The 140,471-nt window shown below is 40.5% G+C and overlaps 11 protein-coding genes and 2 non-coding genes across 27 annotated transcripts; 8 read left to right on the forward strand and 5 right to left on the reverse strand.

The window, feature by feature from the left end:
- Positions 1 to 13,193: 13,193 nt before the first annotated feature.
- Positions 13,194 to 15,734, reverse strand: LOC103703478 (early nodulin-like protein 2). Its single transcript, XM_008786333.4, has 2 exons — positions 15,443 to 15,734; positions 13,194 to 13,912 (listed from the first exon to the last, which is right to left on the reverse strand). Exons 1-2 carry the CDS (start codon positions 15,615 to 15,617, stop codon positions 13,470 to 13,472), a joined length of 618 nt encoding a protein of 205 aa, XP_008784555.2. The 5' UTR covers positions 15,618 to 15,734; the 3' UTR covers positions 13,194 to 13,469.
- Positions 15,735 to 15,899: 165 nt separating this feature from the next.
- Positions 15,900 to 28,056, reverse strand: LOC103703584 (CRIB domain-containing protein RIC10-like). The gene is made up of 4 exons (XM_039132660.1): positions 20,737 to 28,056; positions 20,449 to 20,546; positions 19,738 to 19,891; positions 15,900 to 18,623 (listed from the first exon to the last, which is right to left on the reverse strand). Exons 1-4 carry the CDS (start codon positions 20,792 to 20,794, stop codon positions 18,412 to 18,414), a joined length of 522 nt encoding a protein of 173 aa, XP_038988588.1. The 5' UTR covers positions 20,795 to 28,056; the 3' UTR covers positions 15,900 to 18,411.
- A 403-nt stretch (positions 28,057 to 28,459) lies between these two features.
- Positions 28,460 to 31,836, reverse strand: LOC103703480 (protein translation factor SUI1 homolog 2-like). The gene is made up of 5 exons (XM_008786334.4): positions 31,686 to 31,836; positions 29,885 to 29,986; positions 29,576 to 29,781; positions 29,412 to 29,465; positions 28,460 to 28,744 (listed from the first exon to the last, which is right to left on the reverse strand). The coding sequence occupies exons 2-5, from the start codon at positions 29,919 to 29,921 to the stop codon at positions 28,700 to 28,702; spliced, it is 342 nt and encodes a 113-aa protein (XP_008784556.1). The 5' UTR covers positions 29,922 to 29,986; positions 31,686 to 31,836; the 3' UTR covers positions 28,460 to 28,699.
- A 619-nt stretch (positions 31,837 to 32,455) lies between these two features.
- On the forward strand, positions 32,456 to 35,005 carry LOC103703481 (polyubiquitin). Of its 2 annotated transcripts, none has more exons than XM_017841901.3 (2): positions 32,456 to 32,534; positions 33,128 to 35,005. In XM_017841901.3, exon 2 carries the CDS (start codon positions 33,128 to 33,130, stop codon positions 34,727 to 34,729), a length of 1,602 nt encoding a protein of 533 aa, XP_017697390.2. In that variant the 5' UTR covers positions 32,456 to 32,534; the 3' UTR covers positions 34,730 to 35,005. The 2 variants fall into 2 exon arrangements, with proteins under 2 accessions (XP_017697390.2, XP_038988172.1); XM_039132244.1 differs by having other exon boundaries at positions 32,468 to 32,534; positions 33,356 to 35,005.
- Positions 35,006 to 35,796: 791 nt separating this feature from the next.
- On the forward strand, positions 35,797 to 42,518 carry LOC103703482 (pentatricopeptide repeat-containing protein At3g20730). 2 transcript variants are annotated; one of them, XM_017841889.3, is made up of 5 exons: positions 35,797 to 37,150; positions 37,823 to 38,959; positions 39,045 to 39,141; positions 41,362 to 41,547; positions 41,618 to 42,518. In XM_017841889.3, the coding sequence occupies exons 1-2, from the start codon at positions 36,409 to 36,411 to the stop codon at positions 38,875 to 38,877; spliced, it is 1,797 nt and encodes a 598-aa protein (XP_017697378.2). In that variant the 5' UTR covers positions 35,797 to 36,408; the 3' UTR covers positions 38,878 to 38,959; positions 39,045 to 39,141; positions 41,362 to 41,547; positions 41,618 to 42,518. The 2 variants fall into 2 exon arrangements, with proteins under 2 accessions (XP_017697378.2, XP_026658917.2); XM_026803116.2 differs by having other exon boundaries at positions 41,666 to 42,518.
- An 11,804-nt stretch (positions 42,519 to 54,322) lies between these two features.
- Positions 54,323 to 55,992, forward strand: LOC103703483 (peroxidase 3-like). The gene is made up of 4 exons (XM_008786338.3): positions 54,323 to 54,667; positions 54,752 to 54,943; positions 55,038 to 55,200; positions 55,322 to 55,992. Exons 1-4 carry the CDS (start codon positions 54,461 to 54,463, stop codon positions 55,732 to 55,734), a joined length of 975 nt encoding a protein of 324 aa, XP_008784560.1. The 5' UTR covers positions 54,323 to 54,460; the 3' UTR covers positions 55,735 to 55,992.
- Positions 55,993 to 59,949: 3,957 nt separating this feature from the next.
- Positions 59,950 to 64,735, forward strand: LOC103703484 (probable tRNA-splicing endonuclease subunit Sen2). Of its 9 annotated transcripts, none has more exons than XM_039132247.1 (5): positions 59,950 to 60,057; positions 60,156 to 60,274; positions 62,214 to 63,138; positions 64,008 to 64,164; positions 64,258 to 64,735. In XM_039132247.1, exon 3 carries the CDS (start codon positions 62,377 to 62,379, stop codon positions 63,121 to 63,123), a length of 747 nt encoding a protein of 248 aa, XP_038988175.1. In that variant the 5' UTR covers positions 59,950 to 60,057; positions 60,156 to 60,274; positions 62,214 to 62,376; the 3' UTR covers positions 63,124 to 63,138; positions 64,008 to 64,164; positions 64,258 to 64,735. The 9 variants fall into 9 exon arrangements, with proteins under 9 accessions (XP_038988175.1, XP_026658919.2, XP_038988180.1 ...); XM_026803118.2 differs by having other exon boundaries at positions 62,336 to 63,138; XM_039132252.1 differs by having other exon boundaries at positions 59,973 to 60,057; positions 60,234 to 60,274; positions 62,336 to 63,138.
- LOC113462503 lies at positions 60,172 to 60,270 on the forward strand. Its single transcript, XR_003384952.1, has one exon. It is a non-coding gene; the product is annotated as a small nucleolar RNA Z157/R69/R10 (small nucleolar RNA).
- LOC113462505 lies at positions 60,658 to 60,786 on the forward strand. The gene has a single exon (XR_003384954.2). It is a non-coding gene; the product is annotated as a small nucleolar RNA snoR80 (small nucleolar RNA).
- Positions 64,736 to 65,933: 1,198 nt separating the features above from the next.
- LOC103703485 (calcium homeostasis endoplasmic reticulum protein-like) lies at positions 65,934 to 75,094 on the reverse strand. 2 transcript variants are annotated; one of them, XM_039132245.1, is made up of 4 exons: positions 74,891 to 75,094; positions 72,576 to 73,697; positions 68,301 to 68,557; positions 66,171 to 66,979 (listed from the first exon to the last, which is right to left on the reverse strand). In XM_039132245.1, the coding sequence occupies exons 2-4, from the start codon at positions 73,598 to 73,600 to the stop codon at positions 66,171 to 66,173; spliced, it is 2,091 nt and encodes a 696-aa protein (XP_038988173.1). In that variant the 5' UTR covers positions 73,601 to 73,697; positions 74,891 to 75,094. The 2 variants fall into 2 exon arrangements, with proteins under 2 accessions (XP_038988174.1, XP_038988173.1); XM_039132246.1 differs by lacking the exon at positions 74,891 to 75,094 and having other exon boundaries at positions 65,934 to 66,979; positions 72,576 to 73,600.
- Positions 75,095 to 100,236: 25,142 nt separating this feature from the next.
- On the forward strand, positions 100,237 to 115,968 carry LOC120112702 (zinc finger CCCH domain-containing protein 13-like). 2 transcript variants are annotated; one of them, XM_039132254.1, is made up of 11 exons: positions 100,237 to 100,538; positions 105,522 to 105,659; positions 105,854 to 105,887; positions 107,567 to 107,708; positions 107,845 to 107,901; positions 112,448 to 112,545; positions 112,672 to 112,743; positions 112,901 to 113,124; positions 113,735 to 113,943; positions 114,237 to 114,455; positions 115,712 to 115,968. In XM_039132254.1, exons 1-11 carry the CDS (start codon positions 100,412 to 100,414, stop codon positions 115,805 to 115,807), a joined length of 1,416 nt encoding a protein of 471 aa, XP_038988182.1. In that variant the 5' UTR covers positions 100,237 to 100,411; the 3' UTR covers positions 115,808 to 115,968. The 2 variants fall into 2 exon arrangements, with proteins under 2 accessions (XP_038988182.1, XP_038988183.1); XM_039132255.1 differs by having other exon boundaries at positions 114,237 to 114,446.
- A 53-nt stretch (positions 115,969 to 116,021) lies between these two features.
- Positions 116,022 to 119,081, reverse strand: LOC103698771 (transcription factor MYB114-like). The gene is made up of 3 exons (XM_026801705.2): positions 118,943 to 119,081; positions 118,726 to 118,870; positions 116,022 to 117,427 (listed from the first exon to the last, which is right to left on the reverse strand). Exons 1-3 carry the CDS (start codon positions 119,079 to 119,081, stop codon positions 116,983 to 116,985), a joined length of 729 nt encoding a protein of 242 aa, XP_026657506.2. The 3' UTR covers positions 116,022 to 116,982.
- A 7,186-nt stretch (positions 119,082 to 126,267) lies between these two features.
- Positions 126,268 to 137,385, forward strand: LOC103698639 (peroxisome biogenesis protein 22-like). 3 transcript variants are annotated; one of them, XM_026801656.2, is made up of 9 exons: positions 126,268 to 126,624; positions 129,573 to 129,794; positions 129,878 to 129,925; positions 133,297 to 133,353; positions 133,434 to 133,535; positions 134,831 to 134,896; positions 135,809 to 135,910; positions 136,414 to 136,539; positions 137,107 to 137,385. In XM_026801656.2, the coding sequence occupies exons 1-8, from the start codon at positions 126,499 to 126,501 to the stop codon at positions 136,525 to 136,527; spliced, it is 837 nt and encodes a 278-aa protein (XP_026657457.1). In that variant the 5' UTR covers positions 126,268 to 126,498; the 3' UTR covers positions 136,528 to 136,539; positions 137,107 to 137,385. The 3 variants fall into 3 exon arrangements, with proteins under 3 accessions (XP_026657457.1, XP_026657458.1, XP_008778899.1); XM_008780677.4 differs by having other exon boundaries at positions 126,270 to 126,624; positions 136,414 to 136,523; XM_026801657.2 differs by lacking the exon at positions 134,831 to 134,896 and having other exon boundaries at positions 136,414 to 136,523.
- Positions 137,386 to 140,471: the final 3,086 nt, after the last annotated feature.

A 140,471-nucleotide genomic window follows, 5' to 3' on the forward strand; every position in this document is an offset into this window, starting at 1 on the left:
AATACCATTTCGACGTTCTAAACAACCCTTCAGTTTGCTGTGTACATAAAAAGCTAGAAACTAACATCTACCCACCATGAAACTAGTACACCGGAAGTTAAGGAACTTGGAGCAGTATGTATGTATTGATGGGTTATTACTTCCACAAGATTTCAGTACACAGCCTAGAAAGAATTCAGCATCCTAAGTCCAATAACTCCATTTGGGTCCATTCAAGGGTTCATATTTATGGATCCAATCTGGCAAGAATCTGGCCTGCAGGCACGATTAAATGCGATGCTGCACCAGGTCATTCCACAGTGGTATACCAGGGCAGAGTACTAGTTCTTGTGGGGCTACACAAGATGCCATCTCAAACAAGACAACCATGGGCACATTAAATCGGAAACGTCCATCATAATATCTACGGTTCAGCCCTACGACAGTCATGACCTAGTTCTGACCTGCGAACTTAGAACTGTTAATAGAAATAGTGTTTACTATTGAAGAAAGATAGATATGCTATGAATAGTGTAACCTCAGTTACGATCATTGAAATCTTTAGCACATTCATTGCATGTTCGTGGCTATCTATATATGATTTGGAGCCCTCCATGTTACTTTCTTGTAATCAAATTGAGTTGATTTCCACAAGCGTAAGATGTCGTGCCAAATGCAACCTCCAAAGATATTAGGGTATTGCTAAACAATTTCTAAGGATGGTGGTACAAACATTAAGAAGCTAGTGGGAATATGCAAGCATGCTAATTGATGTACTTCAAGAAGCCTTTGTTACCTCGGATCCCGCTTTAATGAGCCGAAGAGAAGTGCATAAAATGGTGGAGCTACCATTGGCCAACAAGTTGCATAGACTTCAGACCCACTTTGCTTTCACGATTTGACCTTAACATTCCATCCATGAATTCATCTTCGGCTTTGCACCGACCCCATTCCTCAAGTCCGTGGTCTTCGATCATAAACTATCTCGCCCTTCTGAGACAGTTAGGTTATTTATTCCTAAAATCTAGGTTAGTCAAACTCCAGCTAAAGAGATTCCCTTTAGAGGTAGTATAGATTTGTAGCATTTGGAAGGATGTTAAAGCTGAGCAACTCCAGCCTTTGCTTGAGAGTGGAGGAACATAATGCAATGGTCCCATGTTGCTCAAGTTTGGCACAGCATTTTAGACCTTATGCCAGGGAACATAGAATGTTGCCAAAAAAAAAAAAAAAAAATACTCCAAGCTCCAAGGAAGGAGGCCCAAGTCAATTACATGCAGAGAATGAGGTGTTTCTTGTTAGGTCATCTTTTGCATGTTAGAGTAGTTTACCAGATGCTGACTATGTTGTTTGTTTTTTCTCTAGAAGTCTACAAGAGGGAACACTTTAATGGGCAATAGTTCCTCCTTGAAGCATGTGCACTGCTTAAACTTATTTCATATAATCTTTCTGTGGAAGCAAGGTAGCTAGATAGGATTCTGTCCTTTTCTGCAAGATATCATTTAACAAAAGAATGATGTGGATTGGAACCAAAGAATTAAGCAAGATGCCAGCCATTCTAAGAATAACATAAGCCTGAATGAGATCTCTGAGCTAAGTACATGAAATTTTATCATGGATATCAAAGTCTGAAGCTTATTGAGGTCAGAAATTAACATCTGAGACTGGGTGCTAAAGATTTGAAAGTGGATGCAAGATTTGTCCCAAGTCTTGATATACTGAGGATATTATACTACAGTTTCGAGTGAGTTAATTTATCTAATAGGTGCTAAGAACACAGCAAAGAAATCCAGAAAGCCAGAACTTGGCCGAGTGGCAGGAATCTGAAAACAATATGCAACCAGAAGGCGCATTTAAGCCAAAAGATAAATATAGGAAGAGAAAAGTACAAGGCTTTGGTAATGAGTCAGTAACAGTAGGCAGTGATTTGCAGCTGTTCAAATTGTCTTTGACAAATTTCAAATTATATTCCAAAGTTATTGAAGTCCGGAAAAGTTGATTAAGTGTACGTAGCAACTCAAAGCCTCACCCAAAAAGCTAGCAGAAAAGCTTTTTTTGGGTTCTTTGGCCTCATTAGTTGTAAGAAAAGAACTATGTCACTAAAAAAGAAAAAAAAAGAAGGGCAAAAACCTAAGAGGTGAGCTGTGCTAAAAGCCTAGTGCAGCTTTCTCAAAAATACTAAAAGCGGAGGCACTATATATAGAGTAATAGTACATCATGATATCTTTGGTCTGCATAAGATGAAATGGATGATCAGAGATCATCATAACTAAAATAATAACCTATGGTGCTTGTAGCAGGATAAATGTTGTAGGATATCCGATAAGTGGAATTAGTTATTGTTGCTGGAAATTGGACCCGGGGGCGATCTTCGGTCGGAGAGAGGGAGCGGCAGGTCCTCCCGGCGGGCCGGTGATCCGTTGGCGGGTGGCGTCCTCCGTCTGGGTGCCTGCAGACAAACCGGTGGCCGGGTTTTCCGGCGCCGGCCCTCCGACGCTCAAGTCAGAAAGGGGGGCAAACAGTGTGGACAGAAGAAGAGAAACAGTGTTTTGTGGAGTGCGTAATTTTTTCCTCCAACCCTCCACCTGAGAAGCCAAGGCTCCCTTTTATAAGCGGGGGTCGGTTTATCTGTGATGTAACGGGGCGAGACCATAGTACGGCTCGGCATGTGGTTCAGGTCGGCGCACGAGTAGGCGAATCATTGCGCTGATGTCGGCGATAAGGGCGTCGTACGACCCGAACTAGCACGCTGCCAGGCGAATTATTGCATTGGTGTCGGAGGTAAGGCCGAGATCAGAGACTTATCATAGTCGATTATCATAGTCGATTGGACTTTACTGGGCTAGCTTGCCGTGGAGAGCTGAGAGTCCGTAGATGACAGGAGCCATGCGCATTAATTGTGGAGTAAGCCGGAGATCTCCATTAATTGTGGAGTAAGCCGGAGATCCGCATTAATTGTGGAGTAAGCCGGAGATCCGCATTAATTGTGGAGTAAGCCGGAGATCCGCATTAATTGTGGAGTAAGCTGGAGATCCGCATTAATTGTTGAGTGAACTGGAGGTTTACAGTGGCCATGCGCAATAAATGCCGGGGGAGCGGCAGAGTATGGTCCTCGGCCGGACCTCAGAGGGGTATGGCCGTAGTAGGTGGCTGACAAGGGTAGACCTTGAGCATCAGGGTTTTCCTAGGTCGGAGGTTCCGAGGTCGGATGTCTTGAGGTCGGGCGCTCCGAGGTCGGACGCCGACCTCGGCCGTCCAGGGTCGGCGATTGTACGACTTCTTAGGGGCATTTGTGTCACTGGGGGGGGGAATCTTATTCCCCCAACACTACCCCCCCGACTTTCGAGTTCGAGCGGCTTGTAGGCTCGGACGTGGGAAGTAAAGACTATCGTTAAAGTTGGGGGGAATCTCATCCGCACCCTTGCACTTCTCGGCGCCTTTATGACGGGACCCGCGCCCTTGGGCGCTTCGAGGTTGCTTTGTTCAGCGAACTAATGATGGGGCTTGTATCCTTACGTTTCCCGAAGCAGCTGTAATGGGGGTGGCGCCTCTTGGATCTCCGAGATCACTTCGTGCGGCGGACCCATGATGAGGGTCCTCGAGCTTGACGAGGCGGCGCCTCGATCTTGTGGTCGGGGTTCCCCGCTCATCAATGAGCATGCCGTTTCGTGCTTTAAAACAGACACGCGGCATGACCTAAGGTCGGACGCTTCCGATCTCGTGTTAGTGGATCATAGATCTAGTGAGGTGGAGGCTATATCGGGGCTCCACGTGTCCCAGAGCTTTATTAAATGAGGGGAGCGAAGGTGATGTCCGCTCGTTCTCCAAGGCGATTTGATCCTGCGGACCCATGATGAGGCCCCGAGATCCGATGGGACAGCGTTTCGATTTCGTACCCGATTTATTGATCCGGAGTGAATGCGGTGCCTCGGCCTCCGAGGTCGACACGTGGCGCAATCCAGTCGGGGGATGGGAACCGACCCTATCGATCGGGGCCGTCAGGGGGGTCTATATAAACCCCACGAGTCTGCCCTAAGAGTTCCATTTGGTTGCTTTGCATTTTCCATTTTCGCCGTCTCCCACCTTACTCTACCCCCTGACCAAATCTTGCCGTCGGTGCCCGGAGCGATTTCCGGCGATGTCCCGTAGGTTCCTACCCTGTAACTGCTAGGGTTCCTCTTCCTTTTCCCTCCTCAGTTTTCAATCTAGTTTCATTCTTCTGTAAAATGGGTCTCGGTCCTGAGGAGGTGGGATCAAGTCTGTCGGGGGAGGAGTTGGAGTTAATCCGCTCCCGATTTTTCTTCCAGCCCGGGTTTCGCCTCGAAACTGCGGGGCCGGAAGATAGGGTGACGCGGCCGCCCCCAGGTCGGATCGCGGTTCACCGCGAGACCCTCTGGGCTGGCCTTCGGTTCCCTGTTCACGAGTTCGTGAACAACTTGCTGGCCGAGTACCAACTCGTCCCAGCACAGCTTGCTCCGAACTCGTGGAGAACTATCGTCGGGTTCCTCTCCCTGTGTCTCGGGCATGGGATCCCGATCACCGTGAGCGTCTTCCGTTGGTGTTTCTTATTAAAGAAGAACCCGGCGGACGCAGAGTGGCTATACTTCGCCTTTCGGGGCGGTATGTCACTCTTTCATGGGGCCCCTTCCTCTATTCATGAGTGGAAGAGGAAGTTTTTCTTCCTCGCGTCCGAGGCGCCGTGGGGGCACCCTCGGTTGAAGACCCTCAACAAGCTATCCGAGCCCTCGGGGAGGGAGCTGAGGGTCCTGGACTCTCTGCGGGCTCTCGGAAAGGGGTACGACCTGACCGAGCTCCTACGGGAGGACGCCCTGGCGAGCGTGGGTCTGAGCTCGGCGCGCCCCGAGGTAAGAGCAGTTGCATTACCTTCTTGTCTGCCTTTTCTTTTCGCTTACATTGGTCTAACACTTGGAAAATTTTTGATTTCAGATATCCCTCACATGCCGACCAGCAACGTGTCCCTCTTCTCCCGCCTGAAGAGGCGAGAGACCGAGGCCGGGGGAGCTATCCCCCAGCCTCGGAAGAAGGCGAGGTCGGCCGGTGCTTCTACATCGGCCGGGACGAGTGGCCCCGAGGCGGGAGCCTCCACAGCCGACCCGAGGCGGACGCGGGCCGCCAGCGACGCGGGCCCAGCGGCCCCCCTTTGTCCTGCTCCCATCGCCCAGCGGGAGGGGCCGTCCGTGGTCCAGCTACGGCGCCCGGGGCCCGAGCCGACCCGAGGCCCTGAAGCGAGTGGTTCCGGGACCTCGGGCTCGGGTGTGCCGGGCTTTTCCTGGGCCTTCCGAGAGGAGTCGGCCGAGCCGGACTCCCCTATTCTCGAGGGGAGCTCGGCCATCCATGACGCCGAGGTCGCACGCACCGTATTTCGGCGTGCGATGCTTCCTGCAGACCGGGCCGAGTTCCGGAACCTGCCATTGGAGGAAGTTGTTGACGGTACTTACCGCAACACCGCCCGGGTAAGTTCTCTTCTTAATTTCCTTAAAGTTATTAGTGAACTTACGTGCTTTTCAACTCACGACCATCTTTGTTCCTTTCTTTGCAGCATATCCATGAACTTGACACCTTGGTGTTTATCGCCCAAGGGTGTCAAGAGGAGGCCCGACGGCTCGGCCGGCAGTTGGAGCCGGCCAAGAAAAGAATCGCTGAGCTGGAGGCAGCATTGGCCGAGGCCGAGGCTCGGAGGGAGGCCACCAAGGCCGGGCGCCTCGCTATGGCGGAGGTGCTCGAGGAGGAAAAGGCCGCCCATGCCTTGACCAAGTCGGCTCTGCGCGCATCAGAGGCGCGCCTGGGGGAGGCCCAATCCGAGGTCGCGGGCCTCAAGTACGAGGGCGGGGTCCTCCGCCTCAAGATCGAGCAGCTCGAGACCCGGAAAAAAAGGGCGCTCGAGCGAGCCGAGCATGCCGTGGAACTCTTCAAGGAGTCGGAAGAGTTCCGCGACATGTTAGAGGAGGAGACGGTGGACGGGTTTCTCCGGGGTTTTGACAACTTCCGGAAGCAGATGGCTCGGATCTGTCCCCAATTCGATCTTTCCACAGTTCGTCCGAGGATGAACCTGGGCTACGGGTCAGATACGGACGACATCCCCGCCATCTTGACGTCCGAGGCGGGGTTGTATGAATGTGCCCCCACCGAGCCTGCGACGGGGGTGGTCGAGACGGACGACGTCCCGGAGGCAACACCCGAGGCCCCCGCCACCGACCCCGAGCCCGTGCCGGCTGAGGGCCCCCAGGTCATCACCGTGGACGACCCTGAGGGTGACGCGGATGTTGCTGCCGCCCCTTAAGACTTGGCGTATTTTTTCTTTTTTATTGTATCCGAGGTCGGCTTTTGAATGGTTGACCTCCAATTTTGTAATTGGCCTTCCAGCCCTTTATCAATGAAAGGTCCCTTTTATTACTTCGTTCTTCTCCCTTTTCTCTTGTCGTGAATGAGACCGGGGCCTTAATCTATCGTTCCTCCGACTTCTAACTTTGTATCTTAGTTTTCGAGCTGCTTAACGAAGTCGCCCTTTTTCCTGGGCTATATCTTGGCCTTCTCGGATTCCAGTCATTCCGACCAAAGGGAGCTCCGAGCTTAGGTTTTTAGAAAATTTCTCTAAGTCCTATAACTCGGATCTTAGAATCGCAGAAGTTGCCATGCCTGGCCTTTAGGTTCCTAAGGCATCAGGGTCGGGCCTTAGCCCTTCAAGTAAGACCGGGCTAGGTCTGTACGTGCTGCTATTCGGGGAGTCTAGTCGGGTTTCCGAACTCGACTCCCGGATCCTTCGTAAGGAGCGCGGGCTAATAGTCGAATTATCGCCGAAGGTTTTCATAGTTATCGTTCTCGGACTCTGCCGAGATTTCGGTGAGCAGGGCCGGAACTTTCAAAGATTGCCTCGGCATCTTTGTGTTCGACTGGTACGCCCGCGGTCGGGATCATTTTCTCAGTTAGACATCGGAGTCTACGTATGGGGGCCGAGTTGGGCCCTAATTTACGAAGACTTGTACGAGTTGTGGAGATTTGACAAGCGAAGCATGTATAATGTTGTTAGGAGATCGGTCTTAAGCCGACTCATTGGAGTAGCCCAACTTTGGGCGAAATAAGGCCCCGATTTTGACTGAGATTCCGCTAGCCGTGCGTAGATAAAATTTGACAAGGAGGGCGTCGAGTTAGATGTACCTTTTGCATTCCCAGAATCATACTCCACATGGCGGAGTGGGTTGTTTCCCTTCCTCGCCAGCTTTCGGAGTCGTTTTTTGACTTGTTAGGGGACTCGGGCTTCTCACGGACCCGATGACGCCTGCCAAAGTCGAGAGGATCTGGGAAGGCTTCATTGATCAGTAGCTCTTTCCGAGGTCAAGGGAGTTTGAGATCCTACAGTCGGACCTCGGGGCGCCCCAACCTTGGTCGAGGGGTCTTGCGTCAGGTCGGCGGGTCTGAGGACGCTTTGCTGACCTGCGGTGCATCCCGAGGTCGAGGGAGTTTGGGACTCTACGGTCGACCCTCGGGGCATCCCGACCTCAGTCGAGGGATCGTTCGCCGGGCCGATGGGTCTGGGCACGCTCTATCGACCTGCGACGCTTCCCGAGGTCGAGGGAGTTTGGGACTCTACGGTCGACCCTCGGGGCATCCCGACCTTAGTCGAGGGATCGTTCGTCAGGTCGATGGGTCTGGGCACGCTCTATCGACCTGCGACGCTTCCCGAGGTCGAGGGAGTTTGGGACTCTACGGTCGACCCTCGGGGCATCCCGACCTTAGTCGAGGAATCGTTCGTCAGGTCGATGGGTCTGGGCACGCTCTATCGACCTGCGACGCTTTCCGAGGTCGAGGGAGTTTGGGACTCTACGGTCGACCCTCGGGGCATCCCGACCTTAGTCGAGGGAATCTTGCGCCAAGTCGAGGTTTCATCGTCCTGCGATACTTCCCGAGGTCGAGGGAGTTTGGGACTCTACGGTCGAGCCTCGAGGCATCCCGATTTAGGTCGGAGAATCTGAGGATCACAGACGACCCAACATTAGAAGAGAATTATAATCATCAAGATGGGAGAATTATTTGCAGAAAAGAGGCTGAGTCCATTGTCCTGACTGTCTTGAACCCCTAGGGGTTTCACTGGTAGTACATTCGTAGATTCTCGGAGTTCCAGCTTCGCGGAATCAGAGTCTCCTCTAGGGACTTCAATTTGTATGCTCCGGGTCGCTGTACTCGGGCGATTTGATACGGCCCTTTCCAATTTGGGGCGAGCTTTCCTTGCTCGGTCGGTTGGGAAGCCTCGGCTCTCCTGAGGACGAGGTCCCCCACTTTGAAGAGCTTGGGCTTGACTCTAGAGTTGTAGTATTGGGCCGTTCTCTGTTGGTATCTTGCCATACGGACCCGGGCGACTTCTCGTGTCTCTTCAACGAGGTCCAAGTTGCTCCTGAGCTGGGAGGAATTGGTGTCGGGGTCGTAATGCTCCACCCTTGGAGAAGGAAGGCCGATCTCTAGCGGGATGACGGCCTCAGTGCCGTATGCTAGGTTGAAGGGGGTCTCTCCCGTGGGCAGTCGGAACGTAGTCCGGTACGCCCAAAGGACGTTGTACAAGTCCTCGACCCACTGTCCTTTGGACCGATCAAGCCTAGCCTTGAGCCCCTGCAAAATAGTACGGTTAGTGACCTCAGTTTCCCCGTTTGTCTGGGGATGGGCAACCGAGGTGAAGCGGTGGCTAATGCCGAGCTCAGAGCAAAATTTCCTGAAGTGGACATTGTCGAACTGCCGACCATTGTCGGATATAAGGATACGGGGCAGCCCGAATTTGCAAATTATGGACTTCCACACGAAGTCCCGCATCTTTTGCTCGGTGATCCGGGCTACAGGCTCGGCTTCGACCCATTTGGTGAAGTAGTCGATGGAGACGACCAGGAACTTTCTTTGTCCGGTGGCCAGGAAAAAAGGCCCCAGAATGTCGATTCCCCATTGGGCAAACGGCCAGGGGGCGATAATGGAAGTCAGCAGGGCCGAGGGTCGGCGCTGGATACTGGCGTTCCGTTGACATCGGTCGCACTTGCGGATGAAATCTGTCACATCCTTCTGGAGCGTGGGCCAGTAATATCCTTGCCGTAGGATCTTATGGGCCAATGCCCGACCCCCCAGGTGATTTCCGCAGATTCCTTCATGGACCTCTCGGAGGGCATGGTCCGCCTCGGAGGGGCGGAGGCATCTGAGGAGGGGAGAAGTAAATGATCGACGATAGAGTCTATTCTCGTATAAGACATACCGGGGGGCTTGGCGCTTGATTCGACGAGCCTCCGTCTCGTCATGAGGCAGGGTCCCGTCTTTGAGGTAGCAGACGAACCCGTCGATCCAGCTTGGTTCAAAGTTGACGCACATGGTAGGTTCTGGCTCCTCCGTGCTGGGGGTCCGAAGATACTCGAGCGTTGTTCCCTTGGGAAGCTCGCTCATGCGGGAGGTCGCCAATTTGGACAATTGGTCTGCTCTGAGATTTTCCGCTCTGGGAATGTGCTGAATACTGAAAGAGTTCAGGGCAGACGTGAGTTCCCGCACCTTTCGGAGATATTTTTGCATGGATGGCTCTTTAGCTTCAAAGTCTCCTTGGATCTGGTTCACTACCAGCTGGGAGTCGCTGAAGGCCGTCAGGTCCTCCACTTTGAGTTCCTTCGCCAACTTAAGCCCGGCGATGAGGGCCTCATACTCAGCCTCGTTGTTCGAGGCCGGGAACTCGAGGCGCAGGGCTTGCTCAGCCACCACTCCGTCTGGGCTGGTGAGAATGAGTTCGGCCCCGCTACCCCCCGTAGTTGAAGACCCGTTCGAGTGTAGGACCCACGGTGGCCTTGGTGCTTCTTCCATGGATATGGATGGCAGCTCGAGGTCGTCCGGCAGAGTACACTCTACAATGAAGTCGGCGAGTATTTGAGCTTTGATAGCCGGCCTGGGTCGATATTCGAGGTCGAATTCCCCGAGCTCGACCGCCCATTTGGCGATCCTCCCCGCACGATCCGACCTTTGCAATACTTGCTTCATGGGCTGGTCGGTCAGTATAGCTATTGTGTGGGCTTGGAAGTAAGGCCTGAGTCTCCGAGCCGAGATGATGAGAGCGAAGATGGTCTTCTCGAGCTTGGAGTATCGGGTCTCAGCATCCCTGAGGACCCGACTAATGTAGTAGACCGGCTTTTGGAGCTTGTCCTCTTCCCGGACGAGAACTGAGCTCACTGCGACTGGGGAGACGGCCAGGTATAAGTAAAGGATTTCGCCCCTTTGTGGCTTGGTGAGTAGCGGGGGAGAGGCCAGAAGGCTCCGGAGCTCTTCAAAGGCCTGCTGGCATTCTTCTGTCCACCGGAAATCCTTCGGCCGTTTGAGGCTCTTGAAGAATGGGAGGCAGCGTTCAGCCGATCGGGAGACGAACCTCCCCAAGGCGGCAACCCGCCCTGTGAGCCGCTGCACCTCCTTGACTGTCTTCGGTGGCGCCATTTCTTGCAGTGCTCGAATTTTCTCAGGGTTGGCTTCAATTCCGCGCTGGGTGACTATGAAACCCAGGAATTTGCCCGAGGTGACTCCGAACGCGCACTTCGCTGGGTTGAGCTTCATTCGGTATCTCCTGAGCTTGGAGAATGTCTCGTTGAGGTCAGCTACGTGGTGTTCGGCCGCTCGGCTCTTCACCAGCATGTCGTCCACGTAAACTTCCATATTTCGGCCGATCTGATCTTTGAAAATTTGGCTGACCAGTCTCTGATAGGTGGCCCCAGCGTTTTTCAGGCCGAAGGGCATCACCTTGTAGCAGTAGGTGCCCTTGTCGGTGATGAAGGCCGTCTTCTCCTCGTCTTCTGGCGCCATTCGGATTTGATTATACCCTGAAAAGGCGTCCATAAAAGTTAGCAGTTGGTATCCTGAGGTGGAGTCGACGAGCTGATCGATGCTTGGGAGGGGGAAGCTGTCCTTTGGGCAAGCCTTGTTCAGGTCGGTGTAGTCCACGCACATGCGCCATTTTCTGTTGGCTTTCTTTATGAGGACTACGTTGGCGAGCCAGTCCGGGTAAAAGACCTCCCGGATGAAGCCGGCTCCGAGGAGTTTATCCACCTCCTCGGCCGCAGCTCGTTGTCGTTCCGGGGCGGAGCCCCTTTTCTTCTGCTTCACCGGTCTGCTGGTTGGCTTCACCTGGAGTCGATGGACCATGACCTCAGGGTCAATTCCCGGCACGTCCGCGGGCGACCAGGCGAAAACGTCAGCATTGTCCCGCAGGAAGTTGACGAGGCGATCCCTCTCGCGGGCGCCAAGGCCGGAGCCGACTTGCACAGTTAGCTCGGGAAAATTTTCTTGTAGTGGAACTTGAACAAGAAGCTCACCGGGCTCTACTTGCTTCTTCCAGAGGGTGTCCCTCGCATCGAGGGTTTCTATGGGTAGTGAGGGGCCCGTTGGCTGGATCGGCGCCTCGGTTGGTTGCCTTACTTTGTGGGCCGCCATGTAGCATTGCTTGGCAACCCACTGGTCTCCGCGGACCTCGCCTACTCCTTGGCCGGTGGGGAACCGCATGAGCAAGTGGTGGGTTGAAACTACGGCTCGAAGGGCGTTTAGCCCTGGCCGCCCAAGGATGGCGTTGTAGACCGAGGGCAGACGAACCACAAGGAAGTCTGTCCTCACAGTGCTCTCCCGGGGAGCGAGGCCAACTGTGACGAGGAAGCTAGCCTCTCCTTCAACTGGGACCGAATCTCCGGTGAACCCAACCAGTGGGGCATTGATTCTCCGGAGATGTCCTTCTGGCAACCCCATTCTTTGGTAGGCGTGATAGTACAAAATGTTGGCTGAACTTCCATTGTCAACTAGGACACGCTTTACATCAAACCTATTTACAATCATAGAGATGACCACAGCGTCATCGTGAGGGGTCTTGACCCCTTCTAAGTCCTCATCCGAGAACGAGATGACTTCATCAGTACGTGGGCGCTTCGGGGGTGCTCCCTGGGCGGCTGCTCCTGCCGAGGCCCTCCCAATCATGTTGATGGTGCCGGCGATAGGCCTATTGTCGTCCGGATTTTCGGTCGGTACGACATTCTCCGCCGGCCTCCTTTCCTCACGTTGGTTCCTCACGAACCGGTTGAGTACTCCCCGACGGATGAGCGCTTCTATCTCGTCCCGGAGCTGGAAGCAATCCTCCGTGTCGTGCCCACGGTCTCGATGGAAGCGACAGTACTTCCTGGGGTTACGGGGAACTCCCGTGTCTCGCATAGGAGGCGGGGGTCGGAAAAAGTCCCGACCCTCGATTTCCATCAGGATCTCAGCCTGGGGAGCGTTGACAGGTGTGTAGTTCTCGTACCTCCCTGGGTACATCCGAGGCCGTGGTGGAGACCTCGGTCGAGGAGGGGTCCTCTGCTGAGGTCGTCCCTGCTGCCGGGGCGGGCTCCTCAGCCGGGGGAGATTCTTCTCTCGACGGAGAGATCGGCTCCTTTGTCGGCAGCAGGGAAAGCGACTGCGTCCCTCCCGAGGTATTGTCCGCTCTGGGCAGGCCCCGTGGGCGCGGAGCTCGCACGGGGTGCGCACCCACCTGCAGGCGCGGAGCTCGTACAGGGGGCTTGGGCGACCCTCACGGTTTTGTCCTATAAAAGGCGCCTCGTGAGGAAAGGTTTTAGGCCTCCTCATTATAAGGCACAGACCTTTCCGCTGATTAGCCGATGTGGGACTAAACTGGGAACCCCATCCCACAACACAGCCCCCCCAGTGGGAAGGTCTGTGCGTGGGCGGGGCCCTTCCTCTAGCGCCATCTGATGCGGAGTTTTCACCCCGGCACCAGCCCACACACCGGCTGAGCAGGGAAAGCAACTGTGTCCCTCCCGAGGTATTGTCCGCTCTGGGCAGGCCCCGTGGGCGCGGAGCTCGCACGGGGTGCGCACCCACCTGCAGGCGCGGAGCTCATACAGGGGGCTTGGGCGACCCTCACGGTTTTGTCCTATAAAAGGCGCCTCGTGAGGAAAGGTTTTAGGCCTCCTCATTATAAGGCACAGACCTTTCCGCTGATTAGCCGATGTGGGACTAAACTGGGAACCCCATCCCACAACAGTTATATACAATAATATAAAGATCAAATTTTTGCTGGTAATGAGTGGGAGAAGCAGAAATCCTATACTATATTTTAATGCCCAAAGCGTAGTCCATTATGTGGTCTTAGACTTTGAAATCTTTTTTTTTTTTCATTCTTGGACTCTGAAGGAAAGGATTTTATGAGTTCCTAGACAAAGTGACAACCAATTCAGCTTCACAGCCTTCATCCATTTATTCATTATTATTTGTCCAAAGTCCAGAAATAATTCAATCGTACAGTCTCCAGCTTATTCGCCCTTTGCCTTGCAAGCTAGGGATCGAGTCAACTATTTTACAGATGAAAAGGAATTGTGAAATAAAAAAATGATAGTAAAATAAGACTTGTTCTTATGGATCCATCAAGCTTATGCCCCACCTTAATTCAAACTCAAATCCAACAACTCAAAACACCACACTCCCTCATTCTCAGCACCTTAAAAAACAAAAAGGACCCACCCAAGGAAAGCTCCAACCGAGCCCATGAAGCCCACCACCTTGGAAGGAGCCCCATTTGGTGGAGGTGGAGTGCTGGTCTCCTCTCCAGCTGGGGCTGATGAGGGGGTCACTTCTGTTGAGCTCGAAGGAGGTGGTGAAGGAGGAGACAATGAGGAGACTGGAGAAGGAGAAGGTGGCGAGCTCGGTTGGTTTCCCCTCGAGGTTTGGTTGCTCCGGTCGGCCAAGACGACGACCGCCAAAGATTCGTTCTTGAGGCAGTTGGCTTCGTTTCCGCTAATGAAGTAGAATGCACCGGATCGGTTGAGGGTGAACACTGTGTTCCCGTCGTCAAACTTTTGGATAGATGTTGCTGTGTTGCAGGTGTCATAGCCGTCTTTATCAACTTGGAGCACAGAGTCTTGGTCAGGTGGGTAGACAAACACTGTATCATATCTGAAACTTGTTACCAGGGTGACTAAAATGATTGGTTTTTATTAGTTTCAACATGATTGATGTTCTTACTATGGCATGGTAATATCACTACTTATTAGTAGCAATTGTATATTTATATGATCTTTAGCCATTAATCATTATAAATAGCACTGGTTAATTCGATACATATTTAAATAACATGAATCCTTAATCTCTCCCTCCCTCTCTGTTTGTGTGTGTGTTGAGGGGAGGGGGGCAGTATTAAGTTAATAAAAGATTCTTGAGGGAAAACATGTATGATAGCATTGTGTTTGCCATAAATCTTCTTTTTGTGGCCTTAATATATAAACTAGGAGTTTATGAAACTATACTATCCCTAAAGCATGAAGCAACATGGAAAGGAAATAAAAAGCCGAGCTTCCTAAGCTTTTAGATCTTTTAAAGAACTTGAAAAAAAGAAAAAAGAACCAACGCACGCACTCAATAGAATAGGAGCCATCATTGCAATGATGTAAAATTCAAAGTATAATTCCACACTAAGGATGAACCCAACAATGAGAAAAGTTTGAAATAAATATGTCAAATAATGTAAAAAATAATGCTGCATAGCAAACATAAAATCGATATAATTTTTAGATAAATGGTTTTTAAAATTAATAGCCAAAGCCTTAAACTCAAAGCAGGTCTTGATCCTGGCCTACCCTGATTCTGCTGCGCTGCTCTTTTTTTTTCTTTTCAGTGTTCTTAATAATATAAATTCCTTTTTTGTTTTCAGAAGTAGAAATCAACCTCAGAGCCTTCAATGCCCATATATTGATTGGATTAAACATGGAGACTCCTTGAAGAGAACCAAGGTACGTTCTTTCCAAGAGATCTCAGGATTTGCACACAATAAATTAAATTTGTTTCACCAAACAAAGCATGAATTTATATTAGCAAAAACAACAGGAGGAGATTATGGAACTGGAAAAGTGATAGATCGTGTAAAGAGGTCCCAGAGGAAGATGGTGCATGAAAGATTTCTTAGACGATGATCCTACAAGCCTTCATATTTTCAAAAGATCTTGAGATTTTAAAACTAAATTCAACCATCAAATACATATTAAGAAATTTTTCAAACAATTTTGAGCTAAGATATTGAAGATTACTTGTTTCTTTGGATGAGCAAGATTAGCTGTTAACCGTAGAACCATCTTGGTTCCTCATGATAAACATGTAGATCAATATTAGAGCTGTGTAAATTCTAAATATTATACAAGTGGTAAAGTCCAATCATATCAGCTTGACTGGCAAACATTATAACAAGACAAATAGCTATAGGCCAATGCATTTGACGGAAGTAATATTTATGACATTCCTAGGTTCAATCATTCAAGTCACTATCTGATGGAGTTGCATGATCCTAGGAACCTAAGGTGGTGACCCGCTGACCCATAAGTTTGTGATTTCAACACTAAATATTCGACAAATGAAAGCAATACTGAGCAATCTGATGATTGCAAGGATGCCTTTGATCTATTCTAGTGATCAATCAACTTACGTAGTGAATCTCCAATTTGGAACCGATTTGTTTCTGCCCATTGCTTGTATGACATTGCGTTAGGACTGGGTACACTCCACCCCATTGGACCTCCAACCTTGAATTGTTTTGCACTGGCCATTGTCATCATTGACAGAGCAAGACAAAAGAGCAACGAGCCATGGAAGTTTGCCATGAGAAAAATGTTTTTGGTTGTAGTGGGAGGAAGGGAATGAGACTAAAACTAGGATGACAAGTTGAGGCCTGAGAAGAAGGATGCTATGGCTTGGGGTATTTGTAGACCTATTCCATGAACTCTACAAGCTGTGGAAGAGTCCCCTTTTACAAAGCCTCTTCTTTTTGATATCTTAGCCTAGGGGCCAAAGCATATGGGCCACTTTATGGTTAGGGTTGCTTTTGTGTGCTTTCATATCTACTTTCAGTAGAATACCTCTCGAAGTTATACTTTGCTTGGTGGCCTAGGAATATTCATAGCTTGTTCTTTAGTTTATATCAAGGGTAACAATCTTTTATGCTCTCAGAAGTTCCAAGCACTCATGGTTAATTTAAACTTTGCGAGTATATATGTACATGTATATAGTGGCTGCTTGATCTCCAGAGATAAACCCATTTGGATATGTTTCAAGCTTCACACAAACAATTTTCAGTTTGCTCCGAACAGCGAGGATGGAATTCAAAGCAACCATGGCCATAGATCCACCTAATTTTCAGCTGTGACAGCATGCAAGCAAAAGGAAAAGCCTATATTTGGTGTGTGACAGCCAATAGTCAAGACTTGATGTCCAGGATATAACAGCAAACTATGTGGTCAGGTAGTTGAAAGCTTGGAAAGGTTTGGAAGAATTAGAGCCTGACTTTGTTGAGAGGTCATCAGACTGGCTTCTTTCTTTGTCCTCAAGCATGGTGTGAAACTACTGCTGCTGCATTAGTTCTCAGACTCTTTTTTTCTTTTTAGTATCTATATAATTATTTTGTTTTCTGAGAGAGAGAGGAGGCAAAACACATCAACATTTTATTAAGATCACCAAATGTGGTACATCAACAAAAATACTAATCATAGATACCACCGCTCATTTTATTTGATAAATGAAATAGGAGGGAACCGGGCCTCGCAAATACAAAGAACTTGAAGTACAGGGGAAGACAAGGGCTAAGCCTCTGCCCTACACCTTACAGACATTCTACCCATGAAACATACACTCATCCTGAGAAAGCCAGTTCTTGCCACCTACTTTCTATACTACAACCTAGCAGACAAATTACAATTTACAAACTAGACTTTTGACGAGCATTCCTTAGACTAGATTAATGTCAATCTGAAAGCTCTTAGTTCCAATTCTCCTAACTCTACATGGCACCTTATCTTACCACCACAATTTGTGAGGGCCTGTTGGACCTCAGCCATTCCATGATCTTTGTTCTATGTACTCCAGATTCAACCACAGAGAGAGTATCTCAAAAACATAGGATCAGCCGGAAACCTTTTACGAAACATAAAATCTTGCCTTCTGACCTACCGTCGCTTTTATAGATTATCCACTTTCACTTGCTTGTTCTTCAAAAATGAACACATGAAAACTCTCATCTTCCATGATGCTTAAGCCGGCTATAGGTCTTTGACAATTAGATGAAAAAAAAAAACCACCATTACTAAGAAACCTGTAAAATGATCCAACTGAGAACACCCATATGATCTCCCATAACCAAACTAACATTACCTACTTGAGTCTGATACAGCATTAAAATCTGGACCCTAATTCAAAAAAGATTTCACTTAAAATATTCAACATTACTCATGCACTAAGAAGATACAAAAAAAGCCAACTCAAACTGAATGTTAATAACCTCATCCAAGATGTTCTAGCACAAATGTGAATGTCTGACATTTCTTTCTAAATCTTCCATCAAAAGGCAATAGCAACGATCACCTAATTATCCCTCAGCCTCACTTCACTCTTGTAGCACATCAAAAATACCAAAAAGACCTTGCCGCCCTCTTAATTTCAGCTTATCCTTAAAATGACATAATATCTTACACAAGGACATCTAAAAAGTAGATAAGAAGTTGTCTCTTCAGCTCCATGACATGGAACAACAGGCTTGATATAGTCTGTGCCAAATCCTCAACTATAAAATTCTTAGTATTAGTTGGCAACCTAGTGATCAAATTTTCCACCACAAATCAGGAATTTATAGAAAGATTTGACTGTCTCTAGTATAGGATGAACCAGGCTAAAAATATGCATCAAATGATGATAGTAATTATGCAACCCTTCATCTAAGTATCTTCAAAAAGGTGCCACTTTCTTAGGAGTTAGGACCATTATAGACCACAAAAGCCTCCTAATTGTACCTCTCAAAAGCCTCCTAATTTCACCCAACTATATGTCAGCTAGGTCCCTTGTGAAAGTCCTATAAAGAAACTCAATCTGGCTCATGCAATTAAAGCTTGTCTTTTAATGCATATGGGGTTGGGGGCAGAACATGAGGTCCTAGTGGAATAAAGGTGCAGTATCTCAAAGTGCAACATATGTTTAGAGACAATAATCTATGATCAAATTCAGTCCCTAAGCTGCTCACTGTAACAAAATGAAAATGTGAAATAAAAGAAAAGAAATTAATTCAAAATCAGGACCACCATTTTAATCTACTTTGAGACACAATACTTTGGTTCATTGTTGTACAGGTGGGCTGGAAGCCATATTATTTAAATACATTATTTGCACAGATACATGAGCATTTATAGCCTTCAATTTTACAGAAAGAATAATGAAGTATGATTCATACTTGAGTTTATTCAAAAACAAGAGCCAAATATCAAAATTTTCTTTTCAAGTTGACAAATGAAAATTTATGCTGTGGTCTTTTGTCTTCTTTCTTTCTTAGCTAAACATTGAGATTTTTAAATGGGAATCAAATGTCTTCCTAACTAAGAAAATGAAATTTAACACGAACACATTAGAAAATCCCTAAACGATTTGATATTCATGTGGTGTTTCACTGGTATCTTCAATTGCAGTGGTATATGAAGCTCTTGACCTCGACGATCTTGATGATGAGGATGGGGATGAGTCCTTAGCTTTTCTCCTCCTTGGTTTTTTAGGAGCTTTTGGTATATCTGGGCAAGGATGATCAGCAAAAATCCCAGAAAGCGGTTGAAGTTCTTTAGACTGATCAAAATCTGTTAAAATTATATTTAGCAAATTATTTGATGGGAGGAACAACATTTTTCAGAATAAAAACAAAAATTCTCGACATAACAATGTTTTGAGGCAATATTTACCCACAGTATATTAACAGAGTAATAATAGTCAAACTAACTTCAAAAATGGGAGGCCTGCCATGCTCATGAGTAACACACTTCGATTCAATATATAAGCAAACATGCTTTCATATGCAACAAAACAAAAAGTTTACAAGACCATGGCAACAATCAGCATACGAATAAGGATCCATATAGTCGAACCAAAATATTTTGGGGCGTTGATCTATCTTTTAGAAGAAGGCTGACTCATATGAGGATACAGAGCTTATATAGTTGTACATTGAAGATACAGAGATCCTTCAAATCATATAGGAGATTGATCCGCTTGTTGAATAGTTTAACAGGTCTACTTACAGACCACTGTCTTTTGTAAAAGATTTTTATTTTTCTTTTGTATTTTTCTTTCTTGCAAATCTTTTATAAATAGTTTATGTAAACTTTTCTTTTCTAATAAAGGCCGGGTGGCTTTCCTTCCCTCTCCATAAAAAAAAAGGGAAAAAAAAGGAGATTATGGTTATGATTAGTAATTATATTAAGATTTTTATACAACATAATGCACAAACAGAAAGTCTCCAAATCATATGATTTTTTATTTAATATCTACTCCACAACATGACATGACAATTAACAACATTACATCTTATTGAAGATGTTTCCAAAAATCCTAGTATGATTCCACTCTTTTCTCTTTCCAATCCTTTCTTTTTCTAACCCTTTCACCAAACCAAAACTAAACATAGGAAACTTTTTAAAATGACATATTATAAGGCCTTATTTATGACTTCCATATCTAAAACAAAGAGGAGACTCCACTTATATAAACTCAACCTACATAAACAAATCTTCAGCATTTTTTACTTATCTATTTATTTATTATTTTGAAGCAAAGTTCTTTTTTGGGTGTCTATATTTTTCCTCTGCTACCCAAAGAGGCACATGATGGCCTACCACAACTCTAATATGATTCTGTGTATTCCTAACACATCACTGTTGCCATCATGATCATGATCATGATCAGATCAGTCCTATCACCTCTCACAACTTTGTCCCATGTTATATGGTGGATATGTGACAATTAGAAAGAGAGAAGAGGAGAGAAGGAAGAACGAGCCTTGAGAAGCCCAAGAGGTCTCTCTGCCAAGCGAGGCTGATGAAAAATCTGATGATGCCTTGAATTCACTCAACTGCACTACAAAGCACACAAATCCAAATAGACAGTAACAAACATCACATAAACTTGGAAGACCACCTCAACGAGAAAGGGGAAAAAAAAAAAAGCATGAATACCATTCCAAAATTTAAATTTGCGGAATACTATTTTAAAATTTATATTTATTTCTGTACCCTCATAAAACACTGTTTTTGCATACATACTTCTAATATAACGGTTCTTCTAACACCATTAATAAAAACTATATTTATTATAATCAAAAATAAAGTAAAATTTTAAAATTACTTTTTTTCATCACAATCGCCTTATAAATGTTTTGTTTTACACATTTACCCATTAAAGATATTTTAGTCATTTTAATTTAAAACCGTTAATTTTAATGACGTTAGATAGCGTAGGTACATATGCAAAAACAGAAATAAAAAAAAGATAGAATAGCAAAATAAGTATTTTATGAGGGTATGCAAGTAAATATAAATTTGAGAGGATATTCATGCAAAATTCAATATTTAGAAAGATATTCATGCAAAAAAATCTAAATAAAAATTATTGTGAAATAAAAGCCTTTACCCAAGCAGGGGCACTGCCGCATGAGTTGTCCCAACCAATATGTGCCACGTGTCTCACATCCGTTGGGTATCCAATTTCCATGTCATGTTCCTTTTGTGCTGTAGCACAAAACCAGATTAAAACAGTGGAAAGAAATATGACCCTATGCCTTTTAGTTTGAGGGAAAAAAAATATTTGAGATATTTGTTGATGATGACAAGAAAAAAAATAGTACCAATAAGAGAGAGAGAGAGAGAGAGAGAGAGAGAGAGAGAGAGAGAGAGAGAGAGAGAAGGCAAAGACCATTACCAAAAAGCAGAGAGAGATATTTCAATCCCTTGAAGAGCCCTTTCATCTTGCTAGCCATGGGGAGTGGAGGCTGTCTGTCCTACCAAACAAAAACTTCCAACAAATAAAGTGAGGCAAGATAGAAATAACCATCAGAAAAGGAGTATGATAAAGCTGTCTCTCTTCTTAGTCTTTTGAATGTAATTGGTAGTGCTCTAATAACAAGAGGGAAGCATTCCTTTGTGCCACAAATGTCTGTCTCTCTCAATCAAACGACAATCTTTTTGAGCAATGACATTTGGCATCAGATAAGAATGCTGAACACGTCAAACTTGAACTCTGCAAACCATTTCTGCTCAAGAGCTGAAAAAAGAGAGATCTTTTTCCAACTTGCTATCCATCAGATGATAATTCTCGTAGAAAATATCAAAGAAGGGAAAGCATATATACCTCTATGGAAATGATGATGATATGCTTTGGGTGCAATGTGTAGCAAGATTCAAAAGAACAAAACTTTCATCAAATCAATGACTCCATTCCAGCCCATCTTTTTATCTAGCTAGCATTCAGAAAGACCAGAATAAAGAAGAAGTATAGAGACTTCTGTTTTGGATTATGGGCAGAGAGAGAGAGAGGGAGAAAGATATTTAATGGAGGGTTCTTAATGCAAGTATTGGTTTGGGAGACTGCGGATTTTCTTAAGTGAGGAGACTCTGCTCTTTAAATTATGGAATAACAATTGGAAAATTAGATGTAAAAAATGAGAGAGGATCAGCTGTGCTTCTCTGCCTAACGTACAGCAACATACATCCAACGTTCTCTGTCATTTTTTTAACTGAAAAGATTAGAATGCATAATATATTAGTTCCAAGGAACAAGATTAAAAGGAATGTGTTGCTATAATTAAGCTTCTTTGATGATCACTACTAACAGTCTTGGCACAACTTAGATCACAATAGATTGGATTAGTTGGAAAATTCGTGTCTAAAACTTTGCAAGGGTTCAGGTATACAATACTTGCATTATTCATGTTGATTATCTGCAACTAAGTATAGGAAAAAGGCAACCTTTGACACCACTTTGTACTAGGAGATATATTTCGGTGTCAAAGTAGTTCTTTTTTTTTTTTTTAACTTTACATTGATTCAAACATGCCTAAAATAATTAACTTGTTTACATTTCAATAGCTATTTGGTCAAGAGAAATATAGGTGATCATAGTTTCTTGCCGCCGTATGCTCGGTGATACAGCAATTAACTACATATAATCAAATGAAGTGAGTCACTATTAAACATCAATTGTGGATGACATCCATCATCAACCAAATTACTTATCCTCATATGTAATCTCAAGATCCAAATAATTATCCTACTTTAAATTGCAAAATCATCTACTAATGATCTATAATCGATGGTACGTAATAAGGATCTCCATTTTAAGGATGGGACATTTAGAGTACATGATCTTAAAACTTATGCAATGATTATCCTCATTTTAAGGTCATGGCTGACATGAGGAATTTAAAGCTAAAATAAAATATGGAAATTTTGTTAACATCTGTAAAATTAAGTAAATTTTTCCAGCTTAAAAGCACTCCAAGAATTAGAAAATATAAAATAACAAATAACTTCTTCTTAGGTATATCATGCTCTAAAATTGTATAAAATTTCTCTAAGCAACATTTTAGCTTTTGTCAGCATATATGTGAGATGCAGAATCTACAACAACAAATGACCACATTTAATTAATATTCTCCACAACTAAAATATTACTATCATTGTTATTTTGTTGTTGTTATTGTTGTTGGACATTTTGGCCAAATCAAAATTCGCCGATAATTAAATAAATTCAAATTTAAAAATTAAAGAATACTGTGCAAATGCCGTTTCTCATAAGCTCTAATCGAATCTGACTAAATTCAAGAATCTTCAAGATTTAAGGCCTGATTTGCTTACACGACTATGGAGAAGGAATTCCTTCCTTTGATACAACACTTTATATTTTTGTTATCATAGTTATGGACTTCTCACATCTATATATCTCATAGCTAGAGTCTACCAACATGGCTACATGACACACTGCCCAAAAGGAATGCATTCAGAAGTCAGAATTATATAGAGAGTTGGGTTGGCTTCTCTCTGTCATGCGGCCTAATATGCTTTCTCTGAATCAATTCCTACTGCATCAAACACAGGATCTTTGTGTCATCTCCATCATATATAGTATGCAGATGCAGTCTCCTGGATTATATATTGTTGTTATGGCATAGCAATTGTCTCCAGCTCCAATATATATATATATATATTGTTCCAAACTTGGAGGCTAGCCCTCTTATAAATTAATTATGAACTGCTAAATTATTTTATGGGTGACTCAAGGTTGGAGCCACGTTTTGTTGGTTGTTGCTTGATGAGTGACACAACCATGGATCTTTGGAAGTTGCCATCACCACAAATCTTCAAGTCCTATACCATTCTAGAATTATGAGTTCTAAATGAATGCATTGGGCTTTTTGCAGGGCAATCCTCATGATCACTATAATCTTAAGGAAAATCCAAATCAGTCCCTGAGTTAAACCCTGGGAGAAAGATAATGGAATATTTCATTAACAATTAACCTGATACCCAAAACGCGTCTGCTTGGGGACTGGATCATAGTTTAGAATAACTCTTTGAACTTTGTTCTCAGCACGAAACCAGCTATATATGATTAATTTATTTCAATGTTTAAGGTGGAGAAACTCAACATGCCTGAACTTTAAAACACCCAAACCGGCGCCCCTACTTTCCAAAATTTTGAACTTTTCAAAGCTTTATCTACAAGTTTGAAATCAATGGATATCAAATGGTTTCTAAGGTTTTTTTGGCCACCAACTCCGAATCTTGTTCAAGGATTGGACTTCTATAGCTAGCAAAAAAGAAAACCAGCATTCCATCTTTTCACAAACTACCTACAACCCACCGCCACCACCCTAATTTCCTTTTGGCACCTACTTTCATCTTCACCTCTCTTCTAATTAACTCTCCTCATCTTGTAATTATCCTTTAGCTTCAATATTCACATCACAGGAAAAATAGCTTTCTCCGACTGTGATCTGCTGATGCTAGAAAAAAGCGTCGGCAATTTAGTCACCGTGCCAAAATTTGCCGACGTTTTTTAGTAGCGTTGTTAGGAATTAAACTATGACGACATTATAAGCGTCCTCAGAAACCAAGGGATTAAGACGACGCTTATAAGCATCGTCGGAAGTGAAAAGCCAAGATTAAGACGAACACCTGTATTGATAAATACAGGCTAGGATTTCGTAACTCTGTACTCAGTAAAAAAAACAAGTTATGCAGTTCATCAATGCTGTTGTTAGCAGAGTTGGCATGTCCTTTGACATTAATATAGGATAACTGGTTTCCATCTTGCCCTCAATTTGGCTTTGGCCAAGCTTCCACCACTCAATTTGTATGGAGAAGAGAAACAATTGTTTGAGCTAAAGTGGAGAATTTTTGTGGTGTGAAATGCATAGTTAGTTGGAATTTTTCTAACCCTTAGAATTGTCTTCACCTATCAGTAAGTTTCGGCTACGTTCGATGCTTTAGGATCCATGTACCCTTCACTTGTCGTTTGAGAGAGTTCTATTATTTGGGGTAAAAAATATAAAAGAGAGAGGAGGAGGAGGGGGAGGAGGACAAAAGTAAATTGAAAAACCATAAAGATGAGATATATGGACATCCACAGAAAACGGAAACTAAAATATTCTCCTTAGTTTTTAGGAATTCAACGTTCTTTTTATATATGCAAAGGTTCATTGTCTCTCACGATTCCCAGCCCTCCACTATGGGCCCAGCCATGGCGAGCTACAAGGAGGTACTTCTAAAAGAAAACCAAGAAAAGAAAGAAAGAAAGAAAAGAAAGAAAGGAAAGAAAGAAAGAATGATGGAGAAATCAACTTTTCATTTTCATGATTATTTTGATGGATTCTTTTATTAGTTTTAACCAATTTTAAAGCATTATATATGATTGTCCACCTCTCCTTATGTTTAGAAAATCATTGTTTGTATAATGATAAATCTGGTGTTCTATCACTATCCAGTGATTTGCTAATAGTTTTAAAATATGTTGGGCATTACAATTTACAATCTACAGCATTTATTTGCAATCTAATGTAGCGTTGAAAGTCTTTTTCTTCCATTACTTAGAACTCGATTTTGTGTTTTGAATTAATATTTAGCATTAATTTTCATTCTCTTCTTTTTCTGCAATTATTTGGCTCGACAATAATTGGTAAGTTGAAATTACATAAAATACTACCTCTTACCTTGTCATTTTGACTCCTGTCTCAATTTGTACATAAATCTTTTAATGAGTTCGCCATGCTAATTTTCTTGGTATTGCTCCAAATTTATCAGATGTCTGTGAAAGGAACATTGGCCTCAATGTTGTTATCCTTACAAATTTTTCTGCACATAATCTGAAAAATGTTATTTAGAATATATGTATGTAGTAATTTTAATTATCCTACAAAAGAATCTCCACTAATCTATGAAAATATGAAAGTTATATATGGCTTGAACTTCTTTGTTTAGGTCAACTTTTGTTTTTTTGGGCCTCATATTTTGTTCTTTATTGATGGATTCTTCTTCTCAGAAGAATGCATGGATGGCTGTCCCTCAGTTTGGAGGGTGGGATCAAAAGACAGGTGCACTGGATTACTCCATGGTCTTTTCACGAGCTCGTGCTAAGAGGAAGCAATACAAGAATCAGGCAAAGCAAATAAGCCTTGGAAATGAAGAGGAGCTCATGGCATACCATAGATATGAAACTGGCTCTGTGATGGTAAATAGTTCTTTCTTTTTCTATTTTCTTTTTTCTTAGTAATACTACTTTTAGTACATTGGATTGGTTGCTTGCTCACAAATATGGATGCAAGAATTTTATTTCATTGACCGCCTATACGACTAAATATACCCTTATACGAAACAAACATGCGAGCAATTTATTCTTCTAATAATTGGCTTGAATATTCTTTTAATGATGATTGGGTCACTTGTTGTGTCACCATGAGCATTTGAATGCCTTTTTGCATGCTTCCATTGAATTGTTGCGTCCTAGGCAAGCAAATGTGCATAGCTAGACTACATAGCTTTTAATACATATACACATACATATATATATATATACATATACATATACATATACATATTACTATACCTCAAAAACAAAATATTTTATGAAGTGTCTGGCCTAATTAGTTATAGTTTGAAGCAGAGTACTTGTCAAACATCTTGGTATTAGACCGAGTATTTTGAGTGGAGACATTGGCATACACTGGTTTATCTACATTTCCTATATATAGCTGGATTATATTCCAATAGAAGATATTTTTGTAAACATAGGAGAAATAAAATGGCAATTTATTATATTTCATTAGTTTGTATGTTTAAGGAGAAGAAAGGATGAACTTGAGCAGGTAAATCATGTGTAGCTTCTATTTCTCAATACCCAAACTAATTCCTCCTCTGACAATTCTTTTCAATATCTGTCTGCAGTATATGCCAAAAAAGAAGAAGCTGACACGCTCTTTTAGTTGCTTTGCGATGGCTTGAATTTGCTGGATCGAATAGTAACATGGCTCTTAATAGCTTCCAGGTCTGTGCTGATTGAGGATAGAAATCCTGTCTCTGTCTCTACGTGAAGGATATCATATGCATGCATTCTCCCAATTTAAAGTATTTCTCTTATGATTATGTTCGCTATGATGTGTAATAAAATGGCCATGATAATAAAGACTGGCAAATGATCAAATGTTAAAGGAGAAATATGGAGCTGTTGGTAGGATGCATCTAAAAAATAACATTTTGTACTTGCAAACTTCTGATTTACAGGTTTGGCTTTTCATGTGTTTATACAAGCATCTCCAATCTTGATAATTTTTTTCGATAGCTTAATAATCCTTGATTTTTTTCTGATGCAAAGATGAGTACCACCCATCCACATTTCATGAAAGTAACTTCAGTTGATGCACACTTTGAAAAAGATCATCATATTCCTTCAATTTAGCAGATACAGCCAGAGATGATCGTGCCCAAATACTATTAACCTCTTCGAAATTAAGTGTCTCTGCTTTGACAAATATATAATTTGCCAGCCAACTCTAAACTTCTTTCTATTTTCTTAATTCTCCAGATATGCTAACAAGAGAACTTGGATTTTAAAATAATCCTCTCGGTACAGAGACATCTCCAAAACAAAATATAGGCAATTTCTTTCACATTATGACATGAAAATATAAGCACTAGGAGCTGGCCATGATCTCCTAACCAGATTGTTAGGAGTTGATACTTTGCCTCTTAAGCTAACCAAGTAATTTTTCTCACCTAAGCAGGAGCCTGAGAATTCTGCACACAGTGTTGGCGCCTCCTTGAAGCTTGTCCCCAAAATTAACAAATCTGTAAGTCTATCACAACCATCAGTTGGCCTAATTACGTTTAAAAAATCCATGAGATTATTAAATTTTATCACAAATCCATCTTCAGATTCCTTTCGAACATCAATCTAGTGAAAAATCGAGAAGCAACAGTAGCACTTTTAATCAAGGAAATATAATATAATTTATAAAATCGCAAAATGGTAAATCATTGATTCATATATGGTGCCATAATCTAATAGTCCTACCATTACCCAGAAGAAGGGTAATACAGCAGCGAAAAATATCTTTAACCTCTCGAACTACTTTCTAGGAGTGAGAAGAATTGAGAGGTTATCTAACTTAGAGGCATCCTCAAATAACTCTCACTCGAACAACTCCCTTCCAAATCTGCTCATCTCCCTTCAAATCTTTCAACCACCTTTACCTCATAATGTCATGCTCATCCCCCTCAAAATACTTCAACCCAAGACCTCCTGAGCCTTAGATATAAAAACGTTCTTCCATTTGATCAAGCAAAAGCCACCACCAGTAGAACTGGAACTCTTTCAAAAAGTAATTTCTTTCTCCAATCTAGCCTCTCGACTACCAATCTGGAATCCGAAATTTAGCAAGGAAATAAAATGGTAAGACAGAACAGAGATCATCAAAGCTAACCTTCCACCAATAATCTTAGCAGGTCGTTTAGCAAGCCTTTTCAAAAACTTTTCCAGCAAAAGGTACCCAATTAGCTCCCTTGAAGCCAAATGATCTTAGAGGAAGCCTAGGATACTTAAAGATCATGTACTTATAATTCAAATAGCAGTGAACATCTCAACTAGTCCAGCCTCACTTGCAGTTATGACCCAAAACCTATTTCCTAGCACCACAAGCGACTCTCCAACTTACCCAGAACCTAGCCTTTCTTTCCTTTTTTGTCACTTGAATTTTATGACCCTAAGGTTCTTCTAATTAGTAAAATTTCTATTCTTCCCAGTACCACATATATGGAAATTCCTCCAAGAATTTCTAATAGCATCCAAGCAGGGCATCCAAGAGTAAAAATCATTCTCAATAATACGTCCAGCATTAAACAAACCCTGCAGGCTACTCCAAGAACAGGTGGAATCACTTTCAACCAGTCCCGGATGCCCATAAAATTAACAAAATTCAGCCAGAAATCCAGAACACTATTCAGTAGCTGCATGCTAACCAAATCCCCTGCAAAAATACAAGCACCAGCTACAGTGTATCGATGCAATTAAAAAGAAAACAAAGGATGTCTTACAGCAACCGAAAGTTCGAAAGCTAGATGTCTATCCCTGCATTATAACCCATAACAGCAGATTGAAACATCAATAAAACCTGAACATGTAAATGAGCAATTGAAAGTTGAAGCAAAAGCTAGGAAAGGTAATATTCTCTTATTACAGATAAGGACACAGATGTTAGTCATCTCGCCAACGGATCCACTAAAACCTCAATCCAGAAACAGACATATAAATAATATTATCAACTCTACTAGCTTCACAATATCATTACAGTCTGTAAAACCTACAGGCCGGTTTCTTCTCAATATGTAGTTACTCAGAAACCATGAATCTTGATCTGTTCCTTCTTAACAATGCCAGCCTGTAGGCAAAATAAAACAAGGTTAGCTAGTATGATGCATCAACAGATAATAAATCAAGGCTGCTAGAGCTCTTTCACTGTTCCCAAAAACAATTCACATTCTAAGCAATAAACACAAGATTTACAATCTTCTTAATGCAGATGACACAGATGACAAGCGTGTTTATGAGTGCACACATGTACAAGTGCATTCTGTTTGGATGCCGAGTAAGCAATAAAGGAGTTGTTTGAATGTCAAAGTCTACTCATTTGCATGAACATCCCCTGTACGGATTCTTGACCGCTGTATCAGGCGAGAGATGATGAGGGGGGGGGGATGAAGAATTGGAAGAGACAATCGATCCCCTAATCCATGTGTTCGCCAACCTTTCCCCTGTGATACTATAACAATCTAAATTTGGAATTTGTAACATTCCAAATACCTCAAAGTTTGCTGGAACCGTCCCCACAATCTTCAACCTTTTTATCCTCCAGCTCCCCTTTTCACACAGGAAAATGGTTCTTGGGCATCCAAACAGACCCGCAAAAAGAGAAGGTAAAATATAAACAGCCAACTTTTTAAGTAGGATCTCTATGTTGGTACTACATTCTATCAGTTCATACCCTAGGGCTTCTAAATCACACCAAAACAGATACTCTAACCAGAAAGGTAAGTAGCAAGTTGTACCTGAACTAGAAAAGTAGCAACATTCTTACGCTGATCACCTTGAAGCTGAATAACCTATAAATGACGAAACAAAAGACACCGATTAATATTCTCACAAGCTCATGGATGCATAAACATGAGAATACTCACGTCATATCCCTCAACTACATATAACAATTTAGTACCTGGCCCAGCTCAGGGTCCTGGACAACAGTACCATTGCAGCAGAACTCCTTCTTGAGATCCTTCAAAATCTTGTTATAGCTGAATTCTTTTTTCAATCCCTGCACAGTGGTCAGACTCTTCCTGCCATTCCGCTGCTGTGTGCGCACATGGACATACTCCTTTGCACCAGCACCAGAGTCCTCAGCATTTGCTTCAGCAAAAGGATCTATACCCCAAAAGATTAACACAGGTTTAGCTTGTCTTTATCATATCAACAGTTGTTACAGAAAGCTCCACATTCATAATCAAGTATCATCAGATTAAAATACCAAATGTGGTAGGGAGCTGGGCGTTGAGATCAGACATGAACACTTGACTGTAGCGAGTTGAAGAGAACAAACAAACAACGCTTGCTTTCTTATCAGTTAGGCCTGAAAAAGTGTGAGATAATGCAATTAAACTTCCATCTGTGACTAAAAGTACTACTCTCTCATAAAAAATCTGACAGTTTTTTTCCCATTTCCAGAAACAACTAGACAAGAGGCTTTTCAGATGTTATTCAACTTCATTGTAAAGACGTGCACCTCACTCGGGGAGAAAAAAAGTGAGAACAGTAAGACAATAGGCTTCCTTAGTTCAGAGTTCAGTTGAATTCAATTTTAACTTGCTCCTCAAAAGATGCTTTATTTTCAAATGTTGTCCAAAAATCCAAACCAAAATCAAATATTTCAGTTCTAACCAGAACGGATCCAACACTAGGGTTTGTTGCATATTTCTAGACAAAAGTACCTGAGCCATTGTCAACTGTCTCTGCTAATTTTTATCATTTCATACTTTCTTTAAAGTGTGGTGTACCAGCCTAGCACTAGCACAATACATACGATGCCTTGCATTTCAAGTGCTTGGCATACTTGGCACACACTGGTATAACAGCATACCAGGTACCAGCAGACAACAGGTACTGCACAAGTGTTAAAAATTGCTAAAGGCACTAAATTGATGCATATCAGGCCATGCTATGCATGCCAGTTAGCACTTGAATCCATGCACACCGAACATCAGAAAGGAATTGTTTAATTTAAAATTCAAGTTTTACGGTTTTACAAATATTTGGCAGGATTGCAACATTAGGTTTTCTGAGACTTGAGAGCATAAATATTTTTTTTGAAAAAGGTTTCATGCATCCTAGATCTTAACCTTCAAACCTGCTATCATATACATCATATTTCCATCAAATATTAAATGATGTACTTCACGAAACATAATTCTACGACTTTCTAATATTAAATAATATTTAATGGATTCAGTATACAGCTACAAGAAATAATTAAAGTTCATAGACATAGAAATACTGCATTTTTATTTTTCTAAAATTTTCAGAATTTTTATACTGATTCATTTTTTTTCTAACTTCAACCAAAGTACCAAAATTTTTGAATCTCATAGTCATCTTGTCTTGCTGAAATTTAAACTTTGAACTCCATCCCTAAAATACATCTTGCTATGTGCATTAAAATACAACGCCTCAAACATAAAGCAAACAAGTTAATAATATAATGTCTTGTAATAAAATTACTCGAATTAAATAGAAGAAGTTGTACGTATGATGCAATATGAATACAAGAAATTACGATTTCTCAAGACAAATTCTTATTTAAAGTTGCAAGCTAGTTTTTTATTTAATGGAACTAATTACATCTAGATGAACCACGAAAAAAAACAAATCTAATCAACCAAAGGTATCAATTATCCAACAATGAAACAGTAGCAGCGATATCAGATCCATAACATCAAAACAAACCCCCTCCCAGAAAAAGAAAAAAGAAAAATAAAACTCTTTTTTTTGCTTCGAGCAGTCAAGAAGAACAAACCGTAACAGATTCCGATCCCCCAAACAACAAAAAAAAAAACCCTAATTTCCCAATTAACTCCGAACAAAAATCCCACCAAGAAACCATCACATAACAAATTTCATGCATCGAGAAGAATTAAACAGGCCAAAACAAAAGGAAATCCCTAAAATTAACCAAAATAATCATAACTAAAGAAAGCAATCCACAGAACCACGAAAAAACCATAATTCCCCCGTTAGAGAACGTAGAAAAATCAACAGAGACGAATCTTCCATACCTGGCGGAGATCGGGCTTCCCCACTCGCAAAACCCTAGAAATCGGTGCGCAAAAAACTCGAAAGACGAGAGAAGAATGGAAGGTTGCGTATAAGGTAAGAGGTCTTAACCCTACCCTCGTTAAATAGCGAGGGGCTGCCGCCCGACGATCGAACCTTGGAAACAATCCTCATATAAATATCTATGCGGAAGCAATATCTGCCGTCAAAGCTCATCCAAATCAAAGATCGTGTGTTTTTCTTTGAACAGCGCATATAAATTATATGAGAGTGGAATATTTGTGATGCGAATGTGACCATGGGTGGGTAGTTAGGGTTAGGAATCGGCGGCTCCTAGAACGATCTGATAGACTCTGGTTGGACGACGGAGATCTTCCCATCTTGGGGTTTCCGAATCCTTAAATCAAATAGTGGCTCGATCCGAGTCTGACCCGACCCGGGAAAAATATCTAACAATATCTACCGATAACGGACAAATAAAGGCTAGGGCGAAAAAAAAAAAAAAAAAACTCTCACCGTTTCCACTGCAGTCATCCTTAACGGCGAAATTAACGGTCACCTACCCCAGCTGGATCGGCACGTATCCTTTTCTCCCGCCACCTCCGGGTAAAGTTGCACTCGCTGTGGACGTCCTACCCGATCCGTGTTTGTTACGTGTGTCCTCTCTCAATTTCCGCGTTTCACGGTTCTATTGGAGGGTAAGCCGTGGCGGTAACGTCACCTGAAGTCATTTTAACCAGAGGGAGTCGGTCGATTGCAGCTATAAATTAGGCCCCAACCCCCTCATCTTCCACTCGTTCAATTCCTCTTTACGGTAAGCGGAAGGAAAGCTTTCCAAATTTCCTCTCAAGGTATTTTTCTTTATTTTGCTTCCCTAATTTTGAAATTATTATTTTTTGTCTTCTTGGTTTTTAGATATTTATTCGACTATTGGTGGGAATCAGGTTTCTTGAGGTTATATCGTTGATTTTTCTCGGCCTTTTTTTTTTCTTTGACCGGCGATCGTTCTGTATGTACGTGCGGATCGGTGAATCTGGGTTTGATTTTTTTTTTCGTATATTAATTTTCATTTGGTTTATGGGTTATAATCTAGTTTTTTTAAATTTTTTCGTTTATATGTGATCGGATCTGTTCCTTTGTTTGACCACTGGTTATCCGATTAGGGTTGATATGTGGTCTTTCTTTTAGATTATAACTTTGGTTTGTTTAAGTTTGCTCAGATCTGTGTCTTTTTCATCTTGTGTACCAGATTCTTTCTTTTCATGGTTTTTTTGTGACATTCTCAGGCCATCGTCGATTAAATTTTTCTTAAATTGTATCTTTTTTGATATTGTTATTAGCTTTGTCTGAGCTGATCTCAATCTTTTCGTTTCTTTTCTTTTGGTTTCTAGCGGTTTATTTGGATTTTTTTTGTTAATTTTATCTCTTGGATCTCTTATTACAGATGCAGATCTTCGTCAAGACCCTTACCGGCAAGACCATCACCCTTGAGGTGGAGTCCTCGGATACCATCGACAACGTTAAGGCAAAGATTCAAGACAAGGAGGGCATCCCCCCAGACCAGCAGCGTCTGATCTTTGCCGGCAAGCAGCTCGAGGACGGCCGCACCCTTGCCGACTACAATATTCAGAAGGAATCCACCCTCCATCTCGTCCTTCGACTCCGGGGTGGCATGCAGATCTTCGTGAAGACCCTCACCGGCAAGACCATCACCCTTGAGGTGGAGTCCTCCGATACCATCGACAACGTTAAGGCAAAGATTCAAGACAAGGAGGGCATCCCCCCAGACCAGCAGCGTCTGATCTTTGCCGGCAAGCAGCTCGAGGACGGCCGCACCCTTGCCGACTACAATATTCAGAAGGAATCCACCCTCCATCTCGTCCTTCGACTCCGGGGTGGCATGCAGATCTTCGTGAAGACCCTCACCGGCAAGACCATCACCCTTGAGGTGGAGTCCTCCGATACCATCGACAACGTTAAGGCAAAGATTCAAGACAAGGAGGGCATCCCCCCAGACCAGCAGCGTCTGATCTTTGCCGGCAAGCAGCTCGAGGACGGCCGCACCCTTGCCGACTACAATATTCAGAAGGAATCCACCCTCCATCTCGTCCTTCGACTCCGGGGTGGCATGCAGATCTTCGTGAAGACCCTCACCGGCAAGACCATCACCCTTGAGGTGGAGTCCTCCGATACCATTGACAACGTTAAGGCAAAGATTCAAGACAAGGAGGGCATCCCCCCAGACCAGCAGCGCCTGATCTTTGCCGGCAAGCAGCTCGAGGACGGCCGCACCCTTGCCGACTACAATATTCAGAAGGAATCCACCCTCCATCTCGTCCTCCGACTCCGGGGCGGCATGCAGATCTTCGTCAAGACCCTCACCGGCAAGACCATTACCCTCGAGGTCGAGAGCTCCGACACCATCGACAATGTCAAGGCTAAGATCCAGGATAAGGAGGGTATCCCCCCTGACCAGCAGCGTTTGATCTTTGCCGGCAAGCAGCTCGAGGACGGCCGCACCCTTGCCGACTACAATATCCAGAAGGAATCCACCCTCCATCTCGTCCTCCGACTCCGGGGTGGCATGCAGATCTTCGTCAAGACCCTCACCGGGAAGACTATTACCCTGGAGGTCGAGAGCTCCGACACCATCGACAATGTCAAGGCTAAGATCCAGGATAAGGAGGGAATTCCCCCAGACCAGCAGAGGCTGATCTTCGCCGGCAAGCAACTCGAGGATGGCCGCACCTTAGCGGACTACAACATCCAAAAGGAATCTACGCTCCATCTCGTCCTCCGCCTCCGTGGTGGGATGCAGATCTTTGTCAAAACCCTCACTGGGAAGACCATCACCCTTGAGGTCGAGAGCTCGGATACGATTGACAATGTGAAGGCCAAAATTCAGGACAAGGAGGGTATTCCTCCAGACCAGCAGCGTTTGATCTTTGCTGGTAAGCAGCTGGAGGATGGCCGCACCCTGGCGGATTACAACATTCAGAAGGAATCCACTCTTCATCTGGTGCTCCGCCTCCGTGGTGGCCAGTAATTTCCGATCTTAGATATGCTGCTGCCCGTACTGTCGTGGTCTCGTGTCTGGTGTCTGAAAGTCCTAGTCAGGTGTCCATGTGTTTTGTCCAGTGTGTTCGTGGTGGGTTGACACCGATTCAACCCTCTTGTTTTTCTTTTTAAGCCTCATGGTTCTGTGAAATCCAAAACTCCAATGGAGCGGCAGTAAGTATGCTAATAATATTGTGGTCAAAAGCTGTATTTGGTATCATATATGGTTTTCTCTGGCTTTAGCTTATCATATTTGCTTGATTTGTGATTGTTCTTTTGTTAATTTGTATATTCTGTGATTACCATCACACTCTTTATCTATATATTCTTGAAGTAAGCAATTAGGCAAGGTGTGGCTAGTATTTTTCGGTTGGGGGATAACTATGTTCTGAAGATACAAGTTGCAGTGGGGTTTTGTGTTTTTAGTGGACGGAGTGGAACAAGCTTTGGTTTGTGTTTTATGTGAAGTGGGTGGGGTGTTATATACTGGCACTTGGAGAATATCACGCATGGAGCTAGGACTTAAACTGGTGCTGCCCTTGGATTCAAACAAACGGTGCCACCATTCAGGTATCGCTTAGTTTATGCACAAATATTGAGCTTCATGGTCAAGGTAATTGGCCACTCAGATTTTTCTTCTTTATTTTTTAAGTTTCTGTCGAAAACTTGATCGCCAAGCAAATCTTGTCGACCTGGAGGCTGGAGATCATGGTGCGCAAAGGTTTTCCAACTTGTCGAAGTTGTTTTAGGTCATTGGGCATGGTATCTGATCGCCATGTTTGAATCCTGCTTACATTCGAGTAGCTGGATGAGGATGACTCCTTTGCCTTAGCTAACAAAAAAGGAAAAAGAAAAAGAAAAAGAAGAAAAAGGATATGCTGTATGAGAGGAGGGTACTACCATGATGCACAGGTGAGTAAGAAGAAAGCATTGGTTTTGGGGATATGTAGGGGTTGACCGTATATGGAACTGGCGTAAAACAACGATGGAAGTAACCATTAGTGATTTTTTTGATGTAAAATACATAATAATAATAATAATAATAATAATAATAATAATTTATTTTCAACGATGTTATTTTAATTTTTCTAATTGACTTCTCAACCTAAATTACACTAGTTAGAATTCATATTTACTAATTTGTTATAATCACTCTTCATCGAAGACAAAATAAAAAAAAACCAAAACATAGTTCTTTGGCCCTATCCTGTTTTCATGCCTGCCAAGGGCCAAAATTTTGATTTACAACACCCCTCTCTATGTAATATATAAAAATATTTCAACCTTCATTATCTTAGCTCATATAAACTGGCAAATCACAGCTATTATAGATTGATAAACCTTAGGATACTCCGTACTCGTTGATACAATGCGGAAACTTTAGCCGAAATTTTCCCGATCACCTTTTCCTTCACTACTTAATATTTTAAATTAGTCCTAATAATAGATTTCGATCCTGCGGAGATCTTCCACGATAGCGGACGCTCCATATTTTTTTTCTATTTTTATGTTTTTTTGAAAAGAAAAGCGGGAAGATGACAACAGAGTTCGGTCCCACCGCGATAATAAATCTCACGTTTTGGGGAGCCGTTGTTCTTCGAGAGTCCGGCGACTATCGGTAGGCTCTCCCGAACTCGAACCAGTTTGTCTCGAACGAAATCTCTCTCTATGAACGCAATCCGAACAAAACCCATCGCCAATTTCGCAGAACTTATCCACCGATCGGATTCGGAATCGAAAGTTCTCACCTTGTGCAAGCTCGGCAGGCTAAAAGAAGCTCTCCATGATGCCCTTCACTCCCATCCCACCCCCTTACCCTCTTCCACCTACTCCTCTCTACTCCAACTCTGCATCGATTACAATGCCAAAAAAGAAGGAAGATTCCTCCATGACCACCTGTCGGCAATCGGGCATGCGCCAAATCTGCACCTGAGTACCAAGTTTGTGATCTTCTTTGCGAAAGTTGGGGACTTGGTCACTGCTCGAAGGGTGTTTGATGAAATGCCCGAGAGGAGCGTTGTGTCATGGACTGCGATGATTTCTGGGTATTCTCAGAATGGTTATTCAGAGGAAGCTCTAAAGGTTTTTTCTTGGATGCGTCGGTCGGGTTTTAAGGCGAATCAGTTCACATATGGTAGTGCTCTGCGGGCGTGTACTGGTCTGGGTTGTGTGAGGAGTGGGGAGCAGATTCACGGTTGCATTGTGAAGAGCAGATTTGCGGAGGATTTGTTTGTGCAGAGTGCTCTCGTGGATTTACATTTGAAGTGTGGTTTGGTTGAGGATGCTTGGTGCTTGTTTGGGAGGATGGAGAAGAGAGATGTGGTTGCTTGGAATTCGGTGATTGGAGGGTGTGCTGTGCAGGGGGTTGGAGAGGATGCATTTGGATATTTTTGCTTGATGCTTAGAGATGGTATTGCTTAGAACTTATGATTTGAAAGCTTATTAGATGCTTGTTTGAATTGTGAATGCTTGTGAATGTGTGGCTTCTGTGCTTGATTGTGTTCCATGATATCATGAAAAATAGATAATAGCTTACCATGCACTGTTATGAGCTACCGCACAACATATCTTTATCTTTGTCAATATCTTGCTGCAGGTGTTCATTTTTGTGAGTTGTTATACATTAACTACCACCTATATTAATCAACACTAATGTTAATCAATATGGTAGGCTGTTAAGAATCTAATCCTATGCCTGTGTAATCTGAAGGTAATATGTATCTTTCTGATTCAAATGTTTACAGATTCTTAAGTCACTCACGAACATGACCTTTAAGTAAATGACAGGTCAATATCTGCACAGTTATGATAACTGTTACCTTCTGTTGGTTCCGCATAATCAATTTCGATATTGGATACCATTTAAATCTCATTCTTAGTTGATAACAAATGATGTTGCATATTAGATTCTACTCACCACCTTTTTAATTTATTTTTTAATAATGTGTGTTGATACTTGTTTTCCTTCTTATTAGGAAGTCTCCAGAGATTTTAGTTTAACTGCTGTTATATATGGGTTTCTTTATTGTTGAACTTCAGCTCCCATGAACTTCTTTGCTATCTTAATTCACGATTTTAACAGGTCTTCTTCCTGATCATTTCACTCTTGGAAGTCTTTTAAAGGCATGTGGTTTAGTTAGAGCTCTTGTGCATGTGAACCAGATTCATGCTTTCACTGTCAAATTGGGTTATGAGAATCAATCTATCGTCACTGGATCACTGATTGATGCATATGCAAAATGTAGGAGCATCCAGAATGCTAGATTGGTATATGACTCGATGTATGAGCAAGACTTGATTTCCTGTACTGCACTAATCAGTGGGTATTCATTGGAAAGAAGCTGTAGTGGGAAGGCATTGGAGCTTTTTGGTGAGATAAATAGGATGGGCATGAGAATTGATGATGTGATTTTATGTTCCATGCTTAATATATGTGCAAATGTAGCTTCCTTGAGCTTGGGAAGACAAATTCATGCTTATGTAATTAAGAACCAGTCCAACCATGATATAGCCTTGGGCAATGCTCTCATTGACATGTATGCGAAGTCAGGAGAACTTTGGAATGCCCGTTGTGCTTTTGATGAAATGCAATATAAAAATGTTATTTCATGGACTTCATTGATTACGGGATATGGAAAGCATGGTTCTGGAGAAGGTGCAATAGCACTCTTTGTGAAGATGGAGGATGATGGAGTGAAGCCAAATGATGTTACATTCCTCTCTCTTCTATCTGCATGTAGCCATTCCGGCTTGACTAATGAAGGAATGGAGTATTTCAAATCTATGGTTCGCAAGTATGGGATCCACCCAAGAGCTGAACATTATTCATGTGCTGTCGATCTTCTTGCACGTGGAGGTCGATTACAAGAAGCATATGACTTTGTATGCAAGATGGATGCTAAGCCTAATGCATCACTTTGGGCTGCTATGCTTGGGGCTTGTAGAATGCATGGTAACACATCTCTTGGGGAAATTGCTGCAGGGTATCTTCTTAATTTATATCCTGAAAGATCAGTAAACTATGTTGTCCTAGCAAATGCATATGCATCAGCAGGGTTGTGGGAGAGTGCCTGGAAGACAAGGAAGTTGATGGAGCAAAGAGCTACAAAGAAAATTGCAGGCTGTAGCTATATTTAATTCTTTTTTATAAAAAAAAGAGAACATTTTGTAGACATTGATTCTTGCAGGACTTAGGAAAATATTGATATATCTAGGACAGGTATTTTTTCAATCTGCAAACCAACAAGCTTGAGTATAATTTATATGTGAATATCTTCTTAAAAATGTAATATCGGAATTGGCAGGGCCAGTTGAACATCCTTATTATTTTACACTTCCAGCAAAGGATCATATATTCTCTATTACGCCGCTGCTTTTTTATAGATTTGCTCTGGTATTCAGGTATGTTCTTTCTCCTCAATACTTTGCTTAGCCTTTTTACTCGGTTAACATTCACATAAAAGAGAAAAACCATGCAAAACTCGAACGGTCGTGAATTTCTTCTTAACTAATGTTTGTTGTGCCGGAACTGGAGCCTGGACCGGTTGCCCGGCGGCACGGGTCGGTATGCCTCCGTACCGTTATGTGTCGGGCCGTACCATACAATAGAGGAGGCCGGCGAGCTCACGTGAAGGAGGCCGAGGAGGGGCTCCGCTTTTAGGTCTCCTGTTTCGTTCAAAACAGGGGACCCGAAGAGGGAGCCCCTCCTCCACCTCCTCCGCGCGTGCTCCCCGCGGCTCGCCGGCCTCTGCGGCCCTCTCTCTTTCTTCCTTTCCCTCTCCCTCCCTCCCCGCTCGCTTTCTCTCTTTTTCTCTCTTTTCTTCTCCTTCTCCCCCTCTGACGGCTTTTCGTTTTAGTTGCCGAAACCGTCCTGGTCCGCCGCTGGTACGGTCGGTACTTTCCGAACCACCCGATTCGGGACGATTCCGCCGACCATGTTCTTAACCAATAAAAAAATGATGATGCTCAGCTACCATCATGCTACATAACCTGCAATTTCTACTTGCTCCATTTTAAATAATGGATGACTTCAGTCAAAATACATTTTCTTCTCCTTACCAAAATTTCTATTCATCAGATTTTAGATATGCATCTTACTGGATAAGGATTGTATAACATGAAATATGTGTCTGCTACTGTCCACCTTCAGTTGATGCTCAAGCCCCATCTGAGAATCAGGTCAAATATAGGGTTAGGGGTGAGGTATGCTTAACAATTGAGACTCTTCTCTGGAATGAAGAGATCTGTTTCTCAAAGAAATACATGTCTATAATAATATGTCTTTGCTCTCATATAAAGATTCATGAAATATTGCATGAATAAATATCCAACATAGGTATATTCTGCCTCACCCGTAGCTATGATGCCTAACCTCACCCATAGCTGTGAAGCATTTTCAAGTGTCTAGAATGATGCAATTCTTTCCCTGGAATACACAACCATCAACTTGTTCATTCTACATGCAAGCGGTATGTGTGGACTCCTTTCCAGCTCGTGTGAGACATCCCTCTAACTGTTGTTGAGTGTATGTGGAAGAGATACCCATGAAATATCTCAAAATACAATGTCTAATATACCCAATGGCTGTTAGGGCATACCCTACTTCCACAGTATCTTATGTATGAATGTGTATGTACATAACGTACCTACCTACATTTGTAGATATAGACATCCTCACAAAATCTGTCCCTACCTCCCTATTTTGTAAACATGTGTATCGCCTGTTAAAAAACTCCTTGTAACTATCAAATTAAAGGGCCAAAAAGGGAAGATGCTTGAGGTACATACTAAGCTAGTCACAAACAGAACCAAAACATGACTTGCATGTTTGCATGCCAAATGCTGCTGTGAGCATATCCACTCTTACTTTCATTTATGTGCTCTTCTTGTTTCCATCTTGAAGAATGGAGGTAATTACATTTAATAGGGAATCAAGTTGCTTGTAATGCCTAGGAAAGTTTGCATGCACAATAGAATAGAAACTCGTACATCAACTCTTACTTTCTATTTTGTATTTCTCTTGTTTTCAGATAGGAAAATCAAGAGGAGAATATTTCTTGAATAATGTCATGTGTTGATTATGGGACTCATGGTCCTTATCAAACATCATAGAAAAAAGGGACTCATGGGTGGACGGCTCTGAGTGTCGATTAAACGGGGTGTGTGCAACATGTGTCATTTTTAGGTAAATGGCTATATAGGTTGGTTTAGGGAAGCTTAAGCCTGCTGCCTATAGAGCCTTGATTTTTATCTAAATGCCAGCTCATGGGTTCTCTACTTGGCCTCCGATTAGCCAAAGCAATCCAACATTGTATGGCCTGTCAATCGGTTTAACCCACTAAAAACCCTATTTTGTTTTTTTGCTTAAAATAATTTGGTGGTGTTGTCAGCTGCAGAAGTGGTCATGACAATATTAGGATGTAGTTATTTCCTATGGTTCGTCTTTTGCTAATGCATGATTGTGATTAAAACTACTGATATTGATACGTTTTATTTAAATTTGTATCTAATGTAGGGCAAGTAACTATATTTCCTTCTCTGGATTAAAACAATTTGAATTGTCTGTGTTTTCTTCTATGTTGCATTTGTAATCAAGCTTCTTCTTCCTGATCATCCATGCAGATCACTTTGGTCTTCCTATCTATGAGATAAACTATTTGGCATTAAGGCCTATTTCATTGTATGCTGGTCTGTCTGGAATTCTGGATCGGCATTGAATCATGTCATGAGAAGAGAAGCTTTGCCATGGTGGTCATATTCAGAAGGCAGAGTTGAAGCTTTAGTTGAGAGCTCCCATTTTAGCTGAAGGTAACTTATATGCCTGACAATAATTAACTTAAAGTATTTTCAGACTTTGACGAGGTCTTCTGATTTTCAGAGTTTGATGAGGACTTCCAACAATCAACTCTCTCATCTTGTATTATAGGATAATCTTGCTCATGGGAGATGTAAAAAGATCAGGTGCACCCGGTGGATCTGAGCAGAAGAGCATATATGCAGTCCAGACAAGAATACTTAAATTATATGATACAGGTTCATATATTTTATTCAGAGAAAGATAAATTTGGAAGAGACTCCTCTACAAGGATCATTGTCCAAGGAGGATAAATATTTTGTCATCCAAAATTTCTGACCATAATTGAAGACCATTTTGATGCATTGAAGTCTGAGGAGTTTTCTTTCACCCAGATTCAATGGGAGTTGATTCATGATTGAATGAGCATTAAGATGAACAGATTGCAGTGCTACATGAATCAATAGAAGCAGCTTTTTGAAAATATGTTATGTGCAAGTGGTGTAAATAGTAGGGGATGAAGCGAATTTTGTATCAATGAGAAAGGGAAAAAGAATAATTGGATGTTCAAGACACAGCTCAGCAGCAGGGTTTTGGTGAAGTATTGCTCTCTAGGTGTAGAAGGCTATTAGATGTGGTCTATGAAGACTTTCACGTCATTTTCAAATGCAGAATTGCTATTAAATTATTTATGAGGGTTCATTAAGTTTTTGTAAATAAAAACTGAATTTTCGAAGGCCAGGGCTGTAAATATTGAACTAGGTCATTTCTGTATGATAATTTGGATGCTGTCGAGGAGAGGAGTCTTGAGGCCCCAAAACATGGCGGTATAAGTTTGTGTGACTTATTGAGATGCATTATGTAGTAAGAGCTCTGTATTGTTACTTGCAGAATGATAGTGTAATTAGGATTTGGCTCTGTTTTTCACCAAAAAGAATACAATCAATACACTCTAATATTAGTAAAATTCTCTTCGTTTCCTTAATATCATTATTTTTTTGTGCATGCTCGATTGCACTTGTTGGTTAGAGATTAGATGCTCATTTAAACCTTGGAAAACAACACTGATAGTTTTTCCAGCTCTTCTTGAATGGTCATGTTCTGCTCTCCGTTCTGAATTTTTGATTAAATTGGGTGGGTGATCCCTTCTCTTGTGACAGTACGATCATGAAGAAGAAAAAGATGAGGAAAGTGCAATCACTTTGGCATCAAGAAAAGAAGAAAAAGCATGAAATTGGATATTGTTTAGAACATTGCAGACAATAATATGAGCAAATGCATTTTTCTTTTTTGATAGGTTGGATAGATCATACATTTCTAGTATGAATACATCCAATAAAATTATAAAACAAAAGATGATTTAGAAGAGTAGGAATGGTCCTGTAGCTGTCCCAAAAAAAACCATCATAATGTCGAGCAACAAAGGAAGCAACCCAATCGGCTGCCCTATCCTTGCTTTTTCAACATGTATTCCTTTTTTTCTCATTTTGTTTCGTGGGTCTTGCTGACCTTGTTTAGCTTGTGAATAACAAGGCCAAATGTAGCTAGGATTGGCTCCCCATGGAGTTGTGTAACTATTTTAGAGCATAGCAATATTGGTATCTATTTGTTGCAATGGATATTTCTAGACGAAGACTCTAGAACAGACTAATCTGTTGCCTAAGAAAGTTCTGAACTCCAAAGGGTTACATTTATCTAATGTAACTCTTCCTCTCCTTCCATGGATTGAACAACCATCCAGTAAAACTACCTTTCCAGTTATCTCTCTTTAGTAGATTGTCCATGTCACTACCATGTGAATAAAGTTCCAACTATTTCATCACCATCCATGACAAATGTAAGTATTAGATCAGCCATATCCAAATTATGATCAAAGTCTCTTCTAATTTATCCTCAAGTTCTGACAGGGTCTGATTGACAATCAAAGTCATAGCACAAATTCTTGGAAAAAATTTAAAAAGAGAAACCTATAATATTTTCACCAAAAACGACGATCAGATTGAAATCAAACTCATTTCTTGCCCAACCTGAGTCCCAATTATTGTTTATGGCTAAATCTGGAGCATGATTAAAAAAAAAAAAAGTTTACACCTGAATATGAAATCCACATTATTAAGAAAACAGCAAATAAAGCAACTGAAATATCATGATCAACCAGTCACGCTCCCATTAAAAAAATCTCAATGGTATCACCTGGCCGTACATCATCCATAACATTCTGTTTGTAGCAAATGAAATTGTAGATGAGCATGCAATCTCTGCAACTCCTTCCTCAGCTTGCTCACGTTATCGAATGCATTCACTTCAACGGTTTGCTAAAGGCTGGCGTTTTGTTGCGGTCCAAGGTTTGGTTTTGATTGTTTCTGGTTTAAACCACATCTCCACATTTGCAGGAGGGTTGTTGAGATTGATCTCTCTTTATACCAAATTACGAAGAGAAAGGAGATAAGCTTAAGTACAAGAGCAATCCTTGTCATCATAATCAGAAGGGAACAGAAAGAGGAAATCCTTGTCATGATGTGCCGAGTTGCCACGACTATTCATACACTCCAAGTCGTCATCTATCCATGGTTTGATAAGGTGGAATGAGATTTAGTGTTAAGACCCTCCCAGACTACTCGAAGCTCGTGGGAGCCCATGATACAAGAGATTAGTAAAGATGGTGGAGCCATCAACTTAGACTAGACATCCATGACAACGGCAGTTGGCATGCCAATTTGAGCACCCATTTTTCGATCGCAAACAATCATGATCTAGTGGCTTCATTGCAAGTGTAGCATGCAGCTCATCGCAGCTCTCGCGAAAATCGTAGTGACCGAAAACTAAAGATCTATTTGGCTAAAGCTCTATTTTTTTAAAAAAAATATAAAATTTTCGTTCGGTTGTACCTTTCATCTCTTTTGTAAGAAGCAGGGCTTTGATTAAAAAAAATTGCTAACTCTTGCTTCAATCCCCAATTTATGACGATCTCGTCCTGCAAACACTAGCTCAATCAACCTAGGAGCCTAGACTCTGGCCTTGGTGTGAAAAAAAAGGATCTACCTGAAAAATATATATATTATGGTTTGCTAAAGATTGGTAGTGGTACTAGAATTATTCACATGTATGTGTATCTAAGCCATAGATGTTTGGATCAAGTCCAATAGAGTCCACCAAAAGTTCTGATAAAAAAAGCTGGCAAGGGACCAAAAGTGGTAGGGTTTAAATTGCAGTGTCTGGTTGGAGAGGAGTACGGGAATATTCTCGACAAAGCTGGAAGTCTTGGATGGGCTATGCCGGTCCGCCTTAGGAAGTCTTGGTTGCCGGAAGGGGGTTACGGACGAGTTTTGCTGGGCTTGGTGGGCCTTGTTTCCTTCTCTGTCATTAACTCAGTGCAGTGGCTTTCCCCCTCCCATTTCTCAGAAGATATAAACAAAGTAAAAGAAACTCTGGCTGCTGCCGAGCTAGCCTCGAGGAAACTGGGTCAGATGCATATCCACTGATTAAACTAATTTTTTTATGTTGAGTATGTTTTAAGCTTAGAAGCTTTAAAGAAGTGAAAAAAAAAAAAAGAATCTTGTTTTCAGAGCAGAGTGAGCAAGTGGTGCAGAGCCTCAAAGAAAAGGACAATTCGAGTCCAAATTAACTTACTCTATTATATATATATATATATTGTAATTCTAAAAGAAAAGAATAACTGAGTATTTTAGAGATTGAGTGTATTGAGAAAAATCTTATACTCTGTAATCTCTAACTATAAAATATACATTCTTATTTTTTTTATTTCATTATTCTCTCTTCTTGATGCAACATCGAGAAACCTTCTGAGCCTCATCTTGTAACCGAGTAAAGTGGAGAGGCATCACTTAAAAAAAAAAATATGTCGATGATTGGAGATTAAGAAGAGAAGGGATCCTTGAAAGCCAAAAAAAAAGGGTTCCCAGCCTGGCATCACTTTCTTTATCAAAAGAATGAAGTTGCAAGGAAGAAGGGGGAAGCTAAAGCACAAAAGAACGTATTTGGACAGGCTTTCAGGTGCAGGAAGCATATAATAAAAAAGCTAACGTAGCTCAACACAAGCCATAATGGCGGAGGGTAGAGTAGCCATGCATGCTTTAGACGTATTCAGACAAAGAATAAAGAAAAAGATTATCTTGGAATGAAAGCAATTAAAGCTTCAATCAGCAAGGAAGGCATTGTATTTTCTGTATTAAATATTAACAATCAAAAAGATTATTCAACATGATTAGTTTACGTAGAAATCTCTCTCACCAAAATGGAGGCAATGGAGCTCAACCTTATAATCAGCTTTAGCCATCATGGTAGTGGTTTTAAGATCTTTTAAAAGCATATCAAAATCTCCAACAGCTTGCCTTACTCTCATAGGGGTGAAATCCAACCTAATATATATCAACGATGACATATGACACCTTAGCATAATGATTGTTACATACAACCCAATAATTTTTAAATCTTATTGCTTGTGATTTGCATGTATGTTATGCATGCATGACATTTTAGCACTATACAATTCACATATTGTGTTTATATATATTAATTTCATATGGTTATTGCTATTATTGAATAAGAAGACTCTGTGCAATGCATATATGGTGATTAAAAGATCGGTCTAAATCACTTCTGAATCGTCCCTTATGTTGTCATATGCACTTCAAACCAACATGCTTGTCTACTTCTCAAGACAGCAAATGATGGTACTGTGCAAAACAAAGTTTGATTTCATGTGCAGGACATATTGGTTGCAAAAAATCTAAAATAGAAATAGAAATGAATGACTTCTATTTCAGCTATTTGGTTTAGAGATGAATGAAAATATAATGCTCTAATATTTCAAAATCCAATCTATACTCCTATTTAGTATTTAAATTCTATTCCAACCAAAAACATTGACGAATATTACTATTTTGAATTCTATTAGCGCAAGCTTGGACTAGAATCCAAGAGGCCATTGGATCCCATTCCGAGCCTGATAATTGACAAGAGTCTGGTCCCCTCCTTGTCATTTGCTCTAGCTTAACTTTTTTCTTTAATTAATTCATAGAGCCCGAGTTTCTCGCGTCCCGTAAGGCATAATGCAAGAGTTTCTTTCCCACCATTTTTTATTTGCTCTTCTCCTTTCACTATGGTGAGAATATTTTAAACGAGGGTTAGATTTTCGTAGATCCAAAGCTACATCTTTCTTTTATTCCTGATGTTTGGTCAAGAGAAGTTGAACTCAAATTTTGAATTCCTTTTTTTTTTTTGGTACAACGGCAGCTTACACTCGATGGGGGTGAACGTGGCCAACAAGATCAGAAAACTAATGCTTGATCTTTCAAAATTTATTCTAGAATCCTACCTAATATTTTTTTTGAGAAATATTTCTCTTTCAAATTCTATTTTGATTCTGATTTTTAATGCGGCACGCTTGGACTAGAATCCAAGAAACCATTGGATCCCATTCGGAGCCTCATAATTGACATGAGTCTGATCCCCTCCTCGTCTTTTGCTCTAGCTTAACTTTTTTTCCTTAATTAATTCATAGCGCCCGGGGATAGCCGAGTTTCTCGTGTCCCCTATGGCCGGAGCGACGTCAACTTGTGGACCAGACTTCGCCTATCAGCGAAGTATACGAACAAAAGGTGAGAAAGAAATGGATGGAAGCGATGCATGCACGAGGGAGCCATGACGTGAACTATTTAAACACCACTTTTTGGAGGGGCCGTCAGGGTTGGGTGCTGTTTTAAGTTCTGTTATACTTTCACTTTCATCCACTTCACATATTCCAAAAGTTTTTTTTTATCTCCACCATTTTTTATTTGGCCTTCTCCTTTCACTATGATGAGAATATTTTAAATGAGGGCTAGATTTTCGTAAATCCGAAGCTACATCTTTCTTTACATCTTAGAATATATATATATATATAATATGAAGCTTCCACTCCAGCTCCATAATAACTGCGAAACATTTTGTTCAGAGTAGCAATAGAATTTTCTTTGCTGAAACAACATGCACTCTGGTCCTTCACAAAAAATTGTGTGATATTGATCGATCGATGCATCTTCCAATCCAATTGTTATATTTATCGGTACACCCGTTTCTGATGATAAAACTCATTCGCTTGTACATGATATCTTTTCCAAATGGTTTACTTAATTCTATTTTTCTCACACAAATCATTTATTCAACTCTTACAAGAGAGCAAGATATTAATATACCTCCCAAAAATAAAATTTATTTAACAAATTATATAAATTAAGCAAAATAAGATTCAACCATACGAGGGATCATGACCTAGTCTCCATAACCAAAGCGCATTTGAATGTACAGCTAAATAATAATATTATATTATATTATATTTTTTTAAGACTGTGAATCATGTTTTTTAATAATGGATGTTTAGCTGTACAATAAAGTATGGCCCAATCCTTCCGATCATAAATTTGATTTTGTTTACTTTTCATAGAATGTTCAAAATCTATATTTGCACCCTTTATCACTTCATATTATCTCTGTATTTCAAACCTTATCTTTCGAACAATCAAAGCTGCCCTTAAAATGTGTTGGCCGATGTTATTTAAAATTTTGAATGCAACAAAAAGATGAAAGCATAATTTGGATACTAAAACATCATAATATAGTCAAATTAAAAACATTAATCAATATATATATTCTTACATTTCTAATAAATAAATAAAAATATGCAAAAATATTATCTTTCACCATTTTTTTTTTACTGGGTAAGGTGCAAGAAGAGATGGAGGGTGCTCAAACAAGTTGTTAGTGGAGAGAGATGCTCCGAGAAGACGCAAGGCACTGGATAAGGAATTGAAAAGACTCCAGACACCAACCTCACTCGTGTAGTACTTAGTCTGAAGGAAAAATAGGCTTTTCCAAGCTGCTTTGCAGTACCAGTCGTATCGAGAGAAGTTTATAATTTATTATATTTTGTTTCTGATAGCTCATTTTGATGCTTCAATGTCAACCAACTACAGAATTAACCCATCCTCCGCCAAAATCTCTGTACATAATTTGCATCAACCGGAAAGGGACGTTGGAATCCCAAGCCAAAGGCTTGATTAACTGGATTTTCATAGCAAACAAGAGAAAAGCAGAGGGTGTCTGGTGCCAAGGCTCTCTCGACCGCAGGCAATGACGCTCCGACTCGAGCTTGGGGCGCCCTGCAGTGTTGACCGCAAGCCGAAGAGACTCCCTAGACTGCAGAAACAATGACGCCCCGACCAGAGCTTGGGACGCCCTGCAATGTCGACCGTGAGCCGAAAAGGCTCCCTCGACCGCAGGAATAATGACGCCCCGGCCCGAGTTCGGGGCGTCCTGTAGTGTCGACCGTGAGCTGAAGAGACTCCCTTGACCGCAAGAACAATGACACCCTGGCTCGAGCTCGGAGCGCCCTGCAGTGTCGACCGTGAGCCGAAGGGACTCCCTCGACCGCAGGAACATGCAATGATGCCCCGACCCGAGCTCGAGGCGTTATGCAGTTCGGATTCTGTTAGCCGAGCACAAAAACTCAACACAAGACACAAAGCAAGACGAGCTCAAACACTTAGCAAAACTTTAAAACACAAAGTGCTAGAAAAAGTCTACTTCATTGATATTAAAAGGCCAAAGGCCGAGTACAAAAGGTGCCGACTTTGAGGTCGGATTGAATGCAAAAATAGTCGACTACAAAAAGGCCTAAGTGGCCGACCTTACAAGTATGACAAGAAAAAAAAAAAAGAAAACAAGTAAAAAGGGCAAAGCTCAGGCGGCTTGGGCAGCCTCGGTCCCGACCTCGGCAGCGATTTCTATTCCAACCTCAGAAGCTCCCTCGCATATCTTTTTGGATCGCAGTGCTAAAGGCCGAGGTCATCATGGTGGCCGCCTCGGAGGGCGAGGCATTGATGATTGGCCTCTCACATACCATACGATAACGCCTCGAAAGGGAGCGCATGCATAACGCATTGAAGAGCTCCCTCAACCACTTCCGCTGGGAATGACGTGGCAGCTTAAACCACCCAAGCTCAGCTCGGGAAGCTCGGCCTGAAGCCATTAGCTCCAATGTACGAGAGGTGCACCCCGCTCGGCACAAACACCTTCACGAACATGTGGTTGTAGCACAGGATGATCGACAACTCGGTTACTTCCTTCACTCAAGCCAAAGAACAACTCGAACTCGGAAGTCACCCAATTTCGGCCGAGCAGACTCAAAGCTGAGCAGGCCAGACTTCGGTCCCGCTAAGAGCCACTCCGACCTCGAATCCTGCCGAAGGCCGAGCCGATCTCGGTCAAAGGCCAGGCCGACCTCAGCCCGAGGCCGAGCCGACTTCGGCCCTATCAACCTTGATCCCGTCGAAGATCCCGTAAATCCTCAGAATTCATATTCAAACAAATCTGGAAAGATATCTTCCGAATTCTCCTCTCACGGGATTGATCTTCGTAATTCGTGTCACCTCTAGCTAATAGCCAGCTGATCATAGCTCGGCCCAAGATTTTAAGTAATGGCTAATGGCCAGCTGATCACAGCTCGGCCCGAGATTTCAAGTAATGGCTAATGTCCAGCTGATCACAGCTCGGCCTGAGATTTCAGATAATGGCCGAGACCCTCATTCTATAAAAAAGGGTAGGGAAAGGCCCTCGGTAAACCATAAGAGGCTATGGAAAGCACTCGTATACCTTGCCCAAAAATTCTGGATCAACACTTAGCCATCGGAGGGCCTTCGCCGGAATCCCTAGCCAAAGCTTCGTGCAGGTACATCGGTGTGCAGGAGGTCGGCTCCCTTTCTCCGTTCCGACCTGTGGCTTTTCGGCTTCCTCCGGCGTGGCCACCCTCAGGCCAAATTTCAAGCACGACAGGAACATTAATCAATATATATATTCTTAAATTTCTAATAAATATATAAAAACATGCAAAAATATTATCTTTGACTATTTTTTTACAGTTTAGGTAAGGTGCAAGAAGACATAGGGGGCTCACACATGTCGTTAGTGGAGAGAGATGCTCCGAGTAGACGCAAGGCACTGGATAAGGAATTGAAAAGACTCCAGACACCTAACCTCACTCGTGTAGTACTTAGTTTGAAGGAAAAATAGGCTTTTCACAGCTGCTTTGCAGTACAAGTCGTATCGAGAGAAGTTTATAATTTATTATATTTTGTTTCTGATAGCTCATTCTGAATCTCTGATGCTTCAATGTCAACTAACTACAGAATTAACAAATCCTCCACCAAAATCTCTGTACATAATTTGCATCAACCGGAAAGGGACCTTGGAATCCCAAGCCAGGCCTTGATTCAGTTGATTTTCATAGCAAACAAGAGAAAAGCAGAGGGTGTCTGGTGCCATGTACACTTGGTCTAAATCTCTCTCTCTTTCTCTCTTTCTCTCTTTCTCTTTTTTGACACTTGGTCTAAATCTAAAAATGGTTTTCAGGGTCGAAAGAGTAAGAGAAAAGAAAAGCCTTACAATGGCTGAAGAACCCCCCTCTTTGTCCTATCCTGGCCCATCTGTTTTCTTTTATCTTTCCTCAATCTTTTATATATATATATATATATATATATATATATATATATATATATATATACAAAGGGAGGTCTCTGTCTTTCTCTTTTTTGACACTTGGTCTAAATCTAAAAATGGATTTTAGGGTCGAAAGAGTAAGAGAAAAGAAAAGCCTTTACAATGGCTGAAGAACCCCCCTCTTTGTCCTATCCTGGCCCATCTGTTTTCTTTTATCTTTCCTCAATCTTTTCTTCTTATATATATACGAAGGGAGGAAAAGCCACCCAAAGCCTCTTTCCTCAATCCTCAACTCTTTCTTGTCGTTAAGTTGGCGAGTCTTTGGTGTCTTGTACTTCTTTATAGTTTATTGTTTCAATGAAACTTACAGCCCAACTTTCATCCAAAAAAGAAAAGAAATTTATAGATGAACCATCTTTTCCCAAAGAAAAGAAAGGAAGAAAAAAAAAAAAAAAACTTGATTCTAGCTACATTGCACATGCAAATATGTTAGCTTTTGCATTGCTTTCACGATGAAAATAAAAAATTTGCCATGCATTTACACTATACCTTCAATTATTAACAGGTCAATCCATGTCGACCATCCAAAATCTATTTTAAGAAATAACAATGCAATCTTTGCAACTAAATTCCATTCATATTTTATTGTATTCATGCAACAATTCAAAACTTCATCCAAAAAAAGTAGCATTTGGATTCTTTGGCCTCTATAAATACTTCAATGCATAGCCGATGTAGGATAAAATACACATCTACTTTTTGAGACTAGTACGAGTACTTGGACAAAGCCTCAAAATCTGGTATCAACATATTTGTAATATAGAATTAAGGTTGCTGGTGTTGCATGCAGAGGCTTATCAATTTGTGGTCCTTCTAATAATTGTACTTAGAGACTGCATGGTTACATAAATTTAATATATATTTTTTGCTTTTTCTTTTTTTAAGTGATAACAACCATAATGCATACAGCTACACTACACTGGTGGCTTGGCCACCGTCCAAGAGCTGCACATGGATTGTGTTGACCTAAATCTCCTAAGTGAATTAAAATAGTTGAAAAGATGACCAAATGTTCCTCAATTTTCCTTCCTAGTTTTGTTTTATTCCACCAAAGATTGCAATCAAGACATGGTTGCTCTTAATTGTTGTACTCCTGAATTGATGGATTAAATATAGGTACATATGGAAGCATTTACAGCATGAAAACAGGGATGCGTTACACTGTTGAATGAAAGTGAGCTCTAAGAAGCAAAACAAAGGTTAAAGAATTAATGACCAACTAATGGAGCTCTAAAAAACATCGATCAAATCCAACATAAATTTTGATTCCATGTCACACTTGATTTTGGGTTTTGGCCTTGGGTTAAGCTAGGTAGTCACAATATTAAATATCAATTCAGTACACAGCCCAATTGAATATTTTGGGGATTGGATCAGTTAATGAAGTTTGAAGAAAAAGAAATCATATGAAGGACACAAAAAAAGGGACTCAAAAAAGATGTAACTTGTTGTAAATTGAAATAACATGTAACCCAGTTTCATCTGGCTTTGTTTAGTTTTCCTACCTCTGTTTTTCTGGGATCCAGACTGGACCGAAAAATTTGAATATAAAAATATAGATAATGACGCCAACATAATTAGGTTATTTGACTATAGCTTAGAACAGAGTTTCTCTTGGTGATGGGTGACCATGGCGTAACAATATAGTTTTCTTCAATAAATAACGAAGTTTTATAAGCTAAATAGTATAGTTAATATTGTATTCTTCTTTTTTTTAAAACAGAAATTCATAGTAGAATTCAAGGTATGTGCATAAAATATCCTCTTTCTTGTGCTGGCCAACTCATATGTTGCATGCCTCGCTAGCAATTGTTGAGTATTTAATTAACACCATAAAGTATGCCTATCCAGCTTTGTTCAAACTATTTGGAGCGGGTTTTATGGATACTCCATTCGCCAAAGATTTCTATTTAAGATTTCCTCTAATATTATTTCAAATGTATTTATATCCTTAGTCTCAATGTCGCTATAAGTTACTTAAAGTTGTTTCAATATTTTCTTATAACCTTTAACACAAACTGAAATACCTATTCTTATTGGAACCTCCTAAGATTTTCATTATTCTTAATAAGGATTTGATTAATAATAACAGAAAATATATAAGGTGATATATAGAGGTACATCTATTATAACATAAAAGTATGACGTTTGTTTCTATGTGGATCAGCTAATAGGGTTGCAGGTAGCAAAGTAGTGCAGTTAATTCAAGAAACATAGCATTCGCTGATCAGTTTACCATATCTTCATGAGGTTCCATAAACACACAAAGTGTAAATTTGTATATTTTTTATTGCCAATCTTTCATTGTATCTACAAAATCTTTGGCAAAACCAAGGAATCAGCCATATTTATCAGGCCAAATTAAAATGCCCCATGGGCTCAGATTCATCGGTGATTTTAGAACACATAGCGAAGTTATTGGCTAGCCGTCTTGATCTATTTGTTTTACAATACATACATCTAACATCTATTTGTATCTAGTTATTTTAGTATTTCTCCTTAAATACCAACTAATTATCGAAACATGGCATACTTTGTGCAACCTTTGGTCGATATAAAATAAGATGAAAATAACAGTAAGAGTAAAAATTAATTTTTGAGGGAAAAAGTGAAAAATTATTGAAGTAATTTATACAGTCATCGTGCGTAAACTCAACCAATACAATCAGCCATCCATTCATCGCATGCATGCGACAAATCTACGAGGCAAATTATATAACAAAGCAGCATCATTAAGATTTGGCACGCTTCTTTTTCTCTCTTTCTTAATCTTCGAGTTCCCGACAAGCTAGGGTCTTTAGTTTTATACATTTTTCTCTTCCTACCTACACATTGAATCATGAAATGAAATACACATGCACATGACCACTGTTTTAGTCAAATGAATACAAACTGCAACAGTAGGAGGAGGGGAATCAGATATTTTAGGGACCACTGTTTTAGCTCTCAAATGCCACTTGCATGCAGTAAGGTTATTCATCCGTTACTGAATGGAAAGCAAATGCGGACAAGTAAACACCATTTGCAAACCAGCTGTGCTCCCAAGGAACTATTCTCCCTTGCGTCAAAGAAAAGTGACAGCCCCATGAGAATAAAGGCTAAAAGCCAGCATACACCCTAACCTTTACCTCAAACTTTATCTGGCTTGTCCTATGCATTAACTTAGGCTATTCCTTATAACTAATACAAATATAAAAGAAAGGCAGCACATGGCTGTCAGCTCTGGTGAAGAAGCTTCAAAACCTTAGTGGACAAGGGAGTTACACAAGGGGCTATAAATCTGCCTCCATGCCTCAAGAGTTCAGGGCATTGTATGCTTTGAATTCCCAAGCTTGTGCATAGGGCTTGTGTGCTAGATTTTGGTGAGCAACCATGAGGATGAGCTTTGTGGGTTGTATTGTTTGGTTACTTTTGGGTCTATTGTGTTGTGTGAGAGCTGATCTGCAATTAGGCTTCTATGATAAGAGCTGTCCAAAGGCAGAGAAGATCATCTCAGACTTTGTTAAGGAGCACATCCCAAATGCACCAACTTTGGCATCACCTCTTCTTAGAATGCACTTCCATGACTGCTTTGTCAGGGTACGTATCATCTTCCTTCCATTAATTGCCTTCTTTGTTCTTCTGATACCAAATAATGAGTTGTGTTCATCATTATACTTGCAGGGTTGCGATGGTTCTGTTCTCATTAATTCCACCAGCAGCAACCAAGCTGAGAAAGCGGCGACTCCAAACCAGACACTTCGTGGGTTCAGTTTCATCGACAGGGTGAAGAGTTTGGTGGAGAAGGAGTGCCCGGGTGTTGTTTCATGCGCAGATATTGTTGCATTAGTTGCAAGGGATGCAGTTGGAGTCATAGTAAGAAGCTCATATAAACTCAAGATTTCCTAGTTTTGGATTCATATTTGATTTATTTTTTTTCTTTTGGATCTTTGTTTTCCTCTTGCATTAGGGAGGACCCTTTTGGAGAGTTCCAACAGGGCGCAGGGATGGGTTGATCTCCAACTCCACAGAAGCTTTGAATGACATTCCAGCCCCTACATTTAACTTCAGCGCGCTTCAGACATCCTTTGCAAACAAGGGTCTCAATCTGACCGATCTAGTTCTGTTATCCGGTAAACAAATACATCAAGAGCAAATATTTCTCTCTGAAGCATAGAGTTTTAAGGAGGTTTGACAAATTTGACATTTTATAAGGGCTTAGATGGCTAACATTTCTTCTACTGTATGTATCAGGAGCTCACACAATTGGTATTTCCCACTGCTTATCCTTCGACACTCGCCTCTATAACTTCACGGGAAAAGGTGATCAGGATCCTTCTCTGGATAAGTTCTACGCTGAAAATCTGAAGAAGAAGTGCAAGTCCCTCAACGACAACGTAACCTTCGTTGAAATGGATCCAGGAAGTTTCAGAACGTTCGATCTTGGGTACTATAAAAATGTCCTCAAGAGAAGGGGCCTCTTCCAATCTGATGCAGCTCTGATAACCAATGCTGGCACCAAGTCTTCTATTATGAACCTTGTTGATAGCCCTCCTGAAGTATTCTTCCAAGAGTTCGCTTTGTCCATGGAGAAGATGGGCAGGGTTGAGGTCAAGACTGGATCAACTGGTGAGATCAGGAAGAACTGCGCAGTTGTGAATGCTTAGAATAAAATATATCAGGGCAGGTTCCATTTAATTGTGTTCTCTGATATGTTTTGCTTTGTAGTTAGAATAAATAAGTTGAATGGTGTGTTATTAAGGTTCTGCTCTGTTCTGTAAAAGATATTTTCTTTTTCTTTTCTTTTCTTTTTTTTCCTTCAAGGAAATAAAGAATTACCATGAACACTCTGAGCATAAAGGAGTGTTTTTTTTTTTGTAAAGCATGAATTAGCTGCAGTTTAATCTGAATTGTTTCATCAGTTACATGTTTGCTGCATGAGACAGTAAACTCATCAAGAAAAGTTTCGTAGGAGAATTGTTTAAAATTTTACGCAAGGAATGGCGTGCTTGGATCTATAATTGTGTTACAGCAAAACTTGAGAAAGAAATTAAGAGAGTGGTCAAAAAGGATCGAGAAGCATCGTGGATGCGTCACGGGTTGGCGATTAGCTTGAGCTGTTGAGCTATTTTTCTATTGTTAACAACAGATTATTCCTAATGACAACTATGATTCTAATGATGACAAGAGAGCTGTTGAGCTATTTTTTTATCGTTAACAACAGATATTTCCTAATGACCATTATGAAACTGATGATGACAAGATGTTATCAAGATTTTTTTTTTTTTTTTAAATGGATGAAGGGGGAGGCTGAAACAGCCACCCAGCTTATTAAGAGAAGCAGAAGGACAATATGGGTGCAAATGAGCCGGGTTGACCCGTGACCCGACCCGATTCATTTTGGAAATCTATAGGACCAGGTCGGATATTAAAATTGGACCATCCCATTTTTTTGAGTCGGATCTAGATTTACTGAATTTATACTTGATCCGATCCGATTCATTTGAAATTTATATAATTTTGGATTTTCAATCCTATGACCCATACCGAACCGATTCGACCCAAACTTGTAAATCCTACGACCCTAGAACCGCATATTTCCTATTTAGGGAGAGTTGGGGGAGAGGGGGAGAGAGAGAAGCGATCGGCTCTATTTTTCTATCATTATCTCGAGGTGGCTTTCGTATATTTCTGATCTTTCTCGCTTTCTTCTTTGTTTTCTCGATTTTTATTATTGATTTGATTTTTGGGGTTTTTTTCGGGGGAAGATTCGGGTTGGGAGTGAGTTTTGAGGAGAAAGTTGGGATTTTATTTTTATTTTTAACCCAAATTTCTGACAGCTCTCTGTCTTTGTTTGGATGCTTACAGTTTGCCATAATTTTTTTTATTTTGAGAAAGTAGGTTTGATTTGTTCTTCAGTGCTGTTCCTTTGAACAAAAAGTATTTTTTTTAACAATTTTAGAATTTTATTATGCTTTTTGATTAGTTTCCGCATTGATGAAGGAATGACACTTATAAGCGTTTTTCTGTGGTAACATGAGAATTGATACAATCTTGTATTTCTGCTGAAGCTTTTGATGGTTTTGAGTTTGTTATTTCGTGTTTCAACTCTTCTCTTCTTGGTGTCTTTACCGATCATAGTTCTCTTTCTTTTCTTTTTTTTTTTCCCTTGGTGCATGGAGCTAAAACAGTTTGTCATTTCTTCAGTGCGTTCATGTTGTTCCTCTGTGATGATCTGAGTGTGGCAAACTCTAAACTTTTCATGTTCTCGTATTATTATAAAGGTTTTTTTTTGTGTGTGCATGAATACCCTTCTAAATATCGAATTTTGCATGAATACCCATCCAAATTAATATTTGCATGTATACCCTCTTAAAACACTTGCTTTGCTATTCTATTTTTTTTTTTATTCTTATTTTTGCATATGTAGCCATGCCATCTAAAGACGTTAAAAAATTAACGATTTTAAATTAAAATAACTAAAATATTTTTAATGGTAGACGTACAAATAGAAATATTTATAAGGGTATATAAGTAAATAGTAACTTTATAACAATATTCATGCAATTTTTTATAGTAGATAGGAAGAATTTAGAGAGGAAGCCAACTAAGAGTCTAAGAAAGAATGAGCCTAGGGAACCAAACAAAGAAGAGCACCTAACCCATAACAGTAAGTCCAAATTCTTGAGCAGTAAGAACCTTCGTCAACTTTTACTGTTTACTATTTGGGAACACCGCCAAATAGTAAAGGGGTTCCACTGTCTATGTTCTTTTCTCCCTTCAGACAGAATGATAGCAAGCTAAATATGAGAAAGAAGTTGATGGTTTGAGTCGACTGTCATTGTTTAAAAAGATTACTGATACTACCTCTGCACAAAATAGGAGATCAGCTTAATGCACAAAATAATTCTCCTCCTTCTCTTACCTTGAATTCCTTGGGCCTATCCTCCAAGGGCTTCACTAGGATAGCCCAAGGCAGAACCACCTTTTCTTTCACAAGTCCTAGTCAGATATTGATGGGATCGAGAACCTTATTGGTGCCAGTGTTTGGTTTGACCTGACACCATCTTCCTTGCTAGAATGTCACACCATCTCTTCCTTGATTTTCATTCCAATATTTCTTGAAACATTGATGGAACCTGTCTAGAGAACTATAAAGAGGGATCTGGTGCAATCCTTAGCAATTATATGTTGGTTGGTGTTCCTAAATAGTAAACAGTAAAAGTTGATGAATTTGGACTTACTGTTATGGGTTAGGTGCTCTTCTTTATTTGATTCCCTAGGCTCATTCTTTGTTAGTTGGCTTTCCTAGGTAGACAGAAAGAATTTGGATTGCAGAAACAAAGAGGAAGGAGAAGAAGGAGATCACGATCGTGAGCCCGCTCACGCTCCATGCGCGGCGTGCAATCGTAGGACAATAGCGTAATTTCAAAATTTTATTTTATTTTTAATTAATATTAATATAATTTTTTTAACATGGCTAGAACAACTGTTATATTAAGAGCATTTGTACAATAACAGAATTTTACGAGGGTATACATGCAAATATCCATTTTGGAAGGGTATTCATACACAATCCAATATTTAGAAGGATATCCATGCAAAAACCCTATTAGAAATATCTAGAAATATTTTCACTATAATTGGTTTTTTTTTTGCATGAGTACCTTCTAAAAATTTAAATTTACGTGGATACCCTCTTAAAATTTATATTTATTTCTGTACTCTCATAAAATACTATTTTTGCACAAATACCTTCTAACACAATTAATCAAAATTATATTTATTTTAATTAAAAATAAAATAAAATTTTGAAATTAGTTTTTTGTCTTCCATCGCTATTGTCATATAAACGTTTTTTTTTCACATCTATCCGTCAAGAATATTTTAGTCATTTTAATTTGAGACCATTAATTTTTTAACGGCATTAGATGGCGTTGGTACATATGTGAAAATAAGAATAAAAAAATATATAATAGCAAAACAGGTGTTTTACGAGGGTATACGTGCAAATATCAATTTTGAAGGCTATTTATGCAAAATTTGATGTTCAAAAGGGTATTCATGCAAAAAAAAAACTACATAAAAAAAATTATGCAAATATCAATTTTTTGGGTTGGAACTTAACCCGAATAACTTGCTAGGTCAAAAAATGTAGCCGTGGACTCAATCCAACCAAATCTGATCTTCTATTAGATGCAATCCGAGTCTAAAATTAGAATCCGAATAAGAAATCGGATTGAGTCGGGATCACGCATAGCTTGGCCCAACTCGATCCATTTCCATCCCTTTATGCACCACTCTGCCCAACTTTGCTTGTCTTCATGTTCTCCAATAAGCAAATCTGGTGGCTGATTGGTCGGCAAAAATGTCCTGCATTGAACAATGTCAGGAAGTGCGGCGGGAGGGCTTTCCTCCATTAGGGCGGTCACTTCCAGCATTGCCTTCATACGCTCGCAGCGTGCGTCTTCACTTCCTATTACCAAACAAAATACACATAATTGGGCTTTGCTTAGCAGGCTTCAGTTGAGCGTATTTGGTCTTCGATTGAGCAATACAAGAGCTTACAGCATTATGTAGAATGGCACACTTTTAGGAGGAGGCGGCGGGAAATGGGCCAAGGCCGACCCAAGCCCCGTCAAGATGGGCCAGGCCCGACCAAGCCCAGGTGCAGCCACGTTCCGCCTAAAATTTTTGGAAGTAGTTTAATGCTCGGCCGCGCACGGCGGCCAGGTTCGGTTCTCCCTACAATACCCAACAGCTAGCCGTCTACAGTCGTCCATCCGATGCAAATCCAAAGGCCACAATCTTTAGCTGGCTCGAAACTTCAACCGGTTATTGGTGGAAACCCTAACCCCCTTGCGCGTATAAATCTCCAACAACTGAGAGATTTTAGTATTTCACCTCCCTCATCTTCTCTCTCTCGCTCGCTCTCAATTTCTCTTCATCGATTGATCAATGGATTCTTTCTCGTAGCGTTTTCTTTCTCTGTGGGTTCTCTTCTCTTTTCCTATTTCGTGTATTTTTTTTTTTCATTTTTCCCGATTTTTCCCTGAAGAAGCTTCATTTTCTGGTTATTTTGGTTTAGATTTCTGCTATTATCTTGGGGCGCTGTGATGAGGCTTTATGTGGACTAGAGTTTCTGACACCTGGTCTTTTGTGCCAGTGGTTGAAGACTACCCCTTGGCTGTCTGAGCTCTCAAATCTGTAAGATTTATTCCTCCTCATTGTCAAGAGAAACATTTGTTTTCCCTACATAAAATTAATCCATTCATGGTGGTATTTTGTTAATTTCCATGACATAATGTTCTTAGAATGCCTTCCAAATCTTCCGCTTTGTTTTCTTTTCATTGAATATTTTAAATCTCGATTTTCTCGATGTTTATTGATTTTATTTAACATGTAAGTACTTCCCTGATCTTTTGTTGGAATTAGTTTGTTTTCTTAGATCATAATCATGAGGACAGTCTTTTTAATCTTGTTCTTTATTTTTCTTTTTGCATCTAATATGCAAATCCTATTATTTAGTAATTTATCTGGACAAAATCTTGGTCATATGTGAATGGGAATGGGATGGGGATGCGTCCATTACCAATTCTGGGGGAGAACAGGTTCCTCTTGGTATAATGGCTCGGACGCTATATTTAGTTTTATGTGGTCATCCTGATCTATGGCTTCTCCATCTGTGCCATTTGATCCTGGAAACGCCACATACATCTAGCTGTTTCAGTGCCCATCCCTTTGTTCAGGAAGTCTTTCCTCTTCTTCTCAATTTTGATCTTTAAACTTCTATTCTCTCTTTGTTTTTTTTTCCTCTGTGGGGTATTGAAATCTAATCAGTGTTCCATCAGATTCATTGACAAAGAGTGTGGCAGTGATCTATTTCCCTCTTGTTGTGTTATAAAAGATTAAACAGTTTCAAAAGAATAGAATAAATGCTATTTAGATTTAATGATGTATGATTCACAAGTCACTTCATTTTATAAATCAGACCATCATCTAAGCCCAAACAACCGTATTATTTTCTACAAAGTCTTAATTATGAGGATGTCAGGAACATAATTTTATTGTTTATTTTCTCTATTGATTAATTAGAGATTAGTCATTAGAAATTCATGTGTGGAGTTAAGAGTATCTAGCTGAAAAATAAAGTTCTGCTTAAATAAAATTATGCACAGATGTAATCAATGATCGATATGGCCGGACTCTTTAGACAATGTTATCACCCTATCTACAACTATTCAAATGTGTCGTATGTATGTAGATTAGGTACAACTTTCTTTGCTTTAAAAACTGTTTGGGACATCCTCATAAGTTTTAAGATTTTAACATTTAGTTCTATCAAGAGCAATTTTTTCTTGTACCCCCACAAAAAAAAATTGTACCAAAAATTGATTTTATTTACTCCAACCTAATTTGATTGAATCTCATTTGTTCAAATTCAACAGCCTGACCCATCTCACCACATCTAGTCACATAGTAAGCCCAATCTAGATAGGCAAATGGATCGGGTTGGGCTCGTAAGATGGCCCATCTTGCAATTCTATAAACACTCAGAGAGAGCTCATGAACGGACTCGCGCACCACAAACAAAGGCCGCTCCTGGAAAGGACACTTCGGCAAAGATATGTCGGTTACCACTACGTTATGAAACCCTACCTCTCTCATTAGCCTTTGATTCACCATGCTGTGACCCCTAAACTAAATAATCGTAGGGCTTCGTCTTTCCTCCGCCGCTGAGGGAGTCTCGACTCTCCTATTATAATCTGTTCTCCTTTGCGATGTTGGGGCGGAAGCCGTACAAGACGAAGCTGCGCATACTTTACCAGCGCGGCCGCCGCGCTCGCCAGAGCTCAACTTCGCTCACGGCGACGCCGAGCTCCGCCGCTCCGCCGGTTCTTTCACTGGTGATCGTTCAAAACTCCAAAGAATTACCATTAGAATTCGTTCTTTTCCTCTCTTTTTACCTTTTTATTTTGATTCGAGCTGAAATGCCTGATTTTGTTTCTTGATCTGTCCTTTCTTGTGGTATTGTGAAGATTGTTCAAATTTGTAGGGTTTCTTGATCTGCCCGATTTGAGTGTCTCCATGCTGATCTTACATAAATACAGATGTCAAAGCTTGCTTCTTCTGTTGATGATTGCAGGAGCATTCATGTCCAACTTTAACCACACTAGTCCAAGAACTTACTATCTGTTTGATTAATTATGCCACTTTAGTGGAGATTACTGTTGATATGTTTCTTCCATTACTATTCTTCACTATCAGGAACTTCACCCAATTGGATCCGTTCTCACACATTATTCTCCATGGAGTTAAGTAGACCGAGATGGAAGGGGAAAGGTTTTGCAGACATAGCCCATGCAAATCCTATGTCGGAAATTGTTGCTCAACTTCAAGTCTCTCTTACCCAATCAGAAGCATATGCATTGTTATCTGGCTGTGACATTCTTCTTGAAGCTGAACCGGAGTCAGCTGATCTTCTAAGTAAGGCCTCCTTTGGCCGAGCAATCATTACCTCTAACAAGGATAAACAATGGTTCCAATTAGGTCCAGAGGAGGCTTTCTATCTGTGTCATGCTCTAAAATGCCTTAAGGTCTCAAGAGACAAAGAAACCTGCATGAGTGAATTGGAGTTGTGGGATCACTTCAGATCTAAAAGGGAAGCATTTCCTGAGTTTTACAAAGCATATTTTTATCTTCGTTCTAAGAATTGGGTTGTTCGCCCAGGGATTCAGTATGGTGTGGACTATGTGGCTTACCGTCACCACCCGGCTCTTGTTCATTCAGAGTATGCAGTGCTTATGGTTTCAGATGGTGATGGCAACACAAGCAGCGGTCGGTTGAGGGTGTGGTCTGACCTGCATTGCACCCTTCGAGTCTGTGGCTCAGTTGCAAAGACACTATTAGTTCTTATGGTTAGAAGATATGGAAGTGATAGGAATTCACTAAATTGTTTGGAAGAATTCATTGTTGAGGAGCGAACTATCACAAGATGGGTACCAGAGCGCTGTCGGGAGGATCAAGGCTTAGAAGAAGCTGTTGGAGTTGATTGAAAGGGAGATATTGAGGTTTCTAAATCCTTCATCCTAATTAGCTTTCTTAAATTAGTGGGATGCTTACATTCTTCTTTAGGTTTTTGTTCATGGAACTAGCTTTACAAGATTATTTTTCCTTTTCTTCAAAGGTATTCAACCAAACCCAACAGTCTGTTTTTATTGTACTAATACAATCGCTGACTCAATAAGAATTATAAATTGTTGTGATTGGTAGTTTCCTTAGTACCTCCTTAGTATCTAACTGGACTCTGTGTTCCAATCTTTTATGATTGGCCCGGGAGTCTACTTTTGTTTTTTTGGGAGTTTGTGTGCAATTCGACCTGAGGTTGCCTGTATATGAATCGTTGTTAAGGAAAAATGATCCAGGGCTTGACTGTTATGGTTATAGTCATGATTTCAGTCATGCAGCTTGTGATTTTTAAAGTCAGTTCCCTTGGAAATGCAAAGAACTATTGTTATTTTGTAAACTGATAACATCTAACGTTGAGAACATTAGATGGATAATTAGATGGGTAGATATAGTTTTTGATTGCACTACTTGATCATGAGGATATAACTCAGAGGAAGATTTAGGTGATGTAATTTGGTCTGGTTTTTTCACATTTGGCATGATTTGGCCCAATACATTTGTATCCACCCAAGGAATTTTGGAACTGCTTATTCAACAGTGGGTTTGATCCTGATAAAATGATGAGCATGCCCAGCTTTGCTGCCCCTGATTAGTTAATTCAGCCTCAGGTCTCTATCAAGTCTTTACAGCTCCACAGTACCTATTAACACCTCTGTACCAGTTTCCCATGCATCTGTAACATTGTGGTCTCATTATCCACAGTACCTATTTACAGCTCCACAGTACCTATTGTGTTTGCATCTTAATGTAGGGAATTCATGGGTTGTCTTATTTTGGCCTTGTTACAATTCTCCAGCAGTCCAGTGATTTGTCCATGATCCTGACTTGGCTATCAGTTTGGACTAGCAGCAAATACCTCCATCACAAAGGATATTGTGGAAGCTGGTGACTTGGTGGTTTTTCCTGCAGTAAGAATCATCTTTTCTTTCTTCTTCCTCTTCCTTTTTTTGTTTGCCTTTAATCATAATGCTCACGAGTGTCTCATGCCATCCATCTTGTAGGTTCCCTCCATGAATGTTAAGACTATCTGCAAAACTTTGCAGATGTTATAAGAGTGATGTATCTTAACAAATAGCATGCTTTGAGTCTCTGTTCTAGTTGGGCTGTGATCAGCTTCACCACTAAAGCTTGGGTTGAAGAAGAAGACGGTGCTGTTACCCTATATGCCAAACATAGGGTGATTCATCTTTTCAAATTTCCTCCAACCATGCAGGGTCCATTTTATCAAATGTCCCAGATCCTTTTTTGCAGTGTAACTTGAAGTCCTGTTAGTTGAGTTTAAAAAGTAGGATGAAGTAGAAGTTTGTAGCCTGAGATGGCAGCACAATGATTTGTCCCCCTGCAGTGCATTGATTACAACTACTAAGATCCATAATAGATTTTCTGCAATAAAATATTCTGCATAACATGTAATTAAACATTTTGCATAACATGTAATTTGGTTTTCTTTCCTCTGAGTTGATCATGGGAAGCTTTAAATGGCTTTGTTTGTGAATGATTTCCTTTACTGTACCCAGTTTTTACCCAAGTGATCTTGAGTCTTCTGAGTTTGTTTCCAGCTTCTTTAACAACATTTTCTTAAGCTGCATTGAGATACATGTCAGTTATGCTGTCCGAACAGTGCATGAGATTGATACTGTAGATCGTATGTCAAGGGTGAATGCTTTTACATTGTATACAGTTTAATTTGTGAAGCTCTTACAGAGAAAAGGTGTTTATAATTTAGTGTATCTCATATAAAAATTATTTAAATGTCTAACGACAGAAATTTAAAATATTATATCTGGTCGTTTTGATTGCGAGCAGCTGGAAGGAGGTCAAATGATGCTGAACCACCAACTTCTGATTTTATCGCTAGTAAGAAATCGATGAACATGTATATCTCCTGCAAATTTTGGAGTTCTTCCAATTACATTTTAGCCATGATTGTAATGAATTTAATCAGGTTATTATAAAATGCAATCTAGTGGGAAAACAGGCATGTCTCGAATAGTGGAGCCTTGATTGGTTTGCCCTACAAGCCTCATAGATCGGCTGTGCAGAGTAAGGGTACATGTCCATGTGGCCTTCCCACGAGTGAAAAGAAACAAGGCTGGTGATTGCAGTAGCCTCAGAGGACACAAGACCTTTCTTCTCAAGGCTAGATCACAGAGAGCTTCGTCGGACGCTTGACCAAAGCATTCAAGTGATATCTCCCACTTGAGTGTGGAAAGGTCCGAAAAGACGAGACAGGAGAAATCCAAGAGACTTGAGGGCTCATAGGTTTTACAATCCAAAAGACACAGGAAATGACCATGTTAGTTGGATTCTGCAATCCCAAAATCCCAAAATTGCGGGCAAGGAGAGTAACATCTGCTTCAAGTCTCTCATGCTTCACTTTTGTTTCTTCCTTTTACTGATGGGCTTGAGGTTAATAGATTTGAACCTTTATCCTAATGTTGCAATTAAAAGAGAAACCCGTAACTACAATTTGAGCGTCTGGAGGAGATGATAAAATCTACTTTGTATATGAAATACCGATTCGGACCATGCTGGTTATAGATATTAGACTGCCATTTTATCAAAGACCTCAATATGACTGAAACTGAACAAAACTCTGACCCTGATGATCACTATATTACTGCAGACGTAAATCCTTCAAAACGTTGGAAGTTTAAGCATTCCACAGCCAACTAGAGGAATTAAGGCTCTTGATCTTGGGCTCGTTACTAGGAAATGATAATACAACCTGTTCATTGATCATAATACTTGCACAGGTAAAAAGTTCCATCATGAAGGAAGCAAAGTTCGATAGCAAAGCTAACCTAGCATACATCAACATTCAGGTTTGCATTACAGAACCTCGGCTTCTCTGATTAGAAGGAAAAAAAAAAGGAAAACAAAGAAAATTCTATCAAGTACGAGAATCTTCTCATCACCTTGCTGCAGCTCTTGCACTCATGGAAGAATGGTAGCTGGTGCTTCTCTGCTTGCGGTACGAAGTATAGACATCATCATATTGACTCACTTCATTAGGATTTGCAGTAGCCCCTAGTCCCAACCGGCCTGAGCTGCTTGATCCTGGTTTGCGATCCACGCTCCCATCTGCATAAGTTCCAGTCTCTGGGTCCACCTGCAAGTTAGAAGGTGGGGGAATGCAAGCCCCTCCCTTGCGAACAGGAGGCTCATGTTCATACTCACCATCTTCATCATTCGAGTCGGATGGTCTCATTGGCCCTTCGGATGGGTTCACCTCACCAATTTCCTTGAAGAATTTCGAGACTCTGTCAAGAATCTCTGACTGGGGCACAGTGGATGGCGGAATCACAGTGGGTATGTCTAGTGGGCTCATGGGAGAGTAGGGAACACCACTACCAATCTGCATCTTCCTGACCATGCCAGGAATGAGACCAGGGGGAAACAGTGGATACGGCGGGGGGCTTTGGTCGGTTATGTTGACTGCAGAATTGGGTTGCAAGTGAGAAATTGGTGGTTGTGCAACTGTAGGGGCATTTGATTGGACTGGCACAGTCCCTGGAAACAAATTTGGAGCAGCATGCGGGAAAATGCCAGCTGGTAATTGGTTTGATTGGTTCGTCAGGAATGGCTGAGACAAAGGTGGTGCAAATTGGGATGGCAGGGCTGATGCAGAGGGCAGTCGTTTCTCCATCTCCTGTTGATCTAGGGAACCTGGTGAAGACTTCTGCTTATCTGGATGCCATTGTTGAGGTGTATGTTGCAATCCTGGAGTGTTTTGATAAAATAAAATGTTTAGCACCATAAAACTCCTCAGAGTTGATTTAAATACACTACTACAAGTCATGGTCAATAGTAATCATTACAGGCTTATGCTTAAGTAGGTCTGGGGGGCTCAAAACAGTTGTAATATTTTTTTGTAAGTTGTCAGAGAGTGACATATCCAGCATGCATGAGCATGCAATAACATATTTTGGGAGGAAAGAAGACTCTTTTGCATAAGATGGTATGGAAAAGGATTATGCATGAGCCAAGGGAATGTCAAAACAGAGGATTACGCAAGTCTTCAAAAGTTCAAAGTGTTCAAGGCTATGAAATGGGGGCATGACTAGCAAAAAGAATAAAATCCTCTATAACACTATGGCGATTATTTTGTATGTCATCTACAAGATCTGTAAAATGAAGTCAAGATTAGTATAGAGACAATTGATAGCTATTGACTCTTCGATGATTACCCCCTGACACATGCCACTGGGACTTTAGTCCACTGGTTGGCACCTCTCTCCTCCGCACTTGCGCCAGGGAGAGAATCTGAGCTAGAACTTGGAAGGTGGTGCTCCATAAATGTTCTTAGATGATGATTATGACCAGGATTACCACCTGACACAACTTATGCCCTTAAGATAAAGTATCTGTACAAAAGGGTAGATCAACTTATTCATAGACAAAAAGTTCAAGCAAAGAGTGGGGGGGCCTGCGACCATTATAACTTGAAGCTTTTCTGAACTTGTGTGAGTCCAAGTGATGCCTAGGAATCTTAGGCAAGGGAGAGTGCTCTAGGACTAAAAAGGTCATTTGACAGTACTAACAAATGCGGCAAGGTGTTAGGGCTTGAAGCAACATAGACACCACCAACGGTATATAAAACTTGGAAAAATAAAATGCTTTTTCACCCAGGATGTCATTAGCTCTATTTACCACACTCGATCAACCTCCCTTAACCTGTGTAGTTCCCTCGGATGGCTCACCTATACATGCTGCTAAAGCATGATTTTGCATGGAAAATTTAGTGAAATTTGAGGTGCGAGAACCATAGTGTTCTAAGAGACTACTCATAAAGGAGGTACTATATGTGATGTTCTGAAGTAGTCCATCAAAAAGCTTGGCAAATTAATGGGTGAAGAACCTCACCAATGCTCATCAAAAAAAATGTTAGGGAGCTCACAAGCATGCTCAAGTTTTGGTTCATTCAAGGCTTGATTAAGTTAAGTAACTAAAACTTTTCTGGTGAAAAATAAGCTCTGAAAAGCTCAAAGATGTTCTGCACGCAGAAACATGTTGAGCATGCACATGAGAGAGAGAGAGAGACCTGAGGGATCTGAAGCTTCTCTCTGTGTTGTTAAACGCAAAGGTGCTCCACCTGTCATCTCAAGTTCAAGGGTAGCAATAGTTTCCTTGTCATAAACTTCCTTCAAAGCCCAGAACTGTAAAATCTTCTCCAACCGAGACTGGTTAGAATCTTTGTTGTGTGGATTATTGTAAATCCTTGCAAGCATGGATCCAAGTACAGGTTTAAATGCCAGAGCCTCATTATCAAGATCTTGAGGATTCATCCGCCGCTGCAAGCTGGAACGGTATGGTTGATGTCAAGACAACAGCTAGCAAGAATAAAATTGACATTGGGTGGTAAACAAAGTGAAAGGCCACCTCTAATGCAGTTATCAGGAGGGAAATCAGTTTAGCCATGTTAAACTGAGAAGCATTCAATAAATTGTAAAGTCTACTTGCGAGGAAGGAAATGCAATGTTAAAAAAAATGATAAATCCCCATTGTGCAAAATTCTGTTGTAATTTGATTTCAATAATCCAAAGTCAGAAAAAAAAATGCATAGAAAACTATGCATTTGAGAATCGTTAATACTGGAATTCAAATAACAATATGTAAGGATGCTGTGAGAAGTGGCCAATTACATCATGCACAATCTAAATTTGCTGTTAGCTAGCTCAAACTTGTAATATGAATGATGAGGCTATGCTATTCACCATTATAAACTAGAAATTTAGCAGAAACAGCATTGGGGATAAAGACACCAGTGGAGCTAGCTCAAAATTGTAATAGTACAATAAGGCTGCGTTATTCACTAATTATAACTAGAAATTAGCATTGGGGATATAGACAAAACAAATAAAGACCATGCAACAAATTGCAACAGCCATTGTGAATCAGAAGCACCAGAAAAGTAACTACTGTAGTTACCATTATGAACCACCACGTGTAGCACCTCTATTTCTTCACTTTTACACGTCTTCAAAAAATTATTAAATATTTTTGCATGTTCTCAGGCTGATTCCAATGTGCCCAAATGAAGCAATTAGCAAACTATAATACGTAGGTGGACAATACCGGGATGAACCAAGATACTAGGTTTATTTTCACTAACATAGGAGAGTAACGAATTCTAAACTAGGTCAGATATGTAGATACCTTGGACAATATACACAAATATGGCTATGTGGGAGAGTACAGGAAGCAACCATTGATGGAAGGCAACGGGAAAAGGAAATTACATTGGTCAGATATGCCTTATATAGGTTAAACCACAACAAATATGTAAATGAGATTTTAAACTATTTTAATTTCAATTTTTTGAATTTATTTGAAATCTGAAATTTAGGAAGGTGCTTGCAGAGTCTTAAGTAGTCCAAAACTTCTCAAATTCAGGAGTTCAAAATTTAATTGATCTGGAAACTAGGTACTTTTGCTGGTTTGGAGTAAAATCTTTTACAGACAGAAATCAAAATGCTCCTAATCAGATAATAGGTCAGCTGAGGAAAGTTTTCCACTTACTGGGATTACATTTTGGTGCATTTAAGTGTTTTCTTTTACAATAGGATATGAGGAGGGCTAAAAATTATACCTTGAGACTTGTCTTCAAATATTGGAAAAAAGATGTGGTAATTTATCATAACTCTTTTCTTCTTCTCCTTCTTTTGTTTTCTTGCTTCATTCTCTCTCTAAGCAGAACCGCATAACCCTATTCCTCAGGCTACATTAGTTTGATATCAAAGCCAAACTACATAACCCTTTCTTCATAGAGCAATTAGCTACATCATTACAAAGGCAGAATAGTGTGGTTGTCCACAATTACATGTCAAGGACAAGGAAAGCCACAAGAAAAGAGTGCATGGAAGTGCCTAATAAAAAGAAAAGGGAAAAAATATTGAGATGCAGTTATGTTTAGATACAGCTGTTCTTAATTAAATCAACTAGTTTACAGGCGTGTTTGGTATTGCTTAAAAAAGTGCTTTGTGACTTCTAATATAAAAAAGCACTTCTTGAAAAAAATGTGTTTGGTTATAGTACCAGGAAAGTGCTTCTACAAGAAGAAAATTTTAAAAAGTGCTTCTAAGAGAAGCTAGAAAACCTTGCTTATAGCTTATCCTTCTCTTTGCAACACCTAACATGCCCTGAGCCTTTGAGAAAAAAGATGCTGCTAATCCCATTTTCTTGGCTATTAAGGAAGAGTCCAATACTAGATCAACTGATGATATAATGATGCTAGAAGTAGCATACTAAGGCCATCCACTGCAAATCCCCAATGGTGATCTATGCACAAGAAGTCCAACAATTGAAGGCCTGATAGTTGAAATCTAGCAGTCATTGATTTTGCTATTCAAGTCATATGCTAATGATGTCCCATGACAAGATGTAACTACTGAATTGACAATCATGGGCAAGGATATCCAATAATATGATCTGTCCAATTTCACTCCAGCAGTTTCATTCAACTCTATATTAGTGAACTTGTTCTGTAGATCTAGATCATGTGCAGCCAAAAGTCAATCATCTAATTGTAAGTGACACAGATTACTCCCATCAAATTGTGAAAACGCAAAATCCGGCATAAAGATAGAGTTCATTGTAGTGATGTCACAGCAAGATCAACAAATTAAAAGCAAATAATGAAAATCAGATTCCTGATTATTTTGATTTTATGTTTTTTAATTTTAGCTCTATTTAAGGGTTAAAAACTAGTAAAGTGTTGAAAGAACCACAGCTATTTAAAACTCCTCAAAGTTAGAATGTAAATCTTGATTGACAAAGAAATACATTTTGACGCAGGAAGTCAAAATTTTGGTAGATTTGGAATCTCGTGTATGATACACTTAGGGCTCGTTTGGTTCGCGGGAAAAGAAGGGGGAAAAGTGTGGTCAACGGAAAAGTAATGAGATGCCTCTTGTTTGGTTGGAGTTTTCAAAGGAGAGAGACGGAAAAGTTGTATTTCCATGGGACTATGATTCTCACATTTCATGGAAAAGTCTTTCCCATAAGAAACATGGGAAAGTTACTTTCCCATGAGGCAGAAATCACTCAATTTTTATTTTTTTCCAAAAAGGCCCTTCAGCATTAAAGAAATATTAAAGAGGCATTAAAGACCTAATTTTTATTAAGGGCATAATAGGAATTATACATAACTTTTCCAGGAAAGTGGATGACCAACCAAACATAAGCACTTTGGAAATTTGTCACTTTCCCATGGTCAACCAAACATGCCAAAAGTACTTTCCTAGGCATCCTCTTCCTAGAAATTTGTTTCTCAGGAATCATATTCCTAGGAGAAAAAATGCTTCCCGCGAACCAAACGAGCCCTTAAATCAAAAGAGCCCGATTTTATGATAGTTTTGAGTTAGGGAAGTTGCAAATTCATTAGGACTGTCCTACAGTATTATTCAGGTGCCTTTTAAAATAAATCTAGGGAGACTCGAAAATTATAATTTTACACTTATTCTCAAATGGGAAATAATGTGTTAGTTCGGCATCCCTCTGTTCAACCCTTCTCTCTCTCTCTCTCCCTCTCCCTCTCTCTCTCTCCCCCCTTTCTTATTTTCTTTGGTCTTCTCTTTCATCCCCATCCCAAAGGCTATGTCATGAAAGAAGCCTTATATCAGGATTAAAGGCAGCAATTATTGCTCAACCAGCCTTACATCAGCTGGTTCCCATCCCTTTCCACTAGGGAGAGGATCAGGGCTCAAACCCTGGTAATGGCATTCCCAGAGTATGTCTCCAAAGAAAAAAAGTAATAATTATTGAACCTAAAAAATTATCTGAAAACCCTCAGACCTACCATAACTGAATTGGAAATTGGAGCCAAGTACAAGTCGTCTACTTCAAGTTAATGAGATTGATATAAAGACAATCTGCAACTAGTAATACTTCGTCCACCATTTTAAGAAGCGGTATATGTGGCCACATATGCAGTGGTCATCTTCTGACTGCACCGCACTCCCTATGTGTGGTTAATCTAGGCAGCTAGGGTGCATATGGGCCAAATAGGCAGCCCACTTAGCACTATGCAACTAGATATGCAGCCGAACTGTGTGACCAGTTATGTGGCAAATATTATGCAAGCTTATGCGAGCGACTGAAGATAATAGAAAATTAAAGAAAATGTCAAATACCATCAGTTTGGATATGACAAATATAATGTTAATTTGTCGAAAGTAAAGGCTGGTAGCAAATGGAAATCCAGGAAGAGTTGCATGTTATCGTCAAGAAAATTAAATGCTACTGTTACACAAATCAAAAGTTAAGCATCTCCAGCTACATGTTGATTGCACAAAGAAAAGGAAAAGAGAAAAAGGACCTGTCAAAAAGTATATCATTGGCCAGGAAAATGATGTGCAGTTGTCTCTCTGAATCATCTAGAGCAAAAATTCTATCTCTGAGGGCTTCGGCCAGAGCCGGGGCAAATGGTGATCTCTGCATAAACCACATCTTGGCTCCCTTAATTGATTCTTTTGTACCTGTAAGATTACTCAGCACATTATTAAGCTCAGCTGCAACATCAGATGGAAGTGGTCCTGATAGGCCCTTGAAAGATCTCGTTGAAGGCTCATAATCAGCTCGAGCTTGGCCCATGAATGGTTGGGAGTGGGGTGCTTGCTGATGCTGATCATAATAAGGTGGATAAGGCTGGTGCAATTGAGCTGTTCCCATCATAGAACCTGGAGCACCACCAGCTCCCATGGGAGGAGGGTTTAGGGGAGATGGATTTAACATGGGATTGTGAGACAAAGGCATCATAGGCATAGATGAGGAAGGAAAGGAAGGATTGAAGGCTGAACCAGGTGGCCGTGTGGATAGCCAGAGTTTGTATTTGTAGTAATTGTGACCCTCACCACCAAATAGGAAACTGTAAGCAGGGTTGTCCTGCTGCTTCTCACGGATCATAGCTTCAAATTCAGGGCCATTTTTGGCAGCATATTCCACTAATTTATCAATTCGTTTGTGTAGCTCAGGATCAGAAGGAGGCACAGCTAGGGGAGGGGCTGAATCAAATGGGTGCATGTAAGGGGAAGGTGGCATGAGATGAGGGGGTGGATGGGGTGCAAAAGGGGGTGGTGATTGTTGCTGTTGTTGAAGATGAAGAAGGGGATGGTGATGGGGAGGATATAGCTGCTGCTGCTGAGGCACATGGCGATGGTAGGGAGGAATTTGTTGAAGCGAGGGATGAGGAGGCAGGAAAGGTGGGCCATGTACTTGGTGAGGGAATTGTTGAGATTGTGGGTGGAAACCAAACTGCTGTTGCTGTTGCATACTGGCCTGTTGCTGCTGCTGCTGCTGAGCAAAGGCCATTGCTGCTGCATATTCATGAGCTTGCCGATCCATCAATGAGTATGGCTAGCCAACAGTGTAGGGTGTGTATAGAATTCAGAAGCTATCAATAGCCAGGCAATCTTACTGACTCTTTCAATGAACTGCAGACCTGAAAGCACCAATGCAAACATAGATATTGGAAAAATGAAAGTAAAATTTACACCAGAAAGTAAAACATACAGGCAGGAGAACAGCATGAAGACAACAAAGACTCGATTACATTATAATAATAGCTCACCTACACAATAACAGTATAAAAATGATCACCACCAACCAAATTCATGGAACCACATTTCCAACATATCAAAGAACAGCACCCTACAAATTTCATCTTTCAGGTAAAAGATGCATATGGACAAGGGCATAAAATGGTACTTCTTATACCTTGTACAAGAAAAGGCCCTATTAAGGACATAAACAGGGGATGTTCATTCTAAAAAGGCAAGCAAAATTGAAAACAAAGGATAATTAGCACAAGCATAAGAGAGCAAAGGAAGAGCATTCTAACAGCCATCAGGATTAAGCCGAAGCTACTGAGAGAATAATTAGCACTCTAAGTTGCTCAAAGGATTAATTAGATCACCTAAAATTTCTTTTTTTCCCCTCTCTTCTTTTTTTTTTCGCTCCAGCCACAGCAACCAACAATATTGATGCAGTGTTATTCGCAAACTTTATCTAATCATGGCAGGATACATTAAACAAGAGAAGGTCAAGAATTTATAAGCCCAAGAAAAAGGAACTTTTTAGCTCAATAACGAAACCTAACAAAGATAGGCCTTGCACGTCAACACAAGTTCCTTTTCCAATCAAAACCAGCACATTTGGTGATAAGAACACACTCTCTAGCAGCAATACTATTTGATTTTTTCTAAAAATAATAAAATCTTTATCTTCCTTTTTTTGTGATACCTTGATCAAGCTAATCTAACAAAAAGAAATAAAACTTTGCTCACAAAACTGGTGGTGAAATTTACGTTCTAAATAGTAATATCAAGAACAAAACAGCACCAAATATAAGAGAATTGCTTAAATCGAAACAATCCTATAAAGGAAAATAAAATCAAAGACAAGAAAAGAACCTTTTTATGCGATAAATCCCAATGCTTAGACGACTAAAAGAAGAAGGACCAGGGTATAACCCCACGCGACGAACCTAGGAATCACGCAAAGCGGCTCATTTCCAGCTACTAAGATTTCGAAGACTGGGCTTAGGGGTTTGGCTTTAAATTATATGGGGATCGAGAAGAAAGAAAGCAGCGCAGAAGAGGGAACAGAGGAGAAGAGGAGACTGAGAAGGATTACCAGTGATCCGGTAAGGATGGCTGCGGTCCGATCGAGAGGGGGGGCGGCGGAGCTCCACCGGCCGCGGCGGCGGTGTGACGGGAAAGGGAGGAGAGATCGAGAGAGGGAGATGAGGGATAGAAGGATGACGGGCATGCGATGAGCGAAAGGAAATCGACCCCGGGGCCCGACTCGGAGGAACTTGGTTAGGGTTAGGTTTGGCTTGCCTCAGCAACCCAGTTGAGAGGCTGTGGCACGAGATTTTTTTATATAGATTTTTGAATTACTTTTCTTTAAAATATTCAATTATATATTTATTTCTGTAAAATTATAATTTACATATTTATTTCTAGATTCAATTCTTTTTGCATATTATCATGCTTTCACCCTCTATTAGATTTTTGAAATGTTATTATATTTATAAAATGATATTTTTAGCCTTATGGAATTGGCATAAGAATTTAAATTAAAATACTATTTAAAAGCTGATCAAACCCCTAACAAAAAGAATAGCTTAGAATGATGGTTCATTTTACTTATACTATCAAACTGAATTATTTATATTAGTGTATAATATTTGAATAGTCAATTCTTTTTTTTTACTAAAGCAAGATATATACTTTATTTTATTCTTGGATATTTTCAAAACTACTATTTAAAATAACTAAAAGATGACAATTAGTTTTATTAGTTCTACATATTTTTCTATAATATATGTTATCTATTCATGATATATGATTATTTTATATGTATTTACTATTAAAAGTAGTGCAAGATGTAAATCTATTTGATTCAATGAGTGATAATGAAAATAAAAACTTATTAATAATGTACATAATATTTTTTTGACAAAAAAGTAAAATATATGTATATATTAATTTTATATTAAAATATATATTTTATATTTTTTAAATACTAAAAAATTATAATTTTATAATAGAGGTTGAACCTTGATGTGATGATAAGACTGCTCCATTATGACTTAGGTGTCTCAAGTTTGAAATGCAAAAATAGTCTTTGTACATGTAGGGATATCAACGTATATTCAATTGTCCTTGGATCCCGCAATGCTAAAAGCTATGTTCACTGAATTCTCTTTTTATAATATTATTAAATAAATAAAATATATCAATTTAAATTATTTTAAAAATTCAAAAGAACAAAAAAAGTGAATCTGGTTTTTATTTTTTATTAAAAAAGAATATACATATGATCATTTTTTTAATTATTGTAGATGGATCTACATTCTGTACATAGTAGAATAAATATAAAATAATCATAAATCATCTTGCTTTTAATAATCATAAAGTTTCATGTATTATACGGAAAAGTTTTAGAACTAGTACAAGCAATTATCATCTTTCAAGTACTTCAAAAATATTAAAGTTTTGAATTATTAGTATGTGTTTTGTTAATATTTTTTATCAAAAGGAAAAAGTGATTACTTAAATGTTATAAGATAGCAGAAATAATTCAGTTCATTTATTCTATGTAAATTGAATCATTATTTTAAGTTTTCTTAAGATATTGTCTTGGTGGTTAACAGAATTGTATTCTGGTTGATGGTCAGGGGTTTCGTTGAGCTTGTAAACAGTTTGTTGATTTAAAAGTTAATAACTCAACAGTGAAGGTGGCGATAGAAGCGTATACAAAAAATGAATTGAAGCTAGGGGTAAATATACAAATTACTATTTTATAATCTGGCGATAGAAGCATATACAAAAAATGAATTGAAGCTAGGGGTAAATATACAAATTACTATCTTATAATTTTTTTGAAAAAATGGTAATAAAGGCCATACTTAAGGCTGTCTCTACTACAAAGAGACCCCCCTCGGAGGCTTATCATCTCAAGGTTCCAGATCATCGTACTTAAGCCTTACAAAATTGACGGAAGTCTTACTTGCAGCATTGAGCACACTGAGCTAGCGATGGCAAGCTTGAGCATCTGGTTGAGGTCCTATATCAATAGAAAGGGTTAGGAGATAGGATGAACCTGGAGCTGGGCAGGACACGCCGGCGGTGGGGAAGGTCGGAGGGGTGGATCCCAATGCTCCCAAGTTTGTGCCGAAGGGGCGGTCATGGGCGGATGTGGCTAGGGGTGCGCCGCGAGGAGCGATGAGGCAGCCGGAATGGACGAGTCATCGGATCTCTCCACGTGAACTGGACGTGATGCAGAGTAGATTCACTGAGGTGGTGGTGGTGCCGGAGGAGGAGTTGGAGGCGGCACGCCTGGAATGGAGGAGCACCACCGTCTTGGTGAGGAGCCTGGGGAGGAGCGTTCCCGGTGATTGGGTGGCGAGGGAGATTCAACGAGCAGGGCGGCTGAAGTACAAGGTCGGATGCTTTCCGTTGGCGGAGGGTTTCAATGCCATTAGGTTTGCAAACGAGGAGGACAGGGAGGCAGCTCTGCGGAATGGCCCGTGGATGGTGGGTGGCCAGATGATGGCCATGGAGCGGTGGCGGCCAAACTTCATTCCGGGTGCCGGAGGAATCAGTCGAGTGGTGGTTTGGGTCCGTTTGCCGGGTCTTCCGTTGGATTACTGGAAGAAGGAGACCATCTTCCGGGTCGCAGCGAGGGCCGGAATTCCTCTGGAGTTGGACGGCTTCACAGAGAAGGGAACCAGGTTTGGTTTCGCTCGGGTTAAGATCGAGCTGGACGGCTCCGTTCCGCTCACACCGGGCACCTTCGTGATGGGAAGCTCGGCAGGGGTGGAGGTGAAGTTCTGGCAAAGTTTTGTCTATGAAAACTTGCCGGATCCATGCCCTAGATGCGGGAGGATCGGTCATGCGGAGGTGGAATGCACATTCGTGTCCCCGGCGAGGGAGGCGGTGGAGAAGACGGGGATGGAGGTGGGGAGGGAAGCTGCTGCTGAGAAGGAGGTTTTGGAGACTACTGGGCAGGAGGCCAGGGAGGATGACAGATCTGGGGGAGAGGAGCGGGTTTATGGCCCGTGGCTGGTTACTAACCGGATTGGTTTTCGACGGGCGCCGGTGCCGTCTAGCCGGAGGAAGGTGGTGACCGAGTCCAGGGTGGGGAAGAGCACGGTGCCTACTTCTCCACCTCCTGGTCCAAGCGTGATGGGGGACGGTCCGTCTTCGGCGACCTCTCCGGTGGATCTAGAGGGGTGGCAGAAGCCAACCAAGGTGGCTCGCCGGCGGACGCCGGAGAAGGACGTCTCCCAGGGCGCGGCCACAGGCGATCCGAGTCAACTCGCGCCCGGGTCCGGGTCGGGTGCCGAGTTGGGTGAAAGGCGTGAGGAGCGGGCCAATTCTGAGTTGGGCCCGGCTGTGGGGAAGCCCAGCTCTGGAGGTGGGCTTTGCTCGGGCGGACCGAGCCCGAGTCCGTCGAAACGGGCGAGGAGCCCATCCAAACCGGCGGGCCTAGAGGTGGGAGGCCCGTCCGAGGGAGGGGCAGCTCTCTCCGCGGCGAGACCAGGGCGGCCGGGGACTCCATTCCACCGGAGATCCAAGAGTTCCCCTTCGCCTCTTGCGGCGGCGCGTGGTCGACCTCCCCGAAGGGAAAAGGTGCACAGGGCCGGCAGCCATAACCCGCAGGCGTCCGGTGGGGCGGGGTCGGCTGGGAGAAGTTTGGCTCCGGCCCTATCCACGGCGGCAAGATCGCCTGAGGAGGAGGCGACGGGACTGTTTGGTGCCGGCAATGGTCCGATGGTGAAGTGCCAAGGCGGAGTTGCCAGGGGCGATGGCTTGGATGCTGGTGCGGGTGCAGGAGAGGCGACTGGTCCGAGGGACTTCCCAACATTTAGTGGGTGCCATACTATGGCACGGGGGCATAGCTGTGAATCCTCTGAGATAGAAATGGGGAGGAAGGCGGCGGGTGAGTCCAGTTCTCTCAACTCTGGTGGTGGTGCTAACTCTGAGGTAAGAGGGGGGATGACAGAGGGAAGTGTGGCGAGGGAGATAGCCACAGGAGATGGTGTGTGCCATTTGGCACAAGCCGGTGATGGAAGGGATCACCAGCGACTGTTTGTTCAGATGATGGAAGTAGCAAAGGGGGTAAAGCCGGTAGGCTCGGGGGGTGGAGGGGCTATTGAAGAAGTGGTGTTTCATGATTGCAGCCCCGGGGTTGGGGGTTGTGAGGTATCATTGGGTGACCAATGAAGGTCATCTTATGGAATTGTCGTGGCGCGGGGAAGCCCTCCTTTGCGCCGGCCTTCCGCAGGATTGTGCAGCTGCATTGTCCGGATATATGTGTGTTGTTTGAGACCCGGCTTTCCGGAAGGAGTCTTCAGAAGGCTAGGAGAGCGGTTCCTCGGTCGTGGGGATTTTATGCAGTTGAGTCCCAGGGGTTGTCGGGTGGTATTATAGTCACCTGGGCGCAGGGCTCTTGCAGGGTGGATGTGTTCCATGTATGTACACAGGAGGTGGTTATAGTGATTTCGGAGGGTGGTGGTGTTTCTTGGGTGCTTGCTGCAGTGTATGCCAGTACTGACCTCAGGGAGAGGCGGACACTGTGGGAGGAGGCGTCTCAGCTGATTAGTCAGGGGTGCCCTATGATGGTGGCTGGTGATTTCAACTGCATCGTTGATCCTCAGGAGAAGATGGGGGGAAAACCTTTCTCATATGAGAGGAAGGTTAGGGAATTCCAAGATTTTTTGACATCGAATGGTTTGATAGATCTGGGGTTCTCCGGCTCCAGATTTACAAGGTGTAATAATCAGCAGGGCCAGGCTAGAGTATGGGAGCGACTTGACAGGGCCTGTGCGACTGCTGGGTGGGTTCAGTGCTTCCCGGATCACCGTGTGAGCCATTTGCCCAGGATTGCGTCGGATCACTGTCCATTACTGGTGAGTACAGACACTTTTATTCCAGTTCGGCCTCCATTTAGATTTGAGAAAATATGGCTTTGTTATCCGAGATCATGGGAGATGGTGAGGGAGGCTTGGAGTGCTCCGGTTAGAGGAGATGCTATGTATCGGGTGTCTCGTAGACTGGAGTTGACGAGGAGACGTTTGAGGAGGTGGAACCGTGAGGAGGTGGGAGACATTTTCAGGAGGATTGAGGAATCTGAGGAGGCAATTGCTAGGTTACAGGCTCAGGAGGACCAGAGGGGAGGTCTAGCAGATGGGGAGATGGGGGAGCTCAGATCACCATTGACACTGCATGATGGCCTTCTTAGACAGCAGGAGATATTTTGGAGACAGAAATCGAGGGTACAGTGGATTGTGGAGGGGGACAGAAACACTAGATTTTTCCACCAGGCGACAGTTATCAGAAGGCATCAGAACAGAATCAGAGTTATCAGGGATGAGAGGGGGCAGGTGTCAGAGGATCCGGAGAGGATTCAGAGGGTTATGGAGTGTTTTTTCAGGGCTAGGTGGACAGAGCAGCCTACAGGTGGGAGCATAGTGGATATCTACTCGCCTGAGGTTGGGGTGTCAGAGGGGGAGACAGCTGCACTGACCAGACCAGTTTCGGAGGAGGAGATCAGAGAGGCAGTGAGGTCCCTCGCGGGGGACAAGGCCCCAGGGCCGGATGGTTTCCCATCCTTATTTTTTCAGAGATATTGGATGATAGTGGGTCGAGATGTGATGGCGGCTATACAGCAGTTTTTTCAGTACAGCAGTGATGGCGGCAGATTGGCAGAGGACTTTTATCACCCTGATACCGAAGCGGCAGGATGCCACAGAGCCGAGTCATTTTCGGCCGATTAGCCTTTGTACGACCCTGTACAAGGTGACGGCGAAGATTCTCGCCATCCGTTTACGGTGTGTCCTTCCTAGGCTTATTAGCCCAGAGCAAGGAGCTTTCTTGGAGGGGCGGAGTATATCTGATAATGTACTTATTGCCCAGGAGTTTATGTTTGATCTCGGCAGGGCCCCGGTGAGGAGGAGCTTGATGGGGATCAAGCTAGATATGGAGAGGGCCTATGATAGGGTGAGATGGGACTTCTTGCAGCAGTCTTTGCAGGGGTTTGGATTTCCTGAGACTTGGATCAGATGGGTGATGGGCTGTGTACGTGCCCCTTCCTTTGCTATCTTGATGAACGGGACGCCATCCCGTTTCTTTGTGTCGACAGGGGGGTTGCGTCAGGGGTGCCCCCTTTCTCCCCTATTATTCATTATGTGCTCAGATGCATTGTCTAGAGCTCTACGACGAGCAGTGGCCTCTCAGGAGCTGGAGGTTTATAGACCGGTGGTGAGGGCTCATCCGATTTCCCACTTGTTGTTTGCTGATGACTGTCTGCTCTTGGCCAGGTCGTCGGTGCAGTCGGCTCGGATCATCTGTGGGATTATTCGGGACTACTGTGCAGCATCAGGACAGCGGGTCAATCAGTCCAAGTCATCTATTATTTTCATCCCAAAGACCAAAGTAGCTGTGAGGCGTTCGATAGTGGAGATCCTGGGGGTGGGAGAGCAGGAGGGCATGATGACATATCTAGGGGTCCCACTCTCCGGTCAGCGGTTGCGGCGGAGGGATTGTGCAGCTCTGGAGCTCAGTATCAGACGGAGACTCGAGGGGTGGCAGATGCGTACACTTTCGATGATGGGTAGGATCACTTTGGTTCGCTCAGTTCTTACCTCGGTCCCTATCTATCTACTTTTCAATACTATCATTCCAGTTACAGTCCTGAGATCCCTTGAGCAGCTGTTTAGGGACTTTATTTGGAGGAGGTGCAGTGGCAGAGGGGGAGTCCACTTGGTGGCTTGGGATGTTGTGTGCCAGCCGGCTAGATATGGAGGATTGGGGGTGCAGTCTTTGGTGGCCACGCAGGAGGCACTAGTTGCTAGACATGCAGTTAGATTTTTGCTTGAGCCCGAGGGTATGTGGTCTTCACTGATGAGGGCCAAATATGGTGCCTTGGTTCCTGGGGTGCGAGCTGGCCGTCACCATTCTCCGATTTGGAGGGAGATTTGCACTGGAGCTGGGGTGGTGCTTCCAGAGATTAGATGGATCATAGGCGATGGACGGTCTATTGATGTGCTGGAGGACAGTTGGGTGACCGAGATACCGATCTGCCGTATGCCGACCACGGTTGATGTGACGAGATTAGCTGGCTGCAGGGTTAGTGAGCTGCTGACACTAGAGGGGGCTCGATGGAGGGAGGAGATGGTCCGGGAGGTCTTTGGAGAGCGATTGGCGGAGTCCGGTTCTGTCTATTCCGATTCCCACTGGTGGGGGGGGGGGGCGACAGGCTAGTATGGGTTCCGACGGGACGGACGCGGGTACGGGTCAGAGATCTCCGTGCATTGATTGGTAGGGAGCCAGCTCGTCAGATTGAGGGTGGCTGGATATGGAGGTTGCGGATTCATCCGCGAGTGGCTTTATTCATCTGGAAGGTGGCCTGGGGCTGCCTTCCTACGAGGAGCTTGTTAGCCCGGCGTGGCATGGCGGTCTCTCAGTGCTGTGAGGAGTGTGCAGATAGTGAGGAGACGATCGAGCATGTCCTCCTGCAGTGCCTCAGAGCCAGAGAGATATGGAGGAGATCACCGGTCCTACTATCCGACTCGATAGTCTCTGCACAGGATATGATTCAGATGTTGAGAGCCTCCACGCTGAGTCCCCGATCTGTGGAGGTAGGGATTCTGGTGGCATACCTGTCCTATCACATCTGGTTGGATAGGAATGCCGGCCTGTTTGAGGGGAGGAGGTCGCCCCCGAGGAGGGTGGTGGATAGAGCGACGCTATCTGCGAGGGAGGCTCTTGCGGCTACCATGCGATTTTCTTCTGGAATAGCCAGGGACATCTGGGGTACTCTCCACGCTGCTTCAGCGCCCCGGTTTGCCCTTGTTTCTTGGGTACCCCCACCCCTTGGCTATCTTAAAGTAAATTTCGATGGCAGTCGGTCAGTGGATGGTGTGGTTGGAGGGGTTGGATTTGTGGTTAGGGACCACCATGGCAGGTTGATAGCGGCAGGAGGGCAGCGTACGCCTGGACTCTCTGTGGTTGGAGCAGAGCTGCGGGCGGCTTGGGAGGGTATATCCTACGTGTGGCAGGTTCTTGGTGTGGAGCGGGTCTGCCTTGAGGGGGATTCATCTGTGGTTGTCGAGTGGCTCCGAGGGGCGGATCGGTTTGGGGATGGCCATCCCCTCATTAGAGAGGTACGTAGGATGGTATGGCTGATGGGCGACGTTCAGATAGGACATGTGTTCAGAGAGGCGAACAGGGCTGCAGACTGGGTCGCCTCTCATGCTGCCCGGCATTCCGGAGATTTTACTTGGACGTCTGATGATGATGTTCATCCTTACTTGTATCTTTTACTTTCCCGCGATTTAGCAGGTTGTACTCACGTTAGAGTTATATGAAATGAGTAGCCGTTTTACCAAAAAAAAAAAAAAAAAAAAGAAAAGGTTAGGCTCGAGCTGGGCGCAGCCTGACCTCGGCCTACGTTACATTTGCAAATATTAGAAGCCTCCTCAACCGCAATGGGGCGTGAAACCACACAAAGATTGTCACGAAACTAAGTTTTGCCACTAAAAGTACCTTAATAGATATGGTAACTCGTAGAATGTAGAGACAAATTAAATATATGGTGTTGGAAAAAAATATGTAGAAACAAAGACAAAAAAACTGAAGCTAGGTACTTTGGAAAACTTCTTTACTTACGTTATCTTTCAGTACATACACTGACCTCGGCAGAAGCCAAACAAAAGGAGCTACAAGAAAGTAGAAGCTTGGGGCGACGACCTGAACTCGAACAAAAGGCAAACAACGAGGACAAAACCAAAAATAGGTATTTGGAAATTCTTCTTTTATTAATGCTGCGAATCTTTACACTGACCTCGGTAGAAGGTGAACAAAAAAAAGAGTACATTAAGCTCGGTTTACCCGAGCAAGAAGAAAAACAAGCAAAAAATATATATAGCCAGGCAAGACTTCACTCCTCGCCCCTCACCACCATCACCGCGTCTTCGTCGCCGCTGCCAGTATTGCCGTCTTCGCCGCCGCTACTAGTGTTGCCGCCTTCACTGTCCCTACCTTCTTCAGTATCGTCGTCATCAAGGCCGGAGAAGTCCTGCCCTGGGAAGAGCTGCTGAGCCCGAGCCTAGTATGCTTCGAAACCCTTTTCAAAGGTGGTGATGAATGATGAGTTGCGAGATTTGGGCAGAGTACTTTTCATCTACACTGCCAAAAAGCAAAAGAATAGTTGGAGAATTTTGCAATTTTCTACAAATTGAAGAATAAAAAATGGGGGTGTGTCAGTTTGCCATTGGTTCACAGATCTCTTCTTTGAATCTTTCTTCAAGTCTATTCTTGGGTTTATTGGCATGCACTCATTGGAGAGACAAAAGCATTCAAAGAATTTTGTCTACAGAATTTGCAATAAGCCAGGCAACATTATGAGGCACATGCTGCTGCATGTAGTTGTTATGTTGATTTTAAAATTAAGGAACCTAGGGATATATCTTCTCAATGATTGTATCTATGCAGCAAATATGACATGTTGAAACAGACATGCTTGGTTTTGGAGAATCCTGGAGTACATGGCTAATCATGGGGCCATCATGAAAGTCTAAATAAATAACTCCAAATTTGAGCCAGACTTGCTTATATGATTCTTCATCCTACAGTTCATTGCATGTAATATACTCCTCTGATATACAGCATGCTTATTTCGAACGACGAAGTGTCTTTTTAGGTTTGTCATACGATATGTTCGTCTACAATTGAAGTGACTTAATGCTCGTGTTGCAACATACATTAACATTGATGTACAAAAACAAATTTATTTTTGACTCGCTATCAAGTTATATTATTACTGCTCAATGCACATAGCATGCTTATACCAGTGTCAAATTAACCAATACCAGGTCACTTGCCGGTTACTTGGTGCAATTCTTGAGGAAACAACTCCTGAAGAGCTCCAGGTTAGCTATTACACCTCTTTGTCTTCTCTTTCTTGAATTGCCAAAATCAACTAATTAATGATATTCTGGTTTGTTGTGGCAGAGACATGCAACTGTGAGGTCATCTGTGTTGGAAGTGCTTTTGGAGATTACAAAATTCTGTGATGTTTATCTCATGGAAAGAATTCTTGATGATGAAAGTGGGGTGTGTGCTTGGCTTGTTAACTTGTTATAGTGATTTCATTTTTCGAGTATTCATGTATTTTCTTTAATAAATCAGAATTTATCTATGTTGACATTGTACACTGAGGCTCTTCAGATTACTCTCTTTAATATATTTCTGGATGCTATAATATTTCATCCTAGGTGATAAACTTAAAACACTTGGGAAGTTGCTTCTTTGCATGTAGGCCCGCTTCGAGATGGGCGTGGGTCAAGCCACCCCAATTCCCAAGTTCAAAATAAATGGGAGATGTTTAGGCTCAGACCGTAAAAGGATAAGGCTTGAAGTCAGTCTGGCCAGGCCTTGGCCTGAAGGGAAGATGGGTGAGGGGCTGCAAGAGAAATGGAGAGGGAATGGTGACAGAGAGGAGGAAGATTATAATTAAATAATTCTACTACATTACATACTACTGTGGGCTCTGGACTGGGCCTGACTTTGGTCATTGTTATTCCAAGCCTGGCCTTTATTCAACCCAGGCCTACATTGTAATTCCGGGCCAGACTTTGGATCTTGGGCTTGCCAGGCCCATTAGCGGTGCTTTCGCATGCCAGTGAAGATCCAAATACCTTACACCGTATCTGATCTAAATTTCTGTTTTAACTTGAACTTTTTAGCCCCTTTAGTTTGCAAATAGCTTTTCTTTCTTACTAGGTAACTTATGGGACAGACATACAGAAATTGTCAATTCCCACTGATAACTTTCCATGCAAAATTTATATTTGACCTTTATATTCGTTCACCTTAGATTATTCTAGGCCCATATTCCACCATGGTAGTACGTTGAAACTTTCTGGAACTAGGCTTAGAAGCAGGAAAGAAGTTGTCCTTTTCTTTTATTAAATTACTTGTACCCAGAAATTTGTGCAAATACAACTGCATTTGGGGATCCTTTTTGTGCACTTTGATTTAGCTTGCACTCACTTATGCAACATGGTTGTCATATTATTTCTTTAAAGTTTTTATATATATTTTTTTACACATATGGTTTTTGTGAGGTTCAACATCTGGATATACTAGTGTTATTTTTACTGAATTAACTTTTAGAAAGAAAGCAAGAAATGAGAACTTCAATACAATTTTGTTCCGCCCTCACTCTGTATTTAACCTTTTTATTTTGATTCAAGTTGAAATGCCCGATTTTGTTTCTTGATCTGCCCTTTTCTTGTGGTATTGTGAAGATTGTTCAAATTTGTAGGGTTTCTATAGAAATTGATAAGTGAAAGGCACAGTGGAAAAAGATTTTGGATTTAACGTCTGCTGCACTAAGAGGAAGCTTTATTTTTGGGGGTTCAAGAGCTTTGGAAATCTTTACTCGATCATTGATTAAATTGTAAGTAACAAGAGCATATATATGAATCAATTTAACCAGCAATTCATGTATCGCATCATCTGTGATGATGAGCCAAATGAATGTATGAAATTTATGCGATGGTTTTCTTTATGCAAATAATATAAAGGAACCTGTAAATAGATTCTATGATTCTATTGTTATGATGTTCTACGTTGCACCCATCTAATTAAATGTCATTAGGAAATTGCCACATGATCGATGAGGTTGAGGGTCTGTTGCCCTTTGAGCTCCTGCTTTGATCATATTTTAGAGGGAGGGTCACAAGGCAAACCTTTTTTTTTTGTTTTTTTGGTAAACCGGCGTCCCCTTACACACGAATATGAGTACGCCTCGAGATGTCAGAATACAGAACATGAGCTAAGCCCTATGGAATAGAATTAGTGTCATCCCATAGAAAAGCTCCGGAGTGATGAGCTGCGAAGGAGGCGACCCAGTCCGCTGTCCTATTCGCCTCCCGAAATACATGTGCGACCCAGAAGAAGTCGAGACTCTCCAGAAGGTGGCATACATCCCTGATCAGAGGGTGTAGAGCTGGCCTGGCAAACCTATAAGAAAAATTAATTCTACTAGTATTTGACATATGTGATGCACTTGTTTTATCCAAGAAAAATGGACATTGATGGATAGCTCGTATACCAAGTGCTTGGAGCAAATTTGATAGAAATACTCCTGATCAATATAATTGTGTTTCTCTTTCTCTTTGTCTTAGACGTTATATGCGCGGTGTATTTATAAGAGAAACATGTGTACACATAAGAAGAAAGGAGGCGTTCATCTCTTAAAGGATTTTGTGGATGACGGGTGGAGAGGTGTGGGTCCAAGTTCTTCGAGGCAAATTTGATAGGTATACTTCTGATCAATATAATTATATTTCTCTCTATCTCTCTCTCTTTCTTAGAGGTTACATGCACGGTGTATTTATTAGAGAACTAGGTGTACATATAAGAAGATGGAAACGGTCATCGCATGACGGATTTTGTGGATGGGGGGTGGAGAGGTGTGGATCCAAGTTCTTCCGGGCAAATTTGATAAATATACTCCTGATCAATATAATTGTGTTTCTCTTTCTCTTTTTCTTAGAGATTACATGCACGGTGTATTTATTGGAGAAATGGGTGTACATATAAAAGACTTTGTAGTGATCAATCCAATCAATAAATAAAATTTTTTATCACGAAGTGCAACATGCAAGAAATGAAATCGAAGAATTGTATGCCCACCATGCCCTCTCTTTAAATTGAGCTGATTGCGTCATACAAGATATCCATTCTAGCCACTATGGACGTATTTGTCCAAGTGCAACGTTAAGAGGAATCAATGCGACATCTTTGATCGTCAGAAGGAATCAATGGCACCTTCCTTTGGTCGGGGGGAAATCCGGGGAGAAATCCGGGGAGAATATATATATATATATTTATTTATAGAGAGAGAGTGTGAGAGAGAGAGACACGTCCGTTTGTTATAAAAAGGGTCGGCGACCAGAGGTGGCGGGGAGGGAAGAATGGCAGAGGGTGGTGATCAGGTTATCGTTCCTTTGGACGGTGTAGAAGAAGGAGGCGGTGGTGAAGGAGCCGCCGGGTTCCTTCCCAAGTTGCTGCTCTTCGAAGGCTCCTCTATGGCCGCGTTAGGTTTGGAAGCCCTAGTCAAGCCACCCAAGGGCATCTGGTCTCGCAGTCTCCTCGCTCTGGCTTACTACCCTGCTGTCCTAGTGCTCATCCTCTTCGCCGTGTGGCTGCTGAAGCTAAGCTCCGTGGTGGTCGAGAATCCGAATCGCCGTACTCGGGCCAAGGGGGCGATGTGGGCGACCTTGGCGCCTCTGCTGCTGGTTATTGCTCTCTATGTGCTTGCCAATCCAAACGTGAGCCCATGATCCCTTCAGTCATGATAACTGAGTAGTGGTGCTGTGTGACTACTACTACTTGTTGTTGCTGCTAATAAATCGTTGTCGTCGATCGGTTACTATGGTTTATCCAATATACTTGGCATATATAAAACTTTACCCTAGTATTTGTCAAGAAGAAGTCAGTGATTCTAGCGAATTCTGATGTTTGAATCCGTTGTGTGATTCTTCTTGTAAGGTCTCTAGTAGGAGGACTTTTTGCTGGGTTGTTTGGTGGACTTCTTGTGGTGATCAATGTTTCAGATCCTTGGTGCTTCGATCTTGTTGTGTTATAACATTTGACAGTTCGGTTACATTTGTTTAACACGCCTTTTCTCGTCTTTGGTTTTATTTACAGCCTGAAATTATATTTGAACGCGACAATATCTAGGAAGTAAAACTCCTTTTTCTCTCTTTCTTTCTTTTTTTTTCTCAGTAATCTGTGCATATGTTCGGTGAAGAGTCCATCAAGCAGGTATCACGCTAATAGCTTTGCAACCGCCTCAGGATTTGCCGGCACAAGTTGGCAGCAGTCTATGGTTTTTTTTCTTGGTCTAAAAAAGACTAGTGTCTGACTGCAGTTCTTAATTTCTTGATCCAAAAAAGAGTGTTTATCTTCGGTTCTTTCTTGGTCTCAAAAAGAGTTTGTCATCAGACGTAATCGAGAATCCGTGTTGGCGGATCACCCTTTTCGAGTTACATGGGAGTAATTTTCTTACATAATCACAATCGGCGGCACCTTTTTTGAGTGGAGACAATCGGCTTTGTGAATGATAAGATAAGAATCCTCTCCCAAGAGTCATGATGCGAAGTCAAGTAATCTTTTAGTTATGTCTCGGCTATTGGAAGTAAACAATCATTTAGTTATGTCTCGGCTCTTTAGTTCCTTGGAATCTCATGTTGAAGATGGTCTTGTTTTAAGAACTGCACAAGAAGTATGCAAAATATAAACTGAGATTTATTCTGAGAAAAATAATATTGCTCTTATTTATCAGTATACAATTTATAGTCATGTGATATACATTTGAGATGGATTCCTTCGTGGGGAAGAAGATTCAGAGGAGAAAAGCTTCACGGCCGAATGGAGAGTGAAGAGCACTGGTTTAGAGAGAAGTTTCTTCTTAAACAGCATTGCACTCAGATGTGTCAATTTCTACTTTCAAAGGGTCATAGATGCCCTCGAAAATTCCATGTGTGCTCTGTGACCTGTACTACACCCTCTTCTTGGGATAAAAACAAAGATATGCTCATAACTTAGGGCACTCTTTTTCTCTTCATGTTTGCACCAGATGGAGGAATAAAGTAGGTAGGCTGGACCACCATGTTGCCAGTTACTTTGGACCCAAAAAAGGTTGCCTGACATGAAACAGAGTTTCCCAATCACAGCTATGTTGTATCACTAGGGTGTCCATTGGGCTAGCTGAGCTAATGGCAGACACAAAACCTATACATGTTCCCTTCCCAGAAAAAAAGAGAAAAATTTCAGCAAAAAAAAAAAAAAAGAGAAAAAAAGAAAGAAAAGAAAACAAAGAAATATCCTTGTTTGACATCACAGGTGTACTGCCTTCCATCTCATGTTGGGAGCCAGTTGTATCTTTAATCATTTTCTGATATAAGCTGCTCCTAAAACTACCATATCCATAACCATCAGTCTATCATACCATGTCCCAGTGATTTGGGATCAGCTTTATGAACATGGTATTGGAAACAACTATGAGAATACACACATGCCATATACATAATCTGAAAAAAGAGATTATGCAACAGAAATTACTTGTACCCAGAAATTTGTGCAGATACAACTGCATTTGGGGATCCTTTTTGTGCACTTTTATTTAGCTTGTACTCACTTATGCAACATGGTTGTCATATTATTTCTTTAAAGTTTTTATATATTTTTTATTCACAAATGGTTTTTGTGAGGTTCATAGAGCAATATCTGGATATACTAGTGTTATTTTTACTGAATTAACATTTAGAAAGAAAGCAAGAAATGAGGACTTCAATACAATTTTGTTCCGCCCTCACTCTGTATTTTATCTTTTTATTTTGATTCGAGTTGCAATGCCCGATTTTGTTTCTTGATCTGCCCTTTTCTTGTGGTATCGTGAAGATTGTTCAAATTTGTAGGGTTTCTATAGAAATTGATAAGCAAAAGGCACAGTGGAAAAAGGTTTTGGATTTAATGTCTGCTGCACTGAGAGGAAGCTTTATTTTTGGGGGTTCAAGAGCTTTGGAAATTTTTACTCGATCATTGATTAAATTGTAAGTAACAAGAGCATAAATATGAATCAATTTAACCAGCAATTCATATATCGCATCATCTGTGATGATGAACCAAATGAATGTATGAAATTTATGCGATGGTTTTCTTTATGCAAATATAAAGGACCCTATAAATAGATTCTATGATTCTATTGTTATGATGTTCTATGTTGCACCCATCTAATTAAATATCGTTAGAACATTGGCACATGATCGATGAGGTTGAGGGTCTGTTGCCCTTTGAGCTCCTCCTTTGATCGTATTTTAGAGGGAGGGTCACAAGGCAAACCTATAAGAAGAATTAATTCTTCAAGCAAATTTGATAAATATACTTCTGATCAATATAATTGTGTTTCTCTTTCTCTTAGAAGTTATCTACACGATGTATTTATTAGAGAAATGGGTGTACATATAAAAGATTTTGTGGTAATCAAATCTGATTAATAAATAAAATTTTTTATCACATAGTGCAACAGTCAAAAAATGAAATCGAAGAATTATATGCCCATCATGCTCTCTCTTTAAATTGATCTGGTTGACTCATACGGGATATGGACTTATTTGTCCAATTGCCACATTCGAAGAAGTTAATGTTGGACTTTTTTAATCCTCTGGCTGGCGGTCTCATGGCGCGCCTGGAGGACGAAATCAATGTTAAGCTTTTTTGATCTTTTGTAGGTCAAGTCGGGCCGGCCGAAATTAATGTTGGACTTTTTTCGATCCTTCTGTAGGCCGTCCCACAATGACAATACTTCGAAACTTTCTGGAACCAGGCTTAAAAGCTGGAAAGAAGTTGTCCTTTTCTTTTATTAAATTACTTGTACCCCAGAAATTTGTGCAGATACAGCTGCATTTGGGGATCCCTTGTGTGCACTTTTATTTAGCTTGTACTCACTTATGAAACATGGTTGTCATATTATTTCTGTAAAGTTTTTCTATATATATATTTTTTTATACAAATGGTTTTTGTGAGGTTCATAGAACAATATCTGGATATACTAGTGTTATTTTTACTGAATTAACTTTTAGAAAGAAAGCAAGGAATGAGAACGTCAATTCAATTTTGTTCCGCCCTCACTCTGTATTGTACCTTTTTATTTTGATTCGAGCTGAAATGCCCGATTTTGTTTCTTGATCTGCCCTTTTCTTGTGGTATCGTGAAGATTCTTAAAATTTGCAGGGTTTCGGTAGAAATTGATATGCGAAAGGCACAGTGGAAAAAGGTTTTGGATTTAGCATGCCTGCTAATACACTGATAGGAAGCTTTATTTTTGGAGGTTCAAGAGTTTTAAAAATTTTTATTCGATCATTGATTAAATTGTAGGTAAAAAGAGCATAAATATGAATCAATTTAACAGCAATTCATGTATCGCATCATCTGTGATGATCAACCAAATGAATGTATGAAATTTATGCGATGGTTTTCTTTATGCAAATATGAAGGACCCTGTAAATAGATTCTATGATTCTATTGTTATGAATGTTCTATGTTGCACCCATCTAATTAAATATCATTAGGAAATTGGCACATGATCGATGAGGTTGAGGGTCTGTTGCCCTTTGAGCTCCTCCTTTGATCATATTTTAGAGGAAGAGTCACAAGGCAAACCTATAAGGAGAATTAATTCTTCTAGTATTTGACATATGTGATGCACTTGTTTTATCCAAGAAAAATGGACATTGATGGATAGTTCGCATACCAAGTTCTTCAAGCAAATTTGATAAATATACTCCTGATCAATATAATTGTGTTTCTCTGTCTTTTTTTCTTAGAGGTTGTATGTGCAGTATATTTATTAGAGAAATGGGTGTACATATAAGAATAAAGGAGGCGATCATCTCATAACGGATTTTGTGGATTAGGGGTGGAGAGGTGTGGGTCCAAGTTCTTCAAGGCAAATTTGATACATATACTCCTGATCAATATAATTGTATTTCTCTTTCTCTTTTTCTTGGAGGTTACATGCGCGGTGTATTTATTAGAGAAAAGTTTTTTTGCATGAATACCCTTCTAAAAATTCAAATTTGCACAAATGCCATTTTTAAATTTATATTTATTTTTGAACTTCATAAAATACTATTTTTGCACGAATGCCCCTAATATAATGGTTCTTCTGACAACGTTAATAAAAATTATATTTATTTTAATTAAAAATAAAATAAAATAAAATTTTTGAATTACTTTTTTGTCTCCCATCGCGATCGCTTTGTAAATATTTTTTTTCACATTTGCTCAATAAGAGTATTTTAGTCATTTTAATTTAAAACCATAAATTTTTTTAACAGATATATATATAAAAATGAGGGTAAAAAAAAAGAATAGAATAGTAAAATAAGTGTTTTATAAAGATAGATATATAAATAGAAATTTGGGAAGGATATTTATATAAAATTCGATTCCCTACCATTCGACTCGACTGAAAAGATTTCCACCCCTATACTGGAAGCTGGAAAGGGAAGATGACGTGTAAGCCCTCACGCATGGTAAAATCACTGGCTGAACTCCCTTTACGTACAACGATGACAAAAAGGTAACTAGAGCCTGACAAAGAATAGAAAGAAAATCTCTCCCTGGACTCCATGACGCTTTCTAAGCCTCACATAATATGACTTTCTCCGACACTCTATGTTAAGTATAAGTGTAATTAAAAGGAATTGCAGTCCGTTCTCCTTTTTATCTAGAAAACAAAGTAGTGCTTGTTGAGGCGTCCGTTGATATGAAGGCCAGGTCCATGACCAGAGGTGGCGGGGAGGGAAGAATGGCAGAGGGTGGCGACCAGGTGAGCGTTGCTTTGGACGGTGTAGAAGAAGGAGGCGGTGGTGAAGGAGCCGCCGGGTTCCTTCCCAAGTTGCTGTTCTTCGAAGGCTCCTCTATGGCCGCGTTAGGTTTGGGAGCCCTAGTCAAGCCACCCAAGGGCATCTGGTCTCGCAGTCTCCTCGCTCTGGCTTACTACCCTGCTGTCCTAGTGCTCATCCTCTTCGCCGTGTGGCTGCTGAAGCTAAGCTCCGTGGTGGTCGAGAACCCGAATCGCCGTACTCGGGCCAAGGGGGCGATGTGGGCGACCTTAGCGCCTCTGCTACTTGTTATTGCTCTCCATGTGCTTCCCAATCCAAACGTGAGTCCATGATCCCTTCAGTCATAATACGTGAGTAGTGCTGCTGTGTGACTACTACTAGTTGTTGTTGCTGCTAATAAATCGTTGTCATCGGTTCCTTCGCTTATCCTATATACTTGGTATATATAAAACATTACTCAGTATTTGTCAATAAGAAGTCAGTGATTCCAGCGAGTTCTGATGTTTGGATCCATGGTGTGTTTCTTCTTGTAAGGTCACTGATAGGAGATCTTTTTGTTGTGTTGTTTAGTGGACTTGTTGTGGTGTTCGATGTTTCAGATCCTTGATGCTTCGACGTTGTTGTGTTATACTTTTGACAGTCCAGCTATATTTGTTTAACACACCTTGATGCAGCCTGAAATTATATTTGAATGCAACAATAGGAAGTACAACCTAACGAGGAATTTATATTTTTTCCACAAGATTTGCATGTACATAGCATATGGGGGGAGAAAACCCCTTAAATTGCCTAATTTACTATTAAATATTTAATTATTTTTTAAATATGCCTGATGATCTTGGATTTATTATATTTATCAAAATTCTAGCATCTCAGCTCCTAAATTATTGCTCGACTTCTCGAAAATGCGGGCCTCTCTATTTTTTCCGAGATCGAGATTGTGGTGCATATCTCGATACAAAACTGGCCGAGATGGCCGGCATTTCGCCTCTATTTCTTAGGAGCAGAATGCACATTGAACGACATAATTTATAATGACTGTAAGATAAGTCCCACATATCCAATCCTACTCTAATTTTATCTCATGCAACCGAAATTGATCTTATTTAGTCCAACCTAATTTGATTGGATCTGATTAGATCAAACTCAGCAGCCCGACCCATCTCACCTCACCTAATCACAAAGTTAGCCCAATCTGATAGGCAAATGGATTGGCTTGGGCTCGTAAGATGGCCCATCTTGAAATTCTATGAACACTCAGAGAGAGCTCATGAACGGACGCACGCACCGAAGGGCCCTTTTGGAAAGGACACTTGGGCGAAGGTACGTCGGTTACCACTGCGGGATGAAACCCTGCCTCTCTCATTCGCCTTCGATTCACCATGCTGTAATCCTAGGGCTTCTTCTTTCCTCCGCCGCTGAGGGAGTCTCGAGTCTCCTATCATAATCTGTTCCCGTTCGCGATGCTGGGACGGAAGCTGTACAAGACGAAGCTGTGCATACTCTACCAGCGCGGCCGCTGCGCTCGCCAGAGCTGCAGCTTCGCCGGTTCTTTCACCGGTAATTGTTCAAAAATCCAAAGAATTACTATTAGAATTCGTTCTTTTCCTCTCTTTTTGCCTTTTTATTTTGATTCGAGCTGAAATGCCCGATTTTGTTTCTGGATCTGCCCTTTTCTTGTCGTATCGTGAAGATTGTTCAAATTTGTAGGGTTTCTATAGAAATTGATAAGCGAAAGGCACAGTGGAAAAAGGTTTTGGATTTAACATGTCTGCTGCACTGAGAGAAAGCTTTCTTTTTGGGGGTTCAAAAGCTTGGGAAATTTTTCCTGGATCATTGATTAAATTGTAGGTAAAAAGAGCATAAATATGAATCAATTTAACCAGAAATTCATGGATCGCATCATCTGTGATGATGAACCAAATGAATGTATGAAATTTATGCGATGGTTTTCGTTATGTAAATATAAAGGACCCTGTAGATAGATTCTATGATTCTATTGTTGTGATGTTCTATGTTGCACCCATCTAATTAAATATCATTAGGAAATCAGCGCATGATCGATGAGGTTGAGAGTCTGTTGCCCTTTGAGCTCCTCCTTTGATCATATTTTAGAGGGTCAAACCAAGAGAATTAATTCTACTAGTATTTGACACAAGGTTAAGGAGAATTAATTCTACTAGTATTTGACACGTGATGCACATGTTTTATCCAAGAAAAATGGACATTGATGGATAGTTCCTACACCCCCAAGTGCTTGGAGCAAATTTGATAAATATACTCCTGATCAATATAATTGTGGTTCTCTTTCTCTGTCAGAGGTTATATGTGCAGTGTATTTATTAGAGAAATGGGTGTACATATAAGCGGAAAGGAGGCGCTCATCTACTCTTAAAGGGTTTTGTGGATTGGGGGTGGAGAGGTGTGGGTCCATCCCTAGAGCGTGCGTGTACACACACACACACACACACGCGCACACACACACACACACACATATATATATATATATATATATATATATATATATATATATATATATATATATATATATATATATATATATAGAGAGAGAGAGAGAGAGAGAGAGAGAAAGAGAGAGAGAGAGAGAGAGAGAGAGATATGAAAGTGCTTTGCTTTAACCACTCTGAACAAATTTCCAATATGATTACCCAACATAGTGAAACCTTAGAAAATTGGGGCCTTAGCTGTGCGCATCGGGAACCACATTCCTGATATCTTCCTTTTCGTATTGTTAAAAAAAATAAAGATTTGCAATGGATATCTAGCACAAATATTCAAGCTCCATTTAAGAAAACTATTCAGAATAAAAAGGTTCTTTCAGGGAATCTACTGTGAAGTCTAATAAGGCTGATTTCCTACCACCTCTTTCGATTTAGATTTTAGATATTACCCCAAATTCTCTCTTGTAATCTTAACCAAGTTCCATACTTTGTCGAGTTTACCTCCTACAGTCCTACTATTAAAAATTAGGATTTTTTAATTTTTGGGATATTCTTTCTGAATTCTGTGTCCTTTTCCCCCAAAATATCCTCCAAACCATAAAATAAATACAAAGACATGTCCTTCCTATTTATCTACCCGCGCCAAACCAGCTGGTCTCCTTGGCATTTCCAGGATATGTGCTGTTATTTCTTGTCTCGAACTCAATATTAATCCTAATGAAGCAAGTATATCTCCCTTCTTTGCTAATTATCGCATTGTAGTCCCAATGAGAATTGGCAACGAGACACAGTTGTTCAACACATTCTCCTGTTCCCATTTCTCCTGATGTCCATGACAAGATGCAACCACTGAATTGACAATCATGGGCAAGGATATCCAATAATATGATCTGTCCAATTTGACTCCAGCAGTTTCATTCAACTCTATATTAGTGAACTTGTACTGTAGATCTAGATCGTCTGCAGCCAAAATTCAATCATCTAATTGTAAGTGACGAAGTTCAGTCGCTTGCTGGCTAGATGAAGGTAGTAGAAAATTAAAGAAAATGTCAAATACCATAATTTCGGATATGACGAATATAATGTTAATTTGTCGAAAGTAAAGGCTGATAGCAAATGGTAATCCAAGAAGAGTTGCATGTTATCGTCAAGAAAATTAAATGCTACTGTTACACAAATCAAAAGTTAAGCATCTCCAGCTACATGTTGATTGCACAAAGAAAAGGAAAAGAGAAAAAAGGACCTGTCAAAAAGAATATCATTGGCCAGGAAAATGATGTGCAGTTGTCTCTCTGAATCATCTAGAGCGAAAATTCTATCTCTGAGGGCTTCGGCCAGAGCCGGTGCAAATGGTGATCTATGCATAAACCACATCTTGGCTCCCTTAATTGATTCTTTTGTACCTGTAAGATTACTGGGCACATTATTAAGCTCAGCTGCAACATCAGATGGAAGAGGTCCTGATAGGCCCTTGAAAGATCTCGTTAAAGGCTCATAATCAGCTCGTTGAAGGCTCATAATAATAGCTCACCTACACAATAACAGTATAAATATGATCACCACCATGGAACCACATTTCCAACATATCAAAGAACAACACCCTACAAATTTCATCTTTCAGGTAAAAGATGCATATGGACAAGGGCATAAAATGGTACTTATACCTTGTACAAGAAAAGGCCCTATTAAAGACATAAACAGGGGATGCTCATTCTAAAAAGGCTATGGTTCTTTCTTGATCCAAAAAAGAGTGTTTGTCTTCGGTTCTTTCCTGGTCTGAAAAAGATTTTGTCTTCAAAACTAATCGAGAATCCATGTTGGCGGATCACCTTTTTCAAGTTAAATGGGAATAATTGTCTTCCATAATCACAATCCGCAGCACCTTTGTTGAGTGGAGATTCTCAGTCGGCTTTGTGAATAGTAAGATAACAAGAATCCTCTCCCAAGAATCATGGTTGGAAGTCAAGTAATCTTTTAGTTATGTCTCGGCTATTGGAAGTCAAGCAATCATTTAGTTACGTCTCGGCTCTTTAATTCCATGGAATCTCATGTTGAAGATGGTCATGTTTTAAGAACTGCACAAGAAGTATGCAAAATATAAACTGAGATTTATTATGAGAAAAATAATATTGCTCTTATTTATCAGTTGAAACAAGAACTTGCTTGCTTTCCTAAAGACGATAAGCCCTTCAACAAATACCTTGGGATGCTCCATAGAATGCATCAAGAATTAAGTCACCACATTCCAATTTTCACCGAACCCAGCACAAAAAGATTTGAGCAAGATCGAGTTTTCAAAGTTCTTGTAGGATTTGATTCCGATTATGAGGGCATCCTAAGTCAAATTCTTGTAAATGCCGAATTAACTTCTCTAAATGATATTTGTGCTCTTCCCCAATAAAAGGAAAAAAGAAGGGCTCCAATAGCCATTCATGAGCGATTGGATGTTGACACATGCGCAATAGATCATATAATAGGAAAAGTCGCTAATCTATCTTCCATGGAACCTGTTGTTGGTGAGCATTCAATCACTCTTGCTGATGGTTCATCTGCTTCAGTCCATAGAATTGGTCATGTTGATATATCTCCTTCCATGAGTCTACCATCTTTTCTTTTTGTACCTTCCTATAAGTAAGTGTATTTGTACCATCTGCTCTACACTACTATGGGCTTGACTACCTTCAGGTCAGGTTTTGGGCCTAGCCATAACTTTAGGGGGTTGGGGCTCAGGTTTGTACTAAGATTGTAAAGCGTAACAAGGAATTTGGGCGAGCCCAAGCCCGTTCCAAAGCCCAACTCAGAGCCCAACCGGCCCTTGCCCGCCTCCAAATCTGTTAACCTCACCCTCCTCCCCTACTTTCTCTCCATCTCTCTCTTTCTCTCTAGATTTTTCTCTTTTCTTTCTCTCGATATCTCTCCTCTTAGCTTCCCCCTTCTCTCTCTCCTCTAATCTCTCCTCACCCTTCTCTCTCTCTCTCTCTCTCTCTCTCTCTCTCTCTCTCTCTCTCTCTCCTCTACTCTTTTTCATCTTTGAGAGCATAGCAAGGAGGAGAGTGGAAGGCGCAAGAGCGACAGCAATGGTGATGCTTTTTAAGAGCATGTCCTTAATTTGATTCGGCTTGGTTGGGCCTGGTCTATCTGGGTTTCAACCCAAGCTCTTATTCAGCTCGGGCTGGAGCTTGGAAAAAAATTTCACATCTAAACTCAATTTTTTTAAAAAATATAATTAGACACCATAATTTATTTTTCCATTGTAATATTGCCAGGCCATCCATCTCCTTCCGGGAATCATTATCATGTGATCATTATATGATAATATAGATTATAAAAATTTCCATTGCATTATATGTCCATAGGACCTTAATAAAAATCCATTTCAATACATTTTATTATTTGTTTTATAAGTATTGCTTGCAATTTTGCTTTCCCTTGATCTTTTCCTCAATATATGCCAATTTTATAGTGAAGAAATTTTAATCACTAATGCTGGTCTATGTGGAGACTGTAGCTAATTTTTTAGTTTTTTCGTTTGAAGTGTTGATTGTTTAATCATCATAAATATATAGAAGGGCCTTAGCTCGTTGAGTTGGTAAAAAAAAAAAAAATCGCCCTCCTTCCCTAGTCCCAATTATCTTGATTATATTTTACACAACTAATTGGTTAGCAACCTACTTCTATTAGATTTGATTCGACCAGGCCCAACCTGGCTTAGCTCACCTCCCTTAACCACACAATCTTGGAGCTCAATCTGGGAATTGAAATGAGTTGGGCCTTCCCAAAGATACAAAACCCGGCAGCATGACGCAAAAAATGTAAGCTTCAACCTGCCGACTAAGTCATCTTGCATTCACTACAAAATGAGTAGGCATAATCTGGACCACCTGAATTGAGTGAGATGAGATACTTCGGCATTTGCATTACCATTATGTGCCCCTACCTCACTTCAGATTCTGCTTTGGTAGAATAATTTGTCATGGATTTCCAATTCATCTAGATTGATGACTTTCTTATTATATCTTCTCCACACATGTACATAGCATATGGGAGGAGCAAACCTGTCTAATTTACTATTAAATATTTAAATTATTTTTTTTAATATACCTGATGATCTTGAATTTATTATATTTATCAAAATTTTATCTCAGTTCCTAAATTATTGCTTGACTTCTCGAAAATGCCGGCCTCCCTATTTTTCCCGACTTTTCTTTTCCGGTGAAGCAGATCGAGATCGTGGTACATATCTCGATACAAAACTGACCAATATGGCTGACATTTCATGTTTCAAAAACTATATTTTCGCCTCTATTTCTTCGAAGCAGAATACACATTGAACTACATAATTTATAATGACTGTAAGATAGGTCCCACGTATCCAATCCTAATCTAATTTTATCTCATGCAATCCAACCTAATTTGATTGCATCTGATTAGATCAAAGTCAGCAGCTCGACCCATCTCACCACACCGAATCACATAGTTAGCCCAATCTAGATCGGCAAATGGATTGGGTTGGGCTCGTACGGTGGCCCATTTTGCGATTCTATAAACGGACCCACTCACCACAAACGAAGGCCGCTCTTGGAAGGGATACTTGGGCGAAGGTATGTCGGTTACCATTCCGTGATGAAACCCTACCTCTCTCAATCGCCTTCGATTCACCATGCTGTGACCCCTGAAACTAAATAATCCTAGGGCTTCTTCTTTCCTCCGCCGCTGAGGGAGTCTCGAGTCTCCTATTATAATCTGTTCCCGTTCGCGATGCTGGGACGGAAGCTGTACAAGACGAAGCTGTGCATACTCTACCAGCGCGGCCGCTGCGCTCGCCAGAGCTGCAACTTCGCCCACGGCGACGCCGAGCTCCGCCGCTTCGCCGGTTCTTTCCCAGGTAATCGTTCAAAACTCCAAAGAATTACTATTAGAATTCGTTCTTTTTCTCTCTTTTTACCTTTTATTTTGATTCGAGCTGAAATGCCCGAGATGGTTTCTGGATCTGCCCTTTTCTTGTGGTATCGTGAAGATTGTTCAAATTTGTAGGGTTTCTATGGAAATTAATAAGCGAAAGGCACAGTGGAAAATGGTTTTGGATTTAACATGTCTGCTGCACTGAGAGGAAGCTTTCTTTTTGGGGTTCAAGAGCTTGGGAAATTTTTCCTGGATTATTGATTAAATTGTAGGTAAAAAGAGCATAAATATTAATCAATTTAACCAGAATTCATGGATCGCATCATTCGTGTTGATGAACCAAATGAATGTATGAAATTTATGCGACGGTTTTCTTTATGTAAATATAAAGGACCCTGTAGATATATTCTATGATTATATTGTCGTGATGTTCTATATTGCACCCATCTAATTAAATATCGTTAGGAAATTGGCACATGATCGATGAGGTTGAGGGTCTGTTGCCCTTTGAGCTCCTCCTTTGATCATATTTTAGAGGGAGGGTCACAAGGCAAACCTATAATGAGAATTAATTCTACTAGTATTTGACACATGTGATGCACATGTTTATCCAAGAAAAATGGACATTGATGGATAGTTCGTATACCAAGTGCTTGGAGGAAATTTGATAAATATACTCCTGATCAATGTAACTGTGATTTTCTTTCTCTTTGTCTTAGTGGTTATACGCAGGGTGTATTTATTAGAGAAATGGGTGTACCTATAAGAGGAAAGGAGGCACTCATCTGCTTATAGAGGGTTTTGTGGATTGGGGGTGGAGAAGTGCGGGTCCATCCCTGGAAGTATATCTCCCAAGACTCCAAACTACCTACATCCAAATCTCATCCCTCCTTCTGACATGTCCTCTATTGTAATAACTTGATGGTGAAACAGATTTAAAAAAAGATAAATAATTATATTATATAGTATTATGATATGAAGTTCCTTCTCAACTTTATTCATTTATTTATTTTGCTAGGTTTTGTTTGGTCTCGAAATTCAACAATACCTCTTCTTCATAAGTGGAACATCACTTTTTCTCCTTATGTATTTTTCTAAAAAGCCTTTTGACTCTTTTATATTTTCCAAGTTCTCTTAGCCGAAGAGAAATCAAGATTTTAATAATGGTAACCCTCAAAAACCATTTTTGGGAATAAAATAATACTTGCCATTGTGACATTTTTAGCCGTTATAATATGAAGAATTGGAAGGTAATAAAATAATTTTCTCAAGTCATCGTCCATATAATAAAATATTTTTTTATATATGCATCGAAGTTTCTTAAACTAGTATAGAGATTTAGTTTTTCAACTATTATTTTAATATGATCGGTATAAAAGCATTGTTCTCATTATAAGATGGTCATTATAATGGAATGGTGGGCAAATGGTACCATGATTTGGATCAGTGTTTTAAAAGGCAGCTGCGGTATACGGGCAGTCAAGGGACTGAATAATGCATGCGGTATGCAGGTTGCATATGTAGCTGCTATTTTTTTAACTATTTAAAATAAATAAATACATTAAATACAATAAAAACAACAATAATGTTAGTAATATTTTTTCAAACCCATGGCAGCATTAATAATAGCAACGACTAACAATTACTGCTTACTACTTAGTATTTAATATCTACTAGCAATAGTTATAATATAATTAACATGCTACATTCTTAATGGCCATATCATGCCTACCTGAAACCTCCATCAAACCTAACTATTGATTTGAACCTGATTCATCCTTGCGGGGCTACATCAAGAGTGGGCTGCATGTTTGGCTAGAATCTAAGCGGGCGAATACATGGCTGTACAACTCTCGGTGGACGGCTTTATTGATCTATTTGTAGTATGACTACATATTGTAAGAACCACATATAAGCAATGCGGTGTGGTAAAGGGACTGCGTCTGCCTATGCAGCTGCATGCACCACAGTTTACAACACTGATTTATTTCATTTCTTTTATCTATGCAAAATCATGGGAGTGCGTGAAACAATGATAATGACCATTATGATGTTATTTTATTAATAGCCTTTTTAGTAGATTGCTGTGCATATCCAAAATATTGTACTTCTTTTTTTATGTTAAAATATCAAATGCGCATTTTCAGAAACAATGTGAATTTCTTAACTATAGTATTTAAAATTGTTTTCTCGTAGACAATAACTGCTTATGCAGTATATCGGATACTATTGAATCTACTTTGATGTATTTAGTCTTCATAATGTTATAAAAGTGTATAAACATGAACAGGATTTAAAAATAATTACTAATTGAGATATACAGGTTTTAATAGTGAACATTGTTACCGATACACGCTTGGACGTACATTGCATGTGTTCATTTGCTAGTACACAATTCAATCCATAATTCTCTCTTCCATGCCATTAAATTTAAGTTTGTTCTCCAGATCTCCTTGTACAACCTCTTAATGCAATTCATGCCCTAGGGTCTCTGTGAATTTTCTAAAACTATAAAGTCTTGGTCTGTAATTAGCTTCTATCATCTCCATTTTCTAGAGCCATAGGGATACAATATGGGACTTGTCTCACAAATCAACAGGATAGTGTGATTTGCCCTCATCTAGGATCAGGAACAGATTAAATTTGGACACACAAGACTTATCTTTTAGTTGTTTGAAGTGAATCTGCAAAGAAGGTTTCAAATGTCAATCATATCATACCATATCTACCCTGTATTTCGAGCCATGTTTACATGTATCGACACTGGGGTATCATTTGTTTGGGCATACTTTGAATTTAAATGGTTGGCATACCAGTAAGTGAGCAAAATGGGGGCGATATGCTGTTTGTAAATAAAATACCATCCTCTAAGTACAATTTTCAACTTTTCTTGCTAGGAAATCTTTAGTAAGGTTAAAATCCTTGCTGAGATGCCAAGGCTTCTTCCACAGTGTTCAAGGCTTCTTATCTATATCTAAGACCTTTCTCCCCCTGGCTTTTATATGGACTGCACATACTGGTAATTGTTTGGCAAGACCATTCAACTTGGTAAGTCTCTATGGGCCTATTTTTTTCTCTCTTTTGTGACACCATCATACTACCAGAAGTTTAATCTGAGTTGATTTTGGGTTATCATGCAAATATATCTCTTTTCTTGGGTTTTCAAAGATAAGGCTTTTCTAATTAACTTCTTGCTGATTATACATGAGCAAGAATAACTTCAAGAATATTCACTATATTTTGTTACTAAAACAATATATGCTTGATTCTGGGGAAGTTCAATAACAACCCACTAACGCGTTCACTCATTTCCTGCCTTCATACCTCCTGGGATTTCCTGTGACAGTGTGGACTGACTGCATTTATATACCAATTGAGGAAATTGGAAACACCTATAGTTTGCAATATTACCAATTGTCTAATTACTTTATTGGTTATTATATTTGGCACCTTCTATGAGTGTGATTGCTTCAGAAAAAAATGTTGCATCTATACATTTTAATTTTACCCTTTTACTATCAATTAAATTCTTGTCATGCACACGTGAAAACACTATCTATGTTGGTTCATCTTGTACACTTTACTGACTTTGTAGTTGTCCTTGTGGCTGGCACCAATGAGGTTTAAGATGATGATGCATTTTCTGTTTTAAAGTAAAACATGCAACTTGGTGGCTTGTTCTACATTCTGGAAAATAATTTGCTTGCATTCTTTTGCCTTCAGAAATTGAATTTGAATGGCAAAAAGTGATGGTCAAGGGAACTGAATTAAAGAATTAATCAATATGGACCAGATGATCAGGAAAAAAAGGGGTGTATAATCACTTTAGGAGCAGACCTTCAAAACAATAGAATGGATACGAACCATTTCTTAACCCACATTTAGTTGAATTTCAAAAAATGATCTGTACTGGCAAGTTTTAATTGACAATTTATAAAATTGTTTAATATTATTGCCATATCGTTTCATGGGCGTACTTATTCTGTCTTTTTTGTTTGGTTTCCTCTGAACTGCGCTTGCATTATGTAACTAAACTCACTCTGCTTTGGAAAAATAATGGACCTGAGTACCATTGACTGCAGATGAAAACTATGCCTTTGTTTTTTTCTGATCGAAAATCTGCCCACGTGAAGCTTATTGCAGAACAAATGTGGCATAGTTACTGGTTTCCTTTTGATTTTGTTATCGATCAAATTATCAACCTTTCCAACAGCTTTACTAGTCTCTGCAATTCGACGATGATGCATGCTGGTTTTTGGTAGTCTCGCCAGTTGGTGGTGTGATATATATGTTGCTTAATTCTGCTAGTGATTCCGTATTCCACGGAGGTGATATGAAGGATTTGTTCAATATTAAGTTTGCTACATGCTTATTGGAATATGCCCTTTGTATTATGATCTCTATGTTATTAGCAGATTCAGCAAATACTCGAATTGAGTCATGCAGTTGTTTTAGTTGTTGTTCAGTTGGTATCAGTTCCATCCTGGGGATCCTTGTAAATTAGCATTCTAAGCTTTATTGCACAGGAGATATTTTTCGAGCTTATACTTGGAGGATATTTTCACAGCTCAGAATGAGTATATTGGATGGAAGGTTCTTTCTCAATATAACTAATGATACCAAAGTTTCTACTACTCTCCTTTTTCTATCACTCCAGAAGGCAGCTATGACATCTTCTCTATCATTTGTTTTTTCAATGTTCAAAGGGCTCTCTCAGTGACCTAAGATCGTACCTCACTATTTCCGTATCTGTTAGTTTTATGGCTCACTTGTTTATGTGGCCTTTTGGAATTGTTGAGGAGGCAGTACTACTTATCATAATTGAATTTCCCATATTTCTCATGGTGATGGTAAGCTTGATAAAATTAATGGGTTCTTCAGTCTCCACGCACCTTCCCTTCATATATTCAAAGTGGAAAAGACTTTCTTCCCCTGCTTGAAACTCTACTGTTTTCCTCACTTTCAGGTAGACGGGAATATAAAAATGGAAACTTGAGAGGTAATCTTGACAGAAGGCATTCTCCTTATCGGAGATATTCCCCTATAAGAGATGCAAGAGGTCATCATTCTTATCATAGTCATAAATCAATTTCTCATGATAGGGGTAAGCAGTCTCCTGAACCTAGTGTTTTCCCTTATTGGTTTTTTCTAATGTCTTACTAGATTGAGCTTCCATTTATTGTGGCGCCTGTAATTTGTCTTACTATATCTGATAAAGCCTTTCTTTTTGTATATATTGTGGTTATCATGCCTTTTCTTTGTACAGCCTTGTTATGACCTTTGAAACTCTACTTGCAGGCTCTAGTCCTTCAAGGTCCCCAATCAAAAGGAGGTGAGGTTGAAATCTGCTTAAATAGTATCTCAGAATCTTCAGTGTATAAGTTATGATAAGTAATTGAATTTAATTGTTAAGCGAATCTTTGCAATTTCAAGGACCAAAAACAAACCAATTATGATGGGTCCTTATCCAGTAATTGGTAACGTAATATCTCCATTCTCATTCTCCAGTATTTGTCTGCTAACTGATAAATAAATGTGTAAATTACTGTCTGCAACTTATTTCTTTTTCTCAACAATAATTCCTATTTGGATGTGGTTCCCAACCAATGATTTCCTCTATGAAGAACATCTGAAACTTTATTCACTTATATAGTATCTGAGATATTACAATGAGACCAACTCTTTCTAATAAATGGGGGCTAAAATGAACCTATCCAAGGGCAATCCAAATACAATTCGGACTTCGATTTAGCAAGGACTCTTATTAGCTTAACCATCAATTATATGAGGATAATTAAGAATAAGCCAAAGGACTAACTTAAGTTTTTGGCCCGTTACATTTCTAACCACTCAATGGAGATAGCTGTAGCTCTAATCTAGGTTGGGTCCAAAACATGGACTAGATATCGTGTGCCCTATATTAAAGAAAAATTCTTCATTTTCTCCTACTGGCACAAATTTATGTGAGACCCTCCTTCTCCTACAGATAGGAATCTCTGATAACAAAGAGGACACCGCCATACATAAACTTAGGTGCCATTTGGCATCACTTTTATTTTTGTTATTTTTAAAAAACAGAAAATAAAAATTTTATTCCCATTTTTTCAAAATTTTAAAAACATAAATATATTTGGTGTTGCCAATTATTTTTTTAAAATATAAACATGACGATGGCGATGGAGGTGATGGTGGTAGCAATGGAGGTGGTGGTGGTGTTGGTGGCAAGGAGACGGCGGTATGGCGGAGGTGGCGACGATGGCGGTCGGGTGACAGGGGCACCGACGATGTTTCGAAGGTGACAATGATGGTGGGGGTATGGTGGAGACTATGACAACAGTAGTGCTGGGAGGGATGCTAGCTATGTAGTGGAGGTGGCGATAATGGTGGCGGTGGTGGAGAGGCAACGACAATGAAGTCATAGGAGTATTGGCAATATGGCAAAGACAACAATGGTGGTGGCGTGGTGGTGAAGGCAATGATGGTGGTGGCGGAGGAGATGTTATGGTAGTGGTAAAAAACATGAGTTTCTTATTTTTGAAAATATTGAAAGTAAGAATTTCTTACTTCCATATTTCTAGAAATAATAAAAGTAAATTTTGAAAATAAAAAATAATAATAATAGCACTGAACATTTTTTGGTTTGGTTTCTGTGATTTTATTTTAAATATAGAAAATAAGAAATAAAAGCAATGAATCTCTTAGTTTTTTTTTACCTTTTTTACTTTTTTTTTTATTTTCAAGTAACTAGTAGATATGAATAATTAAAAAGAAATAATAGTGTCCAAAATAATATCCCAAGCAACTTTCTTCTTTTTTTCTTTTGTTATACCTATATACTTAACATGGCTTGCAACTACAAAGAACTATCCATGTCACCACAAATAAAGGTACTGTTAACTACCATTGCCCTTAGTAGCTTGACAAAGTTTTGACACATAATGTTTAGATATTGACTAGAACCTTATAATGACTGAATTTTACTTTATAGTGAATCATCCATGGTTATTTCAGTGAAAGAAGGTATAGGAAGAAGCAGCGTGTGGATGGAGAAAGTGATGTTTCTGGAAGCTTTAAAATTTCTGATGGTTCTGAAGATATAAAAAAAGGAGACAAGGTTTCATTTTACAATGAGAAGATTGATCTGGAAGAGCAGGTTTGCGTTATCGACTGTAACTCATCAACATATATGGTTGACTGCCATTTGAAGTGCCATGATACAGAGACTGTTTATACTGTTTGCTGCTACATTTTTTCCAACTCATGTTTTTTCCCAAATTAACCTTTTGCAGCTAAAGCAAATACAGTTGGATATTGAGATGCTTGATGATCATAAATCTGAACTAGAGGTTGGTTTTTGTTTGTTCAATATTGTTTTCTTTTTTATTGTCACTAGTGCATCTGTCATAATTAGTGATGTTTAAATATGTCATAATTAATCTGATTTTTGATCAACAAATACAAGGTATGCATTTTTTAAGAAAAACAACTATTTTCATGAAACGGTACCTGTTTTCTTTAGATTTATCTTTTTGTGGAATTGAAATTTGAAATTTCTTTTTTACGTTTGCTATTTATAGGTAGAATAATGTCAAGCATTTCTGTTACTTTGCTCTTTTGTTTGAACATGTGAAACATTTCAAGTAGCATTTCTTGTATTTTAAATTTTAGGCTCATAAACTTTTTGTCTTATTGCTTCTGTGAGTTGCCTTGTTAAATATCTCCAAAGCTTTAAAAAATGTTCTCGCGGATTCATAAATAAAATGCGAGTTTCTTGGCGTCAGTAGGTTTAATATCTTGAAATACTATAATTTAACCTTTATGTTTTATCTAACCATAGTTTCCTTTGTTAGGTAGTTTTTAAGGGGTCTAAGAAGAAAATAAAATAATATTTAGTTTTGAATTTTTCCTATTTTACTCATGAAGCACGTAGCCCAAAACAATTCTGTTTTCTTAATACATAGCAATTTCACCAAGAGAATCGCCTTCAATTCTTAATGGACTGAAGTTTATAGATTCGTGTTTCAAAGTGACTTATGCACCCCTTGTTCCCGTAAGCCAATTAAGCCTCTTAGCTCTAAGAGGACAGCTTGGACTTGCTATCCATCACGATTAGGTTTCATAAAACTGAAAATTAATTGAAACTTATTGGTACCATATAGAACTTCAACAAATTTTTTGACTTAATTTTGAGCAGTCTTTATTTATTATTTAAGTTATATATATTCTCCTGTTTGTAATCAAATTTTCAGATGAACTTCTATATATAGCCTTGCATGTTATAGAAGGCATCCAAATATATATTAGAAGAAAAGCATTAAATTTTCTAGTGAAAATGATTATAAGGAAAAAATGGATGGTGGATTTAATATACTGAGGAAAAAAGTGCAGAAGTCCATCCATAGGCATTGCATCTTGTCCCAACTATTTGGGTTTGGCTTTAGATCCTTTTTGACAAGCCTTCCTACTTAAGGCAACCTCAGATTTTAGAAAAAGGGCAGAAACTACAACAAACAATAAGAGACAAATTTCTATTAATCATACCCAACCAACATAGAATAAAAAATTCTGTTGCAGTCATGAATTAGAAGATAAGACTGAAGGCTTTGGATCAATAATTTAATATAACTTCCCCAGACAGAAGGATTTGATTGTTGTGAAATTGGAAAAATGTTAATTCAGCTGAGCTTTATGTCGATCATTCAAATGTTTCATCAGGAGTGGGGGTGCAAGCATAATTGATAGACTTACGATATTCAGGATATGTTTCTAGTTTTCTTGTGATGTGGTTTTCCTTTCATGGCTAGTTTTGAATTCATCATTCATGCATTATTAAATGGTCGTGTGACTTTCTCAATTGGCCATGCGAGTTCAAGTGTATAATAATTTCTTCATATTGTAAAAGAGCTAGTGTATTCTGTTCAGATGAGAAGAAATATGATTTATGCTTTTCAGTATTGACATCTAGAGGGAGTTTGATGCGCTATTAATTTAGGAAGATTTAAATCTGATTTACAGTGAGTTCAGGGATAAGTATGAAGCATTGCCTTAAACTTGGTAAAAATAAATTATTAGTATTATGGCATTTACAACCTTTGTCTCCATATCTCAGACATCTTCCTAGCTTGGAGATTGAGTACCACTTGGGTGCCTTGTGTGATGGCCTTAATCTGTGGACTTTACTATCAAATGTTGCATCTTTGAGAATTCATTCTTCCCTTAGGATTTATTTTTTTCTCTGACTTGCCTTTTAATTGTCATGGTTTTGCCTTGTATTTAAGGCTTAAATTTTCGTTCTCTTTAATCTCTTTTAGGGACTCCACAACTACTGTTTCAACCTTTGTTATATCTTTGTATTTATCTTTTTCCTCAGATCTAAATCAGTCAGATGACCATGATGCCGTTTGTAATTTTTGTGTTCACTTCTAGTGTCCGAAAAACTTCAAGATTGATCACTTCTTTAATGCATCAGGCTCTTCTGCCATGATCTTTATTGACTTGCTTCATCATGCCTAAGAATACTTTGTAACCAAACTCTTTTCCATTTTCTTGTGGCTTGTCTCTTGTTTAAATTGTATGGAGCATTACCTTCCAATATCTAATCAAAGCAATCTACCTTGATGCTGATAAACTTATTGAATAATTAAAACTGTCACTGATTTAGAGCATTTGCCTGTTTTTTAGCTCACTTTAGCTATTTAAGCAATCTTCTCAGCATATAGTTTAATAATTTAAAAGGTGATTTTCCAATATTTTACTTTTTTGTGAACTAAAACAATTGGGACTAGGAGGTTAGACCCCACTTACAATGATTTTTGTTTGAGTGCCCTTTGTTGCTATGTGTTGCTTTTGTGACTTCTGGTGCCATCATAACTTACATTAGTGTCCAACTTCTTTTGGTTTCTGGTTATTAACTATGTTGGTGATTCAGCATGCACATGGTTCATTATCCATGATTGTGCTGTTAAGCATTATGTTCATCTTTTTTTTGCTTTAGCTCCTAAACTTACTATTTCCCTATTGTACTCATGATGTTGTTGCTAGTTGCTCCTATGTTGTTTGTCCTCTTGTCCACTGATCTACCACTTAGTGAATGTCCAATCTTTTTTGGTAAACTGCTGGTTTGTATGGTTCGCCTTGAGTTTTTGGTAATTAGCAATAGCCTATTGTATTTTGTATACCGGTTCTCTAAACATGATGGCCTATTATTAGTCTTTGATGATTCCATAAATGCACCCATATGTTGAGTACATTTATGTTACCAACAAGAGGTACATGTGGATCTAAATGAGGTATTCTACAATTTTTTGAAGGTAATGATTCTGCTTGGGTTAATTCATATTAGTAAAATTTGAGTGCCAAATAATGTCATGGTGATGTATCCTAGTGCATTCATATTCAAGGTCCATCGAATCAGTACTGGGGCTTGTATTGGCTGGCAATCGATTCGTACGATGCCATATTAGGGCATTGCCAAAACAGGGAGAGGGAGAATTATAAGGGGATGAGGAGGAGAGGGTGCTGCCGTTGAGGGAGCACCTCTGCTCAGAGCCCTTTGCTACCAAGTTTGCAATGCGGAAAGGGGGGGGGGGGGGTCGGGGCGGCAATTTACTCTGCTGTCAAGAGAGAGAAGACCTACCTTCTTAGCGGCGGCTGGCATCTGAAGAGAGAGCAATGGAGCTACAGTATGGGAGATTTCTGTCTTCAAGAGGGGTTTGAGAGAGGTCATCGGGGGAAGGGGGGCAAGGGGGATATAAGCCAAACCAACTCGACCTGTTCAATCATCGAGGGTCGACGTCGATTTAGTTCAGTTAGGGGTGGCAATTTACTCCGCCCCATAGGATGCCCGACCCGGTCCAACCCTTATGGGGTGGGTTTTACCTGACTCGTAGTGGATCTAGGGTGGATACAAGTAATGGTAAAATTCATCCCAAACCTGATTTGGATATTTGTAACTCTTTATAAATTCTCTTTGCGAGGCAAAAGAATATGTTGTATGAAAAAAATTGATTTTTGTAACTTTACCTGACCCGATTTGTGCAACCTGCTCCATCCCACCCCGAGACTACTCACCCACCCTGTCATACCCCAAGGCAAGTACAAGTCAGGTATGGGTAATGGCCTACCAACCCATACTCGACTTGTTGCCATCCTCAAGTTCGGTATGGGCTGAACCATCTGGTGCGGGTCAGTTCGGCAATCATTGTTCATATTAGTTAATATGGTTTCATACATGCCAAATCTCGACTTTCTCATGATACAAGTTCAGTAGTCCACATTTCTTGATATATATGAAAGGTTCCAAATCATGATCATTCTTGGCTTCCAAAGCTTCATGTTCACATACCTCCCAACCACTTTACTTTTCTGCACATATCATTGATTAGATACTCGTATAATGCTTAACTCGTGAGTCTTCATCACATAAAGGCCAAAGCAGGTTCCTTAAGCATGAGGAAACTATTGCTATATTCAACATGTTTATCTTACGGCAACTTTTTATAGCCTGAAAATGGATTGTGTTGCATCTGACGGATTTATAGTATCCTCATGCCAAGTTAAAGAAGAAAAAGCCTTCTTGATCCTTGAAATCAAATGCAACCTATTTGCATTGCAAGGAATGCAAAATATATGAGAATATCACTGTACGACATGCTGACATATGACTACACAAATTATGACAATGGGTGTCAATTGTATTGACTGACCCATAACATTTACCTGGGTTTGTACCTTGTGGCTTCTTGTTATATGCTGTTATATCTTTTGAAGTATTGTATGTGTAAGCTTTACATGTTTCTGCTGCATCTCTATAGCTGATGATGTAACTTTTGTGGCTGCCTTGCTGCATGCATTGCTTTTTTTGTAATTTGTAATTATTTGTTCTGTTTGTAGATCTTTTTGGAGGAAAAGGTTGATGAAGCACAAAAGCTTTCTAGTAGAATAGAGGACCTTGAGTCAAAACTGAACAAAGAACAAGAAGACCGTAAAAGGTGTTATTTTTGCTTATATTCATCTGTCCCTGAGAAATATCATACAATATTTTTGTAACTGCTTCAAGAAGGAATATATATTTTTTACTTTTGTCTTTTTTTTCATTCTATTGATGTTCTTTGTAGGATTACTTTAAAAATGAAAAAGTTTATCAAAGCTCATAGGCATTATATGAAGGCACAGGAGGAGTTGAAAAGGCAAGTCTTTCGTTCACTTATTTGAGAAATGTCTTTAGCATTTTTATTTTTCCCCCCTTTTTGGTTGTGTCGGCTTCTGGATTATTCTTGCTCTTTGTGGACATTTTTTCCAGAGCAACCAAGTTTGGATGATTGACTCATGATTGCAACTGTACAGGTCACAAGCTCGTTTTCAAAAGTTGGGCGATCAGCTTAGTTCGGATATGTTAAAGACCAGTGCCAATGAAGAAGAGTCAAGTGTAAATGTTGTAAGTGATGCAGAGCCTGATGATGATGGTGATCATCAGATCAGCTCAAGGAACGATTTGCTGCGGAATGATGTTTCTTCAGCCAAGAGGAGGTCGTTTGTTGATCCAGCAACTAGTGAAGAAGCAAAAATAGGTAAGTTGATCGAGAAGTTCTTATCCTAGTTCTTAAATTTATATTGCTGTTTTGCTTCCCTTCAAAATTTTAATCTGAGACAGGTTTTCTAGTTGCTAGCTAATTGTTTGACAGATATATGTGTAGATAGATATGCCTTACTGTTCACTAATGTTCTGTATATTTCACTTTGTTTTTATTCTTTTATATTTATCACTGACATTTACTGCATATACATGATTTCTTATAGTGTAATTTTGTGATTCATAAAATTTTGACTTGTGCATGAGGTTTTGATTATCATAAGACTTCCACACTACTTTTATGCATCTGATGGTAAGTCTTATGTGTCAATCCACTCTAGCATTCAAAAAACAATTTCCCATTCCTAAACTTTTACTTAGGTAATAGATACTTTTTTTTTTGGGTCTTTTCTAACGTCAATTTACAACCATTAGTTGGGTAAGATATCACATTTTGATTGGTAATCCTTTCTTCCTTCCTTTCTTTCTTTCTTTGTTTCTTTCTTAAAATTCTTTTTTTCAATTATAGGCTATCTGCCTCTATCCCCTTTTAAATGGTATTATATGTTTGAGCTTTTGTCTTGGTGAAATCATCTGGGTTGTTGTAGGGAATTCACGAAAGAGAGGAAGATATTCAGATATAATAACTAAATCAGAGAAGCTTATGAAGTCCGAAGGGCCCGCTCCTAATTCAGAACATAATAGCAAAGGAACTGACACAACAAAAACAGTCCTCATTAACAATAAGTCTTTGACAGATGACTACAAGCATAAACAAGGAAATTTTGATTCTGCTAGCACTGCCCCTATGGATAAGGTTAGATAATTTCTTTCCCCCTTCATGACATTTGCTTGCTATATTGATAAATTTCTCTCAAAATATGATTCCATATGAGAATCTTTACATTTCCCTCTATAGATACTTGTTTATCATCTTTAACAAGATAACAAAGAAATCAATAGCTATAATGCAGCAATAACTAAAAGCACTGTTGCCATTTACAATATGATTCCACATTTTGTTGAATGTGGTAGTACTGTTTTCCAATTGCATGAAGAGCTGCTTTTATAATTTTTGAGGTGCTTAAGCAGACATTTGTTACTTAACAGGTGAAAGGTTCTGAATCCAGACGCTCCTTGCCTTCAACCAGTATGGCTGCTAATGCAGTAGATGAACTCATTGAAGCCATTGAAATGGAGGAGAAAGCTGAAGCTATTGAAATTGCAAAAGATTTTGAAGATGGAGATGTGTTAAATAGAACCAAGTCAGCTTATATGCCACCCCCTCCTCCACCGGTCACTCAAAATGCGTACAAGCAGGTTAGGAAGGTCATATCCTTTTTCCTAAGGAGATTGTTGTGTTGCATAGAGGTGAAGGATGGATAGGTCTAGTTTGTTTGCCACCTGTCGGGCAAGTCCTGCACTTTGGATGGTTGACTCGCTCAAAATCATTTTCCCCTGTTCTGTAACTGCAGGCATATTTATCTAGTTCCATTTTAGGTTTTACCTTATCACATTGTCCTAATTGTTTGATGTGTTATTATGTCTATATCACAAATATTTTAACCCACTAGTTTATTCTACTATGCGGCCCAACCCGTCCCACTTACCCATGCCCTTGCTTTTATGCACACAATAGTTATAATAGAAATAACATATTTTATCTTCTCAGTCCAGCCTTTTTCTCAAAATAAAATTGTAGCTTTTATAATGGATGTCATTGGCCACAATAATTGGAATTAACCAAAACAATGGTATTATGTAATGAGACCACTTTTTGCAGGTTATCCTTTTTTTAGTGTACTGAATTTTTATACTTTTAAGAATATTGAACTATACATAATATCGTTTCAGATGTATAAATTTTTTTTTTTATATAAAACCCAAAGAAATGACAAGAAATTGTATATAGATAGAGGAGAAAATAACAATGTGGAAAACAAGACGGATTTTTGACAATATCCTGTAAGCAGTGAAAAGATCAAAACAATGACTGTTTTTCATTCTGGAAAATGACCTTTGTAATAGATTAGCAGATGGTTATTATTTAGACTCCCATCGAGTATATATAACAATTTGTGAGACCTTCAAAATCATTCATGGGCGTACAGGTACATAATCATTTAAAAATTGTTCATATTTAATGAAACCAATGTATATTGTAAGTTACAAGATTGTCATTCTATTTTAATTTTATTGACACTGACAGGTTTCCGTGAATTGCAGAATCTTAAAATGACAATTATTCTCTGAATAATTCTTGTTTTATCAAATTATTCATCAGGTTATACACGGCCTATCATGCACTCCTTATGAATTACAAATTGATGGACTATCTGGTGTTGCTGATGGTTTTGGTCTTGCTATTGTTTGTTGTTACTTCTCCCATGCTTCTTTTTCCATAAACTAGTTTATGAAATTTCTGATATCTTTTTCGATGTTATCTTTGATACCCCTATCTAAGAAATCCTACAAGATGTGCCCATTAATTCCTAGGAATGGTCAATAGATGGCTCTTTATTTAGCCTTCTAAAATTTGTTGTATATTATAAATCTTACCTGTACTTTTTTTTGCTTTGTTTCAGTACGAGGGTGATGATGAGGATGTAGATGTGGAAAAGGTGGATGCTGAAATGGTAGACATAGATATCGATAGTGAGGTGGAAATTGAGCAGATATAGCTCAAGCATCTTCTAGATGTGTTATGTTTAAAAGAATTTTTTTCAAATGTTAATATTTTTACCAATTAGCTTGTCTTGGTAAATTTTAAAGCTCTTTCTTACGCTGTTGAAATTATTGCTGGTAATCCAATTTACAGATGCTTAATTTTCTTATTGTCATATAATTCTTCAGTGGGCGTAGTATTGTGGATCATTCAGGTCTGGATTTATCAATATGTATGTTTAGGTATTTCCTGTCAGTTTCATGTTTTATATTGTTATTAACTTATTTTTGAAGAGTTGTTCTTGACTATTGTCATTTTTTGTTTGCTGGTGCAGTCTCTTATAGGTTTCCATCATTGTAACACTCAATAGATGGCCATTCAGGACTTCATTTTACTCTGAAACTTATACAATATTGAACTCATTACACTTTATTCATCATTTCTTCTTCTTCTTCTTTTCTTTTGGTAGCATTCATCATCTTTTTTTCAAGGCATTGAATTTAATTATCTCATTTTTGGATATCAAACCTGTATTGGTACTTTAATTTGTTCCTGCTATGAGATCCTGGAAACAGAACATTCTCATAACCTTGTGCTGAACCTTATCACGAACCACTCCGTTGAACTGGATCCTTTACAAGCTCCAACAGGAAACTAATACAATTAAATGCACTTGTGGGTTTTCAAGTTAACCTTATTTATATGTATAACCAACCATTTTGCATATTGTTCTCATGCTTTATCGGAACGTATGTCGCACCTTTGCACGTGAGTTAGATTAGTGCATTTATTCATACAAATAGGTGGATTAGGTAAGCACCTAGTTTGGCTGCTTTTCTTGTTTTTTATTTCCTCTGCTTATTTATCATTTTATCTATTCATAAAACCTCAAGTAGAAGGGGCAATGAAAACTCGTCAAAGTATCTTGATAATTTCTTATAATAGATCTCAAATATTAGGGAATAGTGGCCCCTCATGTTGTTCTCAAGACTCTCAGAATTATTCGTGAGCATGATTTTGTCACCAGGAGCAGAGATCGAGAGAACATTTTCTGTAAAAAGTTATCAAAAAGATTTGCATGTAGAAACTGTTGATGTGTGGAAATGTTCCAATGTCATTGATATGAAGATACAAAACAACTTTAAGACTAGCATTATATTTCTGAATTATCAGTTAAAATCTCGGGATATGTCATATGGCCCCCAAGTCTCCCCAAAGATTGATATCCCGAAGCAGGTCATCCCAACCTCCAACTCCTGCAAGTGACTCATCATCTTTATTGTCCTCCAAGTCTTGGATGACCCTGTTGTCAGTTTGCATTTCCTTTGTTATGACATTTTCAACATTTGGCACACCAATGATCTGAGTATCCACCCGTGTTCTGTGATTCTCTGAAGATGGTATTTCTGGCACTTGAGTTTTTTCTTGCCGGATTTCACTTGCAGAAGATGGTTGATCCCTTGACCAAATCCAAGTCGTAGGAATGGTTTGAGGTCGTGGCTTAAAGACGATATTGCCGCGCTTGCTCCTCTCTCCGTGGTCTCTAACATCAGGCTTTTTGCTCAAATGAGAGTTCCAGTAGTTCTTAACATCATTTGCAGTCCGGCCGGGAAGTCTGCCTGCTATTAGGGACCACCTGAACGAGATTGTTTCATTAGCTGACGAAATCTTTTCTAAAGATAAAACACCCTGATAACCCTGGTTTCTGGAATCCATGCAATTAGTGGCTGCATCATGGTATAAGGCTGCTTTGTGTAGCATAATATGATGACAGTATCATGTGCATGCACAACCATTTGGTGTCAATATATGTTTATGCTTTCCAGTCCATAGATGTTTTAGTCAACTGTCATGGACTAGTTTAGGTTTCAATAGCTCTCGCTATTTCCTTTAGCCAAACTAATTATGTATATATGTGCAAGGAGATTATTTTTTTCAAAAAAAATAATGCCATATTTGTGGCTGGAGATGCTTTGCAAATTGCAATACTGGGCACAGTATGCTGCTTCCTAGTGGCATATGTTACAACCAAGCAACTACTTTCCAATTTGCCATGGATATTGATCGAATAGGTCATTGAGCCTCCGAAAAGTGGGCTATTGGTCACTTTGTACAAGCATAAGATTTAGACTCCCCCCAATTAAACTAGCTTTTAGAATTACTGAGCCAATGTAAGTAGCGTTTCATTTTAGGGTCCATTGGACTCAATTGCTAGCCTCCAGCTACTGGCGTGCCAGACCTATCTACACAAGCAAGCACAAGGAACCTATATGCGATTATCTCAATCATACTGCATGTAAGTCCCTAATGCCTACATGGATGTGTAGATTTAGCACATCTTGTCAGCCAATCATCAGATTTGCAGTGGCATGTTTCGAACTAAAATTATTAGAATTTGTACTCCGTGCGCACATAACCAATTTGTATGTGTTAAATTTACTGTTTATTATTACCGTTCCTATGTTTTTAAAGCAAATGAATCATAAACTTTCTGTCCCAAAATGCTAGCGATTCAAACTAAGTGAGCGAGCAAAGTTTAAGCTACAAGCAACCTTTCTCGTCAAAATATTGCCGCACGAAATTTCCAACATCTAAAACAAGTGCTTGGATCTTATCAAGATCGTGATCTTGTCTTGCTTTGCCCAGTTCAGTCATCCAGCGTTTTCAAATGGGCCCATAGGAGATGATTCAACCTTATCGCACTGTATAGAAAGCGAAGTGGAGAGGATATGATGAATCCATCAAGCATAAATTTTGGCTCCCCAACCTTGCCTGAGCCCTATTCTGGTAGCTGTCTCCTACCAAGCATAAATAACCTTCCTTACCCTGAACATATACCTTAGATATACACTGGAGGCTCAAACGCTAATGTCACTGAATCAAAGAAAGGTAACTAGTATAATGAACTAGATAGGCTCTTCTTTTGTGACTTGCCTGTTACCCAAAAGCTTGTGAAGCCTAACAATAAGATCAGCCTCGTCCTCCCCAAAGCTCCCTCTGTTGATGCCCGGGCTGAGATAATTCAGCCATCTCAGCCTGCAACTCTTTCTACACCTATTCAAGCCTTCATTAATAGAAATTCAATTCTATTAAACTCTCTTTAGTTTCCAGAACAATAAATACCTCAATGAGAACAGTTTTCCACACATACCTGCCCTCTGAGGAACATGGCGCCACTCCTTGGCGCCATACTTTTCGACGCATCTCCTAAGAAGAGCATCTTCTTCTACAGTCCATGCTCCTTTCCTGATACCAGGCTGCTTGGTGCCATTGGTTGAGTCAAAGCTCATTGCTGCTATAAACGTGTTCATTTCTCACCACCTTCCCTTTCTCCCCCTCCTTCCTCCCAAGTTTTCTGAATAGATGCTTCTTGTGATTCTGCAGTCTGTCCAGTACAATCGAGTTCCTTTAATACTAGCACTTAAGGATCGAGTTCATCGATGAGAGTCATAGTCAGTGAGATCTTAGGCATGGAGGATGATATTGCTGTCATCGAGCATGTGGGCAAGCAAAGCAATGCTTCCTATGTAAGACTGGGGAAAGGTGATCTCATGAGATGTTGGACTCCTGATCCAATAACTGGCGGCGATTGCGTGGATCCATTGGCTAAGGAAGGATGACATTGATCTTCTATAAATGGCTACAGGTTAGGTCTAACAGTCGATCGGCGGTAAGGGCTTCATTTTTTTGCCGCATGGCACTCTCTGCAAGTTTGGATGGTGAAGGCCATGCAATACGGAGACTTTTCTGCAGCAGATCAAGCATGCCTTTGCATTTGGCAGCTTCTTCATCCAATTCAAGATTGAATTGATGTTAAGTGTGCATGTTTATGAGTTATCGTAGCTATGTTTATAGGTTGGCCTCAGCAAAGTTGCCTACACTTCAGTCTGTTGTATATTGTACTGCTTTGAATCAGACAGTACGGAGTATACCGTACTGTACAGATTTAGTACCAGTATCTGGTACGGATGACGTACCGAGACATACCAGTCCGAACCGAGTGGTATGGGACATACCGTACTGTACCGATATAGGTGGCGTACCGAGTGTACTGTACCGATATAAGTGGTGTACCAACACTCGGTATGCCAAAAAAATTCCGTACTGTATCGTATTGATACCGTGTTAGTATGGCACTGGTACGGGGTCCGGTATCGAGATGGCGAATTTTGCATCAGTCTTTGACTCAGTAGCTTGAGTTGTGGGATGCAACCCTCGATTCTGGAAATGTCTCTAACAAAGTTAGTATAGAGAGACATGATCTATCAATCACAGATATTGTTAGATTCAGCACAATATTGGACCTGGCTCGATCCAAACTCATGAAGCAAATTGGTTGGTTTTGCATCAAAATCTCAAGCCTAGAACCAGTCTCTCCATTCGGTACAGATGACCTTAGTCTTTCGCATCCTTGCACTGACTTGCTGTCCAGTGGCACTGCTCTGGGTCCAAAATTGTCCTGCAAGGTTATACGATTAGAACTATCGAATACGTAGGTCAGCTGTGGATCCAAACCTTAATCTAAAACCAGTATGGGAAGGGAACAAGAAGCCTCATCACTTGCTACATTGCAAACCAAATCATCAGCACGCACAAAGCCTATCACATCTAACGGTTGAACGTGATTTTCAAAGCACTTATTTCAGAAAGACTTCTTGCTCGCACACAGCTCCAGGATCTTGGACTCAATAGAAGATTTGGCAGGCTGAGGTATGCTTTTTTTTTTGTTTTCTCCTATAGATGAGTAGTCCGGTTCACCACCCTGTGTTTTAGGTGCTCCATTCCTATATGCTTTGGTAAGGTGGCCTAGAAAGGAAGTTGGCCATTGCTTAGCTCATCCCCTAGAATGCAAGTGACAAATTCTCGCACGGTTGCACCTCCCGGCAGCCCCCACACCCCTCTTTCTTCCCAACCACTTAGTTGACCAAATGTCCCTACCAGGGGCGGCCCAAGCCTTAGGCGACCTAGGCGGTCGCCCAAGGCCCCGGCTCGGGAGAAGGCCCCGCGACGGCATCCTACGCTCTACGCCTCTACCCTCCCAGCTCACGAAATATAGGTTCTACTAGCTAGCTAGCCGCAGCCCGCAGGATGGCAGGAGCCAACGGCTACCTCGACAAGACGCGGGTCGCCTCATCCTGCAGCTCTACTTCCTCCTCATCCGCATCCTCTGGCTACTTCTGCAGCTCTGCTTCCTCCTCCTCTGCTCCTCATTCCTATTTCCTCAAACCTCTTCTACTCTGTAACTCTGTTCGACTGTTCCGTGAAGGTGTGACCGTGTGACTGCCTGCCGGCTGCCGCCTGGGTCGTCTACTCGTCTCCTCCTCGCCTCCCCCCGCGTGGCCGCGCCTCCGCCAGTCCGCCTCCCCGCCTCCTCGGGCCCCGGCATCCCGCGAGGCCGCGACCGTCCCCGCCTCCCCGGCATCCAGCCATCCAGGCTCCTCGGCTCCTCGGCTCCTTGCCTCCCTCCCGCCTCTCGGGCCCCCGGCTCTCGTGAGGCCGTGACCCCGTCGCCCGTCGGCCCGTCCGGCTCAATCCAGCGAGCCGGCGAGGTCGTCTCCTCCGCCTGAGCGCCTCCCAGTCCCCGGACCCCGCCTGTGACACCGTCAGCCGTCAGGCCGTCAGTCCGTGAGCCGTGACCTCCTCCGCTCCTCGCCCGCCCCCGGCCCCGGCTCCCGTGAGGCGTGAGGCCGTGAGCCCGTGATCCCGTGACGGCACGGCAGACGGCGTGACCTCCTCGCCTCCCTCGCCGGCCCCGGCTCCCGTTGTCCCGTGAAGCAGTAGAGGCCCGGCCGTCCCCTCACCCTCAGCCCTCCCTCCCGTCCGTATCACTGAGAGACTGTCAGTCTGTGACACTGACAGTGACTCAGTGAGTCAGTGGGTTACTGCCTTACTGGGTAGTGGGCCTAGTCACTGTAGCACAAGTGCACAACATATGGTGTGATCCTTCTAACCCCCTTTTGTTGTTTGATTATATTTTCAACATCCAGTGTTTAATTTTTCTAATTTTATTGCAATTTCTATAATTTTGTTACAATTTTTCTCTTCTATTTTTTCTCTTTTATATTTTAATTTGTTTGTAGTAATTATCTTAATTGTTTTGTTTACTAATATAATTTTTATATTCAAATGTCTAATAGAAAATATGAATGTGAATATGAAAAACTTAAAAAAAAAGAAAAATCGAAAAACTCATTCAATCTCAAAAAGGAGTAGCTATATTATCGATTGAAAATAATATTTTAATGAATCTTGAGTACAAAAGTTTGATTAGTAATTTTGCATCTCAAAAAGCTAGACGGATTATTTTTAAATAATTTTTTAAAGTATTTTATACTTATTAAAAATTTATTATTATTATTATTATTTTAAAAAAGGCCTCATTTAGTGAGTTCGCCCGAGGCCCCCAAATGCATTGGGCCGCCCCTGGTCCCTACACAATCTCCATGGTCAATCTTCTTAGCCACAAACTTAATTAGAACAAAATATTATCCCTAGGAACAACATTAATTTTCTTTCTATTGACATGGCAACCAAGAACTCATTTAATCACGGTGACGGTTCTCACGGTCGGAATCGCTCATCTGAGAACACCGAGTTATATGGTGTAGTTTGGTCCTTTCTACTATGATTAATATTGTAGAGCATGTCTTAGGGATGACATTATTATATACATATGAGAAGAAAATAAAGATTTATTCTAAGAGAGCAAGATTTTAACAAAATTAGATATATGGTTGCCATCCCTCTACATGTAAGCGAGTGGATCCTTTAAATTGAGCAAATATTAGTTGAAACCGGCTGTAGGATGGCTGCAGTATGGGTGGCAATGTGATGAGTTAGGTTGTCAACTCTATGACTCGGACCGCATATATATCCCTTGTCTCTTTCTTCCCTAACCTCTAGTTCCTCCTAATTTTTCACACCATTTTTTTGAGAAAAAAATGGTATTCCTATATGAGCAGGTTACCCTAATATCTTCTTTTTATGTTTTCTTATGAATGAATGGTGATGGTGCTATTGTTCGAGTAGGATGGGACGTTTCGGCTAATCCAACTGTATTTTTTTGCTATTGTCCATAAGAAATGTTTAAATTTTATCACCAATTCTCAACAATGCCTTTTATATAATTGACTAATCTCGATTTTCTTATATGTGGTTACTGCTTAGATCAGTTAGGTTTGAATATCATAAACATTGGTCTTGTTAAGAAAAGATTGCAATTAGGATGGTCAGTTGCCAATCATTGCAACCCGATTAGTACAATGATGACGTACTAGCTTCCCATAGTTTACCTTAGGCATGACATATTTTGGGCATGCAATTGATGAAAGTAGATGATAATGATGATTGCAATTTTTGCAAGCTGCCCCTATGGTAAACACCAAGGCAATTTTAATCATGTATAATTGCATGAGATGGAAGCTATTCAAGGATAATGCTTAGTTCTAATACTCGGTATCTTACTTTTGTGATGCACTTTCTTTTCTAGGTCCATTGATGCTTTATTTTCTTTATGATCTAATTATAACCATGCTTTTGATTATTAATTTTATTATTGTGCATTTTTAGTCGACTTGCAAACCGTCTCATTATCATGTTCGTTTGAGCGAGTTAGTGAATTGAAGATAACCCAATGATGGTCGAGCAATTAAGATCTGCCACTTACCCTAAAATTGTATGTGTATAGGCTATATATGTCACTATTATGTGCATACGGTTCAGGCTAAGTCTAATAGCAGACCATTTTTCACAATGTTGAAAGGACATTTTGGTCCATTAGTTATAAAAGGTTGTTGAAGCTGCTTGAATTATCCCTCTTGTTCATGAGATAATCTAGTTGTATTCAAAGGACCTTACTCACCTACATGGGATAAGTTACTTTTGGTAATAGTATTTGGTCAGGGAAGAACTAGGTATAAGCTTTAGTGATGGTACATGGGATAAGTTACTTTTAATGATATTTGAGTGCAAATACAAGAGATTCCATTTTGGCCACAGCTGACTTTGGTTCTTAAACCCTGTAAATATTTCATTCAAACAAAAAGAAAGATGCAGCTGAAAATGCAACAAAAGTAACCTCGAGCCTCTCAATATGGTCTACCAAGAGGTTTCTAGGTTGGCTGCATCAACTGTACCTGGGAGGGCCAGAAATATTTGGGATACTTGCACCGCTGTCTTAGCATCCAGGTTTATCCATTTTTCTTGGGTACCCCCACTTCTTAATTATCTTAAGGTGAATTTCGATGGAGGCATGACGCCTCTGGAGGCGTAGATTTTGTGATCAGAGGCCACGGTGACAGATTTATCATAGCTGGTGGGCGGAGCACACCAGGGTTGACCTCAGTAGGTGCGGAGCTACGGGCAACCTGGGAAGGTATTTTGTATGCGAGAGAGGTGTTGGGGGCCGACAGCCTAGTTTTTGATGGTGATTCCTCCACAGTGATTGATTAAATCCGGAGGGCGGACAGAAACAGGGATGGCCACCCATTGATACGGAACATTCGCAGGTTGTTACAGGAGCTGACCTCTTGCCAGATAGCTCATGTGTACCAGAAGACGAACAGTGCAACAGACTGAATCACTTTTTATATTGTCCGGCACTCCGGAGAAGTCATTTGGATGAGTATAGCATGCATTCCACATTCATTAATTTGGGAGACTGTACTCATACTAGATTTATATGAAATGAAATGCTGATTTGAACAAAAGAAGAAGAAGCAGCAGCCAACCACCATACACACAATCCAAAACAGTTGAGGGTATGACCCGATAGACTTGAACCAGTAGAAATAGCCAACAAACGAACCAAAGACAGCTGCATGCAAGCAGTTCTGGAAGAGGCCAAAGTTTCTCAGCCAAAAAATAATTAAAAAAAAGGCCAAGGCTTGGAGAGGAACACCAATTCGAATAACCAAACAGCGGCCAATTAAAAAAATAGGAAAAGCAGGTTAATGCAGGTTGTAGTCAAGGAGTTCCAATGAATTTACTGCATGCTTTTGTCATTTCGAATAGTACAGGCAAGGCATGATGTTATGGAACCATACGGTTTCACAAATCCGCCTATCAAAGCTGAAGCTATAGCTTCTAAATGCCCCTCCACAGCTACCCCAGTACCCAACCACAAACAAGAAGTGAGAAAAAAAAAATAGAGAGAGCCCATGTACCCACACAAAGACCTTGCCACTATAGAAGAAAGGCATCCATTTACCTGATGCAAACGGCACGGTTGAGGAATGTCATTACCTAGCACCTTACTCTTCATCATGACCAAGTGGAGATTACATTCGAAATACCCTATTAAATAGTAGATACTAAAAGTAAACTAACAATAGAGAGAGAAATTTTGCTACGTTTGAGTAGATCTCCACTCAGATTGGATAGGGTAAAGATCGGATGAACACATTGATGATATGAGCTATTGAATATAATCTAGTACCTCTAAACTACTTATCAAAAATCTTATGATTTGAAAACTCGACATAGATTTGATTGGATCTGAGTGAAGTATGCATGTATGTATATATAGTATGTGCATGTGTTTCTATCCACATATATATACGTAAATATGTATATTTGTGTATATCTATATGTTTATATATATATGTGTATGTATGTACACACATGTGTGCGCGCGCGCGCGCATCTAGATTCTATTGTCGTAATCTTTAAAGACTTTCGCTATTGGAGCATCGCTTTCTTTAAGGATAGGTACAAGCTACATGCTATAGACTATATCTTTTCTAAGTTGCTAGATATCGACCTCCTTCTAGCATTGACATACATTATCTAACCGGTTTTGGCTTCCACCATGAGTTAGAATACAGCTTAAAGAATATCTTATAAACTCTAAATCAATACTTCTTGATAAAAGAATTAAATTTAAAAGAGATTTTAGGGATTTTTTTTTTTGCTAGAGCGGGCGTATCATCCTACATAAGTACGAATACACCCAATAAAATCTGAAAACAAAACATCACGAAATACCCTAAGTAGCTCTTCCTCCCGGGTTCATAGAGTACCGTTTGAATAGTTAGCCACATAAGCAGCCATCCAATTCACGGTCTTGTTGGCCTCCCTAAAAACATGTCGGGACTGGAAGATTTCGCCGTTCCTCCCCATTGCCTAGATACCTCGAATCAAAGGATGGTCCCCCCGTCTCACTTGGGCCTTTCTGTTTCCAACCTATCACTGTGGCCGAGTCATCCTCCAAAATGATAAAATTGGCCTGTAGAACGCGTCACCTAAGTCGAAAGTCCACCAATGCAGCTCGCAACTAGCGTTAGGAGGCAGGGATTTTTTTTTTTTTTTGAAGTTAGAGAAGTCCATTCGATAAAATTAAAAATAAAAACCTTTTAACGTGTCATATCTACATTGTAAAAAGAGAAAATAGTCTTCCTTTTCCTTTTTTTTTTCTTGTGTGCACGTGTCAAACTATTGTCTGGATATAACCCCTTGACTCTTCCCGTCCGGAACTCTTTGGTTGGTCCATTTGAGGGTCTTCACAATTTTCCAGCGGAAGGTTATAATTTTCTATTCTCCAGGTCTAACCTGTTTACCGGCCTGTCCGAGAATCAAATCTCGTCCAAGTTTGAACCCAAAGGGCTCTCGACTTTCTAGGGTTTCCTGAGAGGAATTCGGCGACGGAAATGGCCGATTCGAGAATCCTAGGGTTTCTCTGAGACGCCGGCGGCGGTCTCACCTTTTCCGATGGCGGAATCAATCTCCTCCGCAGCAAACTCGGCCAAGGAGGAGGAGCTGGCCGATCTGGTCCAGCGGTTCATGGCGTCGCTCGCGGAGCTCTCCGAACGCCTCCCCTTCACCGTCGATCGTCAGGTTCCCGATTCCTCTTTCTTGTTTACCTGGACTAAAAGTGCTTGCTTTCATTTGTGTTTCTTCATGGGTTCCACCGCCCTATTTGGACCGGATGATCTTGCTTTAGGGTGTTGCTAATATAAAGTGGAATTGGTAAATTGGTTGGGGTTTCTGGACGTTGTTAAATTTTTTCTCTTTTTGGGGTTAAAGGGTGCTTTCAGCTTTTGTCAAAAATGGTGATTCTTGATGCCGATGAGGTAGTTTTGATAGCCAAGATTCAATTTTTGGAGTAAGATGAAAAGAATCATTAGTTGATGTGCTGGAGTTGGATTTTTCTTTTAGATTTTTGCTATGCTTCTAGGCTGTATTTGATTGCTGAGAATGTCAAGGAAATATTAACTTTTCACTGATGCGGTAAAAAAAAAAAAAACAGGAAAGAAAGAAATGCGAAAATCAAGGAGAAAGAGGGAAAATTTTATCGTTTGGTTTTGCAGAGGTGGTAATGCATGGGGTGGTTATGCTGTATCTAATCCAAATCTCCAGACAGATATAAGCCTTTGATTTTCTTCTCAACGTTGCAACCGTTTGGTGAGGAAAATTTTAGGGTAGTTAAAGAAAATTTCTACACTATATATTATCATGAAAATTTTCCCCTTTTCACTACCAAACATTGGAAGACAAGATTCCCCTTTAAGACAATTTCTTCTCTCGCATTTGCAGAAATGAAGTAAAGTTAATTTGATCAGGAAAATAAGTTCAATTGTTCCTTGTCTCAATGGTTATGTAGGTAAAGAAGGAAAAAGATTAATTAATAAAAGTGCTCACTGCAAGGGGAAGGAAAACCTGCTAGCAACAAATAATAAAGCTTATAGAATGGTAAGAAGGAGGGGGCATATGTCCACTCGGGCCTGCATGTATATGGCAGGCCAACATGTCATAGTGTAGCATATTATAGTGTGCTATATATCAGCATGCACCAACACAAGAGCAAACATCTACACTATTCATATATTGTATGGGATACACACATATGTGCTAATTAACCATGATATATGTACTTGCTCATACTAAACTTAGATTATTGTTGGATTGCATCCCATTAAGGTAATACTAGGAGTTTTGGTTAAGTTGAAAATCATATCATGGTGGATTAATCTTACCTAAATTAATTTCAAATAATACTGAAAAGACCATCCATGAGCTATGAGAATAGTTTATACCTAAATGAAGGATACATCCAGAAGATTGGAAATTAAAGAACATATGAAAATTTCTCTTACCTCTCCATAAATTATTGAAGATCAATATTAGTTATGGTCCTTCTTAGCCTCCTAATAATATATGCCTTTAGATGATGGTGGGCTACTACATGCTTGCCTACATAAGTATGTATTACATACATATGAACATACATAATATGTAACCTTCGTTGTCACTCTCTGTAGATCTACTGGCAATCGATTGAGGCCCTCCATTATACTGCACTAGCTTGGTATGGCCTGATAAACCTTAAATTGATGGATATTAGTCTTGTACCTTACTGTTGTGGCTGATGTGCATATATACAATTATACATCATAAGATGGCAACAATATTAGCTGGAATCTTTGATTTATCCTAAAGTATGACACTTCAAAATGGGTCGACAAGAAGAAATTCTTAAATATTAGAGGGATCTAACATTGAGACACATATTTGCACTTGACATTCATACCCAAGTCCATGTAAATATATGTACCTAAGATAATCTAGTGAACCACATAAGGAACTTATCTATGAAGATAATCAACACAAATGATATTCCAGTTCTCTCCATTTTGAGAAGTTTGTTGAAATTCTTCATATCATGTACACCTATTTATTGAAAGAAGAGTTTATTTACTTGTGTAATTGGGAAAGTTGTGCATGCCTCTAGATGTGTCCGTTTGATATATGCATGCATGAATACCTTATGAAAGGGGCTGTGGAATTAGCGTTCATTCAAGAAGCAAGCAAAGAATGCATTACCTAGCAATCTCTTTTCAAATTAAAAGAGAAAAAAATTGCTATTCAAATTCTTCCTGATACATCCTTGCACTCTCCATCAGAATAGAAACTTCTCAATTATTTTCATAGATGAAGTTGGAGCCTACAAGAATGATGAAATCGTAGAAAAAGATATGTAGAAAAGTCATTATTTTGATTAAAGATTCTTAAATCTAAACTGTTACTGTGCAAAATTCATGCTGTAATTTCTAGTATTTTTCTCCCAAATTTACCTTAATATGTTAAGCACCAAAATAATCTCTGCCTTCCATTTTAATTTCTTTAGCCAACCTACCAGCATTGAATTTCATATTCAGCATTGAAGAAGAGTCCCACCCCTCCGGAACTCATTTACAAATGGAGGATATGGCTAAGAAACCTACCTTCCCAAAACTCGTTTTGAAATGGAGAATATAGTTTTTATGATCTTGCTCTATTGATGTAGCTCCAGCGGTCTTTCTTCTCTCTGTCTCTCAGCTGCCTTAAAATGTTTTCAGGAAGAGCTAAATTTATGAACTTCAGTATTTCACAACCTATTCATCTTGCCTCTTGATTTTAGTCATCTTACTCTAATTACACGATAAATCTCATTTGCTGTTTTAGTATCTGTGGAAATGAATGCTGAAAATTTCAGCACTAATCAAATCTAGACCACAGAGAATGGTAAGTCTTGATAAATTTGGGTTTAGTATTTTCTTTTTGTAATTTTCCACAGTTCATATGCAGAATGATATGGTCTTTATGTGGGTTGCTTTGGATTATATAATTTTTAGATGCATGAAGTTGCATTTTGGGTTTTCCAACTCTTATAGATGTCTTTTCCTTTTTGTGGATTTTAAATTATGTATGGTAACATTGTGTTCACTGAGCTTATGTATAATCTTTCTAATAAAAATGTCTTTATGTCAAATTTTGATTTGCATTTAATTTTTTTTTCTTTTCAGAGACTTCGATCTATCACAACACTTGCTGCTTTGGCCATTGCATTTGTTTTTGGTTGGAAGCTTTTGAGAGCTCCTACAGATCAACGAAGAAGGCAACGCAGACACCCTGGCTCACATGGTCTTCCTAATGCCGGAACGCCTATGCCATCTTCTGAACTTTGCTCATCCTCTGGGCATTCAAGAGTGCAAGATGTAGTTGATGAGTTCTTCCAGCCAGTGAAGGTGTTATTATTCTTTCTATTTAACAGACCTCATGCTTACTGATAGCTGACTAAGGTTTATGTGTGGTGGTTTTGTTTCTGCAGCTCACTTTGGAGCAAGTTGTGAGGCATAAATTGAGTGAAGGAAGAAGGGTACTTGGTGTTTCTGAAACTTTCACTTTATGAGCTCCTTTCTCCAACGAACTTACTAAATCTTTTTTCTAGCACGTAGCTTAGAGTGATTTGCATACCTGTTTTGTTAAATTTGTGAATATTCATGTTTGTTACTTTACCATAAAAAAAACCAAGCATGTTGCAAACAGTTGATATAAATATCTGTATTTTGTTTTCTTTATGCAAGTCAAACTTATATGCAAATCGATGAAAAATGTGAGTATAAAGAAATGAAATTAAATTTTAGACTCTTGCAGCAAGATTTACAAATCCTGCCTTGTGATTGACAGATTTCAGGAATGTAGAATTTGGTAGTCTTATTCATAATATCAATTCCAGCCCTACTTTATTCACTTAAGCTAATGTGCAGAATCGGAGGCAAATTTTAAGCGTTCTTTGGAATATGCAAATCGTTACTGGTACCAAACTTGCTTCTTGAAAAAGAATTTCCTCCAACTCTATCTACTCCGTAAACTTCTTTTGACAAGGATGAGATGGAGGGAAGGCTAGCCCTAATTGTAGTTAGTCGACAAGAATGACGGAACCGTCTAGTTCGGGGCATACCAAGCCGTACCGGTGGCAGACCAGGATGGTTCCGGCAAGCAAAACGAGAAACTAGCGATGGAAGGGGAATGAGAGAAGGAAAGGAAATAGAGGAAAAGAGAAAGGGGGGAGGGAGGGAGAGGGAAAGGAAGGAAGAGAGGGGGGCAGACGGTTGGTGGAGAGCCACGAACGGCTGGAGAGCCGCGCGAAGGGGCGAAAGTGGGGCTTCACTTAAAATTAAGTGAAGTCAGCAAGGGATTTGCTGACTTCACTTAAAATCTTCGAAAATAAAAAAGGCCCTCCCTGGAACTCATGTTTCGAACGAAGCAGAGGAATCAGAGGCGAAGCCTCTCCTCCGCCCCTCTGCGTGGCTCCTTAGCCCTCCGTCAGACGTCCCTCTCTCTCTCTCTCTTTTCCTCTCTTTTCCTCGCTGCGCCAGCCTGTGCTGGTCTTCTCGCTCTCTCTCCCTCTCTTCCTCGCTCTTCCTCTCCTACCCTCCCCTCTCTCTTTTTCTCTCTCTTGTTCTCCCTCTCCCCTGCCCTCTCTACTATGTTAGTACGAGCCTCGCACGGAATGACATGGGGCATACCAAACTGTGCCGCCAGAAAACCAGTTCAGGCCTCGGTACCGGCACAGCGATCCTTGGTCAAAATTTCTTGATTAATTGAGGTCACTTTGATAAGTTGAAGGTACTTGAAAGGAACAAAGAAGGAGCCATAGGATTGTTATCGTAGAGATGAAGAAGATTGCATAGAGTGGCAAGTAGGTTATAGGGAACATCGAATGAAGCGGGCTGGGGAGATGAAAAACTTATTTCAAGGTCGAGCTTAGAAAAGTCTCATCGATCCACTACTTTTTTTTTGTTTTCTAACTCGGTGATATCAAGCCTCGGCTCCAATCTCGCATACATTACCAGTAGGAATTGCTCCAAGCTTTGGGGCAAGGTTATAAGGCTTAGGATTGGGTGCGCTAACAGCCTAAGAACCTGTGGAGGTAGCTTGACAGTTATCGGAGGCATTAAGTCGATATTCCAGATTGTGCAGAACCTCAAGACACGATAAACATCAATTTATAGGCCTCTTCTCTTCTTATCGGCTCTGTATGGCCTGGTAAGTTAGGAAGTGGAGAGAGGCCGCAATATTCCGATTCTCCATGTTGCCAAACATAAAGAACGCTTGGTGGTCCCTTCATTCCAACTCTTAAAGTTAATTCTTCCTTTGAGGTGCTAAAATGGAAATTTTAGTTCTTCTAGTAAGATTCTTTGGTGGTTAATTTAGGTGAATATATGATCGCAAATAGTAGTTTAACAAAGAAGTAAGAGTGAGGTATTTTAAGGAGTTGGTAGCTAATGATGGAGCATTGAGTGTTTACGCAACTTGGTATAGCTAGAGGATCTTTAGCTTTGGTTTATGCATACACCAAGATACTTGATGGCTTGAATGAGTGGTTGTTGGAGCCATGTCATTGACTCATGGTCTTAAAAACTATCAAAATGGGATAGTACAACCAAAATCATATTGTTCTATCACAAAACTGGCATGGGTATGGGTGCTAGGATCCCAAAACAGTTGTATCGGTATATGCCAGTCTCTACTGGTCTGTACCTATGTTTATCAGTAGTATTTTTCCCAACCACACTAGTTGATACCAATGGCTTTTCAATTTTTTGGACAATGTTAGTTTCGATATGGTATCGGTACTAGACTGCTACCATACTGTTCCAATGGAAAAAAAGTATACATTTCAGTGTCAATATTTAAAACCTTGCCTTGACTATTTAATTGTTGAAACTAAGTGGAGATTATTGTGCTTGCTGGATAAATATCTTTTATGTGTAATAGCTTTGCAAAGAGAAGTTATTAGGTTGACTGTTGGGTGGACTGGTGTCGCATTCAGTATCTACCTCTAGAAGTTTGAGATGGTTGTTTTTTACAATTCTGTTTTCTTTTCGAATTTCCTTTTCCTATAGAGTTTTTTCCACTGCATGGTGGTGGCACCTAGGCAGGTTGTCAATATGTTAGTGGGGAAGGGAAGCATTTCCAATATATGATTAGCATGACATTATGGCTTTGGGGTGGTGATGAATGATGAGTTGCGAGAGTCGGGCAGAGTACTTTTCATCTACACTGCAAAAAAGCTAAAGAATGGTGGAGAATTTTGCAATTTTCTACAAATTGAAGAATAAAAACTGGGGGCGTGTCAGTTTGCCATTTGACTCACAGATCTCTTCTTTGATTCTTTCTTCAAGTCTATTCTTGGGTTTATTGGCATGCACTCATTGGAGAGACAAAAGCCTTCAAAGAAATTGTCTACAGAATTTGCAATAAGCCAGGCAACATTATGAGGCACATGCTGCTGCATATAGTTGTTATGTTGATTTTAAAAGGAACCTAGGGATATAACTTCTCAATGATTGTCTCTATCCAGCAAATATGACATGTTGAAACATACATGCTTGGTTTTGCAGAATCCTGGAGTACATGGCTAATTATGGGGCCATCATGAAAGTCTAAATAAATAACTCCAAATTTGAGCCAGACTTGTTTATATGATTCTTCAACCTACAGTTCATTACATGTAATATACTCTTCCGACATACATCATGCTTATTTTGAGCGACGAGATGTCTCTTTGGGTTTGTCGTACAATATGTTCATCTACAATTGAAGTGACTTAATGCTCGTGTTGCAACATACATTAACATTGATGTACAAAAACAAATTTATTTTTGACTCGCTATCAAGTTATATTATTACTGATTAATGCACGCAGCATGCTTATACCAGTGTCAAATTAACCAATACCAGGTCACTTGCCAGTTACTTGGTGTAATTCTTGAGGAAACAGCTCCAGAAGAGCTCCAGGTTAGCTAGTACACCTCTGTCTTCTCTTTCTTTAATCACCAAAATCAACTAATTAATGATATTCTGGTTTGTTGTGGCAGAAACATGCAACTGTGAGGTCATCTGTGTTGGAAGTGCTTTTGGAGATTACAAAATTCTGTGATGTTTATCTCATGGAAAGAATTCTTGATGATGAAAGTGGGGTGTGTGCTTGGCTTGTTAACTTGTTATAGTGATTTCTTTTTTCAAGTGTTCATGTCTTTTCTTTAATAAATCAGAATTTATCTATGTTGACATTGTACTCTGAGGCTCTTCAAACTACTCTCTTTAATATATTTCTGGATACTATAATATTTCATCCTAGGTGGTAAACTTAAAACACTTGAGAAGTTGCTTCTTTGCATGTAGGCCTGCTTCCAGTTGGGCTTGAGTCAAGCCACCCCAATTCCCAAGCTCAAAATAAATGGGAGATGTTTAGGCTCAGACTGTAAAATGATAAGGCTTGAAGTCAGTCTGGCCAGGCCTTGGACTGAAGGGAAGGTGGGTGAAGGGGTGCAAGAGAAATGGAGAGGGAATGGTGACAGAGAGGAGGAAGATTAGAATTAAATAATTCTACTACATACTAATGTAGGCTCTGGACTGGGCCTGAGTTTGGTCATTGTTATCCCAAGCCTGGCCTTTATTCAATCCAGGCCTACATTTTTGAGTCCTGGCCAGACTTCGGTCCACGACCCATCTTCTCTTGACTTCAACCCAGTTCAATGGATCTTGGGCTGGCCAGGCCCATTAGCCGTGCTTTCGCATGCCAGTGAAGATTCAGATACCTTACACCATATCTGATCTAAATTTCTGTTTTAACTTGAACTTTTTAGCCCTTTAGTTTGCAAATCGCTTTTCTTTCTTATTAGGTAACTTATGGGACATACATACAGAAATTGTCAGAAAGACTTGTTCCTTCTGATAACTTTCCATGCAAAATTTATATCTGACCTTTATATTCGTTCACCTTAGATTATTCTAGGCCCATATTCCACTATGGTAATACTTTGAAACTTTCTGGAACTAGGCTTAAAGCAGGAAAGAAGTTGTCCTTTTCTTTTGTTAAATTACTTGTACCCTGAAATTTGTGCAGATGCAACTGCATTTGGGGATCCTTTTTTTGCACTTTTATTTAGCTTGTACCCACTTATGCAACATGGTTGTCATATTTTTTCTTTAAAGTTTCTATATATTTTTTTTACACAAATGGTTTTTGTGAGGTTCATAGAGCAGTTTCTGGATATACTAGTGTTATTTTTACTGAATTAACTTTTAGAACGAAAGCAAGGAATGAGAACTTCAATACAATCTTGTTCCAACCTTGTAGGTAATGAAATAAGGATTGAGTATTTCAGCATCTTACTGCAGCTTTGTAGGCAGCGCAAGGTTTATGTAGATAGAGTGTCTTTTATGGTTAGGTAAATTTGGTTGGTTTGTTGACACAAAAATAGTGATGCAGGAAAAGGTTCTTTCAGCATTGAATGATGCTGGGGTTTTCACCGCCAATGGTTTGGTAAGAGATAAGGTAGGACTACTTGTTCCTTGCAGTTGTTTGGTTGAATTTATGAAAAGAACATCTGTTGTTAAATGTGCTAATTTCTTGAGATTATACTTGTGGAAACACCTGGTGCTCTCTCTCTCTCACGCACACACACGAGCAAGCATGCACCCATCTAGCCCAACATATGCACCCACACGACACTGGAACTCACATCTTGTTGTTTTTTGCTGATTTTTTTTTTTTTTTTTGTTGAAACTCACATCTTGTTTTTTAATCTTTGGAAACTTATAAAGGTTAATGCTAAGGTCAGATGCTCTCTCTCTCTCTCTCTCACCCACACTGGAACACATTTTCCTGCACCCAGATAATCTTCAAAAGATTGAAGGTGCAGGCTATGATAGTCGCAGTGCATGTTGCACCACAGCCAGCATGAACAACAACGATGGAGTTACTGCCTTGGTTGCACCAGTCCATGCTTTTGGGTGCGTAGATAGCAGCATTTTCTGGAGGATTGAACAAAAGGAAGGAAGAAAAGTGGTTCTTGCAGGACCACTGATGTTTACATTTCATAATAACATCTTCAAACTTCGAAGTGTCACCACCAGCATAACTATGTATATATGAATGATAAGAAAGGAAGTCAACTTTTATTTGGACAAAAATGCCATAATCAAACTATAGTAAAAATTGAGATGCTATTTTTTTATTATTTTCTTGCAGTATACGTCCCATTGCTGTACTAATTCCATATGACCACACTTGTCTAGCACTCTTTAGTTTGTTCCTTTATCACTAACTAATCAAACTAGAGTGAAAAATAGAGATGCTATTTTTTATTATATCTCGCAACATACATCCCACCGCTGCACTAATTCCACACACTTTGTCTAGCACTTTAGTTTGTTATCACTATCTAATTATATGTCAAACCTGCAGGTTCTTTTTTGTAGCACGGAGAATGGGCGCATTTCGTTTGTTCGACAACTGGAGCCAGATTGGCATATTGATTCTAATCCTGAAATTATACACCAGTTAGCTGTAAGTCACCAACTAGTTTACAACTTTTTTCCTGAATGAACGATAATGTGCTTTGCTATCTAATGTTACTTCCTGATAGCTTCACTGAATCGCTTGTTTCCAATATATAGTTGTGTATACATTTGTTTCTCCTTGATATCCTGATTAACATATTAAATTTTTTAACCACGTGTATATATAATACCATTACATCTGCTCAAACTTCTCTTGAATGATTGTTAAAGGAAAGTGGCTATTGATATGTTGCATGGCAAGTATTCTATTAGTATCGCACAAGTTTCCTTGTAAGAAAAATGTTAAAAACTTATATTATATCTTAACAAAATTTGGTTGATGCTTGATATCAGCAGTTAAATAACTTGTATTTTTTTCCTTCTGAATTCCTCGGCCTTTTATTTGGTAAATGGAAATCTGGAGTTCTTTATGAGGGATCGGATTTGTGCTTTTACTGTAGCCAAAGTATATATTCCCCCACAGAAAAATAACATGGTTTCTGTCTCCAGAGGTTTATTAAGTATCAACTCCATGTTACGCCAAATAGACCAGAACGCACAGCTTCTAATGTGTTCAGCTCTGAGAGTTTGGAGCAGTTCTTTGGAGATCCAGTTCGAAGGTAATGCGAGTCCTCGGTAATCAACTGTGGCTTATCTACTCATGTTCTATGTTGGTTCCTTTTTTTATTCAATATTTTTTCCAAGCACTCAGAAGTTTGGAGTGTGGGAACCATTCAGCTAGAAAGGAAAAGTTCAACTTTGGAAGAACATGAAAAAATATCCAGATGTTTTCAGTAAAATACTACTGAGATTCACAAATCCGCTAATCAATAGCCTTTTACTGATCTGTCTTAGGAATTTTATCCTTGGAATAATGTCTGTATGCTCTTGGTTACACTCTTCCTTTTTTTTGAAAAATATCACAAGCATTTGCATTTTTATTCGATTGTCTAGAGAATATTTTGACTATCAACTTAGATGTGGCTACAAATTTTTATCCTTCTAATTTGGTTCTGCAACTCTTTATCCACTCTAATGCACTTCTATGGAAATAATTATTGAAGTAATGACTATTTGAGCAGATGTTTCAACCGGCTGCACTTAATCCATAGAAAATCTATTTCTAGGGGTAGCGCTTAATAGGCCCCTAATTATTATTCTGAGGAGGTGCCTGATTATTCTGTTATTGGCTATTCTATGCAGTTAAAACGCCCTGTCAAATTGTTCTCCAGTACTTTCAAGCTGTGCTGTTGTCTAGCTGCATATTATGTCCACATTGTTCATTGGATGGCTTTCTCCTTTTATTATTTATCAAAACTGTGTTCGGTGTTATGCGTACATTTAGCAGCGAGAGGGATACACTATGATGTTGATCATGAGCTGGTGCAATGCTGCACCAACCATTTTCCATGGCTTGTATAATCGAAGTAACAACAGTGGCTTCTGTTCTATGTTGTCAATGCAAATAGGTCCATTTATTGATGCCTCTTCTTGTGGAAGGACTGAGAATTTTTCTGTTGCTTACCTAGAAGATTATGGTAGCTGCTGATTGTCTGGGGTGACTTGTCTTTGTATGGTCCTGTGGTGGCATGAAGTCTATCATTGACTTAAACCATAGTTTGATTGGACTGGTGATCTAGATTTAAACTGGAAGCATTAGAGCCATTTTGCATGCATGGCTTGATGGTGATGTCTCATGCTCTGGTAGTCCAGATCCTCTGGCGGCAAAAAAAAAAAGAAAGAAAAATCATAAAGTCTGGTTGTGTAGACAAGAATAAGTTGGAAAATGACAAACTATTGTTCAATACCAGCATCTTGAAAACAATGGTTGCATTGAAAAGGAATTGCAGAAGTTTGTTAAAAGCTTATAAGACTTAGCTCAAGTAGCTTTAAAAGAAAACTTGCATAAAAGTTTGCAAAAAAATTGAAAATAACCTGTTGGGGTATTCGAGGGCATTTCTATCTAGTGTGACTTTGATCATATCATGTATTTGTGTAGTAGAATAGCCATGTGTTGTGTGCAGGACTGCAAGTATTCCAATTGAAAGAAGAATAGAAGCTAAAATTAGGTTCATCGATAAGCTTGGCGTCCAAGCATTTGGAAGCTAAAATTAAGAGCTCTATCAAGGGCTAGATGGGGGAACCAAAAATAAAATTTTAAAAATAAATAAATCCAATGGAAGATATGGTATATTCTCTCGGTCAGGGTTTATATGAACATGTACCCTTACTCCTGTAGCTCAACGCAATTTAGCTTGCACCCATTTAGTTCAATAACTAAATAAACAAATAAATAGATACTTGATGAGAGAAGCTCATGCAACTACTTTCGTTTAGATACAGCATAGTCTTGAGACGTGAAAAACCTTCACTGGCTTGAAGTTGAGTCAGACATCACTCCCCTTCGTTTCCAAGTTAATTAGCCAACAAACCTTACCCAATTGCTCTTGAGAGCTAAATTGAGGGGGAATGGAGATAAATGAGCCACTCCCTAGGAGTAGACAGGAGCTGACATCTTGAACCAGAGTCCAAGGATGCGACTCTGGACTGAAGACATCTAAGACGTGTTCATATGCAGGCAAATTTGCATCATCCTGACTGCCCAAAATCGCAAAATTAGCATAATACTCATGCTATAGATAGATCATACCAAGTTCTCTGGCACAAATTTGCCAGTGAAAAGGTGTCCAATTAGTTCCAAATGATACCCTTCATCAACATAAAACTAGATGCCCTTCATCAACATTGCCAAAATGCTCCTAAAGAAGCACAGCATCTCACATAATGTACAAAAAAAAAAAATTAGGTCAAAAATGAATATTTGTGAATAGTGTGGATATCATTTGAATATGTAGGATCGAACTTTCAATAGATCCAGGGACTTTGGATCCTATGGATAAAGATATTTTTTAGCCAACAATTTTATCCAGCACATCTGCTGTTGAGAGAACTATCACAAAAAAATTCCAGCAATCAAAAATTAAGAATGTATTCTTCACATTGTGAAAAAAAGAAAAGAAAAAGAACAATCGGCTTCTCCAGTTTACATGCATCATCCACTCTCTCGCTCGCAAAGGAAGAAAAAAGAAACGAAATGCAAACCCAAACTAAAGAAGAAACAAATAACTAAAGAAGGATAAAAGAATAGTTGAAACATGAGCTTGCGAGGCAGGTTGGAGGTCTAACCAACCGCAAATGGCTGAGCCTCTACGAGCGGACCGGGCCAAGGGTGGCGGAGATGGGGCTGGGCGGGCTCTGGAGCGGCGGAAATGCCGTTGAGGGGGTGGTGGTGGTGGGGGTGGCAGCGGCGGTGGGATTGGTGGGGGTTGTGGGTGTGCTGGCGGCGGTGGGATTGGTGGTGGTGGTGGGGGTGGCAGCGGCGGTGGGATTGGTGGTGGTGGTGGGGGTGGTGGCGACGGTGGGATTGGTGGTGGTGGTGGGGGTGGTGGCGACGGTGGGATTGGTGGGGGTGGTGGGGATGGGGGCGGCGGCGGTGTTGGCCGGGATGGGGTCGGGGAAGATGGGGTGGCAAGCGACGTTGGACTGGCATGGATGTGCGTCTTTGCGAGCCCAGCTGTGGCGGAGGAGGCCGAGGCCCAGGATGAGTCCGGCCACCGCCGCCGCCGCGACTAGAAAGAAGAAGATCTTGGTGGCCTTCCCAACGTAACACATCTCTCCTCCTTTCTCTTCTTCGAGATGTTGGGATGGAAGACAGTGAGAAGAAGATGAGGAGGCGAGAAGAGGGGTTTGGTGCAGTTGAGCTCCCCCTTTTTTTTTTGGCTTTTGTTTTTGGATGTTGCTCCACCGATCTCCATGGCTTCACGTGAAAGCCTAAGAAAAGAAAGAAGAATATAATATTTAAGAAAACAAAAAAGCGAAGAGAGAGTAATGTTGCTAAATTGACCTTCTATGACTTCCCTATCACTTGCATGTGGAGCCTATGGGAAGAGGGTGGGTGGCACCTAAGAAGTCTGCTACAAAAAAAAGAGCCACTTCTCCGAGAGAGATGTACATTGTCTTAACGAAATGATGATGTAATCTAAGATTCTGACGTGATTGACGTCGTATACCTATTAAGACTACTTACCTACGTCTCAGACTACAAAATAAGGATTTTTACCATAAGACTACATACCTATGTCTCAGACTACAAAATAAGATTTTTTTTTTTTTTTTTTTTTTGCTAAAGAAAAGGGGTAGGGGGGAGGAAGGGACAAGCCCACCCCGCGTAGCAGCTCCTACTGGGCCCCCGCCCCGCCAGGAGAATATTCGATGCAGGCAGAAATGGCCGTGTGTTGGGCACCCCGACCGGTTTTACTCATGCCTTCTCCACCCATGAGCCCGGCTCAGCTACCCCTCTGGGCTCTGACTCGAGTCCCAAGTGTGAGTACGTCACACCTGGCACCACCCCGGCTACTAGCGGTCCAAGAGCGGTCCTATACCTCATGTCCAAGCAGTGGCCGAAGCCACATTTTAATCCACGCCGCAGCGACAAAATAAGAATTTTTACCATAAGACTACATACCTATCTCGCAGACATACGATTATGTTCCTATGTCGCAAACTAC

This window comes from Phoenix dactylifera, chromosome 12, assembly GCF_009389715.1.
Source record: "Phoenix dactylifera cultivar Barhee BC4 chromosome 12, palm_55x_up_171113_PBpolish2nd_filt_p, whole genome shotgun sequence".
Lineage (NCBI taxonomy): Eukaryota > Viridiplantae > Streptophyta > Magnoliopsida > Arecales > Arecaceae > Phoenix > Phoenix dactylifera.

What these genes read in the sequence shown, in the direction of transcription:
- LOC103698639 (XM_026801656.2), top strand. Translation starts at nt 126,499, where the DNA reads ATGGCGGAATCAATCTCCTCCGCAGCAAACTCGGCCAAGGAGGAGGAG. An exon ending in AGTTCTTCCAGCCAGTGAAG is followed by an intron (nt 129,795 to 129,877) that starts GTGTTATTATTC and finishes TTGTTTCTGCAG; the next exon opens with CTCACTTTGGAGCAAGTTGT. An exon ending in TTCTTGATGATGAAAGTGGG is followed by an intron (nt 133,536 to 134,830) that starts GTGTGTGCTTGG and finishes ATAGTGATGCAG; the next exon opens with GAAAAGGTTCTTTCAGCATT.
- LOC103703478 (XM_008786333.4), bottom strand. Translation starts at nt 15,617, where the DNA reads ATGGCAAACTTCCATGGCTCGTTGCTCTTTTGTCTTGCTCTGTCAATG. An exon ending in CCAAATTGGAGATTCACTAC is followed by an intron (nt 13,913 to 15,442) that starts GTAAGTTGATTG and finishes GATATGATACAG; the next exon opens with TGTTTGTCTACCCACCTGAC.
- LOC103703483 (XM_008786338.3), top strand. Translation starts at nt 54,461, where the DNA reads ATGAGGATGAGCTTTGTGGGTTGTATTGTTTGGTTACTTTTGGGTCTA. An exon ending in GGGATGCAGTTGGAGTCATA is followed by an intron (nt 54,944 to 55,037) that starts GTAAGAAGCTCA and finishes CTCTTGCATTAG; the next exon opens with GGAGGACCCTTTTGGAGAGT. An exon ending in CGATCTAGTTCTGTTATCCG is followed by an intron (nt 55,201 to 55,321) that starts GTAAACAAATAC and finishes TGTATGTATCAG; the next exon opens with GAGCTCACACAATTGGTATT.
- LOC103703482 (XM_017841889.3), top strand. Translation starts at nt 36,409, where the DNA reads ATGAACGCAATCCGAACAAAACCCATCGCCAATTTCGCAGAACTTATC. An exon ending in TTGCTTGATGCTTAGAGATG is followed by an intron (nt 37,151 to 37,822) that starts GTATTGCTTAGA and finishes CGATTTTAACAG; the next exon opens with GTCTTCTTCCTGATCATTTC.
- LOC103703485 (XM_039132246.1), bottom strand. Translation starts at nt 73,600, where the DNA reads ATGGATCGGCAAGCTCATGAATATGCAGCAGCAATGGCCTTTGCTCAG. An exon ending in AATGATATACTTTTTGACAG is followed by an intron (nt 68,558 to 72,575) that starts GTCCTTTTTCTC and finishes ATACCGTTCCAG; the next exon opens with CTTGCAGCGGCGGATGAATC. An exon ending in AGAAGCTTCAGATCCCTCAG is followed by an intron (nt 66,980 to 68,300) that starts GTCTCTCTCTCT and finishes AAAACACTCCAG; the next exon opens with GATTGCAACATACACCTCAA.
- LOC103703481 (XM_017841901.3), top strand. Translation starts at nt 33,128, where the DNA reads ATGCAGATCTTCGTCAAGACCCTTACCGGCAAGACCATCACCCTTGAG.
- LOC103698771 (XM_026801705.2), bottom strand. Translation starts at nt 119,081, where the DNA reads ATGAGCTTTGACTCAACCAATGGCACCAAGCAGCCTGGTATCAGGAAA. An exon ending in CCATGTTCCTCAGAGGGCAG is followed by an intron (nt 118,871 to 118,942) that starts GTATGTGTGGAA and finishes AATAGAATTGAA; the next exon opens with TTTCTATTAATGAAGGCTTG. An exon ending in CACAAGCTTTTGGGTAACAG is followed by an intron (nt 117,428 to 118,725) that starts GCAAGTCACAAA and finishes AATCTCGTTCAG; the next exon opens with GTGGTCCCTAATAGCAGGCA.
- LOC103703484 (XM_039132247.1), top strand. Translation starts at nt 62,377, where the DNA reads ATGGAGTTAAGTAGACCGAGATGGAAGGGGAAAGGTTTTGCAGACATA.
- LOC103703480 (XM_008786334.4), bottom strand. Translation starts at nt 29,921, where the DNA reads ATGTCTGATCTCAACGCCCAGCTCCCTACCACATTTG. An exon ending in CCAGCTCCCTACCACATTTG is followed by an intron (nt 29,782 to 29,884) that starts GTATTTTAATCT and finishes TTTGGGGTATAG; the next exon opens with ATCCTTTTGCTGAAGCAAAT. An exon ending in TTGCTACTTTTCTAGTTCAG is followed by an intron (nt 28,745 to 29,411) that starts GTACAACTTGCT and finishes TTTTGCCTACAG; the next exon opens with GCTGGCATTGTTAAGAAGGA.
- LOC120112702 (XM_039132254.1), top strand. Translation starts at nt 100,412, where the DNA reads ATGCTGGGACGGAAGCTGTACAAGACGAAGCTGTGCATACTCTACCAG. An exon ending in CTTCGCCGGTTCTTTCCCAG is followed by an intron (nt 100,539 to 105,521) that starts GTAATCGTTCAA and finishes CCTCACTTTCAG; the next exon opens with GTAGACGGGAATATAAAAAT. An exon ending in AGATTGATCTGGAAGAGCAG is followed by an intron (nt 107,709 to 107,844) that starts GTTTGCGTTATC and finishes AACCTTTTGCAG; the next exon opens with CTAAAGCAAATACAGTTGGA.
- LOC103703584 (XM_039132660.1), bottom strand. Translation starts at nt 20,794, where the DNA reads ATGGCTAGCAAGATGAAAGGGCTCTTCAAGGGATTGAAATATCTCTCT. An exon ending in ATATCTCTCTCTGCTTTTTG is followed by an intron (nt 20,547 to 20,736) that starts GTAATGGTCTTT and finishes TTTGTGCTACAG; the next exon opens with CACAAAAGGAACATGACATG. An exon ending in GGGACAAAGTTGTGAGAGGT is followed by an intron (nt 18,624 to 19,737) that starts GATAGGACTGAT and finishes TAATTTTAACAG; the next exon opens with ATTTTGATCAGTCTAAAGAA.